At 37.2% G+C, this 144,179-nt stretch overlaps 1 protein-coding gene across 2 annotated transcripts; it reads right to left on the bottom strand.

The window, feature by feature from the left end:
• Positions 1-23,250: 23,250 nt before the first annotated feature.
• Positions 23,251-125,291, bottom strand: EFEMP1 (EGF containing fibulin extracellular matrix protein 1). 2 transcript variants are annotated; one of them, XM_060187244.1, is made up of 11 exons: positions 125,066-125,291; positions 123,635-123,772; positions 119,230-119,278; positions 118,654-119,064; positions 55,318-55,440; positions 52,046-52,165; positions 50,982-51,101; positions 48,989-49,108; positions 40,696-40,819; positions 40,415-40,610; positions 23,251-23,876 (listed from the first exon to the last, which is right to left on the bottom strand). In XM_060187244.1, the coding sequence occupies exons 2-11, from the start codon at positions 123,713-123,715 to the stop codon at positions 23,715-23,717; spliced, it is 1,506 nt and encodes a 501-aa protein (XP_060043227.1). In that variant the 5' UTR covers positions 123,716-123,772; positions 125,066-125,291; the 3' UTR covers positions 23,251-23,714. The 2 variants fall into 2 exon arrangements, with proteins under 2 accessions (XP_060043227.1, XP_007525533.1); XM_007525471.3 differs by having other exon boundaries at positions 123,635-123,722.
• Between the last annotated feature and the right edge of the window lie 18,888 nt (positions 125,292-144,179).

Below are 144,179 nucleotides of genomic sequence, written 5' to 3'. Positions count from 1 at the left end.
GGACCCAGGGTCATTGAGGGTTGCAGAAGGTAGAAGGTCTGGCTTCTGTAATTGCTTCCACTGAATATGGGCATTGACTGGTCGGTCCATACTCCCAGTCTGCCTCTCTCTTTCCCTAGTAGGGTGTGTCTCTGGGGAAGCTGAGCTCCAGGACACATTGGTGGGATCTTCAATCCAGGGAAGCCTGGCCAGCATCCTGGTGGCATCTGGAACCTGGTGGAAGAAAGAGAGGAAGGGGAAGCAAACATTCTAGAGGAAATAATAGAAGAAAACTTCCCAGACCTGAATAACAGAAAGGACATCAAGATTCAAGAGGCCCAGAGAGTACCAAACAGAATCAACCCAGACCTGAAGACACCAAGACACATCATAGTCACAATGAGAAGAAGTAAGGATAAAGAAAGGATCCTAAAGGCTGCAAGAGAGAAACAAAAAGTCACATACAAGGGAAAACCCATAAGATGATCTGCAGACTTCTCCACTCAAACTCTAAAAGCCAGAAGGGAGTGGCAAGATATCTATCGAGCCCTGAATGAAAAAGGGTTTCAACCAAGGATAATATATCCTGCTAGATTTTCATTCAAACTAAATGGAGGGATCAAAACCTTCTTAGATAAACAACAGTTAAAGGAGGCAACCATCACCAAGCCAGCCCTGAAAGAAGTTCTGAAAGACCTCTTATAAATAAGAACATCACTATAATACTGGCAATATATCAGAGCAAACAATTTTTTTGAACAATGGCACTACAATACATTAAATCCATAATATCATCTTTGATTTTATAAATTTGACTATTTTAGATACTTTATATAATAGAATCATATAGAATTTTTTTGTGTTATATGGGGGTACTTGTCTATCTTTTTTCAAGGTTCATCAATACAGTCAAATATTATAAAATTATCTTTTTAAAAAATACCAAATAATTTCATTGTATGTATATTACATTACAAAAATCCATTCTTTTATCAATGGATATTTATATTGTTTCCATATCAGAGTTAGTATGAACATTACTGAAATGACTATGAAAGAGCAAACACCTCTTTGAGATTATCATTGAATTCTTTTGGATAAAGTGTAGAAGAGCACCTGCTGAACCATATGGACTTTCTACTTTTAATTTTTTTGAGGAACTTCCATGTTTCCATAGCAGCTATATATGTTGTTTTGTGTTTCTACCAACAGTGTTCAAGTTTTCTAATTTCGCTACATCTTTAGTAGCACCCATGGTCTCTCTCTCTCTTTTTTTCCCCATATAGTCATTCTGACAAGTATAAGATGATATATCACTATAGCTTTGGTATGTATTTTCCTTATGATGATTTTACTAATGATATTTTACTAATGATGATCATGTTTTTCCATATATCTACTGGTCACTTATATGTCTTCTGAAAAGAAATGTCAATTCAACTCCTTAACTCAGGTTTGAAATCAAATTATTAGTTTTTTGTTATTGAATTGTAAGAGCCCCTTTGTACTGTGGAGATTATTGTATTTATTAGATTCATGCTTGCAAATATTTTCTCTCATTCAATAGGCCACTTTTTTCACTCTATTGTTTATTTTATTGTGAAACCAAGGCCCCACACATGCATAATTTCCATTCAGGAAGAGAGAGAGAGAGAGAGAGAGAATAATATTATGACTTCCTTTAATGACATAAGACCTTTAATGTAGCACTAAGATTTGAACCTGTGTCATGCCTACTGTAGCAAAGCACACACTCTACCCTGTGAGTTCTCTCTCCAATTTTGGTATTATTATTATTTTCTATGAAGAAACTTTTAGATAGATATTTTCCTTGCTTATTGTTACTTCTTGTGCTTTTAGTGTCACATTCATGAAATTATTGCTAAGACTATTGTCATGAGGTTTCAAAACTATGTTTTCTTCTAGGAGTTTTATGGTTTTTGGTCCTATTTAGAGTTGATTTTTGTGAAAAGTATAGGGAAAAGATTCAACTTTATTCTTTTGCATGTAGATATTTAATTTTCCTAATACCACATATTGAAGAGAACATCCTTTCACATTGTATTTGTACCTTTGTCAAAGGTCAACTGACTATTTATGTATTTCTGTACTTGTTTATTTGTTTTTTTCTTTATAATTACTTACATGGCTGGCAAACGCTAGAAGAAGAAGACTTACATGGCTAATTCACTAATCCTAGTGGTCACTTTTTTTTTCTTTTCTTTTTGATAGAGATAAATGAGAGGGGGGATAGAATAGAAAAGAGGGACACCTGCAGCATTGCTTTATTGCTTGTGAAGCTTACCTCCACAACTGGGGACCAGGGACTTGAGCCCAGGTCCTTGCCCATGATAATGTGTGCACTTTCCCAGGTGCACCACTGCTTGGCTCCTTGTATGGATTTATTTTTGTATTCTCTTCTGTTCCTGTCAACTACATGTCTGTTTTTGTGCTATTATCATACTGCTTTGATTTTTATGCTTCAAGAAAAGTGATGTCTCTGACATTTTTTCTTTCTCAGCATTTTTTAACTATTTGTCTTTCCACATGAGTTGTATACTTTTTTATGTTTAAGTATTTGAAAGTTAAACCAGTATTATATAACCTCTCACTATTTTTTAAATCTTAATTTATTGGATAGAGACAGCCAGAAATTGAGAGGGAAGGGGGAGATAGAGAGGGAGAGAGACAGCCCCGCTTCACCACTCATGAAGTTTCCCCCTGTAGGCAGGGACCGGGGGCTTGAACCGGGCCCATATGTACTATTACATGTATGCTCAACCAGGTGCACCATCTCCTGGCCCCCTATACTTTTTTTGTTTATATAAAATGGCTTTGAAAACCCAAAGCAAAGAGAAGGGGTGAAATGACAAAATCAGAGCAGAAATCAAAAAGGAAAACAAACACAGAAGATCAGTAAAACTAAGATCTGGCTCTTTGAAAGGGTAAACAAAATAGATAAACCCCTGGTCAGACTCACTAAAATAATAAGATATAGGACCCAAATTAATAATATCATAAATAAAGCAGAGTAGTCACAAGAAAAGAAAAAAAACCAACACCACAGAAGTCCAAAATACTATGTGAGGCTTCTAGGAACAATTATGTACCACCAAACTGGAGAACCTGAAGGAGATGGACACATTTTCAGATGTATACACCCTCTTCAGACTAAACCAGGAGGAAATGCAAAACATAAATAGACTAATTACAGCCAAAGAAATTGAAACAGTATTGGAAAAGCTCCATAACAACAAAAATCTAGGCCCAGATAATTTTACAAATGAATTCTACAAAACCTTTAAGGAGGAGCTATTACTTATACTTCTCAAGCTCTTCCACAGGATACTCCCTTAAACCTTCTATGAAGCCAACATCACCATGATACCAAAAGCAGAGACACAACTAAAAAAGAAAAGTATAGGTCAATATAACTGATGGACATAGGTGTTAAGATATTCAACAAAACTCTAGCCAATTTGATAAAGGAGTACATTAGGAAGATTGTACTTCATGACCAAGTAGGCTTTACCCCTGGAATGAAAAGTTGATTCAATATACATAAATCAAAAAATGTGATTCACCACACCAACAAAAGGAAAATTTAAAAAATGATTATTTCAATAGATGCAGAGAAAGCCTTTGACAAGATTCAGCATCATTTCAATGACAAAAATGCCAAAAATAATGGGGGATAGGTTGGAAATTCCTCAAACTAGTTGAATATTTCTACAGAAAATTTGTAACTAATATCATACTCAATGGTGAGAAGCTGAAAGTTTTCCCTCACTGGTCAGGTATGAGGCAGAGCTGCCCACTATCAACTTTTCTATTCAACATAATATTAGAAGTCTTAGCCATACCAATTAGGCAAGTGAAAAGAATTAAAATGATTTAGATAGGAAGAGAGGTAAGTTGTCATAGATGAATATATATATTTCCTCCCTAAAGAATCTAGTAAAAGACCCAAAATCATTATGGGTGCAGAAGGTAGAAAGTCTGCCTTCTGTAACTGCTTCTCCATTGGACATTGGCATTGGCCGGTCGGTCCATACTCCCAGCCTGTCTCTATCTTTCCCTAATGGGGCAGGGATCTGGGGAGGTGGGGTTCCAGGGCACATTGGTGAGGTCGTTTGCCCAGGGAAGTCATGTTAGAGTCATGGTAGCATCTGCATCTCGGTGGCTGAAAAAGAATTAAGATATAAAACAGAACAAATTGTTTAATAATAATTAGGACCCTAAAGCTAAGACTATAGCAGATGAGACTTGGGGACTCCATTTTGGAAAAAGCTAGGAAGTCTATTTTAGGTATATTCCAAGGGGCCCATGACTTTACTAAATTTTCCCCAAGCCTGACAGCTAACATGCAGGTGGGCTAAAGGCATTGTCTAGGGGATGGTGTCAGAGTTGAAAATAGGATAAAAATGCTGGAACTGGGCAGAGAGTAACTCCAAAATATGGTGAGTATATAAATATTGTTAACTGTAAATCCCATTGATTTTATCTGGTGCCTATATTCAGCACATATAAACTGGATGCTAAAGCTGCTGCCCTCTTGGGGTTGGGTGCCATTTCTTCACAGAATCCATGCCTGCATCTGTGGTATACAATTTTCAAGTGTGTCATTTGACCGGTCCCAGTGGTATTTCGTCTCTCAGCTCTGGCACTCCAGTTATACTTTCTCTTGTGCCTGACCTGGTAGCCACATTTGCTGCAGGTGAACTTCTGCAGGTGGTGGGCTTTGGAGCTGCAGCTGCAGCACAGCATTGTGTTTTGTTGCATCACTTTTCAAATGATGAAAAACGTCCCTTTAGTCATTTTGCTTTTTGCTGCAAGACCAAAGAGGCCAGAAGTTATTATTATTATTTTATTTAAGAAAGAAGACATTAACAAAACCATAGGATAGGAGGGGTACAACTCCACACAATTTTCACCATCTGATCTCCATATCCCATTCCCTCCCCTGATAGCTTTTCCATTCTCTATCCCTCTGGGAGCATGGACCCAGGATCCTTGTGGGTTGCATAAGGTGGAAGGTCTGGCTTCTGTAACTGCTTCCCCACTGAACATGGGTGTTGACTGGTCTATCCATACTCCCAGTCTGCCTCTCTCTTTCCCTAGTAGTGTGGGTCTCTGGGGAAGCGAAGCTCCAGGACACATTGGTGGGGTCTTCAGTCTAGGGAAGCCTGGCCAGCATCCTGATGTCATCTGGAACCTGGTGGCTGAAAAGAGAGTTAACATACAAAGCCAAACAAATTGTTGAGCAATCATGGACCCAAAGGTTGGAATAGTGGAAAGGAAGTGTTGGGGGGTACTCACTGCAGATTCTTGTGTACTTTTGCTTTCAGGTGTATATTTTTCCTGGTTTATGGACATGTGTTAACATATGCTCTATCTCAGGGGACCTGGTCTATATCTAGGTTTGGGGACTTTATTGGGGAGTGGACCACCTGGAATGGAATTAGAGAATACTATGAAAGTAAAGGTCTCACCCGAGTGATGAAGCTGAAGGGTTGTCATTACACACCTGAAGTCTCTGGACACAGTCTGAAGTGAAGCATGCTGGGGTGGCACTCATTACGCTGATTAGGTTGTGATTGGCGGATGCAATATTATTTGATATGGATTGAGAGAAGCATGCAGGAAAGTGAGCCCCACCCTAAGGTTCCAGGACTGGGGGAATATAGGCTCTATAGTGGAAATGTGAGGTTCCTGCTGTCTTAGGGTTCAAGAAGACAATGGATAGTTATTGTTCTCATCACATTATTTGGTAATTGGGTTAACTTTGAAAAGCCCCTTTGTTAGGATTTTCTGTATAATACCCAGTATCTTATATATAGCTGTGCCAATTGTTGCTTCTGTTCTACCTAGTCTAGACTTTTGAGAGAGTCCACATATCAAAGACCCAGCCTATTTATTAAAAAGCCTCCGTCTGTGTTTTAAAAAGTTTGAGACATATGATCAATTTTTCCCCTCTCATATTAATTAAATAGTGGTTTATATGACTACACTTTAATAGGAGTGTACATACACACCATTCCCACCACCAAAAGACTGTGTCCCATTCCACCCACCCCTGCCCCCACCACCCCAGAAGGCTGAATGTCCACCCTCACCCTCATCACAGGGTTTTTACTTTGGTGCCCTACTACAAATTTAGTCAAATCATGCTTTTTAGTTTCCCTTTCTGTTTTTCTTTCTCAACTTCTGTTGATGAGTGGGATCATCCCATACTCATCTTTGTCTTTCTGACTTAGCTCACTTAACATAATTCCTTCTAGCTCTGTCCAAGATGGGTCAGATAAAGTGTGTTCATTGTTCTTAATAGCTGCATAATATTCCATTGTGTATATATACCACAACTTTCTCAGCCACTCACCTGTGGTTGGGCACCTGGGTTCCTTCCAGGTTTTAGCTATTATGAATTGTGCTGCTATGAACATAGGTTTACACATACCTTTTTGATTGAGCCTTATGAAATCCTTGGGGTATATCCCCAGGAGAGGAATTACTGGGTCATATGGAAGGTCCATGTCTAGCCTTGTGAGAGTTCTCCAGGCTGCTCTCCACAGAGGCTTGACCAATTTACATTCTCACCAGCAGTGCAGAAGGGTTCCTCTTTCCCCACAGCCTCTCCAACATTTGTTACTTCTGTCCTTTTTGATGTATGCCATTCTCACAGGAGTGCGGTGGTATCTCAATGTTGTCTTTATTTGCGTTTCTCTGACAATCAGTGACCTGGAGCAGTTTTTCATATGTTTGTTAGCCTTTTGGGTCTCCTCTGAAGTGAATGTCTTTCTTTGGCTGTGCAGAAGCTTTTCAATTTGATGTAGTCCCATTGGTTTGTTTCTGCTTTAGTCTTCCTTGCAATTTGGTTTGTTTCATCAAAGATGCCCTTGAGGTTTAGGTGGGAAAGTATTCCACCAATATTTTCCTCTAAGTATTTGACAGTTTCTAGTCTAACATCCAGGTCCTTGATCCATTTGGAGTTTCTTTTTGTTTCTGGTGAGATAAGGGGGTTCAGTTTCATTTGTCTGCATGTTACAACCCAGTTTTTCCAGCACCATTTATTGAAGAGAGCCTCCTTCCATTTAATACTTTGTGCCCCCTTATCAAAGATTAGATGTCCATATGTTTGTGGGTAACTTATTATTATTTTTTAAAATTTTATTTTATTTTATTTTTCCTTTACACCAGAGTACTGCTCAGCTCTAGCTGATGGTGGTGCTGGGAATTGAACTTGGGACCTCAGAGTCTCAGGCATGAGAGTCTTTCTCATAACCATTATGCTATCTCCCCAGCTGTTTAAAAAAGTATATTTATTTATTTTATTTGACTGGACAGAACAAAATTGAGAGAGGAGGAGGAGGAGGAGATAGGGAGAGATAAGGAGAGATAGCTACAGTACTGTTTTGCCACTCTTAAAGTACACCCCTCTCCCCTAGTAGTGGGAATGAAGGGCTTGAACCTGGATCTTCGTGAACATTAACATGTGTGCTTAACTGCATGTGTCTCCATGTGTCTCCCTTGTCACCTTTCTTTGACTGGGGCTTCAGTAATAGATTATACAGTATTACTGAGAATAGGCATCTGTCGGGTTGTGTTGCAGGGGAGAGAACTCAACCGGAGCCAACCTGGGCTTCTGCTTATTCAGTGACGCAGGAGAGGAACCAGGAACTTGTGGCTTAGTGGGAACGCAATGCAATAATGCCTTTATTGATCAGAAAAAAAACTGTCTTTATATCTTCTGAAATGGAAGTGGCAGGTCGGAAAAGGAAATGGTTAGGAGAGGGGGTGGAGAGAGCAAAAAAGAACGTTAAGGTAGCAAGCTTCCATCTAACCAGTGGGGATTCAACCAATGCCCTGCAGGCAGGGCAGGTCTCAGGCAAAATAATGATTATGTAACTAGACCACAGCATCAAGCAATGCATCATGGAGCAGGGGGAAGCTGGTGTAATGCCCAACAGGCATCATTGCATTGCTCCTGATTTTAGAGGAAAATCTTCCAGCTTTTCACCATCAAGTGTGATGTCAGTTATAGACTGGGGTTTGGTGTGTGTGGGGGGGGAGCAGAGAGATTATTTCACGTGTCAGAAGGCCAGTTTAATGTTTGTGTTTTTTAATGCTTGATTGACTTGTGAATGTTGAACCATCCCTGTTTCCCAGGAATGAGTTCTACTTGGTCTTGGTAAATTATTCTCTTAATATGTTGTTGCATTTGATTTCCAAAATTTTGTTTATATATTGTGGTTTGGGGCGGGGGGGTGAAGAGATTCTTTCATGTGCCACCAGGCCAGTTTAATGCCTGTGATGTCAATATAAGTTCTCATTACTGTATTTTTAGTTTCTGGGTTGTAGCTGCATGAAAGAATTGCTTTTACCTGAGTTCTCAAAAAACAAGCAGGATTTACTTTTCTAGCCAGGTGCTGGGGCCTATGCAGCCTGTATGATTTTAGTTATTGGCCAGGTTTTTCCCCTTAAATACTGGTAAGTCCTTGTGGGCAGTTCAATATTTTGATGCCCCTGAGTTCACAGGTTAAGTGCCCAGAAATTCCCTGCTTTCCTGCTACCAACAATGTGCTCTGCTGTGTAAACACCAAGATCATGCAGCTGCCACAAGACTGGATTCTTACATCCTGAGAATCTCTCCTCATCCCTTTTCCATTGACTGACCACTGACCACACATACCTGCACCCACCTATGGCTAAGTGAGTTTATTATGAAATACCAGTTGTAATTAGCTGAATTTCCAGATTTTTTTTTGTTTGTTTGTTTCCAGATGGTTTAACTAGTTGATTAGGGAAGCAATGAGAGGAAACTGCTATTCCAGGGGCACACCTCCAGAAGTCTCCCTAGATTTTTTATATGTGACTTTATTATGTTTTTTCCCTCCTAACCCTAGTTTTTTATATATTTTATCATGTGAAGATATTGAATTTTATTTTATTTTTGCCTCCAGGGTTATTGGTGGAGAGACTCAGTGCCTGCACCATGAATCTATCATTCCTGGAGGCCATTTTTCCCATTTTACTACCCTTGTTGTTGTCTTCATTGTTTTTGTTATTGTTGTCATTGCCATTGTTGTTGTTGGATAGGACAGAGAGAAATAGAGAGTGGAGGAGAAGAAAGAGAGAGGGGGAGAAAGATAGATACCCAAAGACATGCTTCACTACATGTGAAGCAATGCCCCTGCAGGTGGGGAGCTGGGAGCTTGAATTGGGATCATCATACCAGTCCTTGTGCTTCGGGCCATATGTGCTTAACCTGCTGTGCTACCACTTGGACCCAAGGATGTTGAATTTTAAATTTAAAAAATATTAAAAAAATTAAAAAACAATGTTGTGAAACTATATTGAGAATGAAAGATTACTAAGTAAATTAATATAACTTTTGCAATTTTTAGGAAAGGTAATCCCAGATTTTATTCTACCTTTTGTGATGGGTGTGAGGAGAGAGAGTAACAGAAGGATAGACATAAAAACATGACCCAAACATGTATGGAGCTTCCCTTGGTACTGTCCATGAGTGTTATGATGTGGTGCTAGGGACTGAACCCAAAGTCCAAGTTATGGTTAAGTATACACTTTACCCATTGACCTCCTGGGCCCTAATTTTAAAAAATAATGTAAAATTCTGCCATTGAATTAATTACTAATTTTAGTCATAAACTTTTGATTTATGATACTCTTTCTCCTGTCTAAAGTGATCACCTTACATGGCTTATCCCTCTTTAATGATGTCTTATGTCTTTGGATACCAGTGTAAAGTGGATCATCTGATTTTAATTCAGTTTGGGGTTTTCACTGGAAACCACATTTTAAGGAGTAAAGATTTCTAGAAGTGAAGTATGAAAAATTTTTCTTTACAATACTAATTTGAAGGCAGTGTTGAAGGATGAAACGATGTGATGAAAAGGCCACCCAGACTCCTGCAGTGCTTAAGGTTATTAGACATTAATTACCAGTCTTACAAAAATGCAGTTTCTTCAGCAACATATTACAGATAGAAGGTGTTGAAAAGTTTTACCTTTAGTTTTCATTGTATTTATTCTTTCCTCTATCACTTGTAAAAAGTTACAGTTTAAAGGGCTATTCGTTGCAGTAATTGATCTCACAACCATCAAGTATCTACCATTTTTCAAGGTACTCTTCTGAGCACTGAGTAAATATTTGCCAACGCTTTAAATGCCAGTAATGTCTTGAGAAGGTAGGAGGAATGTCGCTTAGGCAGGGAGGAATGTCGCTTAGGCAGGGGTTATAAAAGGGTGGAATAATTCTTGGTTATGCAGTAGTGCAGCAAATTTTGGAACTCTGGGCCAAGTGTCTACAAAACTGTACCACATCAGTATTGCTTTAACTCTTACTGTGCTGGCATCTGCATCTCCTCAAGCTGCCTTGAAATAATCTTTCATATTGACACTTTGGTAGAGTGTGGGAATAATCCTTCTATGGATCTTGATATATGTTTGAAAGAGAAATCATGGAAATGTATCCTTGAAAGGGCACGGCAAGGCAAGCTGTCTACCTCACAATGAGAGCTTAGCAAGTTGCTTCATGTTTTTCTATTCACAGCTGCCTCTTTGTTAGTTCTTTTGAAGCACCCATAAAACAAAATAGGCTTATTAAATATGAAGGAGTAAGTGAAGTTGGCAGTTATACTTATTCAAATAGACTTTCCTTTTTAGATGTTTACATTCCAGAAAAAAAGAAAAGTACAAAGATGAATGAATGCCTGCTTATCAGTGGCTGCTCAAGACCTTTCTTTCAGGGTGTGTGAGGTCAGTAAGATTTACAATAGTTAGGCATCTTGTTTCAGATCTGGTACTAAATTGATTCTTGAGGTTAATGTCACAGTGAAAAAGGACTGTTTACAATAAGGATGGTAGGTGATTCTCTGGTGTTCCTTTCTTAAAAATCAAGGATGTGTTTCTTCTCTTTACTGTGCCATCTTGTTGATAGGGATAACTCATAACTGGCCTGTGGATCTGCTTTTATCATTCACAGATTCTCTTTGCTCATGATGCTTTTTACCTGCAAACCTGGCACTTCTTATAACATATACATTTTAATGAGCTGAGGGAGAAATGCCAATATATAGAATATGACTTTAACCCTAAAAATTTTTGTAAGTGATGTAACATGTGATGATGTTTACTAGATCACCTGCAAATGTGAGGAAATTTGAAATTATTCTTGAAAAATGGAGAATGTATTTCTGCCTGTGGAATAGTTAGAGCTAAAGTACAAAAGTGTTTTTTTTTCTTGAGATTTTTTTCTTTAAACTGATTTTAAAGAAAATTTAAAGCAGAACAATTTGTTTCATAATCAGGAACCTAAAGGTAAAAGTATAGCAGATAAAACTTGGAGTCTTTATGTTGGAAGGAGCTATAAAGTCTATTTTAGCTATATTCCAAGGGGCCTATGACTTTAATAATTTTTTAAATGATTTAATAATGATTGACAAGACCATATGACAAGAGGGGTACAATTTCACACAATTCTCAACACCAGAGTTCTGCATCCTATATCCTCCATTGTAAGCTTTCCTATTGTTTATCCCTCTGGAAGCATGGACCCAGGATCACTATGGGGTGCAGAAGGTGGAAGGTCTGGCTTCTGTAATTGCTTCTCTGTCAGACATGGGCATTGGCAGGTCGATCTATACTCCCAGCTTGTCTCTGTATTTCCCTAGTGGGGTAGGGATCTGGAGAGGTGAGATTCCAGGTGAGGTCATCTTCCCAGGGAAGTCATGTTGGTGTCATAGTAGCATCTGCAGCTTGGTGGCTGAAAAGCATAAAATTATAAATCAGAACGAATTATTTAATAATCAGAAACCTAAAGGCAGAAGTATAGCTGATGAGATTTGGGGACTCCATTTTGGAAAAAGCGAGGAAGTCTATTTTAGGTGTATTCCAAGGGGCCCATGACTTTACTAATTTTTGTCTGAGCCCAACAGCTAACATGCAGGTGGGCTAAAGGTACTGTGTGGGGAGATGATGTCAGAGTTGGAACTAGGACTAGAAAGTTGTATTTAGGAAAAGAGTGACCCCCAAATATGGGAAAAGTATATAAACTCCATCAAATGTAAACCTCATTGATCTGATCTGGGGTCATTATTCAGCACAGAAGCCTGTGTAACCTCTGCATCCCTGTAGATCTGAGCTGACATTCCATGGAAAATTCTAGGCTGCACCAAATTTAGGACCAGTGTTTCTCAAGTGGCAGAGTATTTTGACCCAGCCTTCCTTCATAGAGTGGGGAAGTCCTTAGCATTGTTTCACCTTGAGGGCAAGGTCCTGGAGAGGCCCACAAATGGGTCCATGATGCTGTTCCTGATGGAGATGACCAGTGATGATGGAGAGAGGGATCTGTTAGAGGCCCATCATAACTGTGTGTGAAACCCAGGATTCCTAGACTAGGGCCTTGGATGATGGGGTGGCCTGGTAGTGACTAAACGAGCCATCATTAAAGTATGCCAGTCTCTTGCCCATATTCATCTTTGGTACCCAAGTGTTTCTGATCAGTGGAAACTCTTTTTGTTTCTTGTTTTATTTGACCTGAGCAATATTTGACACTGCTGATCATCTGAAAGGATGGATTTCTATGATACCACATCCCACTGCATTTTAAACAACTTTTCAGTTCACACTCAGCTTTCTTTGACCATATGTAGACTAATGACACCTTATTTGTGCCTCTAGTAAGACTGTTTTCTTGAAAGATCTATATATCTAAATGACTGCTATTCACATTCACCCATCTCTTACATAAATACCTTAATTTCAAGATGTCTAAAATTGAATTACTTATTTTCCCAGTTTTGTTTCTTCAGTGTTTCCTATCTTAATGAATAATGTATATATAGTTGTCAGAAAAATGGGATAATCTTTTACTCTTCCCTCTCCATCACTTTCTTTTTTTTATTTTCATTTTTTTTTATTTAAGGAAGGAGACATTGACAAAACCATAGGATAGGAGGAGTAAAACTCCAAACAATTCCCACCACCCGATCTCTATATCCCATCCCCTCCCCTGATAGCTTTCCCATTCTCTATCCCTCTGGGAGCATGGACCCAGGGTCCTTGTGGGTTGTAGAAGGTGGAAGGTCTGGCTTCTGTAATTGCTTCCCCACTGAATATGGGCATTGACTGGTCGATCCATACTCCCAGTCTGCCTCTCTCTTTCCCTAGTAGGGTGGGTCTCTGGGGAAGTGGAACTCCAGGACACATTGGTGGGGTCTTCAATCCAGGGAAGCCTGGTCGGCATCATGCTGGCATTGGAAACCTGGTGGCTGAAAAGAGAGTTAACATACAAAGCCAAACAAATTGTTGAACAATTATGGACCTAAAGGCTGGAATAGTGCAGATGAAGTGCTGGGGAGTACTCACTGCAGATTCTTACGTACTTCTGCTTTCAGGCATATATTTTGCCCTAGTTTATATATATGTGTGAGCATGTGTTCTATCTCAGGGGACCTGGTCTATACCTAGGTTTTGGGACTTTGTTAGGCAGTGAACCACTTGGAATGGAATTAGAGAATACTATAAAAGAAAGGTTTCACCTGAGTAATGAAGCTGAAGGGTTGTCATTACACACCTGAAGTCTCTGGACACAGTCTGAAGTGAAGCATGTTGAGGTGGCACTCATTGCGTTGATTAGGTTGCAATCAGTGGATGCAATATTATTTGATATGAATTGAGAGAAGCATGCAGGAAGGTGGGCCCCACCCTAAGGTTCCAGAACTGGGGGAAATATAGGATCTATAGTGGAAATGTGAAGTTCCTGCTGTCTTAGGGTTCAAGAAGACAATGGATAGTTATTGTTCTCATCACATTATTTGGTAATTGGGTTAACTTTGAAAAGTCCCTTTGTTAGGGTTTGCTGTATAATACCCAGTATCTTGTATATAGCTGTTCCACCGGTTGCTTCTGTTCTACCTAGTCTAGGCTTTTGAAAGAGCCCACATATCAAAGACTCAGCCTATGTATTAAAAAGACTCCGTCTGTGTTTTAAAAAGTTCAAGACATACAATAAATTTCCCCCCTCATATTAATTAGTGATTTATATGACTACACTTTAATAGCAGTGTACATAAACACCATTTCCACCACCAAAAGACTGTGTCCCATTCCACCCACCAACTCCTGCCCCCACCGCCGCCCCAGGAAGTTGAATGTCCATCCTCCCCCTCACCACAGGGTTTTTACTTTGGTGCCCTACTCTGTTTAGTCCATAACTTTCAAGATGATAAAAACACTGTTCCCTTTAAACTCTAGTTTTTTAAAATATATATTCTCAGTATGTCCAGATCTCTTAACCAATATTGCTACTTGCTTAAATCAGGTTTCATCTTTTTTTGTGACTACAGTAGTCATCTGCCTTTGATCTATCTCCTATGTTATTTGTTCTTTACATTATATTCAGGGGGATCTTTCTAAAGCTCAAATATGATCATTATGTTGTTTATTTTTTAAGAACTTTTTCATGACTAGCTTGCCTTTGCTCTAAGGGTAGTACTCAGGTCCATAAATAAACAAACTTGTCTTTAAAAAAATTAATAGTGGGAATTCCATTAAAAATATAAGGGATATATAAGAAAAGAGATAGAGAGAGAAACAAAGAGAGAGAGACACCTGCAGCACTGCTTCACCTCTCATGAAACTTTCTTCTTGAAGATGGGGACCAGAGTCTTGGTAACACATGCACTTAACCAGGTACACCACCACCTGGCCCTGGAAATATTGGTTTATAAGTCTATTGATATCTCAGTGGTACCATTATAAACTTCTGCAAAATACATGTTAACATATCTTTCCCACCACCAAAGTATCACCTCCTATAATAGGCCCCCATAACCTATCAGTGACTACAGATCTGTAGATAGAGGCTAAGAGTCTATATACTTTACCCTTTTTGTTCCTTTATTTTGTCTCTTAAATTATAAATGTTAGTGAGATGTCTTGAATCTCACTTATAAGTATTTGTCTCCTTCTAACTTGTCTGAGTCAGCCTAATCCCCCTTCCTTCCTTCCTTCCTTCCTTCCTTCCTTCCTTCCTTCCTCCCTCCCTTTTCCCTCCTTCCTTCCTTCCTTCATCCCTTCCTTCCTTCCTTCCTTCCTTCCTTCCTTCCTTCCTTCCTTCCTTCCTTCGTCCCTTCCTTCCTTCCTTCCTTCCTTCCTTCCTTCCTTCCTTCCTTCCTTCCTCCCTCCCTTTTCCCTCCTTCCTTCCTTCCTTCCTTCGTTCCTTCCTTCCTTCCTTCCTTCCTTCCTTCCTTCCTTCCTTCCTTCCTTCCTTCCATCTTTTTAGCCACCAGGGCTTGGTGTCTGCGTAGGTGTTAGGCGGTATCTCAGTGTTGTCTAGATTTGCATTTCCCTAATGAGAGACTATGAGCTTTATTTTATGTTTTTGTTATCATATATAATTGCTTTTCGAAGGGTCTGTTTAACTCTTCTCCCTATTTTATGATGGAGCCATAAACTTTTGTTGTCACATTTAGTCAGTTTTTTTGTACATCTTGTATATTAGCCCTGTATAATATATATATATATATATATATATATATATATATATATATATATATATTATGAATATTTTCTCCCATTTAGGGTAGGTTGTCATTTTGGTTTTGATGATAGATTCCTCTGCTGTGCAGAAGTTTTTAGATTTGATGTAATCCAGTTTATTTATTTTTCTATTTTTATTTCTATTTCTTTTGGATTTACATTTCTAAATATGTCTATGAAGCCAATATTTTTTAATTTAAATTAATCAATTTATTTAAAAAAGGAGACATTAACAAAACCGTAGGATAGGAGGGGTATAACTCCACACAATTCCTACCACCAGATCTCTGTATCCCATCCCCTCTCCTGATAGCTTTCCCATTCTTTACCCCTCTGGGAGTATGGATCCAAGGTTATTGTGGGTTGCAGAAGGTGGAAGGTCTGGGCTTCTGTAATTGTATGAAGCCAATATTATAGAGTGATTTATTTACTTTTTTCTTCAAGATGGTGTTAAGTTTTACATCCAAAAATCTGATCCATTTCAAGCATGCACTGTACAGTATTTCCAATGATATTTGTTGAAGAAACTTTCCTATGTTATTTACATATATTTAAATATTTATTTATTTTTCACCACTCCTGCCAACAAAGGTCTGTGCCCCCATCCCCATCCTCACCTCGATAGATAATCACTATAGTCTTCTCAGTCGTGGAAGTAGGTTGAGATTTTTTTTTTCACATTTGTATATTTAATTGTCTATATTCTTCATATGAGTGAAACCATTCTGTAGTTGTCCTTCACCTCCTTAATTGCTTCACTATACATAATCTCCTTCAATTCTATTCATTTTACTCCAAAGGACACAATACTAATTTTTTTATTGTTAGATACTCCATTGAGTATATGCCCCATAAATTTTTTATCCGGTCATGCATTAAAAGGCAAATTGGTTGTTTCCAGGTAAGAAGCTTTCCTTTGTCCATTTTGTACTCGTTTGGTTGGGGAGGTGGTAGTGCACAAGATTTGCATGTCAAAGTTTCCATTTTCAATCCCTGACATTACTGTATGTCAGGCCTAAGGAATTCTCTGGTCTCTTTCATGAAAGAAAATAAGTATTTGGTTCTCTCCAGGGTTTTACTGTTCTAGGATTACTTTTTTTTTCTTTTTTCAGATAGAGATCACAGGGGTGGGGGGACTGTAGGAGAACAACACAGAAGTGAAATTTCCTTCATGGCAATGGGGACTGGGCTCTCAAACCTGGATTGTGCACATGGCAAAACAGTACACTAAGTAAGCTTTGGTTGGTGTTGGGAATGGCATGCAGAAACCCATCATGAAAAGATAAGAAATTGTTTTCATGTGACAAATAGTTTGTAAATCATTACTTTCCTAGTAAAACAACAAATAAAATAAGCAAGAATTTTATGTTCCTGGCTCTTTTGCCATAGATTAACTATCTTTATATGTGTGGTTTCAATTCTGGTATCTCAATTCTGTTTCACTAATTGTTGCTTTTTCATTTGTCCTACCCTATGCTGTTTTTTGGTAATTTTTATCATTACTGATTTAATAATGAATGTATTAGTACTAATGCATGAGATCACCCAGTTTGAGACATGTAGGAGATATGAAAAACAGGAGTAAAGATATGAAAGATAGATGGCTGGTGTCTTAGGTTAGACACAAATTTAATGATGAAGATACAATGCAGAAAGTTTATTGGTGGACACTCTTATGATTCTAAGAGTGGCACCGCTGGATCAAAAGGTAATATTGAAGTGGAGCACTTCTTAATATGTGTGTGGGCCACGTGTATCATTGTTAAATCAGTAATGATAAAAATTACCAAAAAACAGCATGCGGTAGGACAAATGAAATTTGTCTTTAAGTCTGGGTTAATTCTGTTTGGGATCCTCTGAGCTTTTTAAACCTTTCTGTCTTTTATCTTGTCTAGAGTTGGGAAGTTCTCAGTTATTATGTCCTGTAGAATGCTTTCTTCCCCTCTCACTCTTTCTTCCCCTGGGAAGCCAATAACATGTTTCCAAATTCCTTAGGAGAACAACGTGGAGTGGCTGTCACTATACAGCCCCATTTCTAGACCACTGGGAGTGTATGTCTTCTTCTGAGTTGCCTGATCATATCTCTGCCCCCTATGTCAGCTCAGGGCCTCCCCACTGTTGCTCCAGCCTCCAGGGACAGTAGCAATGGAGACTCACAGTTGCATTGGTGAGCCTTAGGGGATCCTCTCTCCCATCAGCAGTTTATTTGTTAATAAAACTCAGACCAGAGGTGGTGCCTCAATTGGCAAACTGTGGGACTGTTACCAGTCACTCCCAAGTAGATATAGGCTTTCAGCCCCAGCAATGTCTCCTTAGGCTCCTCTCTGTCCATAAGCCACACGAGTTTATACTCACCCATGACTTGGTGGTTTCCCAAAGTATTCCAAGTCTTGTCTTGTGTTCTCAGGTGATCTTATTTGTTATTCTTAGTTGACCATGGGAGAAGAGACACACAGTTGCTACTACTCTGTAGCCCCACCTCTATTATTTCTCTATCTATCTATCTATCTATCATCTATCTATAAATTTTCCTTATTTTTTTCTATGGTCCTGCCTTATCTTCCTTTTTAAGTCACAGCTACACCTATTACAACTTCTGAATGTTTTTCCTTTTTTCCTCTTCTCTCTGGGTCCTGATAGAATTGGGTTTTATAGTCTGCTAGTCATCTTCCCCTAATATTTCTCCCATACTGGGAATATGAGCCAAAATTATCTTTGAGGTGCAGAAGGTAGGAGGTCTGGTTTCTGTAACTGATTTTCTTCTGTACATAAGTGTTGGCAGGTTGATCCATATCCTCAGCCTGTTTCTGTCTTTCCCTAGTGGGATAGGGCTCTGGAGAAGTGGGGTTCCAAGACACATTGGTGAGGCTTATTTGTCTTTTATGTGAAGTATGTTGTGTAAATATCTTCTATTCTGTAGAGTATTTTCCTGTTTGGGTGATGACAGCTACTGGTTTTTGGTCTAAGATAATGTTAGCCCTACTTTTATTTTCTTCCCCTTTAAAGTTTCTCAATTTAGAGAATTCCATTTGGATCTTAAATAATGCAGTGATATGATTTTATTTTTATTGGTTTTGGAAGCCGCTATACTTTCATGTATAGTAAGCTGTATATCATTGGATCTTTGAGTTTCAGTTTGTAGAGTTCAGAAGTATTTTGTGAAACAATTATTTCTACTTCTCTGGAATTTTTAAAGTGAATAGATCAGTGGAGCTTAAGAGAATACAGCAGAATCAGGTTATTTCAGTCATACTGTAATTAACAGTAGTGTTGAAAACTGGTCATGGTAACCTGCAAAGTTACTTCATTGTGTGGGGTGAATGCAGAATCTCCTGTGTTAGCTTCTAAAAGTTTTTTTTTCCCTACAATTTTACTTTAATGAATTAAAACAGTGATTTTTTATGAGATAGTTTTTATTTATTTATTTATTTTGTTTTTAGGTGTATTTATTTAACTCAGTGAAGAAGATAGAATATTTACTCCTTGCCTCTGGCACATGGTGGCACTGGGCATTGAACCTGGGACCTCTGGGACCTCAGAATTCCTTTTCCCTGACCCCTCAGCAAACACATTTTGTTGCAGGGGATCTTGAAAATGCAGAGAGTGGGGTGTGGGGTCACCAGCTCATGTGGGTCATGCCATTGACACATGAGGTGGCCAGAAACACTTGGTTCTTTGGTGAACTATCTTTTAAATTAAAAATAAAATTAAATCAGTAAAACAATGCGAATTTGTGGAAGAAAAAAATTAAATTAAAATGGGTGAATAAGCATGTGAAATTAGTGGGTGAGGGACAAAATGGATGGAATTGAAAGTGTGTGTATATAATAAAACAAGTAAAGAGGTGAAAGAAAAATTATTGGATGGTTTAACTCATCTATGGAATATAGGAAACTACAGAAAAAGAACTTGCAACAAGTAATCAAGCTGCCTCAAACTTTGTGGGAACTTTGGGGTTGTCAGAGGAAGGAGAGCATAGGAACTTTGGCGATGGGCATGGCGATATGCATATACACATACATATCTATGAAACTATACCTTTGGAAACATTTTTTTCCATGAGGATTATTGATGAGTTTGGTGTCTGCATGACTCCACCATTCCCAGAGGTCTTTTTTTATACAGGGTGAGATACTGAGAGAGAAAGAGGGAGAGACACTGATAGAATTGCTCCATGATGCCCTCTCACCCATCAGGTGGGGACTGGGGCATTGAACCTGGGTCCCTGTTAATGGTATCATGTACACTTTACTGGGTGAGCTACCACCTGCCCCAATATTGTAATTTGTAAGCTCATTTTAAATGACTAGTAATAAAAATCATTTAAAAAACCATCTAAGTTTTATCATCTAAGAGTGACATTTCTCTTGACACTTGATGGACTGTACAAAAGATCATGTACAAAGAAAGGGGCTTGAGCCCTGGACCATCACGTGGGAGTACCTATAGTAGGGAAGCTTCAAAAATGGTAAAGCAGTGCTGTGGTGTCTCTCCTCTTTCTGTCTCTCTACATATCTTTCTGCCTCACATTATCTATCTAGAGAGAAAAAAAAATGTGGCCACCAAGAGTAGTGACAGTAATGGACAGTGGAAGAGAGAACATTTACACCAAGTTTTGAAGTGCAGAGTACACTTAGCAGCCACTGTGCCCCAGTGATAACCCTAGAGACAAAAGTAAAGAAAAAAAAAATTCGGGCCTGGGCAGTGGCACACAAGTATGCACACATAGTATGAAGTGCAAGGACCTGTTCAAGGATCCTGTTTTCAGGCCCCCCACCCCCACTGTTTTTCTCTCTCCCACTGTATATTCCTTTTTCTCAATTTTTCTCCATATTATCCAAAAAATTGAAAAAAATAGCTGCAGGAGCAGTGGATTTGTAGTGCTGGCACTGAGCCCTAGTGGTAATCCTGGAGGAAAAAAAAAAGAAAGAAAAAGAAAGAAAGGAAGGAAGAATTGAAGGTAGAAACCATCTTTTAACTGATACACATTGACTAATGAGTGGATCTATAAAATGTGATATATATATATACATATATATATGTATATATATATATGCTATTCAGTCACAAAAAGGGAACATAGTGCTGATACACTGACAACATAGATGAACCTTGAAAGCATCAAGTGAAAGAATCCAGATACAAAAGGTCATCTAACTGTATGATTCTGTTTATATGAAATATCTGGAATTAGCAAATCCATTGAGATAGAAAGTACTCTCATTTGTGGGAGTGGAGAATGGGACGTGACGGCTAAAGAATTTAGGGTTTATTTTTGAATGATGTAAATGCCACAATACTAGGGCATGGGTAGACAGCATTATGGTTATGCAAAGAGACTTTCATGCCTGAGGCTCCAAAGCCCCAGGTTCAATCTCCCACACCAACATAAGTCAAAGGTGATCAGTGCTCTGGTAAAAAAACAAAACAAACAAAAAAACCCTAAATAATAGTAATAATAATAAAGAAAATGTCACAAAACTAGAATGATGATGCTTACATGCCAACTTAATGTATTAAATGCCACCAAGATGTATTCTTTTAAATGGTGAATGTCATGTATATGGTTTCAGTAACACTTCAGTATATTAACCCTATCCTTGTGTTTACAGTTCATGAATAGGACAACATTTTGAATGAAAGGACAGTAATTTTACTTGCAGTTAATGGTTTTGTACATCTGGAATATGACACATGTATCAATTATATACCTCAACATGATGATGTATTCTGCAACATATAATAATTATTTAGATATATTTAGAAGTAGGCTGAAAGGTTATATGTACTATTTCAGAGACTTTTGTTTTGTTTTACAGTTATCTATGGGATTATACATTTGACCTTGAATTATTGTTTAAGTTAAAAATCTACTGGAAGAAGGCCTTATGTTTAAAACATACAACTCCTAACACTTCCAGCTCTGATTTGAGAACTGTGTAGAAAATCACTAGACTATTAAAGTTAATGGAGAAGTCTAGATTAAACTTTAATCTCTTGGCTGCAAGTAACCATGCAGTTTAGTGGCAGGAAAGCATACAGCTGTCTGCTGTATTGTGAAGTTACAGTCTGGTCCTTGCTTGGACTTGTCCTCTCAAAACTGTTTCTGTACCCTTTTAACTTATACAAAAAGAAATAAAAGTGCCTATTTCCACCCTACTCATATAAAAGTTCTGATTTTTGTTCCTTAGTTTCTTCATGAACTTTATGACAATTACTGTACATTTAATCAACTTATTTTTTTCTAGTGTTTTTTAGAAATCACTTTATAGGGGGGTTAATGGTTTATAGTACAGCTGTAAATGGTGCAATTCATCATCTCCTCATGATAGGTGTCTGCAGAACACTTTATCCCACATTAGGTCCTTTTCACCTTCATGAACAAGTGCCCCAGATCCTCTCTATTCCTTCTCTTCTTCCCCCAGAATCCTTTGCTTAGTACATGACATCACACTCAGTCCAAGTTTTACTTTGTATTTTCTTTCTGACTTTGTTTCCTTTTATTTTTTATTGTTGTATTTATTGTTGTAGTTATTGATAACGTTGTTGTTGGATAGGACAGAGAGAAATAGTGAGAGGACGGGAAGACTGAGAGGGGAGAGAAAGACACCTGCAGACCTGCTTCACTGCTTGTGAAGTGACTCCCCTGCAGCTGGGGGCTCGAACCCGGATCCTCACACTGGTCCTTGTGCTTTGCACCAACTGACCTTGTTTCTTAAGTTCCATATACAAGTCCAGACTTGGAGCCAAGCCAAAACAGATGAGTTGCTTAGAAAGTTGTGGTATATACACGAAGAATGCTATACAGCTGTTAAAATGATAAAGTAATTCCTTTGTGTCATCTTAGATGAGATTAAAGGAATCATGCTGTGTAAGATAAGTAAAAAAAAGGATGAAGACTGGATAATCACTTTTATTTATTCATTCATTTATTTATTGAGTAAGATTTATTTCAGTGGAAAAGTATCCTGGTATCAGAGGTTATTCATATGTGCTTTCAAAGTAGATGTAAGAAAAAATTGTTGCATACCTTTTGATGGCATGATTTTAGCGTTTTTTCCTTTGACTCCATGAATATTTAAAAAAATTAAAAATTTGCTTTACTCTGGAAGCTATGATATTTTAAATTATATATATTTTTCTAGACTAAAAAAAACCTCTACTGGTTATATTGGCTATTTAAAAAAAAGCCTGGGGGCTGGGTGGTGGTGTTATGAGTTATCTTACAGTATGAAAGGACTTGGGTTCAAGCCCCTGGTCTCCACTAGCAGAGGGGAATGCTTCACAAGTGGTGAAGCCTTGCTGAAGGTCTCTTTCTCTCTCCTCTCTTCCCCTTCCATATCAGTTTCTTTCTGTCTCTATACAAGAAATTAATAATAAATAACATTTTAAAGACCTCTTGTGTGACATCTAAAATAATATTTTTGTTTAAAAAATATGACATGTCAAAGTGAAGCAGTTACATTTTAAATAAGTAAGGTGTAAATAGTTTCATAGAATTGGGAGGGAGGGAAAATTGCTTTAATTCACCATTACTAAAGATTCTGGGAGTAAGAACTATTGTCTTTCTTTTCTCTGTAAATAATGAATATAAAGTTAAAAGATTAGTTTCTTTTTTTATTTTTGTTATAACTGAGGTTTCACCTCTCTGAGTAAACACTTTTAAACTGAATATAAAATGAAAATAAAAACCAACACAAACAGCAGATTCTCATTTTATAAAGAAATATATCTTTATTGACTTTTTCATTTTCTTACAAAGCTATTAAAAATTCTTTCTAGAACTTGCATGCTACTCAATGTCATTATGGCTGCCTCCTTGTGAGACTTAGTGAGCTGTAGTAAGTTTCCATGAACATCACAAAAGATAACATTGTTCAGCTCCACTTTTACAGAAAAGGATCCAAGTTTCACTGGATAAAGTATACTTAGCTCTCTTGGCAAAGACCAATTTAGTGAATTAATGTCTAGTTTATGTACAGCTATAAAGATAAACTTTGAATCTTTACAGGTTAAATGCCCACTTTAATATCATGGTGTAACTGCTTGAATTACTGGTGAGTGTGCAGCATATAGATATAGATGTACTAGGTAAGTCTATAAATAAAATAGTGCTTTAAGGTAATGAAATTCTTTGGCTAGTTTATATGTCTATTGTGGGCTTTCAAAATTCTAAAATGAAAACGGTCCCACTATTATTGTTAATCTTAACACTGAGCTTGTGCGATAGGTTCCTAAACTGTTGACTGTTAGCATCTCTAGGTCCACGATGTATTCTCTCGGTCCTGATAGCGACTTCACCAGCACAAGCATTGCACTTATAGGACTTGTTTGCTAAAATAAAAGAAAAAGATGAGAATAACTTTCCTTGGATTGGAGTTTCTATTATTTACAACTTTACTTTCTGTAAGGATTAAGGGAAGAATTTTGTGGGTGGGATAAATATCACTACTTCGTCATTTCTGGAGTCTTATCTGTTGTCCTCTTGTAATTACTAATGGCAATATATAGAAATCTATTTTCCATAGCTTCTTGTTTTCTCTATTATGATTTTCCTTCACTTTCATTGAGTAGTTTCAGCCTTTATAGAAACTGAAGTTCATATAAGAATCTGATAACTTCAATTGGTAAAAGGTTGTTATATTTCACTTTTCAATTTTGCATATCTGCTTATATTTCTTAATAGGTGAAGAGACTTGTAAATAGCTAATTTTTAAAGAATGGCAAATGACACATAGTTATATACAGAATCAATATGAACACAGATAAAGGTGAATATATACAGGAGAAAAAAGGTACCCTGAAACATAAAAGGAAAGTTTTTACATGCCTGAGAAGATACTCAGGATAAATTAAAGTTTTGTATTGGAGTGTGATTAGCAGATAAGTGCTGGTGAGTGAGGGAGATGAGGACAGAGGTGCAGATAATATGTTAATCTGAATATCAAGGAGAAGACAAAGAGAGACAGCAGGTTGTTTTTTTGCAAACAATTTAATAGGTGGATATAAAACCTAGAAAATAGCATATATGTAATAAAGTTTTATCTGAGAGAGACTAAAATCTAAAGAGTAGCCAAAGAAACCATTGAAGGAAACTGAGAATGGATAACTGATTAAATGGAAAACAGATTAAGTGATCAGAAGTATCCAATAGCACAAGGCAGCTTAAAGAGGCCTTTGGATGTTATTGGTGGCTTTTTTTTTTAAACAAAGCAATTTGAATAAGGTAATGGGAACAGAAGATGGAGGAGAGTTAGGAAGTAAGAAAGCAGGACCATGATTATACACTGTACCTTAAGAATTTTGGTGGAGAAGGGAGAGGAGAGAAAGGGCAAAATCTAAAGAGAGAAATAGGTTGAATCTAATTCATTCTTCATATTAACTCCAGTTCTTTCAGAAGGGTCCCAGACATTCCTCTCTTGGGTAGGTCAATTTATAATGCTTAGCTGAAACATTGAGAAATCTTGCGAGCACTTCTCCAATATCTTGTCTCTAAGCTCCGTTGGGATAGGATTGACTTTATTAGTCACTAGGACCAAGCAAGGCATTAGTCCCTGTAAGCAACAGTTGTGGGTAATAATAATACCTTGACAGTGTTGAATGGATTAATCTGTTTAAAGTATTTTTAAATGTCTGCTATATGATGAGGACAGGAAAGTGAACAAAGTAATTGCTCAGTTTATACTCACATTCTAGTGGATGACAAAGACCAATGAATACTGTGCAAAGCTATGAATACAATGAGGGCTATGCAAAAAAGTTAAGTTGCATGATAGAGGTTAGAACACAGTAGGAGTTGGGGCAAGAATAGAATTCTACTTTTAGTTTCACATAATACATTTTCTAGTGAAGAAGGTTTTTACCCTTAGTCTTTCCAAAAAGAACATAGATAAAATTTTGTATTATATAGGTCCTTTTAAGGATCAGGTCCAATTTTATTTATTTATTATTTTTCCCTTTTGTTGCGCTTGTTGTTTTTCATTGTTGTTGTAGTTATCATTGTTGTTATTGATATTGTCATTGTTGGATAGGACTGGCAGAAATGGAGAGAGGAGGGGAAGACAGAGAGGGGGGGAGAGATAGTCACTCACCTGCAGACCTGCCTCACCACTTGTGAAGTAAATCCCTTGCAGGTGGGGAGCTAGGGGCTCAGACCAGGATCCTTACACTGGTCCTCGTGCTTTGCTCCACATGCGCTTAACCCACTGCGCTACCACAGGACTCCCTGATCAGGTCCAATTTTATGAACATTAAGAAATAGTCCTTGACAACTCAGTCCATCTTAATTCACTGGTCTCTTAGGCCATTAAATTATTATTATTAAAATATTTTATTAGATATTTAATAATGATTTACAAGATTATAATAGTATAGGGGAATTGTTACACACTATAACCACCACCAAAGTTCTGTGCCCCCTCCCTACCTAAAATAACCACCATAGTTGTGACAACATAGACCATTAAATTTAGTACAAAGTTATTTCCTTTTTTAAATAGATGAAAACTTTTCATATACTGATATTTAAAGCTCCCTTAAAAAGGAACTGTGGCATAAAAAAAAGTGGGGACTTGGAGGCAGCTTCTGGGGTGAGCTCCAACAAACAGGGGCTTGTGACCTAGGATTCACTGGATAGGGTAGTATACTGGGCCATCAGCAGGAGGGTGAATAAGGGGTTCTAAGTGTGACACCAAAGAGGGGTCCTATAGCTCACTCTTGGGTTAGAAAATGGAGGAAAAAGAAAGGAAATCTTCTGATTATTTCTGAAGCTCACCCTCCCCCACCCTACCCCAGAACCAGATACCAGGGACTGGACAGCTGCTCCTAGCAGACTTCCCACTGAGCTTTTTCTTTACCAAGATTCCTCACTCACCGGGGCATCATTCCAATTCTTTTCCTTTTTGATTTCCTTCTCTTTTTTTTTTTCTAAGTGGCTGGAACTCTATTTGAGTGACAAAATATCTGACCAGTCAGAGCCTCACCCCTGCCTGGGAAAGACTACCTGGAGGTTTTCTTTCTTTCTGTCTTTCTTTGTTTTTTAATTCTTTTTTTTAATGAATTTTTTTCTTTATTTATTCCCTTTTGTTGGCCTTGTTGTTTTATTGTTGTAGTTATTATTGATGTCATTGTTGTCAGATAGGACAGAGAGAAATGGAGAGAGGAGGGGAAGACAGAGAGGGGGAGAGAAAGATAGACACCTGCAGACCTGCTTCACAGCCTGTGAAGTGACTCCCCTGTAGGTGGAAAGCCTGGGGCTCGAACCAGGAACCTTACGCTGGTCCTTGTGCTTTACACCACATGTGCTTAACCTGCTGCACTACTGCCCAACTCTCTTTTTTTTTGTTTTCTGGATACTTTTTATAATTGGCTGTCTTTGCTCAGACTGCTTGAGCCAATCGGGAGCTGTCCACATTGCAGACTGATTGTTAGGGTTTTTTACTCTATTCTATTTTATTATTACTATGTGTCCCTTCCCCCTCTCCTTCTTCAGGTTGACCAAAATATTTTTTCCATTGCTAGGTGACTAGGTGTCCTAACCATTGTGAGAGGAACTTGTTTCACTCTACCTCTTCCCTTCACTCTCCCCTTTGTCCCTCCTCCTAGCTAATTTAAAAAAAAAACCTCTTTCCATTCACTACTCTTCAGGGTTTTCTTTCCTTGTCCTTGTCTTCTTTTCTTCCTTCCTCCTTCTTCTGCTTTCTGAATTTACTGATACTCATTTGTGAAATTATTTTGGGGAAGAAATTTGACTCAGTGGACTCTGTGTGTGTATTTCTATTCTCTACTTCCCTTTCTCTTCTTGCTATCACTAGAATTTACAGTGGATAGTAGATTCTCTATTCTTGCTTTCCCTTTTTTCCTTTCTCTTTCTTTTTCTTTTGGATTTGGTTGCTACTTTTTCTTGGACTGGAGGTGTTGTTTGGCTAACTGGCATTGGTTAAATTGCATCAATCCTTGCTTCAGTTACTATTGTTGTAATTTCTGAGGTTGGTGACTGCCTTTATCATAAAGGTATTTAATATAGCATGGCTTGTACTCAAAACACAACAACTGAAGAACGACAGAACAGAAAAATAAAAAAACACGTCAATAAAAAAATGGTTAAATCAAGAGCAAGTAAAACTGATACCACAATGAATCAAGACAGGAGCCCAGAAGAAACTTCAAATCAGTCAGAAGTAACCATTGATAAGAAAAGTATGCAAGCAATAGTAAATCTGATAATCACAGAAATGAGGACAACTATGGAGAAAAGGGCTACCAGAATTCGGGAAACAACAGATGAGACCCTCAAGGAAAATACTAGCTACCATGAGGTAATTAGAGAACTGAAAGCTGAAATTGCTGAACTAAAAGGACAATTAGCAGATGGAAAACTATCCTACAGGCTAATGGATCACAAAAAAGGCAGGAACAGCCATTCTCATCTCTGACACAATAGGCTTTAAATTAAATAAAGTAATAAAAGATAGGCAAGGCCATTACATAATGATTAGAGGATGAACCAAGAAGACTTAACGATTATTCACATCTCTGCATCCAATGATGGTCCATCTAAATAAATCAACACCTACTGAAAGAACTACGAAAATACATCAATAGTAATAAAATAACAGTGGGAGACTTTAACACCTCACTCTCACACGTAGACAGATCAACGAGGCAGAGTATCAACAAAGAAACAAGAGAATTAAATAAAGAGATGGACAGACTAGACCTCCTGGACATTATCAGAGTTCTTCACCCCCCAAAAACTGGAATACACATTCTTTTCAAATACACACAGCATATACTCAAGGATAGATGACATGATAGGCCACAAAGACAGTATCAACAAATTCAAGAGCATTGAAATCATCCCAACTAACTTCTCACACCACAGTAAAGCTAATAGGAAAAAAAAAGACAAATAGAAAATTACTAAAAGACACAGAATTTGGAAACTAAACAACATACTACTTAAGAGCCACTGGGTCAGAGAGAGACACTAAAGCAAGACATTCAAATGTTCCTGGAAACAAATGAAAATGAAGACACAAGCTATCAAAATATTTGGGACACAGCTAAAGCAGTACTGAGAGGGAAACTCATAACCATACAATCACATATTAGAGAACAAGAAAAAGCTCAAATAAACAACCTTACTGCATGCCTTAAGGACTTAGAGGAAGAGGAACAAAGGAACCCTAAAGCAAGCAGAAAAACAGAAATCACTAAAATTAGAGAAGAAATAAACAACATAAAAAACAAGAGACCCATAAGAAAGATCAATGAAGCCAAATGTTATTTCTTTGAAAAATTAAACAAGGTTGACAAACCCCTAGCCAGACTCACTAAAAAAAAAGGGGGGGGGGAGAGAAAGGGCAGATAAATAGAATTGTAAACAATAGAGGAGATACCACAACTAACACCACAGAAATCCAGAAAATCATGCGAAACTTCTATGAAGAACTATACACCACCAAGCTAGAGAATCTGGAAGAAAGAGACGAATTCCTAGAAACATGCCCTTCCAAAACTTAAATAAAAAGAAATAAACAACATAAAAAATAAGAGAACCATACAAAAGATCAATGCAGCCAAATGTTGGTTCTTTGAAAAATTAAACAAGATTGACAAACCCTTAGCCAGACTCACTAAAAAAAAAAAAAAATGGAGAAGACAAAAATAAATAGAATTGTAAATGATAGATAAGATATCACAACTGACACCACAGAAATCCAGAAAATCATGTGAAACTTCTATGAAGAACTATATGCCACCAAGCTAGAGAATCTGGAAGAAATGGAAGAATTCCTAGAAATATATGCCCTTCTAAAACAGAACCAAGAAGAACTATGAAACCTAAATGCACCAATTACAGACAAAAAAAATAAAAAAAGTTATTAAGAATCTTCTCAACAACAAAAATCCTGGACCAGATGGCTTCACAAACAAATTCTACAAAAACTTCAGGAAACAGTTAATACCTATACTTCTAAAGTTTTTCTACAAGATTGAAGAAACAGGAACACTCCCTTCCACCTTCTATGAAGCCAATATTACCCTAATACCAAAAGCAGATAGGGAGACAATTAAAAAGGAAAACTACAGACCAATATCTCTGATAAACACAGATGCCAAAATATTAAACAATCCCAGCCAACTGGATACAGCAGTATATCAAAAAGATTGTGGAGTCCATATAGCAAACCTACAGCCAACATCATACTCAATGAACAGAAGCTGAAAGCATTCCCCCTCAGATCGGTACTAGATAGGGCTGTCCACTATCACCATTACTCTTCAACATAGTATTGGAAGTTCTTGCCATAGCAATCAGGCAAGAGAAAGAAATCAAAGGACTACAGATTGGAAGGGAAGAAGTCAAGATCTCACTATTTGCAGATGATTTGATAGTATACATAGAAAAACCTAAAGAATCCAGCAGAAAACTACTGGAAGTTATTAGGCAATATAGCAAGGTGTCAGACAACAAAATCAATGTACAAAAATCAGTGGCATTTCTGTATGCAAACACCAAATCTGAAGAAGAAGACATCCAGAAATTACTCCCATTCACTGTTGCAGCAAAATCAATAAAATACCTAGGAGTAAAGCTGACCAAAGAAGTGAAAGACTTGTATACTGAAAAATATGAGTCACTATTCAAGTAAATAGAAACTGATACCAAGAAATGGAAAGATATCCCATGCTCATGGATTAGAAGAATTACTATCATCAAAATTAATATTCTCCCCAGGGACATATACAAATCTAATACAATACCCATCAAAGTTCCACCAAGCTTCTTTAAGAGCATACTACATCACTCATCTGAAACCAAAAAAAACCTAGAATTGCTAAAAAAATCTTAAGGAAAAGAAACAGAAATGGAGGCATCACACACCCAGATCTCAAACTATATTATAAGGCCATCATCATCAAAACAGCCTGGTACTGGAACAAAAATAGGCATACAGACCAGTGGAACAGAATTGAAAGCCCAGAACTGAAGCCCCACACCTATGGACATCTAATCTTGGATAAGAGGCCGAAAGTATTAAATGGAAGAAGGAGGCTCTCTTTAATTAATGGTGCGGGAAAACTAGGTTGAAACATGCAGAAGAATGAACCTGAACCACCGTATCTCACCAGAAACAAAAAGCAACTCCAAATGGATCAAGACATGGACCAGAAACTATCAAATACTTAGAAGAAAACATTGGTGGAACACTTTTCCACCTAAACCTCAAGGACATCTTTGATGAAACAAACCCAATTGCAAGGAAGATGAAAGCAGAAACAAACCAATGGGACTACATCAAATTGAAAAGCTTCTGCATAGCCAAAGAAACTATCACACAAACAAAGAGACCCCTCACAGAATGAGAGAAAATCTTCACATGCCATATACCAGCCAAGAGACTAATAACCAAAATATATAAAGAGCTCAGCAAACTTAGCAACAAAAAAGCAAATGACTCCATCCAAAAATGGGCAGAGGATAGGAACAAAATATTGACTACAGAGGAGATCCAAAATGCTAAAAAACATATGAAAAATTGCTCCAGGTCATTGATTGTCAGAGAAATGCAAATAAAGGCAATATTCAGATACCACCTCACTCCAGTGAGAATGGCATACATCAAAAAGGACAGCAGCAACGAGTGCTGGAGAGACTGTGGGGACAGAGGAACCCTTCAGCACTGCTGGTGGGAATGTGAATTGGTCCAGCCTCTGTTATTATTATATTATGTTATAGATATATATATCTATAATAATATATAATATATCCACAGATAGTATATTTCTGTGGAGAGCAGTCTGGAAAACTCTCACAGGGCTAGACATGGACCTTCCATATGACTCAATAATTCCTCTCCTGCAGATATACCCCAAGGACTCCGTAACACCCTAGCAAAAAGATATATGTACACCTATGTTCATAGCAACGCAATTCATAATAGCTAAAACCTGGAAACAACCCAGGTGTCCAACAACAGGTGAGTGGTTGAGAAAGCTGTGGTATATATGCACAATGGAATACTATGCAGCTATTAAGAACAATGAACCCACCTTCTCTGACCCATCTTGGACAGAGCTAGAAGGAATTATGTTAAGTGATCTAAGTCAGAAAGACAAAGACGAGTATGGGATGATCCCACTCATTAACAGAAGTTGAGAAAGAATAACAGAAAGGGAAACTCAAAGCAGAATCTGACTAAATTTGTAGTAGGGCACCAAAGTAGAAACCTTGGGTTGAGGGTGAGGATGGATGTTCAGCTTCATGTGGCATGGGGAGGGGGGTGGAGATGGGGGATGGAATGGGACACAGTCTTTTGGTGGTGGGAATGGTGTTTATGTACACTCCTATTAATTTGTAACCATTTATGTACTATGAGAGGGGAAAATTGTTTGTATGTATCAAACTTTGTAAAGCACAGACTGAGTCTTTTTAATACATAGGCTGAGTCTTTGATATGTTGAATCTCTTAAAAGCTTAGTCCAGGGAGAACAGAAGCAACCAGTGGCATAGCTATATACAAATAATGTCAAAGGACATAAATTATGGTGATGGTATGCATGATACAGCAAATCCTAACAAAGGGATTTTATAAAGTTAACCCAATTTCCAAAAGATGTGATTATAGCAATAACTATCTATTGTCTTCTTAAACCCTAAGACAGCAGGAACCTCCCGCTTCCTCTGTAGAGCCTATATTTTCCCCAATCCTGGAACCTCTGGTGTGGGGCTCACTTTCCTGCATGCTTCTCTCAAGTCATACCAAATGATTGCATTCCCTGATCCCAGATCCCAACCTAATCAATGCAATGAGTACCATCTCAGCATGGTTCACTTCAGACTATGTCCAGAGATGTCAGGCATGGAATGCCAACCCTTCACCCTCATCACTTGGGTGAGACCTTTCCTTTCCTGGTAGTCTCTAATTCCAGTCCAGGAGGTTCACTTCCTAACAAAGTCCCAAAACCTAGATATAGACCAGGTCCTGTAAGATAGAGCATATGTTCACATATATTCATAAAATAGGGCAAAATATATACCTGAAAGCAAAAATACACAATAGTCTGTAGTGAGTCAGTATCAAGTTTATAATGAAATAGTGTCTACTTAGACTTAGATACCCTCCTCACCTACTTCCCATTACAGTTCTCTCACTCACTCCAAAGCTAACCTTATCAAAGCAAGGACTGCAAAGGCTGAATAAGGGCAAGAGACTGGTATACTTTAACAATGGCTAAAGGTCATTATCAGGCCACCCCATCAGCTGGGGCCCTAGTCGGGGAGTCCTGAGATTCCCAAACAGATATGATGGGCCTAAACCTAGAATAAATCCCTCTCTCCATTGTTACTGGTTATTCCTAGGAGGAACAACACAATAGACCCCTTTGTGGGCCCCCATAGGACCTTTCCCTCAACTTGGATCAACAATGGTAGAGAATGTTCCATCCTCTGAAGGGAGGAGGGACAACATACTCTATGCTACACCTGAGGAAGGTGGGTCAATATTGGCACAGCATGGAATGTTCCTCTTCTTAACCACAGAATGTGAACTCAGATCTAGACGAATGTGGAGGTCACACAGGCTCCTAAACTAATTATGGGCCCCAGATCACATCAAATCAATGGGGTTTACAGTCAACAGTATTTATACCCCTTTCCTATATTAGGGAGCTACTACTCTCTTCCCTGATCCAGCTTCCTGGTCCTTTCTCCAGCCATGACATCATCTCCCTGGACAATAACTTGGATCCACTGGCATATCAGATTTCAGGCTCAGGAGCAAAAAGGAAAAGGAAAACAAAGCAAACAAACAAACAAACAAACAAAAAACCTAGTACAGCCACAGGCCCTTTGAAATTTAACTAAAATATGCTTACTAGCTTTCTACAAAATGGAGGGACCCCCCCCAACTTTTCATCTGCATTATTCCAGCCCTTTGGTCCATGATTGGTCAACAATTTGTTTGGATTTGTATGTTAACTCTCTTGTCAACCACCAGGTTCCAGATGCTAGCATGGTGCCAACCAGACTTCCCTGGACACACAACCTCACCAACGTGTTCTGGATCTCCGCTTCCCCCAGACCCCTAGCCCACCAGGGAAAAAGAGAGACAGGCTGGGAGCATGGACCAACCTTTCAGTGCCCATGTTCAGCAGGGAAGCAGTTACAGAAGCCAGACCTTCCACATTCTGCATCCCACAATGACCTTGGGTCCATACTCCCAGAGGGTTAAAGAATAGGAAAGCTATCAGGGGATAGGATATGGAATTCTGGTGGTGGAAATTGTGTGAAGTTGTACTCCTCTTATCCTATGGTTTTGTCAATGTTTCCTTTTTATAAATAAAAAATTAAAAAGAAAAAAAAATGGAACTGTGTACAATATGCAAGTAGTGCACAGCTAGCTATTTTCCTAAGGAGGTCTTATTCATGCTTAGGTCAGTAAGATCTCCTGATAGATTCTTTGAATTAAAGCTTTTCTGCACAAGTGTAATTTCAGTGGAGAATAATTTTAGGACTTGATCCAACTTTTGAACCATATGACAAGAAATAGTCTTAAGTGTCCCTTTACATCTCTGTTTCAAATTAATATTTCACTTCAGAAATATAAAATTGTCAAACTCTTATATCATTTATAAGAAAAAAGGATTTCACTTCAGAAAAACACTGTAGTTATATTTGAGGATATCAAACCAGTAATACAGTGATATGAACCATAAAACTTCAAGTGCTATGCTTATAACAGGGAAAGATATACTAGAACTTTACTTAGCTGTTGATTCTTCTAGGAAATTTGTTTTCTTTAATTATGACTAAATGTTCAAAATGGGCAGTTGTTGTTAAAGAATATTTTGAGATGAAATTTATTTTATTTCCATGGGTTACAAATAATGTTATGATATATAACTTATCTCACTTTTGAAGCACCAAATGTTAAAGAAGTTTGTTCTTAGTTATTAAAAAAAAGAATAACAGTGAATTATATTTTGGGTTAGATTTTCCTTTTCAGAAGTTGGTCATGAGAAATTAATAATTTCTAATTTACTGGCAATGGAACAGAATCACGTAATTCTGGAACTGGAAAGTAATCTAATATATCAAAGGAGAGGATAAATGTGTAGACATTAAAAGTCTATTTTTAGCTTTACCACAAAGATGAACTTCTCAACTTAATTTTTATATTCTTAAAATGAATTTTGACTTTAAAATTTGATTAAAATGAAGAGTGCCCAAAAGGGTTTTGAGAAAATTGTAACTGGATGAATAAGATCCTTAGCATGAAACAGTTATCATAACCCTGCAAACTACTTGGTATGCTGCCATCATTTTCACATGAAGTGGTGAGCTGTGTTTAAAATATATCCAAATTCTAACCTAAAATGAACTTTCCAAGATTTTTCAGAGAAGACTGATATGCTGAAGCACTAGAGACAAGATTTGCTTGGAAGCTCTTGTAACAACTACGAAGGTGCTAAAAACTAGCTTAAAGTATTCTAAAGGAAGAGAGGCAGAGACATGGGAAAACAAAAATTACTCTCTAGACACTGTGGATAAAGAAATGGTAGATACTGGATACTATACAGCAAACCATAACAAAAGGACTTTTCAAAGTTAACCCAATTACCAAATAATGTGATGATAACATTAACTATCAATTGTCTTTTTGAACCCTAAGACAGCAGGAACCTCACATCTCCACTATATAGCCCCTACTTCCCCCAGTCCTGGAACCCTTGGATAGGGCCCACTTTCCCATATGCCTCTCCCAATCCAAACCAAATAATATTGCATCCGCCGATCACAACCTAATCAACGCAACGATTGCCACCTCAACATGCTTTACCTCAGACTGTGTCCAGAGACTTCACGTGTGGAATGACAACCCTTCAGCTTCATTACTCGGGTGAGACCTCTAATTTCATCTCATGTGGTTCACTTTCTAACAAAGTCCCATAACCTAGATATACACCAGTTTCTGTGAGAGAGAGCTTATGTGCACACGTATCCATAAACTACTGCAAAATATATACCTGAAAGCAGAAGTACAGTAGAGTTTGCAGTGAGTACCTCCCTAACACTTCCTCTCCACTATTCCAAGCTTTGGGTCCATGATTGCTTAACAAATTGTTTGGCTCCGTATGTTAACTCTCTTTTCAATCACCAGGTTCCAGATGCCACCAGGATGCTGGCCAAGCTTCCCTGGCTTGAAGACCCCACCAACGTGTCCTGGAGCTCAGCTTCCCCAGAGACACACCCTACTAGGGAAAGAGAGAGGCAGACTGGTAGTATGGACCGACCAGTCAATACCCATGTTCAGCGGGGAAGCAATTACAGAAGCCAGACCTTCTACCTTCTGCAACCCACAATGAACCTGGGTCCATGCTCCCAGAGAGATAGAGAATGGGAAAGGTATCAGGAGAGGGGGTGGGTTATGGAGATTGGGTGGTGGGAATAGTGTGGAGTTGTACCCCTCCTACCCTATGGTTTTGTTAATTAATCCTTTCTTCAATAAAAAAAAAGAAATGGTAGAATTCAGAGGAATGATTTCCAGAAATTAGGAATAGTAGGACAATTCCTTAACATAATAAAGTCTATATATATTTGTTATTTTTAATTATTATTGTTATTATTATTATTATTTTTTACCAGGGTTATTGCACACTGGGGCTCAATACTGGCACTATGAATCCACTGCCCCTGGTGGTCATTTCCCCTCCTTTTTTCTTTTTCTTTTCTAATTGATAAGACAGAGAGAAATTGAGAGGGGAAGGAGAAATAGAGAAGGGGAGCTAGACACCTGCAGACCTGCCTCACCACTTAGGAAACTTTCCCTTGGCAGGTGGGGAGTGGGGGCTCAAACCTGGATCCTTATACATGGTAATGTGTGCACTCAACCAAGTGAAACACCACCCTGCCCCCATAAAGTCCATATATAATAAACCCACAACTGACATCATCTTCAATGGAGAAAAACTGAAAGCTTTCTCCCTAAAATCTGTAATCATACAAGGATGTCCACGATCACCATTATTATTCATCATAGTTCTGGAGATCCTCACTATTGCAACCAGGGAAGAAAGAGAGATCAAAGATACAGAGTGGAAAGGAAGAATCAAATTATCATTATTCACAGATGACATGATAGTATACCTAGAGAATCCCAAAGACTCTAATAAAGAACTACTAGAAACAGTAAATTCAGTAAAGTATCAGGATATAAAATTAACATCTATAAATATATGGTATTTTTATATACAAATGATGAATTAGAAGACAGGCAATTAAAGAACTTAACCCCATTTATAATTGAACCTAAAAAAATACCTCATAGTGAACTTTAGAAAGGAAGTGAAGGACTTTAATAAGGAAAACTATAGGATATTTATAAAAGAAATAGAGAAAGACACAGAAATGGAAGAACATTCCTTGTTTCTGGATTGGAAGAATAAACATTATTTAAATGGCCACTTTACCAAAGGCAATCTACAGTTTCAATGCAATCTCTATCAAGGTCTCAATGGCATCAAATGGAAATCAATCAACTTGTCCACAAATTTGTGTGGTGCTACAAAAAACATGAATATCCAAAGCACTTTTGACATAAAATAATAAAAATAGAGTTATTATGCTCCCTAATTCAATTTACATTACAAAATAATAGTAATTAAAAACTGAATGGTATTGGAATAAAAATGGACACTGTGGTCAATGGAATAGAATCAAAAGCCCAGAAACAAGCACAGACATATATATTCACCTAATATATTACAAAGGGGCCAAAACCACTCAATGGGGAAAAGAATGCCTCTTTAATAAATGATGCCTGAGCAATTGGATAGCCAGTTGTGGAAAAATAAAACTAGGTCATCATCTAACACCCACACTAAAATCAGATCAAAATGGATCAATGGTCTAGGTATTAGACCAGAAACTCTAAAATTTATAGAAGAAAATATTGTTGAAATATTGTAGGATTTTAGCACTAAAGATATATTTGGAGTCTTGAGTCCATAGGCATGTGAAATAAAAACAAGAGTAAATAAATGGGATTATATCAAATTAAAAATCTTTTATACATTGAAAGCAAACTACCCAAAGATAATCAGGCAACTCAGTCACTGGGAGAAAAATGTTTACATATCAGAGAAATGATCGATATCGAACATCTATTAAAAACTGATAAAGTTTAACAAACAAAACAAAACAAACAAAAACAATAGCAGTAACTCAATAAAAAAAAAAAACTGGGCCTAAGAATTCAAAAGGCAGGTCTCCAAAGAACAGGTTCATATGGCCCACAGATATATGAAGAAATACTCCATATCATTTATCATTAGAGAAATGCAAATCAAAACTACACTGAGATTTAACCTCACACCTAAAAGAATAGTCTACATCAACAAAATATTGTGAGGTTGTGGAGAAAAAAGGGACTCTACATTTCTGGTGGGAATGCAAAATGGTGCAGCCCCTTGGCAAGACTGTATGGTGAGTGGCAATGTCACTCTTAGGCATTTACACAAAGGACACACAAATACTTATGCAAAAGGAAATATGTATCCCCATATTCATAGCAGTATTATTCATAGTGGTCAAAGAGTGGAAGCAGCCTAAGTGCCCATTGACAGATGACTGGCTAAAGAAGCTATGGGACATATATATTTCACAGAATATAACTCACCAGTCAAAAAAGAGGATATTATGTCTTTTGGAGGTGATTATGCTTAGATAAATGCCTAAAAGAGGGATTACATGGCCCAGTGGTGGCACACATGTTACAATGCACAAGGAACTGGGTTCAAGCTCCAAGTCTCCACCTGCAGGGAGAAAGCTTCACTTTCACAAGTGGTGAAGCAGGTCTGCAGGTGTCTCTCTGTCGCTTTTCCTCTCTACTTCCTCCTTCCCTCTCTATCTCTGGATGTATCTATCAAATAAATAAAGATAATAAAAATAATGATGAAAGAATTTATTTTAAAATAAATTAAAAGAGGTATTGCTGGATGATAAGGTATTTTATTTTTAATACAAGATACTGGATACTGTACAGCAAACCATAACAAAAGGACTTCTCAAAGTTAACCCAATTAACAAATAATGTGATGATAACATTAACTATCAATTGTCTTTTTGAACCCTAAGACAGCAGGAACCTCACATCTCCACTATATAGCCCCTACTTCCCCCAGTCCTGGAACCCTTGGATAGGGCCCACTTTCCCGTATGCCTCTCCCAATCCAAACCAAATAATATTGCATCCGCCGATCACAACCTAACCAACGCAACGATTGCCACCTCAACATGCTTCACCTCAGACTGTGTCCAGAGACTTCACGTGTGGAATGACAACCCTTCAGCTTCATTACTCGGGTGAGACCTTTCCTTTTATAGTACACTCTAATTTCATCTCAGGTAGTTCACTTTCTAACAAAGTCCCATAACCTAGATATACACCAGTTTCTGTGAGAGAGAGCTTATGTTCACACGTATCCATAAACTACTGCAAAATATATACCTGAAAGCAGGACTACACTAGAGTTTGCAGTGAGTACCTCCCTAACACTTCCTCTCCACTATTCCAAGCTTGGGATCCATGATTGCTCAACAAATTGTTTGGCTTCGTATGTTAACTCTCTTTTCAATCACCAGGTTCCAGATGCCACCAGGATGCTGGCCAGGCTTCCCTGGATTGAAGACCCCACCAATGTGTCCTGGAGCTCAGCTTCCAAAGAGACACACCCTACTAGGGAAAGATAGAGGCAGACTGGGAGTATGAACCGACCAGTCAACACCCATGTTCAGCGGGGAAGCAATTACAGAAGTCAGACCTTCTACCTTCTGCAACCCACAATGACCCTGGGTCCATGCTCCCAGAGGGCTAGAGAATGGGAAAGCTATCATGGGAGGGGGTGGGTTATGGAGATTGGGTGGTGGGAATTGTGTGGAGTTGTACCCCTCCTACCTTATGTTTTTGTTCATTAATCCTTTCTTAAATAAAAAATTAAAAAAATTATTTATTTATTCCCTTTTGTTGCCCTTGTTGTAGGTATTTCATTTTTATGTTTATGCTCTCAACCAAGTGTACTACCACCTGCCCCCACCTTTTAAACAGAGACAGAGATCAATTGAGACGGAAGGGAAAAGAGAGAACCACCTGTAGTACTGCGACTGGGGGCTCCACCTGGGTCCTTGCCTATTTGGTGCACTACCACAAGCCCTCAGGTCTTAGTACTTTTTTAAAAGTATTAATAATGAGAGAGAGAGAGGTTTAGAATCAGAGTATCAGCCTGGCATATGTGATGCCAAGTATTAAACTTGAGATTTCATGCAAGGAAATTCAGTATTCTAGTCATAGCTCCACCTCCTATGCCATGCGAGGTTTCAGTTTTAATGTGAATGTAAATAATCTTGCAATTGTGACAATGTATTTGTAGCTTTTGAAAAACTTTTCACAAATTATTTTTTTACATATACAATTAAATAACTCCCTGTGATTTGAGGAATTAATTTGATGTGTTTGTGTGTGTGTGTTTGTGTGTGTGTGTGTTTGTGTGTGTGTGTGTGTGTGTGTGTGTGTAGGCCTAGATTTAGGTCACACTTAACTTTATTAGAATCTGCAACTTGATACCTGAATGACTTTAGAGAAGCCACTTAATCTGAATTTTACATTGCTGTAAAATTGGATATAAATGTTAAGATCAATTAAACAGTGCTGCCAAGAAGATTATATGAGACAATGAAACAGGAAGGCCTCACATAGCACCTATATATAAAAACTTTTTAAATGTTTTCCTTTTATGTAAATATGACCCAACAAAAACAATAAACCTGTACCTTTCTCAATAGCTTAGCATTCTCTTAGGATACTTACTCTTAGGTAGAATTCTCCATTTTCATTTCCAGATTTAATCCGAAATGTATTGATAGTGTTGGCATAAATAGTTGTGGCTTGTATCTGAAAGATGTCTGATGGTACAGTCCTGTCAGACCGAATGCTCATATATTTGTAGACTATCGACTGGGGAAGTTCTCGGCACACTGCATTTGAGACGGGGCAAACACAACGGCTGCAAAGGAAAGAGAAAGTATCCAGTGGTTTAGCTTGGGGAGATTAGAAGATTCTCACTTTCAGAAATTTTGATTATTTCTTACTTTTCTGATGTTAGAACGTAGGGATCTTGACAAGGATTTCGTGGATAACAACGAAAACCACCATGGTAATTCCAACACATTTCATCTTCCCGGCATTCATTTGTAGTCTCACATTCGTTTATATCTGTATAGACATAAGGCCAGAGTTTAGTAATCTAAGGCAACTGTTTTAAGTCACAGATTCTGGTTTGAAAGGAAGGAGATACGTAGGAATCTGGGATTTGCTTTTAGGCAAACAATTTTATGCTAAGTGCTTAGCTTGGTGATTTCAGTAACCAATGCTAAGTGGTGACTGAAATCATTGCATACAATTCAGGACAGATGTATTTGAGCCATCTTAGACATAGTGGTTTCATGATAATAATTTCATGATATATATTAAGCACTTTTTGTTTATCTGTTGAATTCAAAGTCAAATGCTAGCCATTGAACCTGCTTATATAGTGGTAAAAGACAGCACTTGTTAGCCCTAGAGAAATTATAATTTAGTTAGAAATATTGTACAACATTTAACTTTAAGATGAAATTTAGTTAAGTAAGAGGTAGGTAAGTACACTAAAAGATGTGAAGTAGAACTGATTAAATTTGGCAGATTAGGAGGGCAAGGAAAAGGAAGATGATATCTCAAATGGACCTTGTAGAGTGGTGATTAAATGGGATGTTTTTAAATGGTTAGAGTAGGGAATATTTCAGGCTGAGGGAGTAGTTAGAAAAACTATGTGGAACTAAAAACAATTTGATGCCTGGTGGTTGTACACCTGTTAATGCACCCATGTTACCATGCATAAAGACCTAGATTCAAAACATCAGTCCCCATCTTCAGGCTGTAAGTGTCTCTCTTTCTTCCTCTCTATCTCCCCTTCACATCTCAATTTCTTTCTATCTCCCTAAAATAAAAAAAAGCTTACAGGAGCAGTGGATTCATTGTGCAGGCACCAAACCCCAGGAATAACCTTGGTGGCAAAAAAAAAAAAATGCCACGAGGGATATCGCTGGCTCATAGTGCCTGCACAATGAATCTACCACTCCTGGCCCTTCCTTCCTTCCTTCCTTCCTTCCTTCCTTCCTTCCTTCCTTCCTTCCTTCCTTCCTTCCTTCCTTCCTCCTTTCCTTCCTTCTTTCCAGACTTCTGATAAGGAGAAGGGAAATTAAGAGGGAAGGAAGGGAAGTAGAGAGGGAGAGAGAAAGATAGACACACCTGTAGCACAGTTTTGCCACTCCTGAAGCTTCCCCCTGCAAGTAAAGAGCAGGGGCTTGGACTAGGGTCCTTGAGCATGTTAATGTGTGCACCCAACCAGATCTGCCACTACTTGACCCCCTAATTTTTTTTTAAAAAATTGTGATTTAATAGTGTTTTACAGAATAATCAAATTTCAGGTATATTTCTATATCTATATGTAATGCATGCAAGTCATCTCACCCTCCACCAATGTTCTCTGCCTTGCAATCCCCTCACCTTCCTATTCATGTAAACATTTCAGTCCCTTTTAAAAATGTATTAGCTTAAACTTTTAAAAATTTTATTTTATTGAAAAGGAGGGAGGCAGAGGCAGGGTGGAGAGAGGAAAGAAAGGGAGAGAGGGAGACAGGGAAAGAGGCTTATGGTGGTGTTGGACATTGAACCTCAGAACCCCAGGCTTGAAAGTCTTTTTGTTTTATTGAGCATGGAATAAAAGTTAGTCTTAGGGATGTGGTTTCAGTAAGCGTAAGTATTCTGATTGGTAGCTGAGGCTCTGAGAGTGATTTACATTCTGTATAGGAAGCACAACACAAGAAGCAAAACCAGGAAGCATTTCATCTCTAACAAATTTGATATTCGAAGACAGTGCTGAAAAAGAGCAATTAAGGAAGGATCTGTCAGTGAGGAGAGGCATCCCAGGAAAGGCAGAGCAGCAACATCAGAGGGAAAGAAACCCTAGGATAGAGTGTGTGGATAAGTTAGGCAAAGACCTGTTTCAAATTTAGGAATTAGGCACTCCCACATGACAGGTGAGAAAGCAACTTCACTAATTTCATTACATTCATAATAATGGCATTAAAAATTGTATTGGTATCCACAACTATGTATGTAACTATCTCCTTTTATAACTAAACAGTGATTTATATTATATATAATAGAAGCCTTTTGTGAATCTGATATTTTCATCAATTAATTTACTCATTTCATAAGTATTTCATTGAATCCTTGCTGCAAGTCAGGGATAACCTAGTTACAGGGATATGATCTCTTTCTGCTCACTGAATTTTAGTAGCATGTATTTCTGTTTTTTTTTGGGGGGGGGGCTGGGCTTTACTGCTTTCTGCTTTGTACTACAGAAATCTTTATGTCTTGCAGCTTCCTGGGCCAGTGGGGGGTGGGAGTGGGCTGGAGGGATGGGTCACAGTCCTTTGGTGGTGGGAATGGTGTTTATGTACACTCCTAGCAAAATGTAGACATATAAATCAGTAGTTAATTAATATGAGAGGGGGAAAATCAATTGTATGTCTCAAAGTTTCTCAAAAGACAAACTGAATCTTTTTAATATATAGGCTGTGTATTTGATATGCGGACTCTCTCAAAAGCATAGACCAAGTAGATTAGAAGCATCCAATAGCACAGCTATATACAAGATACTGGATACTGTACAGCAAACCATAACAAAAGGACTTTTCAAAGTTAACCCAATTAACAAATAATGTGATGATAACATTAACTATCAATTGTCTTTTTGAACCCTAAGACAGCAGGAACCTCACATCTCCACTATATAGACCCTACTTCCCCCAGTCCTGGAACCCTTGGATAGGGCCCACTTTCCCGTATGCCTCTCCCAATCCAAACCAAGTAATATTGCATCCGCCGATCACAACCTAACCAACGCAACGATTGCCACCTCAACATGCTTCACCTCAGACTGTGTCCAGAGACTTCACGTGTGGAATGACAACCCTTCAGCTTCATTACTCGGGTGAGACCTTTCCTTTTATAGTACACTCTAATTTCATCTCAGGTAGTTCACTTTCTAACAAAGTCCCATAACCTAGATATACACCAGTTTCTGTGAGAGAGAGCTTATGTTCACATGTACCCATAAACTACTGCAAAATATATACCTGAAAGCAGAAGTACACTAGAGTTTGCAGTGAGTACCTCCCTAACACTTCCTCTCCACTATTCCAAGCTTTGGGTCCATGATTGCTCAACAAATTGTTTGGCTTCGTATGTTAACTCTCTTTTCAATCACCAGGTTCCAGATGCCACCAGGATGCTGGCCAGGCTTCCCTGGATTGAAGACCCCACCAATGTGTCCTGGAGCTCAGCTTCCCCAGAGACACACCTTACTAGGGAAAGATAGAGGCAGACTGGGAGTATGGACCGACCAGTCAGCGCCCATGTTCAGCAGGGAAGCAATTACAGAAGTCAGACCTTCTACCTTCTGCAACCCTCAATGACCCTGGGTCCATGCTCCCAGAGGGCTAGAGGATGGGAAAGCTATCATGGGAGGGGGTGGGTTATGGAGATTGGGTGGTGGGAATTGTGTGGAGTTGTACCCCTCCTACCTTATGTTTTTGTTCATTAATCCTTTCTTAAATAAAAAATTTAAAAAAAATAAAAAAAGAAATCTTTATGTCTGTCTTAATTTTTAAATTATAAATCTTTTGAGGATGAGGACTAGCCATCTTTATATCTCTTCATCAATTAACATTCATGTACTTGGGACATCTGGATTTCTAAGAAGAATTAAATTGAAGGAGCTGAGTGCAGCCTTGACCAAACATGAGGACCTGGGTTTGAGTCTTTGGCCACCACCTAGGAGGCCTGTACAGGGAAGGTTTCATGAGCAGTAGAGTGATGTCTGCTGTCATTCTTTCTCCCCCTTTCTATTTTTCTCTCCCTCTTCATCTTTCTCCTTCTATCTAAAACAAGACAAAACAAATTCAAATAAGTCCATTGATAGTAGTGCAGGCAGAACTCTACACAAAAACACAATTTTTTTTAAAAAAAAAGTATTAAATTGAACTAAGTTGCTCTGCACACAAATCATATGGAGTTAGTGAGAGAAAATATATTTAATCTGAGGAAAAAAGTTAAGTAGCTAGCTCAAATTCAAACAATAGCAACAGGCATATTTCCTCTGCAAGATATTGCATTCTCTACATTAAAATATTCCAAGTCTTGTCTTTGACACACAATAATGCCCTTTAGTTTATAATCGGCTCAAGCTATTTGGAACTCAGGAGGAGCCTGGAAAAGCTATGTAGTTACCAAGAGTTAGCTACAAGAAGTATCTTCTTAAAAAAGAAAAAAAAAAAGTCTCTTCTTTTAGGAAGATTATAGCTAATGAAAAAAACTTAAGTTTTTCAAAAAATACCACAATCAGCTTGTCCTTTCAATATTTTTCACTTTTTCCCTCCCTCCCTCCCTTCATTCCCCTCTTTATTTTTCTTCCTTCATTTCTTTCTTTCTTTCTTTTTTAAACAAAGGCATTATTTAGCTACAGAGAAAACTAAGGCTGACTTGTTATATAGAGTCCAAACACAGCTAAAAGAAACTTTTATGTAATCATTTCACTTATTACTTCCAGTTATTTAGAGCTATCAACACCTTAATCATTTGGAAGGTTTTCTAGAGTTGATTAATAGCGAAATATTCTGTGAGTGTGTATGCATTTGTGCTCCTGCTTCTCTCCCTCTCCACTCCCATGCACAAGCAAGATTATTGAAATGAGAACATTTATTTCATTCCTAAAATAAACCTTTTGGAAGAAGGAAGAATCTAAATTCCCTTGGATTTACTTTAGTCTGTGGATAGGGTTGGGAAGTGTTCATTTCGATGGGAGAAGCCAGTTACTTTGTGCCTTAGCATGTACTGCCTTCAAACGATGCTTTGATTTAACCAAACATTCTGAAGCTGTGTATCTTCAAGATACAATATTCATTAATCCACTACTTGCAATTCCAGTGATAGTTGCCCTCAATTATAATAGATAACAATGTTTTGGATACATAGATGAGGCAGATGAGATCCTGCTGGGTTTTTATTTGCTCTTCTTTTTCTTGTTTTGTTTTGCTAATTGTAAAATAATTAAAAAATATTTTATTGGATACAGACAGAGAGAAATCAAGAGGGAAAGAAGGTAGAGAGGGAGAAAGACACCTGTACTACTATTGTACTGCTCCTGAAGCTGTCCCCCTGCAGGTGAGGACTAGGGATTTGAACCTGGGTCCTTGCATATGCTAATGTATGTACGTAACCACCTGGTGGAAGTGACTCACCACCTGGCCCACTAGCAAATAAATTTATAATCAGAAACATAGATATTTGTTTGAAGGACTTCAGAAAATTGGATAAAATATTCTACTGAATAACATTTTTTCACATTTAGCATATAATATTCATGCTAAAATCTTCAGCTAGGATTTAGAAAGTAAATGCAATGTTTTTTTTATTGTTGTAGTTGTTGTTGTTATTGATGTTATCGTTATTGGATAGGACAGAGAGAGAGGAGGGGAAGACAGAGAGGGGGAGAGAAAGATAGACACCTGCAGACCTGCTTCATTGCCTGTGAAGCGACTCCCCTGCAGGTGGGGAACCGGGGGTTCGAATTGGAATCCGTAGATGCAATGTTTTAATGCACTCCAATGCAGTGGAGGTAATTAAGCTTACCAAAATAAGTAAAGAGATGAAAGACAACTACTGCATGGTTTCACTTATATGTAGAATCTAGAGAACTGATACACATGTAACACAAAAAACAAAAACAAATAAGCAAACTATTTCTAGGACTTGTGAGAGCTATGGTGGTTATCTTTGGGAAGTGGGAGGGTGGGGACCCAAAACTTTGGTGGTGGGTATGGTGTTAACTATACTCTGCCATTTTATAATCTTATAATCCACTGTAACCACAAATTAAACATAAAAAATAAATAAATGCTGTGTTTTGCCACATTGCAGTCTCTTCTAACTTAGAAAGGGAATTAAAGGGGGCCAAGTGGTGTACTGGGTTGAGTGCATATGTTACAATGTACAAGGATCTGGGTTTAAGCCCTCTGATCTGTATCTGCAGGGCAGAAATTTTGTGAGCAGTGAGGGAGTACTGCAGGTGTCTCTCTGTGTCTCTTCTTTATTCCCCACTGTAGCCCCTCTTGATTTCTCTCTGTCTCTATCCAACACAAAAAGGAAACTAAAGATGGAGTGTAGTTGGATCACATGCATACTATAAAATCCGAGATCATGAATGTTCCTCTGATTTAGTATTTTCTTGAAAGTTGTGGTGTAGACTGAGAAGCTCCAGTGTCTCCTTTCCTTGAACTTTCCATTTTTTCCCCCTCCAGGGTTATCACTGGGGCTCAGTGCCTACACCATGAATCCACTGTTCCTGGAGGCCATTTTCCCCATTTTGTTGCCCTTGTTGTTATTGTTATTTTTATTGTTGCTATTGGACAGGACAGAGATAAATTGAGAGAGGAGGGGAAGAGAAAGATAGACACCTGCAGACCTGCTTCAAATCTTTTGAAGCTACCCTCCTGCAGGTGGGGAGCCAGGGGCTTGAACTGGGATTCTTGCGCTTTATCCACTGAGCTGCCACCTGCCTCCCAAATTTTTCTTTTTTTTTTTAACCACCTTACTGATTTGTGTCCCCTTTTCCATCCCTGATTGTATAGGACTCTTTAGAAAAGATTTATTATTTGATAATCAGTTCAAGATCATACACATAGAATACAATATAACCAGGACTCGAAAATCTGTTTCAAGGTCAATATTTTATCATTCTGACACTGCATTATGCAAGTGTGCTTTTGTTAATCTTTCTAGGATTATCTATGTAAGTGATTTTGTTTCCTAAATAGTCTTTTCCCTGTTAAAAAAAATCAAGCTACATCTAGTATAGAGAATAAGGGGCAGAGGGAGCATATTTTCAGATCTGAGATGTTCTGAAATCATACCATGTGGAGACCTTCTTCTTGGTTGTCGTTTTCTTCTTCTTCTTTTTTTTTTTTAAGAAGTCAAACCATTAACAAATTTAACAGACTAAAGACCATGGATGAGAACCCATTGTCAAAAAGTCAACATTATGTAAGTAGTGAACAATTAAAAGCTTTTCTCTAAGTTCAGAGGTAACAAAGAGCTGTCTACTCTTTATTTACTTATTTATTTATTTATTTTTATTTTATTATTTATTTTCCCTTTTTTGTTGTTGTTGTTATTATCGTTGTTAGATAGGACAGAGAGAAATGGAGAGAGGAGGGGAAGACAGAGGTGGGGAGAGAAAGATAGACATGTGCAGACCTACTTCACCACCTGTGGAGTGACTCCCCTGCAGGTAGGGAGCTGGAGGCTTGAACCGGGATCCTTAAGCCAGTCCTTGCGCTTTGTGCCACATGTGCTTAACCTGCTGCACTACCACCCGACTCCCAGTGCTGTCTACTCTTATCACTATTATTTAGGTAGTGTTGGAACTTTTTTTGAGAGCTGCTTCTTATACCTATGAGTAGGTGTGAAAATTACCTGGATGTTGATTTTTAACTGACCCAAGGACATTGATAATATTGAATCAGTTTTTTAAACTGAATAATCAAAGAATATTTTAACATATGAGGTTGATTTTTTTCTCAGTACCTACCCTATTATTAAGTTTATAATCATAGTATTTCAGAGTATTTAGATTAATTTGAGGTATGCTTATTCCATAATTAAACTTATTTTATAGACTCGAACTCATTGTGAAATGCTGTAATAAATGAGTCTTTTTTTTTTTGGTAATTAACCTATATAGTAGAGATTATTTAGACTATGTGGAATGTTTATCCATATTTTTTTTCCAATTCCTTTTTTTCCCCTTTATTAGGGGATTAATGTTTTACAGTTGACAGTAAATACAATAGTTTGTACATGCATAACATTTCCCAGTTTTCCACATAATATAATCCCCACTAGGTCCTCTGCCATCATAATACTTTTATTATAGTTATATTTATATTTCAGAAAAGAAAAACAATGACTTAAAATTTTAAGAAAGTAACAATACTGAATACCTTATTTATGATATATTTCCTATGATTAAGAGAAAAAAGAGCTTAAATTACATGTTCAGACAAAATGAAAGTGTCTCAGCTTTTGCTACCCTTTCTGAGGCAGGGGTGGCAAAATGGCTCACTTGGATAGTGTGCTGCTTTGTCTTGCGCATGACCCAGGTTCAAGCCCATTCCCCACTGCCTTGAAGGAAGCTTCAGTGCTGTGGTCTCTCTTTCTCTTTGTCTCTATTTAAAAAGATAACTGAACATTTGGCAGGTATGAAAACAACAGACTTACCCTGACATGTTCTACTTCTTACCACTTGGTATCCCTGGGGGCACATGCATGAGAACTTCCCAGGTTCATTCACACATTGATATTGACACAGGTAGCTTGAAGTTCTACACTCATCAATGTCTGTTGAATCACATAAAATCAAAGACACAGAGTTAAAATGTAAACATCCCTGCTACAGTAAGATTTTTGGTGATCTAAGTAAAAATTCCAATAATATCAGGACTGGGTGCTGGCACACCTGGTAGACCACATGCTACCATTTGCAAGGACATGAATTCAAGCTCCATGTCCCTACCCGAGGGGCTTGGGGGGCTTCACTAGTGGTGAACCAGTGCTTCAGATCTCTCTCTCTTCTACCTCCACCTCTCCTCTAATTTTTTCTGTCCTATCAAATAAAAGAAAGGGTGTGAAAAAAAGAAAAAAGAAAAAAATGACCCCAGGGAGCAATAGATTCATTATTGCAAACACTGAGCCCCAGTGATAACCTTGGTGACAATTAAAACTATTCCAATAAGATCAGCAAACTTTCTCCTAGAACTTCATAAACTAAGAGTTTTCTTGCTATCAATTTATTCCATTATTGTTGACAGTTTGGCAAATCTTGAACCAAGTAATCTTGAAGATTACTTACAAGCTGAGGGAGTGAATGAATGAACTAGCCTGTGGCTGATATTCTTCATGTTGGGTTCTGCATACCTACCTGTGGTACAAGTTCATATTTGTCTTCTCAGAATTGGGTGGTTCAGCTGCCAAGTTAATATACTTTGAGCTCCAAGGCCTATTTCTGTGCCAACTTTCAGAGGGAACATCTTAGCAAGATCTGACTATTAGGGAAAGATTAATTTGCATTTCCCAATGATGATGTCCCTAATAGTTTGCTCTGAGGGGCTGAGGCAGATGTCTACAGCCAGCCCAGTGATTTTGAACCCAATGGCATGATGTGAGGTCTTTCTGGGTGATGTATGACCTGAGGCCCTAAGCAAAGTTGGTAAGATTCATTATAGAACCAGAATAGTTAGTAACAATGCATTCCCCTCCACAGCGTCTTATGAATTAACACAGAGGAATGTGTGTGTGTGCAGGACACTCTGCATGCCATCCCTCCATATAGATGCCTCTCACTTTAATTACATGGAGAGTGAAACCCAGATAACTTAAAAATGTATATAAATTACACAACATCAAGAATCTGACTGTAGATCAGTTTTCTTAATTCTAATTTAGTTTTATTTTTGGACATGCTGTCAGTTCCTTCAGATCTGATGTGCACTCTCATCACCCAGAGTTCTTATTAGTTGTAGATCTAATTCAGTAGATATGAGTTGGGATCTGAGAACCTATATTTCTAACAAACTCCTGGAAGGTGCCAATGCTTTTTGCCATCAGACCACACTTTTAGAAACATCATTAGAGTGTCTTTTCTAAACCTTTTCTAACAAGCCTGAATCTAATTCTTCCTTTCCTTTCCTCTCCTCTCTTCTCCTCCCCTCCTTGCCCCTTCTATCCTCTCCTTTCCCCTCCTCCCCTCTTCTCACCTTCCTTTCCCTCCTCTCCTCTCCTCAGTGTCTAAAAAATAAATCCACTGCTCCAGTGGCTATTTTTCCTCTCACCCCTTTTATTTGATAAGATAGAGAGAAATTGAGAAGGAAGGGGGAGAAACAGAGAGAGAAAGAGAGACATATGTAGTTCTGCTTCACTGCTTGTGAAGCTTCCCTCTTACAGTTGGGAAATAGGGGTTTGAACTTGGGTCCTTGCACATGGTGAGTTTAACTGGATGTGCCACTGCCCAACCCCTTAATATTTCAGTTACTTTTCTCTTCTCCTCCTCCTTCTTCTGCTTGACAGCACACTGAAACACTACTGTTAAAATTGAACTTTACTGGACTTTTAGAACAAAATTTTTATGGATAAAATTGTTATCATAAATAGGTCCATAATGAGATAAAGCAAGAGCAAGCAAAGAGGATTACACATTATTTGGAAAATATTTTACCTTCACAATTGAGCCTGTCACTGCTTAGTTCATATCCTTGATTACACTGACAGATGAATGAACCAAGAATGTTGTAGCATTGCTGAGCACACTGATTACTGGCATCACATTCATTTATGTCTGAAAGGAAAGGTGATATATATTTACACCTATGCCTTTATACATTTTCTTGCTTTTTGGTACTTATATCATCTGATAAGAAGTGAGTAATTTTCGAGCTGGATTGTTTGCCCTGAAGATGCCTACTGGATAACATCCATCCAGATTTCATAGTTGTTGGAACAACTTCAAATGTCTGTCTTATGTTAAGAAATGCCAGAATATTTTCTCTATGAGTGACAAGTTTGTTTAGCGTTTGATGAATCTTTCTGAAAGAATTTAATGATTCTAATAAATATACATTCCAGCATCTATTTTCTTTTATTGTTGTTCAACTGCAAAATGCCAAGACTATAAATAATTGATAGAAGACACTCATACTGATTTGGTCTCTCAGCATGCTGTAGTGAAGATTTATCTGTGCTATTTATTACTTTTTAAATGGGTTCTGTTAAATTCCATTGCAATTATAACATAAGCCTTTGAGACCCATACAGAGTTTTGCAATGCTCTAAGGCACTGAAAATACTATGAAAAGACATTTTCCTTGCTTTAGATTCTTCCCATATTATGCCAATCTTAAAACTGCACCATGACATTGCATTCTGAGAAGGTAGAAGAAGCATGTAAAAATCAGATGTACTTTTAGTGAAAAGTTTATGTGTTTGAACTTGCAGTAACCCCATTGGCACCTTCAGCATTTCTATCACACATGCTTGACTAATTGGTATGTTTATATCACTTGATCAGTAGCTTTCAATTTTTATAATATGCTTACAGAGGAGAACTAAAACCAAAGTAAAAAAAAAAGGTTTTCCATTTACATCTTGATGTGTTTGAAGAAACCGAATGATTATTGTCATTCAACTTTGTGCAGGGGAGTTGAACAAAAACTAGTTCACTCATGAACACAGGAAAAATGAAAAACTGTACTAAGGCAGGATGGCAGTGCCTAAAAGGCTTACCTACGCAGGTATAGTTGTTTGCTGCTAACTGAAACCCAGGGCTGCACTGGCAATAAAATGATCCCGGTGTGTTCACACATCTTTGGTGGCAATATGGAGGCACTGTGCATTCATCTATATCTAGATTATTAGACACACACACAAACAGAACTGAATTATTCACTATCCATGCAACTGTTTGTTTTAAATTTCTCAGCAGAGTACTATCTAGAAAAGCTATCTAGACATGGCCTCATTTTACTGGTAATTTTATTTATCCCTTCCTTTTTCTTTCTTTTATTTTCTTTACTCCCTTTTTGCTTTAAAAAGAATTTTTTAATTTCTGGTCATAAGGGCTTTGTACCTGTGTGGCTCCATCATTCCCCAGCGGTCATTCCTCCCCCCCCCCCCATTTTCTTATTTTTTGATAGAGGGTGGAAGTCTGAGATAAAGAGGGAAAGAGACAGAAAGGAGAGACATATTCCACCATTCATAAAAGCTTGGCCCCTGCAGGTGGTACCAGTGCCTTGAGCCCAGATCTTAGTGCATAGTAATGTGTGCACTCTACAGGGTAAACCATCACTCGGACCACCTAGGCCCTATTTGTCTCATCTGGTCCTGTCTCATCCTGTCCTGTCCTGATCTGTCCTATCTAGTCCAGTCCCTCCCCCTCCCATCTCTTTTCCTCTCCCCTATCCCCTTTTAATGCCAGCAGGATTATCAGTTGAGCTGGGTGTCAGCATAAAGAATGCACTGCTCCCATCAGCCATTTTCCTTTTTTTTTTTTTTTTTTTTTTGGTTTTATTTGATAAGACAGAAAGAAATTGAGAGGGAAAGGTGAAATAGGGAGACAGAAAGAGAGACACCTGAAGAAAGCTTCTCCTCAACTCTTGCTGTAAGGGGGGACTGGAGACTTGAGCCCTGGTCCTTGTACATGGCAATCTGTTTGTCTTTTCTTACTGACATTTTTATTGTCATTAAAACTACGTTATAAATGTTTTAAATATACTCTGGGATTTCAGTCTTCAGTTATGTTAAGGATAAAGACTTCACAAGCCTAGATAGATGGCCTATGGTTTAAAGAGTGGTAAGTATTTCTGTCTATTTCATTTATATAAGAATACCAGTTTGGAGATTGAAAAACTTACTTATAATTATAGAAATGAAAAAAAAGAACTATGTAATAATGACACATGCTTTATAAATTATAAATGTTTATTAATTAATTGCTAGCATTGTGTCTGACACTGCATATTTATAGTGATTAATAAATATCTGTATTTTCCACTCCAGTCCGACATGAAAACAAATCATTATATGAAGGGCTAAGGTAAACAGCAGGAAAATGTATAAGGGATAGAGAGACAACTGTACTACTTAGTGTGTGGCCTGCTTACTGCTGCTGGTCACAGACTAGTCAGATAAGTTGAAAATAAATAAATATAAGAAGTAAGAGTATATGTTAAGGAATCTCATTTAGGCATCACTATATTTTGTTGTTGTTCTTTTTCACAGAGGTACTGGTGTGAAACAAATTGAAATATACAAGAAAAAAAAAACCCTTCATCATAATTTGAGAGGTACTGGCCTAGAGAATGGAGTGATGAATTAGATTTAGATCATGCAAGACTTCTTGGAGGAGTGATCTTGAGCAGGAATTGAATGGTTCAATAGGGGCATGTCAGGAGGGTGTGTTTCTGGTACTAGAAAGAGCTAAGCAGAGGCACGAAAATGTGACACATTCTGATGTATGTGAAAGGATGGTAAATAGTGCGAAAAAGGGTAATATAAGTTTTTGGGAAGGAGAAGGGTGTTTAGGCAACTAAATTGAGTACAGATCAGATTAAGGAACACCTTACAGTCTCTTTCAAGGAATGCAGAGTTGGTTTAATGGATGAAGAGAACAGTCAAGAAAATACAGGATGAAATCTGAAATTAGGAACATGTATCATATAATGAAGGGTTGTTACCATGGGTTCCACTGTCTTGGATTTTTCCCATGGGAGTTGGTTAGGTCTTTTCCTGTACTTTTAATATCTTTATTTTCTTGACTAATATAGTGGGCCAAACTTTGGTACCTATGGAATTTCCTATCCAGTCTTCCCCTAAAATCACAGCTTTGGTCACTGCATAGTCCTGGTCACTAACTCCATCAGCTAGGCACAAACCCATGGCTGGTGGAACTGATCTTCGAGGAGCTTAATATTGACACCTTGAAGTCAACAGCTCACATTCTTCTCAGGCAAAAACTGATGCTGGTTTCCTGGCCCCACATCTTTAGTATGTGTTCCTAAGAGAAAATGTGGACTCCACTAATCTGTGCTAAGAGGTTGACCTCATTATTAAACCCAAAACACTTTAGCTTACTTTTTATTTGTCACTCAGCTTTCTCATACTACCTTCCTTCCTTCCTTCCTTCCTTCCTTCCTTCCTTCCTTCCTTCCTTCCTTCCTTCCTTCCTTCCTTCCTTCCTTTTTCTTTCTTTCTTTTTGTCTTTCTTCCTTCCTTCCTTCCTTCCTTCCTTCCTTCCTTCCTTCCTTCCTTCCTTCCTTCCTTTCTTCATTGAAAAGTAAGCATAAAGTATCTCCTTGCTGCCTTCTCTTCAGGGACTTGGAAAACATTAGTGACACAAACCAGACCTGGCTCCTGCCCTCTGGGAGGTAGCTAGCACTTTAAAGCAGAGGCACATGTGCTGAGCTTTGCATTCTTAACACTGCACACTGTTGTAACATAAAGAATGTCCAGTATGTATCTGTTAACTCATTTCAGAATGATAGTGGGTCCTAGAATGGTACTATTCTGAGGTATTCCTACAGATGAGCTCCTGAGTAAGGGGCTAGTATCTCTACGGTACTAAAGAAAATGATGAGACAGAATATTTAAGTTAACTTGCTCAAGGCATAAAAATGAATTTGGGCTGGAATTGAGGTTCAAACTTCATCATTTACCTTATAAGATAAACTATGCTGTCAACCAATGAATAAAAAACTCATATCATTAATGTTTTAGTGGTATGGCCTCAAATAACTAATTTAAAAATGTTTTCTCAGTAGTTTTTGTGATCCCTTCATACCCGTATTTATGCTTTGTTATTCTAACACATAATCAACACTTTGCTATCCAGATGAAGTTATTTTTTATTAATAAGTAAAATGAATGGTTGAGGTTGTGAAAGAGTAAACAATTTCTAGCTATTATAATCCAAGTATATATAAGTGCTTTATTTTCAATACCAGAAGTTTAGGTATAATGATGGTCAAATTAGGCTCTGCTTGCTGCTCTGTTGTACTTACCTACACACTGCTCTCCTCTCTTCTGATAACCAGGAGGGCACTGACAGGTGAAGGCACCTCGTAAATTGATGCACACTTGGTCAGGTCTACAGGTGTGTGTCCCTGCAGTGCACTCATCTATGTCTGTCAAATACATGCAGCACAGAAAGTTTGAGTTGGTTGTGAAATTTCCTCTACTTAACGTTTATTATTATAATTTAAAGAAATAGTGTGTTTATTGTAGTCTTAAACCATTAGGGAGTTGGGTGGTAGTGCAGCGGGTTAAGCGTAGGTGGTACAAAGTACAAGGACCAGCATAAGGATACCAGTTCGAGCACCTGACTCCCCACCTGCAGGGGAGTCTTTTCACAGGCGGTGAAGGTTTGCAGGTGTTTATCTTTCTCTCCCCCTCTCTGTCTTCCCCTCCTCTCTCTATATCTCTGTCTTATCCAACAACAACAACATCAACAATAACTACAACAATAAAACAACAAGGGCAGCAAAAGGGAACAAATAAATATAAAAAAAAAGAAACCATTAGAACAAAATCTTACTGGACATGTTTTAAATTACAAGTTATTGCAAATGATCAGAAGGCAATCTCATAATTGCCAGTGTTCTCCAATAAGATCTAACAAATGCTAACAATTTGCCATTCTTACCCCCAGATCACTTAACTGTTAAGAAATGAAACATTTTAGATGTAGTTAAATAATTAACTTCTCATTATTTTACCAACTTGCCTGCCACTATCTGGAAGATATAAATCCTTCCTTGTAATGTTTCTACTCTTTCATTATATAGAATACATTATTTAGAATATACAATGTTATTTTGTATGTGTTTAAAATTTAAATAAACTGCATAATACTTGCTTTTTCCCCATTTGATATACTGTATTTTAGATAATGTCTATTGACAAAAATCTATCCATAATTGGATAGGCTATCCAATAACTGGTAAGAAATAAGACCTAAATATTATACATTCCCTGGTAGTTTTTTTTTTTTTTTACAAACTCTAGGGTAACATTTCAAAATATAAAGTATTACATTTGATTCTATTCTTCTAGGAAAGATAGGTTGGTGTAGTTTACAATACATATATTTGCAAAACATTTATTTTTGGGGATAATTTACTAAATGCATCTTGAGGAATAGGTTAGTTTATTGTTCTTGAAAAGTAAACATGCTTAGCTATACTATAATAAACATATACTGAATTTTAGGGGATCCAAATGTGATGTGAATTTGGGTATATTAAAGTAATTTATAAATGAAGTTTAGTTGTTTAATCTGCATCACCTTTGTCTTCATTCAAATCATTCATACTACAAGTTAGCTAGCATAGATGAAAGAATCATATGATAGTGACACAGTAACCCAAGACCATTAAAAATGGAATATCATTAAAAAATATTTTGTAGATGAGAAATTTGCATAGAAACTGAGCTAAAATTGGTAGTATTACAGCATCACTGTGGTAGACATAGGGTGGTGCTTTGAAATAAAACAGTGAACTATGAACCGATTAAAAAATAAATGGTCAATCTGTAATTAGAATGTATTCCCTATGTAATGCCTCCCCTTATGGAAGGCCAGAGAGTAGCCCCCCACTAAGGTGTTGTTTATTCATCTTTATATATTTCGAAAGAGAATTACTAAACTAATACTACTCAGTGTACTAATGTAGGAAGTCCAGATTATGAGAGGGTTTTTTTTTAATCAGAAAATAGCTTCAATTAGCTGAGGATGGAAATTATAAGGTTCTTTTCAAAAGGGAGATGAAAAACACTTGTGGAATGGATGATTGTTTATTGGGTAATAACTTCAAATGCATCTTTGTTTACATACATATTCTTTGAGTTTGGTTTTAAAATTTTGGTAAATATCTTTGTTTTTAATTTTTGCTTTGAAATTTATTATTATTTTCAAGTCACTGATTACAACTCTGACCTTTTTAGGTACTCTGTGAAGATATAGGATATTTTCTTTAAAGTCTGCTTTTGGGGGAGTGTCTTTTATTATTCTTTCATGTGCATTTGATGAAAACATTTCTATTGGGGCTTCTTCAGAGCTTTATGACTCGCTAATTCAGAAATGACAGGAGAATTCTTCTTGTTTTATGTTGAGAATATTTGCCAGCATTTGTAGTGATAACAGCTCTGAGAGATACTGCAATGTGAGATTCAAATGTGGCAAGTTTCCTTAGTACATATTGGCAGAAGATCAAGGACTTGGGCTGGCTGCTGTGTTTTCTGAAGGAGGCCTCACCAGTGATGCAGCTTTTCTTTTTGAGACAGCTCTCTGCAAACGACTCTACCCCATCCCATTCCTGATGTACTGCATTTTTCCTCCTACTTTCTTGTAATTCAGTTCTAATTTTATTAAATATGATAACATTTCCAGTGGAATTAATATATAACTAAATAGGTTTTAAGCATAAAAAACACAATACATTCTTAATAATCAACTTCACCTATCTTCTGATAGGGCTTATTTTAATAAGAATATTGAGTGGATTGATTTAAATACAAAACAAAATAACAACAAATACAAAACAAAACAACAACAAATACAAAACAAAACACTGCTGTCTTCAACATTTTTTTTCCTTATCAATAGAAAAAACTGCAATAAGACTCACCTCACCTAAGATTGATGATGTTTTAAATACAATTTCTACTTACCCACATTCAACTTTAATTGTTTCAGATGGGAAGCCTTAAAAAAATTCAATAAAGCACAGTTGCATGCAATCCACATCTAGAAATTATTTTCAATAAGTTAAGTGAATAATTCATCATAAACCTTGTGATGGAGCTGTATGAGTTAATTGACCACTTTTTTATTTTTGGCTTGGATGATTTAAGGTTAGAATACTTATCCTCTCGCTCTTGGTAGATTATCTAGCGCTGAAGTCTAAATTAGTAGGTAATTTCTTCAATTTTTCTGACAATTAGTAGGTAATTTCCTCAATTGTTCTGACAATTTATTAGTTTGAATAATACAGTATTATAATTTAGAAAGTTTTAATTTGAGGACTGGTTAGCTTACATAGTAGGGTGCATACCCTGGTACCACATAGTAGGTGCTATGGCACTGAAGGAAGCTCTGATGGTATGGTGCTTTCCCTTTCTCTGTTTCTTCATCAAAATAAAAAGGAAACCAAGACCAGTGAACTAGTCCATGCATGCAGTCTAGGTTCCACAGAACAAAACAAAACAAAAACCAAAATACAAAACAAGACAATGCCCCCCCCACCCCAAATCACAAGCCAAAAGCAAAAGCTGTGTTTGAGATACTGTTATGCTTACATATACACCTATAAAAAGTCATATAAGATTGTTGTATAGAGCAAGGCATATGATTCCTAAGCATGAAGCCTTGGGTTCAAGTCCCAGAACCCAGGGGAAGTTCTTTTTTTTTTTTTTTTTAAGTGAAACACATATTTATTATCCTTATTTATTTATTGGATAGAGACAGCCAGAAATCAAGAGGGAAGGGGGTGGAAGAGGGAGAGAGAGACAGAGAGATAGATACCTGCAGCACGGCTTCATCACTCTCCAAGCTTTCCCCCGGCAGGCAGGGACCCAGAGTTTGAACTTGGGTCCTTTATGCATTGTAATGTGTGATCAACCAGGTATGCTACCACCCAGCCCCAACAACATTTTAACAAGAAGAAAAAAAAGGTGCAACTTTATCAGTGAAATACATTCATACTAAAAAGGAGGTTAGGGTGGAAAATACTTAGTGAAGAGAAAGAATGGCTTAAAGGCATAGGAATGGAATTACATAATCCTGGTCAACTTCTGCTGACGTTTAGAATGCCCAAAGCAAAAGTTGTGTTTGAGATACTGTTATGCTTACTTATACACCTATACAAAGTCATATAAGATTTTTGTATAGAACAAGGCATATGATTACTATGCATGAAGCTTTGGGTTCAAGTCCCAGAACCCAGGGGAAATTCTAAGCAGTGCTGTGATGTTTCTCCCTCTCTCTATGTCTCTCTCTCTCTTTCTCTTTCTAAAGAAAGAATGAACTACAGAGAGAGAGAAAGACGAAAGAAAGAAAGATGGACCTGGGAGCCCATTTGGTGATATGCATATGCAAGGTCCTGGGCTCTTTCTTTGATGTAACATAAAAAATAAAATAGCTAGATCAGAGATCAAAACAGTGTATCTTGAAGACATGACTTTTTAGTTGTGTCTAGAAAAGTCCTTGTAGTGAGACTAAGTTTTATTTAAAAGGAAAACTAGGCAGGTCAGCCATGGTTTTCTTGATAATCTAGGAAAAGATGCATTTAGGAGAGAAGTTTTTATTTCATTTATCTTTAACAGTTAAGCCTATTAGGTTCTTTAAAAAATTTTTATTCTATTAGTGATTTAATATTGATTTACAAAATTATAAGGTAACAGAGGTATAATTCTACACCTTTCCTACCACCACCTAAGACCACAGGTATGGGTTGACTATCATATATATATATATATATATATATATATATATATATATATATATATATATATATATTGTCCTTTTTTTTTTCTATAGTTCTGCCTTCTCTTCCTTTCTAAGTCACACCTACTACTTCTGAGTGGCCTTCCCCACCCCCAACCTCCCCTTTCCCCCTTTCTCTCTCTGGGTCCTGATGGAATTACAGCCCAGAGCCCTCTGGTCATCTTCGCCTAACATTCTCCCCCTCTGGGAATATGGACCAACATTTTTTCATGGGGTGCAAAAGGTGGAAGGTCTGGTTTTTGTAATTGTTTTTCTGCTGGACATGGGTGTTGGCAGGTTGATCCACACCCCCAACCTGTTTCTATCTTTCCCTAGTGGGATAGGGCTCTGGAGAGGTGAAGTTTTGGGACACATTGGTAAGGTCATCTGCCCAGGGAGTTCAGGATGAAACCATAGTAACATCCACAACTTGGTGGCTGAAATGTAGTAAGATATAAAGCAGGATAAAATTTTTAATGAGGGGGCTGGCCAGTGGCGCAGTGGGTTAAGCGCACATGACGCCAACATAAGGATCCTGGTTGAAACCCAAGTCTCCCCACCTACAGGGGGGTCGCTTCACAGGCAGTGAAGCAAGTCTGCAGGTTCTCTCTTTCTCTCCTCCTCTCTGTCTCTCTTTCTCTCCTCCTCTCTCTATTTCTCGCTGTCCATTGTTGTCCAACAATGACATCAATAACAACAATGATAAACAACAAGGGCAAAAATGGGAAAAATGGCCTCCAGGAGCAGTGGATTCATAGTGCAGGCACTGAGCCCCAGAAATAACCCTGGGGGCATTTTTTTAAAATGAATAAGAATCATGAAAAAGGAATAAATCATATTGTAATAGGGATTTTAGGGTAGATAGAAGCTAGGAAACCTACTTTAGGTATGTTCCTAGGGGTAAGTTCTTTTTAGTCAATCAGCCAATACTCTTTTTGGGCCTTAGGCTCAAACTCCTTAAAGATGGGACTATGTCTTTCTTTTCTCTAGATTTGTGGCACCTAGCATAGTACAAGAAATATAGTGGTTTTCAATGACTATATGTTCAACAAATTTATGAAAAAGTCATGATAATTTGGATTTTTGCTGAGAGATGATGTCTATAGGTTAAGGATAGCAGGATCAATATTTTATCTTATTGAATCAGACATTTATAAGTAACAGGCAAGAGGTGAGTAACACAGCAAAACCAATAAGATGTCAGTGGACAGAAATGGTTATAAAGCAATAGAGTTGAGAAGAGTAGAAATTATGTGAAATAAGACATCAGAGGTGAGCACTGGAGGAAGGTTTGCCCAAAGAAGTGAATTTTGAGGTGTGCTTCAAAGAAGATGCAGCTCATGGGTTGGCAGAAAAAGGAGGCTATTTATACTCCAAAAGCGGGTCTCATTAAGTTGAACCAGACCAAGGCAGATCTCATTCAAAAACTGTTATGACAAAAGAATGAGAGCTAGAGTTAGCATGGCTGGAGGGGCTGTGCCTGAGTTGAAAGGATCATAAAATGGTAGCTCAAGTCATGAGCAGAATTGGGGCCTCAAAAAAGGATTAGTGTTTAAATTGAATACCTCAGGGAGTAGTTCTGACCTATGGAAATGTAAGCAAATGTAAACATTATAAAAATTATCAAAAATCAAAACAATAAAATCTGTTCTCAAAATACCACACCATATAAATCAACTCATATGTTATTACTGTAGAATACTAAGAATAGCTAATGGCAATCTTCAGTGATTCACTCATTTTTCAAAAATGTGCCCATAATCTCCCTCCTAGTGATTTATACTATTTCAGGTCCTTTTGCTGATTTTGGCACTGTCATTGCTTTAAATAATCCAATCTGATCTTTTCTCAACTCTCACTCCTAGTTTCTATACTACAGAGCACCCATATCCCCCTCACTCAAGCTGTAGTTTTAGTTTTCTTTCAAAGTTGATAGAGGTAACTTTCCCTATCTGTATGGTGTCCATTAAGTCCCTGCTTAAGCCCTCCTTTTCTATGCTTTTGGCTCTTTCCCTTCAGTCTGACTCATATTTCCCAAACCCCTGACTCATGCTGCTTTGTCTCTCTTATGCAACAGTTTAATCTCTGCAATGTTCTTTCCATAATTTGATAACTTACCACGACATGAGTTACTTCAGCATGTTTTCATGGGCAAACATTTTATGTATCTTTAGTACTGTAGAAAGCCATCTGGGTTTTTTCTAAATTGTACTGTTTTAAGTCTAAAGAAAAATTCTAAATTACTTATGATAAACTTCCAGTGCCTCAAGGTATAAGTGTACTGAAATGGAAGGGCTGGATTTTTTTTTTTTTTTTTTTATTCTGTCATGCCCTATGTGACCTAGGATTATGGTCCCAATTCTTTTCTTTTTTTTTCTCTATCTGTAAAATTAACCATTTATTTTAAAAATAATTTTATTGGAGGAGTTATAGGACTATTATTGACACATGGGTAAAATTTCTCATCTTGCCATGATAGGTGTTGGCATGACCATCTATTCTTAATGCAACACATATATTGAAAAAAAATCAGTCTTTAAGCTATGCCATTGCTTCTAGCCTACAAACCAACAGAATGAAATAATCAACTGCACTATTTCTGTTTAGGACACTGATTGCCTTGTATGGTGCTATTATTTGAACTCCTGTGATTAGAAAAAGGTTGTGATTAAATTCAAGTTGCTCTATTTCTTGACCTGTGTGGATTTAGAAAATATGTCTTCCCTAACCATACAGATTTAATCTTATCAATAGTAAAATGGGGGGAAAAAAAACCCACCATGTTTTCATACTCACTGTAAGAAAGAGTTTCTTTACTCTTTGCTTCCTATTTTTCCCTTTCTTCATTTTTTAACTTTCATAATGATTTATATCAATATTTACTGGCATGAAATGTTTGGTGCTACTCCTTTTTAATGAAAGGAAAATAAATTAGTTTCTAACAAGGTACTCTTTCTATCTACTTTATAAAACTTTCTAAACTAAAGGAGCTCATTTGTTGAAGATCTTATAGGTATTTGGTTATTCATCTAATTTTTCGACACAATAGTAGGAGGTAAAAAACTATCTGAGCAAGGCATGCAACTTTACTACTGCCTTATCAAATAATGACTAGTGATAATGATAGTCTTTAATGAAGATTTTAGATTGTTGATTGAAATTTCTTTTTAAAATATATAATATTTACATAACACTATATATAATTTTTTAACATTTTAAGCTTAATATTATAAAACCATAAAATGATTAGCACATTTAGACATCTATGTTTTGATTAGGAAATAAAATCAAGTCTTTGATGCAATTGTAATTACAGCTTTGTGGTCACATTATACATAAATTATGGGTTGGGCAGGAAGATGTCACTGGAGTTGGTCAAGTGACTTGTCCAAGATCACACAGGACAAAAATTCAAGTCAAGATATTCATTTTGCTTCCATAATTCAGGACTTCAGAAAGACTTAGTTCCTAAAAATTTTGGATAGTAGGAATTTTATTGCAAATATATATGCATTTATTTTTATTCTAATTATTTGCATTACAATATTGTATAGTTTACAGTATTATAAGATTACAGTGTATAGGTATTGTATAGGTTACAATATTGTAAGATTACATTGTATAGTTCCATACCATCCCCACCACTAAACTCTGAGCCCTTCCTTCCCACCTCCCAAAGATAATGTCTGTTTGTTATATGTAGGCACACATGTATAGCTTATTTTTTTCATAGAATTAAAGAGAGAGTTGTTGATTCTTCCTTTTCATCTTTTTCTTACATTAGAATAACATTAGTCACTCTCCAAATCTTCTATTTTTCTCCTGAGTCCTTAGTCAATTATCAACAATTTTTGTTAAAGATTTTCTATTTCCCTTGTTGCTTCTTTCATAGTACTGCAATCAGATTTATCTGGGCCAAGTGCCCAGTTCTAGTTAGCTTTTCACCCTTCTGAAATTATCAGCTAGAATTCACCCAAGCTAAGCAATTCTAGTGGAGAAAATAAATAGTGGTATTAAATAACAAAAAGGAGCTGTCTTCATTGATGGTCAACAGTAGATTTATGGTTCTAGATTCTTATCTGTCTTGGCAAAATAGATTGTTACTAATTTGGTGAACTTTAAATGATAAACAAAAATATTACCAAAATCAACAAATATCAGCCTTCTCATAGTTCATTTCTTTGCTTTAGAGAGTGAGGAATTGGGTCTCTTAGAAATCCTTGGCTTTATTCCATCTTCTATCAGAATCATGCAATGTGTTGTTGCATTATGGAAAAATCATGCTTCATGTACTTTTCTAGTAATGATGACAAATTTATATTGCAAATTGACCCTCTCTCACCTAGTCTCCTGTGTGGAAAGTGGTGTTTATTTGCAAGATTAGGTTAGACATAATGTGAGGAGGATAATGAACCAGTGCACAAATGATCAACTCATGACTCATCTCTTCTACACACAAATCAAATGGACCAATGGGTCAGAGGTTGAAACAAGAAAACCAGGAAAGAAACGGAGGCCTTAATTCTCATTCTCCAACTCTTTTGCACAACAGAAAAGTGAAGCTCGGTGCTTTTTGAATTTGAAGAAAACAATATTTTGTATTAGTAAATGATTGTTAAATGTCATAGGTATACTTTAATTAACACTGCATATGTAATACCCAGCCAAACTTTCTATTTTACTTCTTAAACTTAACAATCAATTTAAAACAGTGGGAAAATACAACTGGTATTTGGGATGATACACCAATAAATTATCACACTTCAAACTGTGGAAGTAAAAATACTTTGAAACAAGTAGCATCATTTGTCATTGTGTCACAGTGGTTAGTACAAGGAATCAAAAACTTTCTCAATGGGAATTAAAGCCCATCTGATACAACTGGGAACTTATTTCTAACTGGATCATCTTGGCACTTAGTCATCCTCACCTTTGTTTGCAGGCCTGCTTTTTGTGTATCCCAGGAAGGAATTATTCTTGCCTTTGCCTTCAAAAAATTTGTAAGGACTCTTAAGGGTTCAGCCTAAATTCTGGGAGGCTGCTTTTGACCCTCAGCTGTAACATTCAAGCCCTGTGGCAGCACAATTCAGAAAACTGAAATGAACAGTTCAAAAAAGAAGAGTAGTGTCGGGCTGAGCTTCACTGACGGGTAACAGACGACCAGGGACTCATGGTTGAGCTGTACGCAGTATCTCTTTATTCATGCAGGACGCAGTGCAATCTATACCAAGCTAGACTAAACTAACAACTAACTAAAATGAACAATGTTGTCTTTATATATACTTCCCAAGTAGGGTGTGAACAGGATGTGACGCAGAGAGGGTGGAGAGAAAAGTGACTGGTGGAAATCAGGGTGTGACAAGGAGAGGATCAGGGTGTGACAAGAAGAGGGGGTGGAGCAGGTGAGAATTCTACCACTAAACCACCAATGCCCTGGAAGGAAGGTGGTGCTTTATGTAAATGTAAAAGTGATTTATGTAAATAGACAGCAGTGGTTATGTAAATAGAATACAGTGGTTATGTAAATAGAATGCAGTGTTAAGCAGGGGGGATTTAAACCAAATGAAACAGAAGGGGTTTTTAAAAGCAGAATTAGAAGATACCAACAGAGTAGTATATAACTGAGGAAGCTACTCTGCAGAATAGAAAAGTGTGGGGGAACTTCTGGAGGCAGGGCTATGAGCAGCAGCAGATCTGTTTCTCTCCTCTCCACTCCTCTCCTGGATCAATTAGGAATACCAAAGGAGACCACCTGGGACCACAACAAGACAGGACTAGAGTGACTTCAGGAACCCATCAAATCACTGGTGAGTGCAAACACTTGTGGCTGGTGGACAGAGAGGAGCCTAGGGAGAGATTAACTGGCTGGTAACAGTCTGGCAGTTTATCAGTTGAGACACCACCTCCAGTCTGTTCCACCAACAAGGGGACAACTGAATGGAGAAGAGGACTTCCCTGAGACTCACCAAGTGCAACTCAGAGTCTCCATTGCTACTGCCCTCAGAATCTGGAGCAACAGCAGGGAGGAACACCAGGGGACAGAGATATAACCAGAAAACTCAGGAGAAGACCTATACCACAATGGCCTAGCAGTGGGGCTGTGAAAGTCTCTTTGCATAACCACTGGATTACCTCTGCCACACCCTGCTTTATCTCTTGGTCAGGAGTCAGTGATTAAGCTAAGAAGCCTACTTATAGTTTAAAAGCCCTCAGGCTCCCATAGCCTACAGGGAAGAAAAAGCACAAAAGAGGCTTTTAAGCCATTGAGCTGCAAATCTGGGATTAAAATACTATTAAAACAACTGTTAACTCCCACCACTGTGAAACCTTTAATTACCTTACTTAGACACAAGTCAATACAGGCAAGAGTGATCAGTAATTTGAAAAGTACTGAGAGAGGGAACTCATAACATAATATATAAAATGGTTAAACCAACAAGAAGAAGTATTGGAGAAATGAACCAGGACAAGAGTCCAGCTAAAAGCCCCCCAAAGGGTAAAGCACAAAATAATGAGGTCCACATCCAAACAGCAGCTAAGGAAATAATCACAGGAGTGAGTAAAGAGTTTGAAAGAATTGTCATGAGAAATACAGAAACAACAAATGAGACTCTGGAAGAAAACACTAATTATCTCAAGGTTACTAGAAAACTGAAAGCTGAAATAGCTGAGCTAAGAACACAGCTAGCTGAACAAGCTAAAACAGTATCAGAACAGGGTAACAAAATAGATGAACTCCAAAAAATCAGTAGAGGAGAGAGAGAATAGAATCAATGAGGCTGAAGACAGAATTAGCAAGATCAAGGACGAATTAGAGACAACTAAAAAAGAAGTAAGTGATCTCAAAAAGAGTTTAAGAGATACTGAAAACAACAACAGAGACCTATGGGATGACTTCAAAAGAAACAATATACGCATTATTGGCTTACCAGAGGAAGAAAGAGAGGGAGAGGAAGAAAGCATTCTTCAGGCCATAATAGCTGAAAACTTCTCTAGTCTAGACAACATCAAAGACATAAAGATTCAAGAAGCCCAGAGGGTCCCAAACAGAATTAACCCAGACTTAAAGACACCAAGACACATCATATTTAGAATGGAAAGGAATAAGGATAAAGAAAGGATCCTGAAGGCTGCAAGAGAAAAACAAAGAGTCACTTACAGAGGAAAACCCATAATATTAGCAGCAGACTTCTCCATACAAACACTACAGGCCAGAAGAGAATGGCAATATCTATCTAGTGCTCAATGATAAAGGCTTTCAATCAAGAACACTGTATCCTGCTAGACTGTCATTCAGACTAGATGGAGGCATCAAAACCTTCTCAGACAAGCAACATTTGAAGGAATCAACTATCACCAAGCCTGCCCTGAAAGAAGTTCTGGAAGCTCTCCTATAAACAGTCAGACCACCATAAATATGCCATATATCAGAACACTAAAACTCTACAAGAATGGTGTTAAAATATCTTCAATCTTTGATATCAATAAATTTTAATGGCCTGAATTCACCTATCAAAAGGCACATAGTAGGAAGATGGATCAGAAAACACAGCCCAACAATATGCTGTCTACAGGAAACCCACCTAACTTGACAAGACAAACATAGACTCAAAGTGAAAGGATGGAAAACTATCATACAGGCCAATGGTCCACAAAAAAGGGCAGGAACAGCTATTCTCATATCTGAAATGATAGACTTTAAAATAGATAATATTAAAAATGACAGAATGGACACTACTTAATGCTCAGAGGATCAGTCAATCAAGAGGACTTAACAATTATTAACATCTACGCACCCAATGAGGAGCCATCTAAATACATCAAACGTCTACTGAAAAAGCTACAGCAATATATTAACAGAAACACAGTCAAACTGGATAATCTTAGGAGAAAGTATGATCCATCTCATTATGGGATGCCTTTGTATTTACATTTCATTTCCAGTGTGTTTTTGTTGTGTCCTAGTACTTTACCTTGGCCCTCCTATGCTCTGCCTCTCTCCAGGATCAGATCAAATCTCTTAAGTTGATCAATTGAATAAAGAATATGTTCAACTTAGCTTCCCATGCTCTGTGATATGATTCCTAAACCCCATCCCTGAGCTTTGGCAGTCTTCCTAGCCCAAAGCATATGTATTCCAAACTTATTCTCTCAGATCACCTTTTAAGGCCACACAACTGCCTTGATATGTCTGTCAATTATAATAATCCTGGTTTGGTGACCTCTTAACTGTAGAGACTAATTACATAATATCCATTAAACAATAAAGCATTTTTGTGCCTAGTAAATGGAAGCATATTTCTAAATTTGCTGAGTTCAGCTTGGTAATACTTCTCAAAAGTATTAAAAAAGAGTTACTTTTTATTTTTTAGTTTTTTAGAAAGCGGGAAGAGAACAAGAGAGCAGAACCTGGGATTTCTGAGACTTAGACATGCAGATCTGTTGCTACCACTACCTTACCTCCCTAACCCAACTTCCCAAGACTTTTTCAATAAAGTATGCATTTGTGCCTTTTGCCTTTGGGGCATGTTACCTTCACGTGCAAATTTTCCTAACCTATTTTATCACATGTTACTTGTGATACCTCTGTACAGTGTTTCCCTATATGCCTTAGGGTCTTTAAGTTTTTCTAATTCCAAATGGAGAAGAAAGGTAGATCTAGGGTTATTAATGCTTCATTAATTTACACTAAATTTTTTCTATTTCTTCTTTTGGTTAAAAATTCCAAAACAATAAGAGAAAGTATAAAAGAGACAAACACATAGGTAGACATAAATGCATACTGACTGTATTGGACAATAATAATAGTAAGGTCTTTTAGAATTTATAACATATTTAGAATAAAAATGATGGGAATACTAACATAAAGGTTAGTGAAATTTAAGTATTTTAAGGTTCCTGTAGTCTCTATGAAGAGGTAAAGCTACCACCTAAGCTTTGGTAAATTAAGAATGCACACTGAATTAATCCCTACGGAATATACTATATGGATAATAAGAGTATAAAAATGCAAAGCTAATGCAGAGGAAAAAGGAATAAAACAAAACAGTCTATCATTTGAGAAAGAAGTCATAAAGGATAGAAAACTAAAACAAGCAGAAGGCAAATAGTAAATTGATTTACATCTAAACACAGTAATAGTTACATTAAAGTAAGTGTTCCAGTAGCTCTTATTAAAAAATTTAAAGCATTCAGGTTGATTCAGTTCCAAGAGAAATAATTTACACATAAGGGCACATATTAAGTAAAGAATAGAAAACATACCATGCAAAGACTATTCAAGAGAAATCTGACTTTGCAGCAATTAATATTAGATAAAGTTGACTTTAAGAAAATATTACTATAAAAAACAATACTACATAATGATACAAATTTTAACCTACCAGAAAAATCTAAAAAAAACCAAACAACCCAAAACCTAAATTTAACTGCATTTAATCACAGTCTCAATATAAAGTAAAAGTGGATAGAACTTAAGGAAAATGAAGCCAATATTTTAATAATATTTTAATAATCTCTCCCAGTAATGAATATAAAATATAAAAATCATGGTTGAACTAATTGGTCCATATGTAGTATACCATACAGTATACATAACCTTTTCAAGTACTGTAGGAGAACTAAAAGAAAATTACTATATGCTAATCTTAGTGTAAATTTCCAATATTACAATACACAGATTTTGCTCTCTATATCATAAAAACAACAATGGTGACAACAAAATTAGAAATTTTCCTTTCTTTTCAAAAAAGGAGACACACATTTCAAAAAATTCATGGTTTGTGGAAAATAACAAAATCAAAATTTGAGACTACTTCAAACAGAATGAAAATCAGATACACACACACACACACACACATACACACACACACACACACACACACACACACACACACACACATAGGTAGGGAGAAGCTAGTACCCTAAGAATACCTATAACCACTCCTCTTTTTACATCACTTCCCCTTTATATCTGATTTATAAGAGAAGTCTAGATAGATGACAATTGCTATCTGAGATGGTCTGCTATGAAAATGGATTTGAGGATTTTGAAAAAGGAAAACAAAGTGATCTTTATGATATGATCTCTTTCCAAAGGCCAGTCTTAGAATGAATGAATATAAATTCAAAGAAAGCATATTTTAGTTTAGTAAGGAACCTATGTTGTAGTCACTGGGCATTTTAACACATTAGGAAGTAATTTGGGTTCCTAGTACTGAGAATATTTAGTGGCACAACTTGGATCCCAGCAGTAGATGGAGAATTTGACCAGTAATCTGTGTTTTAAAATGCGTCAAAGCATTTCACATACAATATGGCAGAAAGTTAACTTTTTAATCTAGATGGTGGATATTGTATGTTCATTGTAGCATACATTCAATTTTTTCAAATTATTTTTATTTTTGATTAATAGTGTTTTGCAAGATTACAAGATTACAGGATATAGCTCCATACCACATCAATAATCAGGCTTATACATTCAATTTTAAGTTTGAAAGTATTGATTTAAAAGTAAGCAAACAAACAACCATCCAGTTGCAGCATATGGCATAGTGTACAATGTATTCAAATATAGAAAGAATTCAACAAGTTGAGTATTTATATTCTTTCTCATTTGACAGATGGTGAATACACATTTATCTTGGTATGGTTATGAAGTAATTTTTAAAAAAATATTAGGGTCTAGGCAGTGGTGTAGCTGGTTGGATGTATATGTTACTATGCCCAAGGACCTGAGACCAAGCCCTAAGTCCCCACTTGAAGGGGATAAGCAGTTTTTCAGGTGTCTCTCTTACTCTCAATTTCCCCTCCTCTCTCAATACCTCTCTGTCCTACCAAGTAAAAATAAATAAAAATATTAAAAAATTATTAACTGAGAGAGTGACCAGAACATCACTCTGTTATAGGCAATGCTGGGGATTTAACTTGGGACACTGCATATGCTAGCTTTGTGGTCGACTACTGAACTACCTCCCTGGGTGGATAATATTCACTTTTATATTTTTTATAATATGTTCTCTAATGTGTGATAATTTTGCTTGATGATAAAGTTCAGTAAGGCAAGATATCATCTGAACAAGAAAGTAGTTAAGAAATAGTATACTCATTTCTTGTCCTGTATTAGGGGCTTTTTTGGAAGCAAAATTCTGTAGCCTTCATCATACTAAGACATAAGATTATCCAGTGAACTAAATGCTAATTATGAGCAGCCATCAGGTGCACTCAGATCTTTAACATGTAATTAAACCAAGTGAGATTGGTTTTCTTCCAGACTGATACTACAATTATCATGATCTCCAAGTTATTAGCAAATTATCCTGCATATTTGAATTTAAGATGCTGAAAGATTGTGTTTGACATACATAGTTGTGGGATTTCTCCCTCTTCTCTTTGTTAAAATATGTTTGAAACAGTAACAGTTAAATAACTCCTGAGTATTAAAGAGTACTTAAAAGAAATAGGAAACAAAAGAAATATTATTCAATAAAACCACTAACTGTAAAAAAAAAAAATCACAGTGATCCCCCCCCCCCCCATCCTAACAACTTTTCAAAGCTAAACATATAAAATAGACCGAGTCGTAGTGCACCCGGTTAAGCACACATAGTACCAAGTGCAGGGGCCTGGTAAAGGACCGGTGCAAGGATCTGAGTCGCAGCCCCTGGCTCTTCACCTACAGCGAGTCTGCTTCACAAGTGGTGAAGTAGGTCTGCAAGTGTCTTTTTTCCTCTCTCTCTCTCTATCTATCCCTCCTCTCTCAATTTCTCTCTGTCCTATAAAATGGAAAAAAATGGCTGGCCACTAGGAGCAGTGGGTTCGTAATGCCAGTATTGGGCCCCAGGGATAACTGGTACAAAAATAAATAAGTAAAATAAAACAGACGTTAGACTTTTAAATGTTTGGGGAAATTTTACATTACATTTCCTTCTGAGGTGAGAATTTGTATAGAATGCGTATACTCTGAGATCTCTTTCTGTTTAACAATTCTGTAATTAGGTGGAAGGATGTGAAATTGTACCCCTGTTGTTTCGTAATTTTGTAACTAACTAATAAAAATATCTGTAGTTGGGAGTCGGGCTGTAGCAGCAGCGGGTTAAGCGCAGGTGGCGCAAAGCACAAGGACCGGCAAAACGATCTCGGTTCGAACCCCGGCTCCCCACCTGCAGGGGAGTAGCTTCACAGGCGGTGAAGCAGGTCTGCAGGTGTCTTTCTCTCCTCCTCTCTGTCTTCCCCTCGTCTCTCCATTTCTCTCTTTCCTATCCAACAACGACAACAACAATAATAACTACAACAATAAAACAACAAGGGCAACAAAAGGGAATAAATAAATAAAATAAATTAAAAAATTCTGTAGTTAAAGCTCACTTTGATGAACTTCTGAATGCTGTTGCAATGCATATTAATTTTCCATTATCCTGCCTTTTTTAACTTGACTTCATCCTCTTTCTAATAAGCATAATCAAAGGAGAATCAAGAAGCTCATTTTTCTGGACAGGATTAAATGGCTGTTAGTAGAGCAGTGTGAATAGAAGGTTCTCTTTAGTGTTTAAATGCTCTACTTTGCACCTGCAGTTACATACTTGTCAGGAATTTAGGGTACTTTAATGCCTGTTTGGCAGCAGTAAATTGAAACAAGTTGGATGCGGAAACATGCTCTGTATAGTTTGTAGAATACAATGAGAACTGAACCTGTGCCAGTTAAGCAGTGGATATATTAAAAGTAAATGCCAAACCAAGGCTGCTTTAAATAGAATTTCTTTTTTTAAATTTCTTTATTGGGGGATTAATGTTTTATAAATATAATTTCTTGGCATGACTAAATATAAAGTTGTGTATGTATTTAGATCTGTTACATAAACTTAAAATGGTCACTTAAAATTAAATATGGTCTGTTACATATACTTAAAATGGAGCATGTTGGTGGAGTATCATATCCCAAGTTTTCATCTTGAAGGGAAAAGAAAAGTTAATCAATTTATATTGTTAATTTTTAAATTAGCCTATAATTATTTTCCTAGAAATGTAACTATTTATTTATGGAAACACTTAAGGGGAAGTCTTTGTCTTCTGGCACATGTGTGGTTAATATACATGACTGTGAGACTGTCAGAAAGGTATTAACAAGTTCCTTGTCAGTGACTTTTAATTAAGAATCATTGCCCATAGCTTTAAGAATTAGAACAATCAAACTATTTTTTCATGCCATTGTATTTTTAATTTATAAACTATTTTAGGTTTGCTTTGATAAGGATGGCTTTTTTTTCTTAGTCCTACTATATTATATTATATATTATACTATATTATATATTATATTATATATAATATAAAAATATTATACCACAAATTACAGTTTATAGGAATATTGATATTTTTAGAAAATTGAAGTTTTTTTTTGTTTGTTTTTTTTAACCAGAGCACTGGTAAGCTCTGGTTTAGGGTGGTGGCTAGGGATTGAATCTGGGACCTTAGAGCCTCAGATATGAAAGTCTTTATACATAATCTTATGTTATCTCTCTAGCCTATTTTTTCTTTTCTTTTTAATATTTTTATTAGTGATTTGATAAATATTTACAATATTATAAGATGACAGGGGTATAATTCCACACCACTCCTCTCACCAAAGTTCTACTCCCCAACCCTCCCCGTAGCACCCCACCCTCCCCGATGGTAAGCACCATAATTGTCACAAGATCATAGTTATGGCTTCACTATATCTATATTCTTTTCTTTTTCAAAGTTCATTTTTCCTTTTTATATAACTTATTGACAGAAAGATATAAAATGTAACAGACAGAAAAGTGGGCAAGATCATGGGTTTTGAAATCAAATGGGCCTCAGTTCAAATCTAAGAAAATACACATTTCAATTTTACTGCCTAGGGAAAGTTATTTAAACTTTCTAAGTTTCAATGCCACATCTGTCAAGCAAAAAAAAAATACCCACTTCATAATGTTACTAGCACTAATTGGAATAACTTACATCCCCTAATAGTATTTGATGAACTCAAAGTACTTGATAAGTTGTATTTAACTGAGTGAAATGACTATGGTGTGTGTAACGTTGGTACTTCTGTTGTATTTAAATGAAAGGAAAAAAACTACAGAAAATTGGGATTTTTAAAAATATTTATTTATTTTCCCTTTTTGTTGCCCTTTTTTTTTTGTTGTTGTTGTTGTAGTCAGAATTATTGTCGTTGTTGCTGGATAGGACAGAGAGAAATGGAGAGAGGAGGGGAAGACAGAGAGGGGGAGAGAAAGATAGACACCTGCAGGCCTGCTTCACCGCCTGTGAAGTGACTCCCCTGCAGGTGGGGATTTTTAAATATAATCACACACCATACCTTTATTTCCTTGCTGTGGCCAGGTTTTAGATGTGACCTATCATGATGGAAATATAATCTATCTTCTTTGCTTTTCATAATATTTTTGTGATATGAAAGGAGAGTTTATGACTAGAGGATCCCACCTGGAAATAAAGTCTTAATTTTTATAAAGGATAATTAGCAAATATAGCTTTAACTAGAGTTCTGACTAGAGCCTAGAAGCAACTCTGAGTGAGAATTTGGGCTGTGAAAAAAAAAACTTGCCTTGCAAAATCTTTGAAAAATATAAATTTTAGGAACCATTTGTATTTATTATCTTTAAACATGTTAAGGACATTGAGGTCATATTTTAAGACATTGATGAAAGCATGAAGCACAATTAGGGAGCAGATGGGAAGAATTTACCAATCTAGTAGAAATAACTGCATGATCAATTAGGACAACTTTTCATGGTTATTTGTTTATTAGGATGAGTCTCAGAGTTAGATTCTTAGGATGAAAATATATAATAGCTGACCTCTCAAATGAATAGGTCTGAGGAATCTACCTAAAACAGAATGGTAAGCTTTCCTATTACTTGTACGTTTTAAAACATTTAGTTACATAACAGAGAAGAGTTTGATTTGGAGTCAACTTTTGTTTTTCAAAATACTATACTAGTAATAGAGTAAAACTATGGCATATTAGAAAAGTTTTCTTTTGAAAAGTCAGGGGTGTTTTTTTGAACACCAAATGATTTCCAAATGTAAATTGTATGTATATATCTGATTGTCTTTTTTTCTCCTATTAAGAGTGTAAAAACACTTGAGACTAAAGCATACTTCACCCAGTAAAACATGTGCTTTGCCATGTCATTTTCTTTCTTTATTTTTAAAATTTTTCTTTTAAAAAATGTTTATTAGTGATTTCAGATTGATTTACAAAATTACATGTCAACAGGGGTATAATTCCATACTGTTCCCACTACCAAAGTTTCAAATCCCTAATCCCTCCGTTGCAAACTACTGCTGTTCTCCGAAGGTTGCAGACATAGGTTAACTATCTTCTCTACAACTGTCTAGATCATACATAATTACCCCCTTTTTCTTCCAGGTTCAGCCTTCTCTTCTCCGCCCAAGCCACTCATGACCCTATTAGTATGTCCGAATGTTCCTCCCTCCTTCCTCCCCTCTCTGCAGGTCCTGATTTGCTGTGCTATTTTCTAGGTTCAAGTTTCCATACCACATGCGAGTGCCATGGCACTGGGGGAAGCACTGGTGCTATAATGTCTCCTGGACTTCTCTCTTTGTCCATCTGAAGTAAAAAGAATAAAATAATCACCCTGGGAGCAGTGAAATGCATGTGTGAGTCCATGGCAATGTAAAAAAGGAACACTATTCTTATGGTGGGTGGCATTATAACATACAAACCCACAACTTGGTTGACTTCTTTCTTTAACATTCTCCTATTCTACCATTTTCTATCCTTATTTCTGACTCCTTCTATTTAAATAAAAATGTTGCACTTGCCCATTCTCAATTTCACACTCATTGAATAGATTGTTAAGAGCTCTGCCATCACATTCACTGTAATGTGATAAACATCTACAACCTATAGGCCTTGGACACTGCTTCTTCAGGAATAGTATGTTGTGTTGCTTTCCTGTTACAGTACTTTGGCTTTCTAGAGCACTGGTTGACAGTGCAACAGGTGGGCTGCCTCTGATATCTTTTCTCTTTAATGAAATTGGACCACTGTCCAGCCACCCCTCACCCTCAATGCTCTAATATCTGTTTTCTAATTCTTATGGTTGTGTATCTAGATATTGATAAAACACAGAAAGTCCTGTGTGGTTGGTTTTAATCTCTGCAACTTAACAGATGACTTCAAATAAAAATGATTCTTTCCTTTAGGTTCTAACTCATCATTGCAATCTTTTATGAACTGGCACATCAGCCAGAGGACACAGTGCCATGTGTAACATATATATTGCTACTTGTCTGCCTTTGTTCCTGGTTCTTTGTCCAATTCCTCAATTACATTAAGATAGATTCCCCAGCTAGAAGTGGACCTACCCTATGATCCTGCAATTCCTCTCCTGGGGATATATGCTAAAGAACCAAATATACCCATCCAAAAAAATTTGTGTATACCTATGTTCATAGCAGCACAATCTGTAATAGCCAAAACCTAGAAGTAACCCAGGTTTCCAACAACAGATGAGTGGCTGAGTAAGTTGTGATATATATCACATATATATATATATGTGTGGATATATATATATATATATATATATATATAATAAATATCACAACTTACTCAGCCACTCATCTATTGTATGCTACTAAAAATGGTAATTCCACCTTCTTCACTCCATCTTGGATGGAGCTTGAAGGAATCATGTGAAGTGAGAGAAGTCGGAAACAAAATGATGAACATGGGATGATCTCACTCATAGGCAGAAGTTGAAAAACAAGATCAGAAGGGAAAACACTAAATAGAACTTGGGCTGGAGTTGGTGTATTGCACCAAAGTAAAAGACTCTGTAGTGGGATTGGGGGGAATGTTCAGGTCCTGGAACATGATGGCAGAGAAGGACCTAGTGGGAATTGAATTGTTGTGTGGAAAACTGGGAAATGCTATTCATGTACAAACTACTGTATTTTACTGTCTACTGTAAACCATTAATCCTCCAATAAAAATATAGTACCACTCTTTCAACATAAAAAAAAAAAAGATTCCCCTTCAAGGTTCAGCTTATGCCCATCTTCTTTATGCTTCTTTTTCCAGGTCCTTTTGGCCATCTCCTGATTATGAGAGAAAGCAATCTGGGAAAACAGTATCCATAATTTGTCTTTATGAAATAAGAGGAGAGGCAACAAAGTTGTTCTCTTTAAAAAAACTATAAAGAATAGTGAAATTTCCAATGGAGGGGGTGAGATGCAAAACTCTGGTGGTGGGAATTGTGTGGAATTGTACCCCGCTTATCCCACAATCTTGTGGATCATTATTAAATCACTAATAAAATCTTTAAAAAAAAAAAGCTAACTGCTGTAGAGAGATCCTCAATGACTACCCCTTACAACCTCCTCAATCTGAGTCCCTTTAAGGATGAAAGGGTGCCCCTGGCATTTAGGCTGACTCAGGGTCCTAAATAAGCTCAATATCAAGAAGAAAACAGCAACTGAGTAGTCACAAGAATATGCTAATGGTGTACATAAACTATAGCTTCAAGATGAATGTACAAGTTTAGTTCTCCACTAAATTTGATGGATAATTTTAGCATTGCTATATGTAAAGTGGCAAAAACAATTCAGATCAATAATATTATTTGCCTCTATAGTATACATTTACATATATATATATATATATATATTTCTACTACTGCAATTTTTAAGGGGGTTAGTGCTTTACAGTGCATCCACTGACATGCATACAGTTTCATTATGTAATAGGCTCCAAAAGTTTTCTTCCTGTCCTTCCTTCCCCACCCTCCCCAGAGTCCTTTGCTTTGGTGAAATAAACCATGTCCAGTCTGTTTCATTTTGTGCTCTCTCTTTCCAAAGTCCTTTGTTTTGGTGCAATATGCCAACTTGCCAAAAGTAATAGTAATGATGAAAATGACTTGTAGAATCTGTAAAACCACAGTGCTTCCCAGAGGGAAAAGGGCTATGAGAGAGGGATAGGTAGACAGTTCGATTTGAAGGTGACCAGACTCTGAACTAGAACTCCATCAGAGAGAGAAGAGGAAAAAAAAGAAAGATATTTGGAAGTAGTAATAGGTGTAGGTGTGAACTAGAAAGTAAGGGAAGGCAGGACTATAGAAAAAAAATAACAAATATGTACAAACATAGATAGGTAGTTATAGAAATAATAATCTGTTACTTTGGGAGAACCACTGCACTTTCCAGTGGAAGGAACGGGGACACAGAACTTTGGTGGTGGGAATGGTGTGAAATTATACACCTGTTATCTTATAATTTTTAAATCAATATTAAATCACTAATAAAATAAAATAAAGTTTGATTTTATGTGATGACACAGGGATTTTAGTGGTGGGTGCAGTGAGTTGTAATCTTGTAAAACTTTACAATATTGTAAAACATTGTTAAATCAACTTTTTTAAAAAAAAATCAATTTAACATTTATTATTTTATTATTAATTATTATTTTAACAAAACTAGGAGATATTGTCCTAAATAAGGTGATTGTATAGAAACTCTTGTAGTTTCCGCAAAGGCTAGGTTACCATCTTTCTTTCTCCCTTCCTTTTTTTTTTTTTTTTTCTTTCTTTCATTCTTTTTTTGCCACTAGAGTTATTGCTGGGGCTTGGTGCCTCCATTACTAATCCATTACTCCTGGTGATGGCATTTTTTTCCCTTCCCTTTCCTCCCCTCCCCTTCCCTTCCCCTTCCTCCCTTCCCCTTCTACTCTCTTCCCATTCCTTCTTTTTTTTTTTTTTTTCCACTAGATAGGACAAAGAGATATTGAGAGGAGAGGGGGAAGTAGAAAGGAAGAGAGAAAGTTTGACACCTGTAGACTTGCTTTATCACTTATGAAGCATCCCCTTTGTAGGTGTGGAACAGGTGCTCAAACCCTGGTCCTTGTTCCTCAACAAATTTTACTTTCAAACAAGCATCCTAACAAGTTTCAATACAAACTTTAAAATTGCACAAATCCCAAGTAGTAAAAGTCCTTTAAAAGTTACAGTTATTTTTTTTTGTGTGTGTGTGGATAAATTGTAATAGCCTTAAACAATACACTAAATGCTAAGTGACTTTTGAAGACTAAATTTGATTTTTAAGTTTTTTTGAGCTAACATAGTTTCCCCACTGCATCATATTTGATAAAAATTTAAATTTACAAATAAAACTGTGCTATTTTTAGTATAAATTTATATTTTGTAACACTATTATAATTGGAGAATAAAACCATTCCTGATTAGTTAAACTTATCTAATGGGGTTAACACACTTAGAATTCAGAAATATTTTTACAAGCAAGTGATGTGCCTTTACCTTTTTTCCTAAGAGAAGAGGGTGAATTTCATTTGGGTTTAAGTTTCAGATTGGTAGAGTGTATCTTTCACTAACTGCAGAAGAAAGCTGATTATGTCACTCCCCATTATTTTCAGGATGAAATCCAAACTTTTAAACTTAACATGCAAGTTCCTTCATCACTTGACTCTTGCTACCTTCTCGTACTCCATACTGAGTCACACAGAACAGTTTGTTCCCTTCTTCTGTGTTCTACCTATGATCTTAGAAAATGTTATTCTCTCTGCAGGAAACATTCTTTCTTTTTCCCTTTCCCCCAATTCACTAAAGACTCATTCCCACAACTTCATAACCAGATGTGCACTGGTGACACCTTTTCTGGAAAGTCTCTAAAATGGAACTTGACTTGCAATATTGTAATTGTGACTATTGCAATTATTCTTAGACTATGAGCTGTTTGAGGGCAGACACTATAAGCTTCATTTTTTGGTATGCCCTGTAGTTACTGCTATTTGCACACAGTAGTTGTTAAACTCTGGTTTGTTGAGGAATCTTACACTTTGAAATTCTATAGCAATCAAGCTACAGGATATCAAGCATGTGGTCTTATACCATCTCCCAAACTGAAAATAGTGAAGCAAACATTAAAATTTGCTTTCTTTATCTTATTATTTCCAAATATAATATAAACATCCAGAAAATGTAACACATCATCTCCAGCAGACCATTACTCTTGAGAAGGAAAAGAACAGGCACGGCTGTTATTTATGAAGTGCTTTAGGATGAAAATTTAAATGGATCAATAAATGAAAGACAAAGCAAAAAAAAAAAAGAAAAGAAAAGAAAAAATGGATATTTTACTTTGGCAAAACTGTGAGATCTTAAACAAGCAAACAACACAAAACCCAGTGTTAAGACTTAGATCTAAAGCTAGTTAAATTTCTTTGTATTATTCCATGAACTAAATTAAACTAAAGGCCTAGTTTCTTATTTTAAGTGAAAATAATTTTAACTGGAAAATATACTTCTCCTATATATTGTTTTCTTCTACTTACAAGCAGATTATACCTTAGTTTACTTGCAAAATGGATGGTAGGGTCCTCATAGGGGACAGTAGGTCTAGTGATAACTGCCTCCCCATTTCCTGTAATTGTATGATCAAGGCATAACTCTGCTTAGGTTGCATTCATTACATTTTACAGAATCATAGCCTTACACGTGTTAAAATAAAAGTAATAGCTGTTCTATGTTTAGATATAGTTTATGGTTAGAGACTCGCTCCTTATATTATGACTAGTGAACATTCTCAGTTTATGGATGTGGGCACAAGGCAGAAAGGCTGACTGTTAAGAAAATTATTTAAGGGCTTATATAACTCCTAATTGGTTATTTCAGGTAGTGTGAGATCTGAAATGACTCCAAACTCTTATTAACGTGCAATCTGATGTCTAACTTTGTAATATCTGTGATATTACAAAATATATTACTAAACATTATTATAAACTCTTGCATGGAGTAGAAGGTGTTTATATTAACTATTTTACTTAGGAGAAGCACTTGCATGCAAAAATACTGTATTTGTCTATGAGAAGTTATTTTTTAATGAATTATCATGGTCTGTAAATACTTCCTGTGGTTCAAATTCTCTTAAAGCCCCTTAACATTGCTACTAAATGTACAGTATTGAAGAGAGATTCAATTATCTTCTGTAAACTAAATTTTCAATAAGTCAGACTGGCAAATGACTTCTCCACCCCTTCTCCAGTCTTATTAGGATGATTTAATACATTTAACCAGATGCATATATTTAATTTTCCTCCTCATTCCACAACTCTGTGGAAGTAAGTGCTTTCATTATGTCATTCTCTGCTCGCAATCATTTACTGATTCTAACTGCACTATATCTAAATAACTTGCCCAAGAAGTAATAGTTCTGTAAAAAATATCCTTCAGTGACTTTTCCCATCTTGTTTCCTGCTGCACCCACATTGCTTCCCCCGCACCATTGCCTTTTCCTTTACTCAAAAACATGCTCCCAGAGGGATAGAGAATGGGAAAGCTATTGGGGAGGGGATGGGATATGGAGATTGGGTGGGGGGAAATTGTGTGGAGTTGTAATCCCCCCATCCTATGATTTTGTTAATGTCTCCTTTCTTAAATAATAAAAAAAAGAATAAAGCAAAAACAAAAACAAAAAAAGATAGAATACTGTCATTGTTATTCTCTATATAAAGCCATCCACTCAACAAAGCTTGTCCTTACTCTTTTTCAGAATATTTCACATCCTGGGGCCAGGCAGTGGTGCACCTGGTTAAACACTCACATTACAGTGTACAAGGACCCAAGTTCAAGGCCTTGGTCCCCCCTGCAGGGGAAAAGCTTCACAAGTGGTGAAGCAGGGCTGCAGGTGTCTCTCTGTTTCTCTCCCTCTCTACCGCCTCCTCCCCTCTCAATTTCTGTCTGTCTCTGTCCAATAATAAATAAATAAAGTATTAATGAATATTTCACATCCTGTTTATCTTTCATGACCCAAATACATGCACACATTCCATAAAGTTTTAAATGGCGACTAGTTATATAGTTCAAATCTTCTTTTGAACTCCTCCAGTACTTATCATAGCTATCATTTAATATTGACTACATGGAGACTCAGACTTTCAGCCAAGGTTTTGTTGATTTGCATTGTTGAGCTGAATTACTTCTGTCATTAATTTATAAAATTCTCGCCTTGTTGCTGGGTGGCAGTATAGTGGTGGAGCACAAGACTTGCATGCATAAGGTCTAGTTTGATTCTGGCATTGCATATGCCAGAGTGATGCTTTGGTTATCTCTTACTCATTAACAAGTAAGTAAATTAAAAAAAATTAACCTTATTTAACTTTTAAGATAGACTGAAAGTTCTTGCAAGAAAGGGAGTGGATCTAGGCATTTAGTACAATGAGTACATGCTTACTGAACACACTGATGAATAAATAGTGGAAATAAATGAATGGATGATGGTAATCATGAAAAACTCTATTCAAATAAAAACTAATAATTTGGGGCCTATTCAGTAAAAGAAGAGTGGGATTTAATTAATTTATTTAATTTATTTTTACCAAAGTACGACCGTCTCTGGTTTATAGTGGTGGTAGGTAGTGGGGGAGGGAGCTGAACTTTGGATGTCAGAGCCACAGGCATGAAAGTATTTTGCATAACCATTGTGCTATCTTCCAAAAGAGTTGATGCTTAAAAGTCAAAGTTCTTGATATTCACATATATCACATTTGTAGTCTATAGAACAAAAAACAGTGGGTTCAGAAAGGCTGGATGCCAAAACAGGTCATTTGGTTTTTATAATCCTTTAGTTGAGCCCTGAATGTTTAGAATTTAAAGTCAGTATAAGATTTTTGTGGCAACCTGGCCACATAACACCTCCCTTTTGTTTTATTCAAAGAGAGACTATGACATCATTCTCTGAGGTGTGGCCTTTCCTCCAGCATAGTTGAGGATATCCTTTCTGAAGGATTCAAACAAAATGCATACTTGCAAGAGAGAACCAGTCTCAGACAGAATGCATGAATTCTGGGGAGAAAAGTCACTGCTGAGTCTTACTATATTATTTTTCTTCTAAGCCTTTAAAAAGATCAACTCTGATTTCAATTATAATTTCTTTTTTTAAAAAAAACAAAAAACCAACCCTGCATGGCTACTTCTTCAAATTTGTTCCAGATGGATTTAGTCATAGAATGATTGATTATCCACTCAATTTTGAGCTATTTGGTTAAGCTCAGAAACCTACAACAAACTGGTTTGGAGCTGTGTTTCATGGTAAATGGCAGAAGGGATAATCCTTAACCTGTCATTTTAGAGTTAGAGATGAGGAAAAGGAATTTAGTGGGCCTACTTATGTCAAGAGAATGTATTAGCAAATGGATGACTGAATATGAGAAAACATAAATATGTCCTTCTCCATCTCTGGATTTCATGGTAAAGGGAGCTAGATTTGACTGAGTACCCCTCCCCCCCTACACACACCACCACCACTACTAGGCTGCTCCAATTCTTACTGTATGCTTCATGGACCAGACAAATCAGCTGAGATGCTCCAGGTCTGAGGCCAGAGAATGGCTTTTACTTGGCTGCCAGGACACCTATTTATTCTACTACTAACTCATTTGGCCCAAAGAGATTTTTATTATTGGTATCAGAAATATCTGGGCAAATCTGGAAAGTTATTTTGGGAGAGAGTAAATTAAAGAGAAAAATATACTGCTTTCTATACAGAGCTGTATTAGGCACTCAAAAAAAACAACGATATAAGAATATTTGTTCCATTTTTACCTTTTTTAAGCAGGAAAAACTTCCTTGGAATTTAGTCACTCCTGATAAATAGCTGCATTTATCTTTTCTTTATTCTTTTCATCAATTTAGTTCACAATATGGTTACTAGAATATTTTTCTATGGGAGATTAGATATAGTTGGCAGCCTTCCCTAGGTGTTATTCTATAAATTTACAGGTCTTCCAATAGACTAATTTCTTGGTTTTATGTACACTGGGTAATTTCTTGATTTCTTTATTTTTATTCATTTATTTCTCCTTTTCCTTTCCCTCAGAGAGCTGTTCTACTTCATTCATTTCTTACTGCTTTCTTATTGAAAAATAAATGAATATTATGCCTCTTGTTAAGATAACAACTCCTTCAAATCCCAAGAAAGTTCATATTGAATTTTATGACATTTGAATTTCTACCTCTTAGACAACTTGTTTATCATAATCTTTTTTATTTATTTTCCCTTTTCTTGTCCTTGTTTTTTTTATTGTTGTTGTAGTTATTGATGTCGTCATTGTTAGATAGGACAGAGAGAAATGGAGAAAGGAGGGGGAGGCAGAGAGGGGGAGAGAAAGATAGACACTACTTGTGAAGCGACTCCCCTGCAGGTGGGGAGCCTGGGGCTCGAACCCAGATCCTTAAGCCGGTCCTTGCGCTTTCCGCCACGTGCGCTTAACCGGCTGCGCTACTGCCTGACTCCCTGTTTATCATAATCTGAGGTTATGTTTAGCACATGTCTCTTAGTAGACTTTTGAGGCAAAGGATGTAAACATATTTGAACATAAAGATAATGATTATAGGAGCATTTTTTAAAGTAGGCTGTAGAAAGAATGATGTAGCCAAACAGAAAAGAGACTTCTATAGGAAGACATGATTTTTTTTTTTCATGATTAACTAATAAGCACAAATAGCACAGATGTTTAGAACAAAAGTTGACAGGAAACAGGAACAGTCTTTGCTAAATCTTTTATATAACAAGCATGTTAAACTTTTATGCAACATGCATGTGAGTACCTGTTATTCTGCAAAAATTGATGTTTTGTGTTTGTAAAAGTTTTTGTTTCATGAATATGTTAATTGTAAAGTAGAATAAAGGAGAATTTTAATTTTAAAACGTTTTAAAGTCAAAGCATATACTTATAATTATCTAGGGGTGGTTGTGGGAGAAGAGTGATAGCATTATCTGCTAAGTTCTTAAAGAAGGAAAAGGCATACTCATTAATAGGAGTCTGAGAAGCAGTGAGATCCTTCTTTTGGAAAGCATTTGCTTCATTTAACCGTACCCATATCGCTTCCTATCTCAATGAGTTATCTAATCTTCTGCATTACTGGGAAGGTGGGTGTGTTTGACTTTTGGAAATCGTCTAACTTTAAAAGCTTGATTGGAGTCAGTTTAGGTAATTATAATTACAGATTATGGTAAACAACTTCTGATTGGCTCCTAATGATCCCAAAGTCCTGGCACATGTGGAATGGACTTGTTTCTAATAAACAGAAGAGGGCAAAAGTGGTGGACTTCCCCTTTTAAGATGGCAACTTCAGTTTTATCTGTACTTCCTCTTGTTGGCACTGTCTCTTGTCCCTTAATTTGTTCACTCTGAGAAATCTGTCATGTTGTCAGATGTCCTATGGAGAGGTGTGTGTGAAGGAAAAGGACTCGGGAATGAAGGTAGGGGGTGAGTCCTGCTGACCACGAGTGGGGTGAACCAGCCAAGTTTGAAATGGTTACCATCTTGTGAAAAATTAAAAAACCAAGGACCCAACTAAACTGCATCTTTATGCCTAGCTCAAGAAAATTATGAGAAAATAAATGTTCATAGTTTTAAGCTTTTATGCTTTGGGTTAACCTACTAGACACACTTAAGGTTTCTATGTGCTGCATAATAATGCACATGCTAAAGTGAGACTGATTGCTTTGGTTATTAGTCTGGTTGAAGACAGAGGAGGGGAAATTCAAAATGTGAAATGTATAAATTTACAGACTTTACATAGAGTGTTCATTGCTGAAAGTTATTCATATGTCCCAATAGTTTAGCGAATCTTAATTCACAATCAAGAAAATAATAATCTATAACATTTAGTACTGGTACCTTTACATTTTAAAGAAGGTTATATTAATGCATGCACAGCATATACTTATTGTATACCAAAATAGAAATAGCTCCATTCCGAGATAGCAGTGAAATGGAGTCTTGGACTGTGGAATGAGCTATAATAATTATCCATGTCAGTGCCTGAGGAAAAGAGTATAATGATCTAGCTTTTAAGGCTTCAGTGATTTAGTCCAGACATTTAGCAAACAACCATATTCAGTGTGAACTGTTTTGTCAGTAAAGCTCTTGGTCATTAGAACTGTCTGATTTTTTTTTTTTCATTTTGTTTCTGAGTGATTAGTGCTTCATAATCACAGAATGCACCTGCATTCTTCCTAGGGCAGGTCTTAACTTGCTCTGGTATTTTTTACATATGAAATGGAAAATGCTATGTGAAAGACGAAGAACTACCAATAGGAACAATTTAAATTATATATATAATATATACACACACATATATTTAAGAACCATATAGTTATTATAATTTCAAGACTTGTAATCTAGAAAGAATGTTCCTCTTCTACTTCAACTGTTCTCATTCTTTTAAAATTATTTTGAATAAGAGCTAACAAAGACAACTTAATTTTAATAGCTGAGAAAACTGAGACCCAGAGAAGTTAGTTTATTTAGTAAGTTTGTAAAACAGGAGAAAACTCGGATGTGGATTTTTGTCTCATTTAGTTTTATGGGGATTCTAACACTCTTTTCTGCCAAAGATTACTTTCTGAGATCATCAGCTATTCAAGAATAAAAACATTCCACTAGAGAGGAGATTCCTTCCTCCCTCCCTCCCTTCCTTCCTTCCTTCCTTCCCTCCCTCCCTCCCTCCCTCCCTCCCTCCCTCCCTCCTTCCTTCCTTCCTTTTCCTATCCCTCCCTTTTTATTCCTTCCTTTCTTTATTTCCTTCTTTCTTCTTTAATGAAGAACTTCCTTAAAGTTATTTTTCCTTTCTTAAAAAAAAACTTTTTAAAAATTCTTTAATGGGTAATTAATGCTTTACATTCAACAGTAAATACAATAGTTTGTACATGCATAACATTTCCCAGTTTCCCATATAACAATACAACCCCCACTAGGTCCTCTGTCATCCTTTTTTGACCTATATTCTACCCCCCATGTACCCCAGAGTCTTTTACTTTGGTAAAATACACAAATTCCAGTTCAGGTTTTACTTGTGTTTTCTCTTCTGATCTTGTTTTTCAACTTCTGCCTGAGAGTGAGATCATTCCATATTCATCCTTCTGTTTCTGACTTATTTCGCTTATCATTTTTTCAAGCTCAATCCAAGATTGGCTGAAAATGGTGAAGTCACCATTTTTAATAGCTGAGTACTATTCCATTGTGTATATATACCACAGCTTGCTCAGCCACTCATCTGTGTTGGACACCTGGGTACCTTCCAAGTTTTGGCTATTAAAAATTGTGAGGCTAAGAACATATGTGTACACAGATCTTTTTGGATGGGTGCGTTGGATTTCTTAGTATCTACCCCCAGGAGACGAATTGCAGGATCATAGGGTAGGTCCATTTCTAGCCTTCTGAGTGTTCTCCGGACTGTTCTCCACAGAGGTTGGACCAATTTACATTCCCTCCAGCAGTGCAGGAGGGATCCTTTGACCTCACAACCTCTCCAGCATTTGCTGCTGTTATCTTTTATGATGTATGCCATTCTCAAAGGAATGAAGTGGTATCTCATTGTTGTCTTTATTTGCATTTCTCTGACAATCAGAGACTTGGAGCATTTTTTCATGTGTTTCTCAGCCTTTTGGATCTCTTCTGTGGTGAATATTCTGTCCAAGTCCTCCCCCTATTTTTGGATGGGGTTGTTTTTTATTGTTGAATTTGGCAAGCTCTTTATATATTCTGGTTATTAGTCTCTTGTCTGATGTATGGCATGTAAAGATCTCCCATTCTGTCAGGGGTCTCTTTGTTTGGGTAGTGGTTTCTTTTGCTGTGAAGAAACTTTTTAATTTGGTGTAGTCCCATAGGTTTATGCTTGCCTTAGTCTTCTTTGTAATTGGATTTGTTTCATTGAAGATGTCTTAAAATGTATGCAGAAAAGAGTTCTGCCAAAATTTTCCTCTAAGTATCTGATAGTTTCTGGTCTAACATCCAGGTCCTTGATCCACTTGGAATTTGCTTTTGGGTTTGGTGAAATATAGTGTCTCAGTTTCATTCTTTTGCATGTCTAAACCCATGTTTTCCAACACCATTTGTTGAAGAGACTGTGCTTTCCCCATTTAGTAGTCTGGGCACCTATGTCAAAGATTAGACAATTAACATAAGTGTGGGGGCTTACTTCTGGGCTCCCAACTGTATTCCAGTGGTCAGTGTGTCTATTCATGTTCCAGTACCAAGCAGTTTTGATGACAATGGCCCTATAATACAGTTTGAGATCTGGGAGTGTGATGTCTCCAGTTCTGTTCTTTTTTCTCAAGATTGTTTTGGCAATTCTAGGTCTTTTCTGGTTCCAGATAAACATTTGTAGCATTTGTTCTATTCTCCAAAAAAATGTGGTTGGGATCTTGATGGGATAGCATTAAAGTTGTATATGGCTCTGGGTAGTATATTTATTTTGATGATGTTAATTCTTCCAACCCATGAACATGGAATATCTTTCCACTTCTTTGTGTCTTTTTCAATTTCCTTGACTCATAATTTTCAATATACAAGACTTTCAATTTTTTGGTTAGGCTTATTCCTAGATATTTTATTGTTTTTTTTTTTTTTTTTTGCTATAGTAAAAGGAATTGATTTCTGGATTTTATTTTCTTCTAACTTAGTATTTGCATAGAAGAATTCCACTGACTTTTGAATGTTAATTTTATCACCTGACACCTTACTGTATTGCCTGATCATTTCCAAAAGCTTGTTGCTGGATTCTTTAGGTTTTTCTATACACACTATCATGTCATCTGCAAATAGGGAGAGTTTGACTTCTTCTCTTCCAGTCTGTATCCCTTTAATTCCTTGCTCCTGCCTGATTGCTATGGCAAGAACTTCCAATACTATATTGAATAGTAATGGTGATAGTGGGCAGCCCTGTCTAGTACCTCATCTGAGTGGAAATGCTTCCAGTTTTTCACCATTGAGTATGATGTTGGCTATAGGTTTGCTATATATAGACTCCACTATCTTCAGGAATTTTCCATCTATTCCCATTTTTTGTAGTGTTTTGATCATAAGGGGATGCTGTATTTTTGTCAAAGTCTTTCTCTGCATCTATTAATATGACCATGTGGTTTTTGGTCTTGGTTTTATTGATGTGGTGGATCACGTTGATTGATTTATGTATATTAAACCAATCTTGCATTCCTGGGATAAACCCCACTTGGTCATGATGAACAATCTTTTAAATATATTGCTGTATCCGGTTGGCTAGAATTCTGTTCAATATTTTAGCATCTATATTCATCAGAAATATTGGTCTGTAGTTTTCTTTTTTGGTTGTGTCCCTGTCTGCTTTTGGTATCAAAGTGATGTTGGCTTCATAGAAGCTGGGAGGGAGTATTCCAGTGTCTTCAATCTTCTGGAAGAATTTTAAAAGTTGAGGTATTAGTTCTTCTTTGAGGTTTTGTAGAATTCATTTGTAAAACCATCTGATCTAGGACTTTTATTCTTGGGAAGGTTTTTGATAACATTCAATTTCATTAGCTGTGATGGGCCTGTTTTTGTTATTTAGTTCCTCTTTATTTTGGAAGTTTGTGGGTATCTAGGAAATTGTCCATTTCTTCCAGGTTCTCTAGCTTGGTGGCATATAGCAATCTCTCTTGCATGATATGCTGAATTTCTGCAGTGTCTGTTATGATGTTTCCTCTTTCATTTATGATCTGATTTATGTGGGTCTTCTCCTTTTTTGTTTTGTGAGTCTGGCTAAAAGTTTATCGATTTTGTTCACTCTTTCGAGGAACCAACATTTACTTTCATCGATCTGTTGTATGGTTTTCTTATTTTCTTTTTTTAAAATTTTTTATATTTATTTATTCATTCCCTTTCTTGTTGCCCTTGTTGTTTTATTGTTGTGGTTATTGATGTCATTTTTGTTGGATAGGACAGAGAAAAATGGAAAGAGGAGGGGAAGACAGAGAGGAGGAGAGAAAGATAGACACCTGCAGACCTGCTTCACTGCCTCTGAAGCGACTCCCCTGCAGGTGGGGAGCTGGGGCTTGAACCGGGATCCTTAAGCCAGTCCTTGCACTTTGTGCCACCTGTGCTTAACCCACTGCCCAGCTCCCAGTTTTCTTATTTTCAATGTTATTTATTTCTTCCCTAAGTTTAGTTATTTCTGTCCTGGTTGCTTTAGGGTTCCTTTGTTCTTCTTCTAGGTCTTTAAGATGTGCAATCAAGGTGTTTATTTGTGATTTTTCTTGTTTCATAATGTGTGCTTGTATGGCTATGAACTTCCCTCTCAGTACTGCCTTAGTTGTGTCAGAAATATTTTCATAGCTTGTGTCTTCATTTTAAATGAACTCTTGAAACATTTTGAATTCTTCCTTTATTTCCTCTTTGCCCCAGATGTTCTTAAGTAGTGTACTGTTGAGCTTCCACATTTTGGGACTATTACTAATCTTTTGTTGATTATTGTTAGTTTAATTCCACTGTGGTCTGAGAAGATGCTTGGGATGATTTCAATGTTCTTGAATTTGCTGATACTGTCTTTGTGGCCTAACATATGGTCTATCCTTGAGAATGACCTATGTGGACTTGAATAAAATGTGTATTCCAGTTTCTTGGGATGAATGACAATGTTCAATACAGTTTATCTTCCAGTTTATCTATCTCGTCATTTAGCTCTCTCATGTCTTTATTGATTTTCTGCCTGGATGATCTGTCAAGTCGAGAGAGTGGGGTGTTTAAGTACCCTAATATTACTGTGTTGCTGTTAATAAATTGCTGTAGCTCTTTCAGTAGATGTTTGATGTACTTAGATGGCTTCTCATTGGGTGTATAGATGTTTTTAAGTCCTCTTGATTGACTGATCCTTTGAGCATTAATAATGTCCAACATGATCTTTTTAAATTTTATTTATTTTAAAGTCTATCATATAAGATATAAGAATAGGTGTCCCTGCCCTTTTTTTTCGGTCCATTGGCCTGTATGATACTTTTGCATCTTTTCACTTTGAGTCTGTGTTTTTCTTGTTGAATTAGGTGGGTTTCCTGTAGACAGCATATTGTTGGGTTGTGTTTTCTGATCCATCTTCCTACTCTGTGCCATTTTTAAGTGAATTCAGGCCACTGATGTTTATTGATATCATAGACTGAAGATATTTTAATGCCATTCTTGTGGATTTTTAGAGTGTTCTGATATATGGCCTATTTATGGTGGTCTGACTGTTTACAGGAGAGCTTTCAGAACTTCTTTCAGGACAGGCTTGGTGATAGTTGATTCCTTCAACTGTTGCTTGTCTGAGAATGTTTTTATTCCTCCATCTAGTCTGAATGACAGTCTAGCAGGATACAGTATTCTTGGTTGAAAGCCTTTATCACTGAGTACTCGATAGATATCTTGCCATTCACTTCTGGCCTGTAGTGTTTGTGTGAAGAAGTCTGCTGCTAATCTTATGGGTTTTCCTCTGTAGGTGACTCTTTGTTTTTCTCTTGCAGCCTTCGGGGTCCTTTCTTTATCCTTATTCCTTTCCATTCTAAATATGATGTGTCTTGGTATCTTTATGTCTGGGTTAATTTTGTTTGGGACCCTCTGGGCTTCTTGAATCTTTATGTCTTTGATGTTGTCTAGACTAGAGAAGTTTTCAGCTATTATGGCCTGAAGAATGCTTTCTCTCTCTCTCTCTTTCTTCCTCTGGTAAGCCAATAATGCGTATATTGTTTCTTTTGAAGTCATCCCATAGGTCTCTGTTGTTGTTTTCAGTATCTCTTAAACTCTTTTTGAGATCGCTTACTTCTTTTTTAGTTGTCTCTAATTCGTCCTTGATCTTGCTAATTCTGTCTTCAGCCTCATTGATTCTATTCTCTCTCCCCTCTACTGTTTTCTGGAGTTTATGTATTTTCTTACCCTGTTATGATCTGTTTTAGCTTGTTCAGCTAGTTGTGTTCTTAGCTCAGCTATTTCAGCTTTCAGCTCTCTAATAACCTTGAGATAATTAGTGTTTTCTTCCAGTCTCATTTGTTGTTTCTGTATTTCTGATGACAATTCTTTCAAACTCTTTACTCACTCCTGTCATTATTTCCTTAACTAGTGTTTGGATGTTGACCTCTTTATTTTGTGCTTCAACCTGAGGGGGCTTTTAGTTGGACTCTTGTCCTGGTTCATTTCTCCAATACTTCTTCTTGTTGGTTTAACCATTTATATAGTATGTTATGAGGTCTCTCATTACTTTTCAAATTACTGATCACTCTTGCCTGTATTGACTTGTGTCTAAGTAAGGTAATTAAAGGGTTCATGGTTGTGGAAACTGACAGTTGTTTCAACATTTTTTTTAACCCCTGAGTTGGAACTTAGTGGTTCAAAAGCCTCTGTTGTTCTCTTTCTTCCCTGTAGACTATGGGAGCCTGAGGACTTTTAAACTATAAGTTGGATTCTTAGCTAATCACTGACTTCTGACCAAGAGATAAAGGGGGGGAGGTCAGAGATAATCCAGTGGTTATGCAAATAGACTCTCACAGCCCTACTGCTAGGCCATGGACGTATAGATCTTCTCCTTAGTTTCCTGGTTAGTTCTCTGTCCCCTGGTGTCAGCACAGGGTCTCCCCTCACTGCTCCAGATTCTGAGGGCAGTAGCAATGGAAACTCACAGTTGCATTTGGTGAGTCTTAGGGGAGTCTTCTTTCTTCAGCCGTCTTTTGTTTGGTGAAACATACTGAAGGTGGTGTCTCAACTGGTAAACTGCTGGACTGTTACCAGCCACTTAATCTCTCCCTAGGCTCCTCTCTGTCCACAAGCCACATGTGTTTGCACTCACTGGTAGTGATTTGGTGGGTTCCTGAAGTCGTACTAGTATTGTCTTGTTGTGGTTCCAGGTGTTCTCCTTTGGTATTCCTAGTTGACTCGGGAGAGGAGAGGAGAGAAACACAGATGCTGCTGCTCTGTAGCCCCACCTCTGCTTACATCTTTTTTTTTTTTATAAAAACTTTATCTTGTTTGATAGAACAGAGAGAAATTGAGAGGAAGGGGAAATATAGGTAGAGACAAAGAGACACCTGCAGTCCTGCTTCACCACTCATGAAGCATCCCCCATACAAATGGGGGCCAGGTGCTTGGACCTAGGTCTTTGTGCATGGTAATATGCATATGCACCACCATCTGGCCCCATAGGGGAGATTTCTATTATTTAGTAAGGTAGGTGAATATTTATTGCAGCTGAGTTTTTATTATAGAATTTATATCAGATAAACTTATGTATCTAAAAAGAGGAAGAATTTTTTTTAGTGAACTTATTGTAGGGTGATGGGGATAGTGTAATGGTTATGCAAAGTAACTCTCATGTTTAAAGCTCCAAATTCCCAGGTTCAATCTCCTGCACCATCATAAACTAGAGCTTAGCAGAGCTCTGACAATAAACAAATAAGTAAACAAATAGTTATTGAAATAAAATTGTATTATAGCATTATATAAGTTTCAGGTATAAAATATTATAAGTCAACATTGTGCATGCTACATTAAGTTCACCACTGAAATCCCAATTGTTTTTTTTTATTTTTTGCTAGTTTTTGCTGGGACTTTACCTCTCTGTACATGTAGTCTCAGATAGAAGGAGAGAAAGAACTACAACAACAATAAAAAAACAACAAGGGCAACCAAAGGGAAAATAAATAAAATATAAAAAAAGGAGAGAAAGAGATGGAAGCTTTCCACAATACACTGGGGGCTGGGCTCAAACCTAGCCCCCTCTGGTAGGTGAGCTCTGGTAGGTGAGCTTTCCTCTGGCCCTGAAAGTCCAATTCTATCCTTCACCAAATCATATCTATTTGAAACACACACACACACACAGACACACATCTAATTCTATCCAAATTATGTCACATTTTCTTTTGGGGAGTTAATTATGACTTAAGTTTAGAAATATTGAATTTGATACACCTTTAAGGTTTCTGAAGGAGTTTGATGTGTGGGTAAGGCTATCACATAAAATATATACCCAATTAACAAATAATGTGATGATAATATTAACTATTGAGTGTCTTTTTGAACCCTAAGACAGCAGGAACCTCACATCTTCACTATAGAGCCCCTACTTCCCCCAGTCCTGGAACCCTTGGATAGGGCCCACTTTCCCGTATGCATCTCCCAATCCAAACCAAATAACATTGCATCTGCCGATCACAACCTAACCAAAGCAACGATTGCTACCTCAACATGCTTCACCTCAGAATGTATCCAGAGACTTCACATGTGGAATGACAACCCTTCAGCTTCATTACTCGGGTGAGACCTTTCCTTTAATAGTACACTCTAATTTCATCTCAGGTAGTTCACTTTCTAACAAAGTCCCATAACCTAGATATACACCAGTTTCTGTGAGAGAGAGCTTATGTGCACACGTATCCATAAACTACTGCAAAATATATACCTGAAAGCAGTAGTACACTAGAGTTTGCAGTGAGTACCTCCCTAACACTTCCTCTCCACTATTCCAAGCTTGGGATCCATGATTGCTCAACAAATTGTTTGGCTTCATATGTTAACTCTCTTTTCAATCACCAGGTTCCAGATGCCACCAGGATGCTGGCTAGGCTTCCCTGGATTGAAGACCCCACCAATGTGTCCTGGAGCTCAGCTTCCCCAGAGTCACACCCTACTAGGGAAAGAGAGAGGCAGACTGGGAGTATGGACCGACCAGTCAACACCCATGTTCAGCGGGGAAGCAATTACAGAAGCCAGACCTTCTACCTTCTGCAACCCTCAACGACCCTGGGTCCATGCTCCCAGAGGGATAGAGAATGGGAAAGCTACCATGGGAGGGGGTGGGTTATGGGGATTGGGTTTTGGGAATTGTGTGGAGTTGTACCCCTCCTACCTTATGCTTTTGTTCACTAATCCTTTCTTAAGTAAAAAATTAAAAAAAAAATATAGACTGGAGTTTTGACAGTCACTGGTATATGGATAGTAGCTGAAGCCTTGCACATGGGTGAAGTCACCCAGGGACTAGAAGGAGTCCCAAATCAAACTCTCTTGAACCTCAGCATTCCAGGTGACAAACAAGAGAAAAAATAACTAGCAATGGAGATCAAGAGGAGCAGAGAGGAGAGAATTGTGGGGTCCTAGTGCCTAATGAAATTGTACTCATATGTCAGTGCCTGCATTGTTAAGCATTAACCCCCTCAATAAAAAAAAAACCAATAAAATAAAAAGATAGGAGGTAGAAAAACAGAATGTAGTGTATGAAACTCAAGAGAAGAGTGATTTTGGAGCATAGTTACATTTCTAATTGCAAAAACAGAATTGAAGGATCATTCAATATATCAAACTTGGTGGGAAGTTTAATTGTTAGATATTGGAAGTAAAGCTCTCTATGTTACTAAAATCTGGGATCTTGTTAGAAATGTAAAATTTCTGGTCTCATTCCAGACCAACCAACTGGAATTTTCATGTTAATAGGATGCCCAGGTAATTTATTTGCTCATTAAAGCTTAAGAACCATTACTCCACTATGAAAAAAATTTAAGATTTTTTTTCAAAGACAAATCTAAAATTTAAAGACACTCAGACAGTTTTATAAAAACAGCAAGACTAATTGACTCAACTATCATTTTTTCTACTTTCAATCACAGTCTTTTTGGGAAAACGGGCTTTAATATATAATCTGTTGACTTTCTGCTGAGTAATAGAGTTGACAGAACATTGATGTGTCTTCTATTAAACTAATCTTAAATGGAGTTTGTCAAGCTATTTGCAAAGCCTTGGCTAAAATTTGAATTTGATTCTTCTTTCTTTACTTTGAGATCTACTCTGAGGAATATGCAGGCTCATGACTTGCAGTAAGATTAGTGCACTTATTAAGGTCTATACTTCATATTTTGAACCTTTGAGAAAATTCAGGACACCATTCTATTTAGTCAAATTATATATTCTTTTCTACTGTTTCTTGTCACTACACACTATTTCCTTACTCTTAATCTGAGTCCATTCTTTTCTTTTTTCTTTCTTTCTTTCTTTCTTTCTTTCTTTCTTTCTTTCTTTCTTTCTTTCTTTCTTTTTTTTGCCTCCAGGGTTATTGCTGGGGCTCATTGCCTGCACTAAGAATCCACTGATCCTGGAGGCCATCTTTTTTCCATTGTTGTTGCTGTTTTGTTGCTTCTGTTGTTGGATAGGACAGAGAGAAATTGAGGAGGGAAAAAAAGAGAGAGAGAGAGAGAGGAAGACACCTGCAGACCTGCTTCTCTGCTTGTGAAATGACACCCTCTCACAGGCCAGAAGCAGGGGGCTTAAACCAGGATCCTTGAGCCAGTCCTTGCACTTTATACTATGTGCATTTAACCCTGTGTGCTACCACCTAGTCCCCAATCTGAATCCATTCTTTATTGATGCATAATACTTTTGGCAATACTGTATATACTTTTGTATTTTCCAGATTTTGATATTTAAACTAGATTTTTAAAAATTCTCTATTAGATTCATAATGCTAATTTTGTGGCCATTTTTTTAAATAATGATAATGAAATAGATTTTTTCATTAAGATCTTTTTCTATTATGATCGTCTATGTGGGTTATTAACCATCTGTGATAGCTTGATTTTTTGGAAACCATTGTCCTATAATGTGTGTACAATCCATTTGTTTGTTTAAATTGAAAAACCAGTAAGAATATTTTTCATATATTCAGTTTAATTCTAACTTTTACTAGTTTTGATGTTCAACATTTTAAATTCACCAAATAATCTTTCCTAGTTTCTTAGAACTATTAGTATTTTTTAAACTGCATAGTTTGATGTCCTCCTTTCACTAAGCTTCTTTTTAATCATTAAATTTTATTTCCAGTTACAGAAGAAGAGAGAACACAAAATGGATGTTCAGAACAAAGCCCTGTAGCTTTTTCAGCTTGTGTAGGAAGTTTTCTTTCCCCTCTGGATGCCAGCTTGGATTAGTATTCTTCTGATATATCAGGCCATGAACTAATTTTGCCATGTGACTACAGCTGTAAATTTTAATTATGAATGGCTGCAATGAGGAGATATGAAGTGATGGTGCAATAGACATGTATGTCTAGTGCCCAGAGCCCACAACTTTAATCTGCAGTACCACTGTATGCAAGAGCTGAAAAGTGCTAGGATCTTTTTCTATCTCCGTCTCTCTCCTATGAAAACAGATAACTGTTTAAAAAATCATGAGTGACTGGAATTTTCTGCCTTGCTTTTTGAGCAGACTTTTATTTTATTTTTTATTTGTCATTGGACAGAGACAGATAAATTGAGAGGGGAGGAAGAATAGAGAGGGAAAGAGAGAGACACCTGCAGCCCTGCTTCACCACTTATGAAGCTTTCCTCCTGCAGGTGGGAAACAGGCTTGAACCTGTGTCTTTGCATACTGTAATGTGTGCACTTAACCTGGTGTGCCACCATCTGGCCCCTGAGCAGAGTTTTATTTAGGTCTACTTCTGAAGTATGAAAGAGCTTGGGTTAGAATGTCAGAACCAGAATAAGTCATTTTATAATACTAATACAATCTGTATCACATTCCAATATATCTAATATATGTAGGTTTATATAATTTTTGTTAAAAAACCCAATGTTGATTATAAAATATAAAAGCAGGATGGAATCCAGGTATATGTCTAAGAAAGGTAAGGAAATGGTCATGCTACTGCAGTAGTTATACCTTGACACTTTCTCACTTCTATTTTGTTGGCCTTTTTATTATACTCCATCTAGCAAACTAGACTAACCTGTGTAGTGTCTGTTTAAATGCCCAAATCTTTTGCGGTAAACAAAATTTAGAAAGTGATTTTAGAAAGTGGGGTTTCCAATGCTGATTTTATGGAAATAGTAAGAGGGGACCTACATTCTAAATTACTGTAGAAGCATTACCAGCTATGATTGGCTTAGTTTTTGTACATGCTACTTTTCTGTAAAAATAATGCTACACACACGTTTATGAATGTGTGTATGAGTGAATGTACTTGAATAAATATATGTATGTGTGCACATATATGATTGGCAAGTGATTATAAATAGCTACAATGGCCTAAATCTATGAGAAATAGGAAATTGAGCTCTCACAAGTAGGTTCTGAGAACTCTTTTTGGAATGTTCTTTTTTAGATGAGCTATATTTTGACATAACATGCTTAGAAAAAACAGTGGATAAAGAAAGAAAATAATCACATAGAACATATCACTTTTAATGCTTGGATGGAAAATGTTCATTGGTTGGTTTTACAAAACTGAATGATGTCAGATATCTAAATTGCTCACTCACATATTTTAAGAGAATAATTAAAGTTGAACTAATTCTCTAAAGAAGTCTCATTAGCAATACCTTGAAGGCTGCAATAGCAAATTCTGGAAAAACAGACTTATAATGTTCTTCACAACTTTGAAATACTAAATATATCATGTTTTTTTTTCTTTTTAAATTGCTTTATTTATTTTTACATTTATTTTTCTTTAGTGGGGATTAATAGTTTACAGTTGACAGTAAAATAAAGTAGTTTGTACATGTATAACATTTCTCAGTTTTCCACATAACACTTCATCCTTCACTAGGTTCTCTGCTATCATGTTCTAGGACCTTAATCCCACACCATCCCAGAGTCTTTTACTTTGGTGCAATACACCAATTCTAGTCCAAGTTCTGCTTAGTGTTTTCCCTTCTGTTCTTATTTTTCAACTTCTGTCTATGAGTGGAATCATCCCATATTCATTCTTCTCTTTCTGATCTATCTCACTTAACTTCAGGCTCCATCCAAGATGAGGTGAAGAAGGTAAATTCACCATTTTTAATAGCCAAGTAGTATTCCATTGTGTATATAGACCACAACTTGCTCAGACATTCATCTGTTGTTGGGCATCTGGTTACTTCCAGGTTTTGGCTATTACAAATTGTGCTGCTATCAACATAGTTATACACAAATCTTTTTGGATGGATATGTTTGTTTCCATAGGATATATCCCCAGGAGAGGAATTGCAGGGTCACACTTCTAGCCTTCTGAGAGTATTCCAGACTGCTCTCCACAGGGTTTAGACCAATTTACATTTCCAAAAGCAGTGCAGGAGGGTTCCTTTGTCTCCACAACCTCTCCAGCATTTTTTGCTGCTACCTTTTCTGATGTATGACATTCTTACAGGAGAGAAGTGTTATATCATTTTTATCTTAATTTGCATTTCTCTGATAATCAATGACTTGGAGCATTTTATCATATGTTTGTTGGCTTTTTGGATATCCTCTTTGTAAATATTCTGTTTATATTTTCCCCATTTTTAAATGGGGCCATTTGTTTTCTTGTTGCTGATTTGATGAACTCTTTATATATTTTAGTTATCAGCCTCTTGTCTTATGTATGCCATGTAAAGATATCCCACTCTGTAAGGGTTCTCTTTATTTGGGTGGTAGTTTCTTTCACTGTGCAAAAGAATAATAACCTTTTAATTTGGTTGTCCCGTGGGTTTATTTTTGTTTTAGTCTTCTTTGTAATTGGATTTGTATCACTGAAAATGCCTACTTTTAGTCACCTAGACCTAACTAAATGACCATACTGGATTCTTGCCTTTAGTTTTTGGCTTTACACATGTATACTTTGACTGATCCCAGCAGCAACTTTTTGTTGTTGTTGTTAAAGTAGAGAGAGACAGAAAGGCAGAAAGAAGGAGAGAGGCAGAGACGCAGAGAGAGGGAAAGCCACCACAGAACCTGACCTTCATTGTCATAGCACCTTCCATATGGTGCTGGTGCTAAAATCTGAATCATATGTATGAAAATTCAGAAATGCTACACAATGAGAAGGCTCTGCAGTCCCTACCCTCTAATACTTGAATAAAATACATTAAAGAAGGAGGAAGAGGAGGAGGAGTAGAAGGAGGAGGAGGAGGAGGAGGAGGAGGAGGAGGGGGAGGAGGAGAATCATTGCTGCCCTCAGACCATGGCAATGTCCAAAACATATTACTCTGATCTCTTCTTTTCTTACTCTTATTTCATAGAGCTTCATCAAAAGTTTTAAGAGTTTCTTTACAATATTAGAGAACTCATATAAATATTTTCCACTCTTATGGTAATCTCACTTCAAGTATCATAAATATTAAATTCCTCTAGATCAATTGTATGCTGATTATTTGTCATTAGATTTCTGAGGAAAGTAGCTAGAAAGTGAATCAGTGGTATATCACAGGTCTTGATGCTTGAAGCCCTGAATTTAATATGCACTACTTTATATGCCCAACTGATATTCTGGTTCTCTCAAGCTTTAGATAAATAAACAAATATTAATTTTCAGTGACAGAATATATTTTATACATACATGTATTCATGGACTAAAGGAGTTATTAGAATGTAAAAAAGAACCCTCATATTTCTAATCACTAATCTTGTCTTAGAAATGACAATAATCTGTTTATTCACCATGGCTTATAATATGGGATGTAAAGGATAATTTTTAAAAAATATATATTTATTCCCTTTTTGTTGCCCTTGTTATTTTATTGTTGTAGTTATTATTATTGATATTGTTGTTATTGGATAGGACAGAGAGAAATGGAGAGAGGAGGGGAAGACAGAGAGGGGGAGAGAAAGAAAGACACATGCAGGGGGTTCAAGGAAGATGGCGGACTGAGAAGCTGCTAGTGGCTTGAGCTCTGACCACATCTCCTGGAAACAGTAGGATTTTCTGCCTTTAGTAGGACAGTCAATAAGGGGTCCTAGTGGTGACACCAAGGAGGTGACTATAACTTAATTTGGGGTAAGAATTAGAGTAAGAAAAAAGGGGAAAATTTTTTTTTCCTTTTAATTTTTAAGCATACCTCTTCCCCCTTCCCCCCAACCCCCATAACCAGTCCCTGGGGACCAGATCCTAGCAGGCTCCCCTGCTAGGAACCTCTTTCTTTACCAAATTCCTGTCTCACCAAGGAGTATCATTCATTCTAAGTCTATACCCTTCTGAAACCTCTGGCCTTTTTTCTTTCTAAGTAGCCAACCCCCCCCCCACCTCACCCCACATAGCTAATTAAATAATTAAAAATAAATACATTAAAAAACCCTTTCCTTTTATGACTGTTCTTTTTATCTTTATCTTTTCTCTCTCTCTCTCTCTTTCTTTTTTTTTCTTTTTCTCATTCTTGTCATCCTTTTTTCCTTAATCCTACAGCTTCCAAAGCCACAGCCCCCAGCCCCCACACTACCAAACAGTGTGCTTTTTTGAATTCACTGGTACACATTTGGGAATTATTTTGGGGAAGAATTCTGACTCAGTGTGGACTCTCACTGCAAGTGTCTCTGCTCAACTTCCCTTACTCCTTTAGCCACCCCTAGAATATACAGTGGATAGTAGATTTGCACAACTGTCTATTTCAGCTATCCTTGTCTAGTCCTGCAGTTTTTTTTTTCCTCATTCTTACAATCAGCTGCCTCTGATCACAAGGTTTGAGGTAATCTGGGACAGGGTTTTATTTTATTTTATTTTATTTTATTTTTTTGCCCTGCTCTATCTTACTATTAATATTATATAAAGGCATATATCTTCCCCCCCCTTAGGTTGATCAGAATTAACTCTTAGCATATATTTCAGTGCTAGGGTAGTGGGCATCTTACCTATTGTGGGAGGAACTTGTCTCCTTAATCCTACCTCCTCTACAGACTCTCCCCTCCCTCCCCCTCCTAGCTAATCTAAAAAATTAAATTAAATTTTAAAAAAAGTAATAAAAAAACCTTTCCTTTCACTGCTCTTTAATTACAGCTATTTTTCTTATCTTTTCCCTTTTCTCTCTCTTGTCCCTTCTTTCTTTTTTCCTTTTTTTTTATCTTGTCATACACTTCTTCCTTCCTTCTTTGCCTTTCTGAATTTGTGAATTATTTTGGGGAAGAAATCTGACTCAGGGTGGACTCTCTATGTGTCTATCTCTGCTCTAGTTCCCTTTCCCCTCTTGTTACCCCTAGGTTGGTGAGTGCAATTGTCATAAAGGTATTTAGTACAGTGTTGCTTGTACTCAAGACACAACAACTGAGGAACAACAGAGCATATAAAAAAAAAAAGAAACACATATATCAAAAAAATGGGTAGATCAAAAACAAATAAAACTGCTACTCCAATGAATGAAGACAAGAGCCCAGAAAAAACTACAAATCAGCCAGAAGTAACCATACATAAGAAAAGTATGCAAGCAATAATAAACTTATTAATCACAGAAATGAAAACAACACAGGAGGAAAGGAATGGCAGTATTAGGGAAACAAGAGTTGAGACCCCCAAGGAAAATACTGATTATCTTGAGGCAATTAGAGAACTGAAAGCTGAAATAGCTGTAATGAAGAAAGAAGCTGAGGCCAGGGAAAGCAGACTAACAGAAGCAGAAAACAGAATTAGTCAGACAGAGGATGAGTTAGAGAAAATGAAGAAAGAGGTGAAAGAGCTTAAAAAGAGATTGAGAGACACTGAAAACAACAGCAGAGACATATGGGATGATCTCAAAAGAAGTAACATTCATATAATTGGCGTGCCAGAGGAAGAAAGAGAGGAAGGGGAAGCAAACATTCTAGAGGAAATAATAGAAGAAAACTTCCCAGACCTGAATAACAGAAAGGACATCAAGATACAAGAGGCCCAGAGAGTACCAAACAGAATCAACCCAGACCTGAAGACACCAAGACACATCATAGTCACAATGAGAAGAAGTAAGGATAAAGAAAGGATCCTAAAGGCTGCAAGAGAGAAACAAAAAGTGACATACAGGGGAAAACCCGTAAGATGATCTGTAGACTTCTCCACTCTAACTCTAAAAGCCAGAAGGGAGTGGCAAGATATCTATGGAGCCCTGAATGAAAAATGGTTTCAACCAAGGATAATATATCCTGCTAGACTTTCATTCAAACTAAATGGAGGGATCAAAACCTTCTTAGACAAACAACAGTTTAAGGAGGCAACCATCATCAAGCCAGCCCTGAAAGAAGTTCTGAAAGACCTCTTATAAACAAGAACATCACTATGATACTTGCAATATATCAGAGCAAACAACAAAAAAAATTTTTTTGAACAATGCCACTACAATACATTAAATCCATAATATCAATAAACGTCAATGGCTTAAACTCACCCATCAAAAGGCACAGGGTGGGGGGATGGATCAGAAAACATGATCCAACCATATGCTTCTTGCAAGAATCCCATCTGTCACAACAAGATAAACACAGACTTAAAGTGAAAGGATGGAAAACTATCATACAGGCTAACAAAAAAGGGCAGGAACAACCATTCTCATCTCAGACATGATAGATTTTAAATTAAATAAAGTAATAAAAGATAGGCAAGGACATTACATAATGATTAGAAGATCAATCAGCCAAGAAGACTAAACAATTATTAACATCTATGCACCCAATGAGGGATCAACTAAATACATTAAGCACCTACTGAAAGAATTTCAAAAATACATTAATAGTAATACAATAATAGTGGGAGACTTCAATACCCCACTCTCACACTTAGACAATCAACAAAGCAGAGAACCTATAAAGATACAAGAGAATGGAATGAAGAGATTGACAGACTAGGCCTCTTGGACATTTTCAGACTCCTCCACCCCCAAAAACTGGAATACACCTTCTTTTCAAATCCACATAACACATACTCAAGGATAGACCACATGTTAGGCCACAAAGACAGCATCAATAAATTCAAGAACATTGAAATCATCCCAGGTATCTTCTCAGACCACATTGGAGTAAAACTAACATTTAACAACAAATGGACAATTATTAAAAGTCACAGAATTTGGAAACCAAACAACATACTCCTTAAGAAACACTGGGTCAGAGACTCAGTCAAGCAGGAAATTCAAATGTTCCTGTAAACTAATGAAAATGAAGACACAACCTATCAAAATATTTGGGACACATCTAAAACAGTACTGAGAGGGAAACTTATAGCCATACAATCACATATTAAACACCAAGAAGAAGCTCAAATGAATGGCCTTACTGCACACCTCAAGGACTTAGAGGAAGAGGAACAAAGGAACCCTAAAGCAAACAGAAGGACAGAAATCACTAAAGTTAGAGCAGAAATAAACAACATCGAAAATAAAAGACCCATACAAAAGATAAATGAAGCCAAATGTTGGTTCTTTGAAAGATTAAACAAAATTGACAAACCCCTAGCCAGACTCACCAAACTAAAAAGAGAGAAGACTCAAATTAATCGAATTGTAAACGATGGAGGAGATATCACAACTGACACCACAGAAATCCAGAGAATCCTGTGAAACTTCTATAAAGAACTATATGCCACCAAGCTAGAGAATCTGGAAGAAATGGAACAATTCCTAGAAGCATATGCCCTTCCAAAACTGAATCAAGAAGAACTACAAAATCTAAATGCACCAATCACAGACAAAGAAATTGAAACCATTATTAAGAATCTCCCCAACAACAAAAGTCCTGGACCAGATGGCTTCACAAACGAATTCTACAAAACTTACAGGAAACAGTTAGTACCCATACTTCTTAAGCTTTTCCATAAGATTGAAGAAACAGGAATACTCCCTTCCACCTTCTATGAAGCCAACATCACCCTGATACCAAAAGCTGATAGGGACAGAACAAAAAAGAAAAACTACAGACCAATATCTCTGATGAACATAGATGCCAAAATATTAAACAAGATCTTGGCCAACCAGATACAGCAACGTATCAAAAGGATTGTTCATCACGACCAAGTGGGATTCATCCCAGGAATGCAAGGCTGGTTCAACATCCGTAAGGCAATCAATGTCATTAACCACATCAATAAAAGCAAAGCCAAAAACCACATGATTATCTCAATAGATGCAGAGAAAGCCTTTGACAAAATCCAAAACCGATTCATGCTTAAAACTCTACAAAAAATGGGAATAGATGGGAAATTCCTCAAGATAGTGGAGTCTATATATAGCAAACCTACAGCCAACATCATACTCAATGGACAGAAGCTGAAAGCATTCCCCCTCAGATCGGGTACTAGACAGGGCTTTCCACTGTCACCGTTACTCTTCTACATAGTATTGGAAGTTCTTGCCATAGCAATCAGGCAAGAGAAAGAAATCAAAGGAATACAGATTGGAAGGGAAGAAGTCAAGCTCTCACTATTTGTAGATGATATGATAGTATACACAGAAAAACCTAAAGAATCCAGCAGAAAATTACTGGAAGTTATTAGGCAATATAGGAAGGTATCAGGCTACAAAATCAATGTGCAAAAATCAGTGGCATTTCTTTATGCAAACACTAAATCTGAAGAAGAAGACATCCAGAAATCACTCCTATTTACTGTTTCAGCAAAATCAATCAAATACCTAGGAATAAAGTTGACCAAAGAAGTGAAAGACTTGTATGCTGAAAACTATGAGTCGCTACTCAAGGAAATAGAAACTGATACCAAGAAATGGAAAGATATCCCATGCTCATGGATTGGAAGAATAAATATCAACGAAATGAATATTCTCCCCAGAGCCATATACAAATTTAATGCAATACCCATCAAAGTTCCACCAAGCTTCTTTAAGAGAATAGAACAAACACTACAATCATTTATCTGGAACCTGAAAATGCCTAGAATTGCCAAAACCATCTTGAGGAAAAGAAACAGAAATGGAGGCATCATACTCCCAGACCTTAAACTATATTATAAAGCCATCATCATCAAAACAGCATGGTACTGGAACAAAAATAGGCACACAGACCAGTGGAACAGAATTGAAAGCCCAGAAATAAATCCCCACACCTATGGACATCTCATCTTTGATAAGGGGACCCAAAGGATTAAATGGAAAAAGGAGGCTTTCTTCAATAAATGGTGCTGGGAAAACCAGGTTGTAACATGCAGAAAAATGAAATAGAACCACTTTATCTCACCAGAAACAAAAATCAACTACAAATGGATCAAAGACCTAGATGTCAGACCAGAAACAATCAAATACTTAGAGGAAAACATTGGTAAAACACTTTCCCACCTACACCTCAAGGACATCTTTGATGAATCAAGCCCAATTGCAAGGAAGACTAAAGCAGAAACAAACCAATGGGACTACATCAAATTAAAAAGCTTCTGCACATCCAAAGAAACTATTAAAAAAACAGAGAGACCCCTCACAGAATGGGAGAAGATCTTCACATGCCATACATGAGACAAGAAACTAATCACCAAAATATATAAAGATCTCAGCAAACTTAGCACCAAAAAAGCAAATGACCCCATCCAAAAATGGGCAGAGGATATGAACAAAACATTCACTCCAGAGGAGATCCAAAAGGCTAACAGACATATGAAAAAATGCTCTAGGTCACTGATTTTCAGAGAAATGCAAATTAATACAACACTAAGATACCTCCTCACTCCTGTAATAATGGCATACATCAAAAAGGACAGCAGCAACAAATGATGGAGAGGCTGTGAGGACACAGGAACCCTTTTACATTGCTGGTGGGAATGTAAATTGGTCCAGCCTCTGTGGAGAGCAGTCTGGAAAACTCTCACAAGGCTAGACATGGATCCTTCCATATGACTCAGTAATTCCTCTCCTGCAGATATACCCCAAGGACTCCATAACACCCTACCAAAAAGAGGTGTGTACTCCTATGTTCATAGCAGCACAATTCATAATAGCTAAAACCTGGAAGCAACCCAGGTGCCCAACAACAGATGAGTGGCTGAGAAAGCTGTGGTATATATACACAATGGTATACTATGCAGCTATCAAGAACAATGAACCCACCTTCTCTGACCCATCTTGGACAGAGCTAGAAGGAATTAAGTTAAGTGAGCTAAGTCAGAAAGATAAAGATGAGTATAGGATGATCCCACTCATTAACAGAAGTTGGCTAAGGAGATCTGAAAGGGAAACTAAAAGCAGGACCTGACCAAATTGTAAGTAGTGCACCAAAGTAAAAACCCTGTGGTGAGGGGTAGACATGCAGCTTCCTGGGCCAGTGAGGTGAGGGAGTGGGTGGGAGGGATGGGTCACAGTCTTTTGGTAGTGGGAATGGTGTTTATGTACACCCCTAGCAAAATATAGACATATAAATCACTAGTTAATTAATATGAGAGGGGAAAAATCAATTGTCTCAATGTTTTTCAAAACACAAACTGAATCTTTTTAATGTATAGACTGTGTATTTGATATGTGGACTCTCTCAAAAGCCTAGGCCAAGTAGATTAGAAGCATCCAATAGCACAGCTATATACAAGATACTGGATACTGTACAGCAAACCATAACAAAAGGACTTTTCAAAGTTAACCCAATTACCAAATAATGTGATGATAACATTAACTATCGATTGTCTTTTTGAACCCTAAGACAGCAGGAACCTCACATCTCCACTATAGAGCCCCTACTTCCCCCAGTCCTGGAACCCTTGACTAGGGCCCACTTTCCCGTATGCCTCTCCCAATCCATACCAAATAATATTGCATCCGCCGATCACAACCTAACCAACGCAACGATTGCCACCTCAACATGCTTCACTTCAGACTGTGTCCAGAGACTTCACATGTGGAATGACAACCCTTCAACTTCATACTTGGGTGAGACCTTTCCTTTCATAGTATACTCTAATTTCATCTCAGGTGGTTCACTTTCTAACAAAGTCCCAAAACCTAGACATACACCAGTTTCTGTGAGAGAGAGTATATCTTCACATGTATCTATAAACTACTGCAAAATATATACCTGAAAGCAGAAGTACACTAGAGTTTGCAGTGAGTACCTCCCTAACACTTCCTCTCCACTATTCCAAGTTTTGGGTCCATGATTGCTCAACAATTTGTTTGGCTTCGTATGTTAACTCTCCTTTCAGTCACCAGGTTCTAGATGCCATCAGGATGCTGTCCAGGCTTCCCTGGATTGAAGACCCCACCAATGTGTCCTGGAGCTCAGCTTCCCCAGAGACACACCCTACTAGGGAAAGAGAGGCAGACTGGGAGTATGGACCGACCAGTCAACGCCCATGTTCAGCGGGGAAGCAATTACAGAAGCCAGACCTTCTACTTTCTGCAACCCACAATGACCTTGGGTCCATGCTCCCAGAGGGATAGAGAATGGGAAAGCTAACAGGGGAGGGGCTGGGAGATGGAGATTAGGTGGTGGGAATTGTGTGGATTTGTACCCCTCCTACCCTATGGTTTTGTTAATTAATCCTTTCTTAAATAAATATAAAAAAATAAAAAAAAGAAAGACACCTGCAGACCTGCTTCAGCACTTGTGAAGCGACTCTCCTGTAGATGGGGAGCCGGGGGCTCAAACCGAGATCCTTATGTCAGGTCCTTGCGCTTTGCGCCACGTGCACTTAACTTGCTGTGCTACTGCCCAACTCCCTATAAAGGATAAATTTATAGTTTCTATCAAGTGATTTAAAGTTAAAAATGAGAGCAAGGTGTCCTTACTCTATTGTTTATGTATATAATTGGGAAATATACATTACACACACAATGGGGTTCAGTGATTTATTTTTCAAGAATTACTTTAGAACTAAGAATATACTCTAAGGTTTATTTATATGAGTATTAAAAAAATCATTCACTTATTTAAACACATGCATATAATTCCTTACTTCCTTAGTACATATGCAATACTAACTACAAGGGACACAGCTCAGGAAGATATTTAATTATAGATAGAGAATTATAGTAGTATTGTGTCGGGAAGAACTAATGAGGATTGTATCAGTGATAGATGTTTTTTTAGATGTCTACTTTTGGCTTGGTCTTTCCCCAACTATGTCCTCTTGCTTCTTACCCTGTTACTATTTCTATGAACAGCACAAGCCTTGTGGGGACTCTGTGGGAAACCACTCTATGATGGAAGGAATATGGATATAGTGCTGCTATTTGTTTGCTCTGCTTGGCTGTAGGGTGGTTATTTATTTCCTCCACACTTGGATCTTAATTTCTTCACTAGATCTCATCATTCTCTCCCAAATTTTCTTCTGTGGAAAGGAACTAGGCCACATTTCTGGGGACATATTTTCTTATTTTCTGTCCAATTTTGAATTTTAGTAAGCTGTAGGGATATCTGTATTATTATATACTGTATTTATTTCTACTTTTGGAAAACTGTTTTACTTTTTTTGTGATACTTCATATTTCCTTCCCTACCCTTCCCTTCCCTTCCTTCCATTCCTTCCCTTCCTTCCCTTCTTTCCCTTCCCTTCCCTTCCCTTCCCTTCCCTTCCCTTCCCTTCCCTTCCCTTCCCTTCCCTTCCCTTCCCTTCCCTTCCCTTCCCTTCCCTTTTTTTGTCTTTCTATTACTTCCAGGGTTATTGCTGGGGCTTGGTGCCAGCACTATGAATCCACTATTCTTGGAGGCATTTTTCCATCCTCCCTCCCCAGTTTTTTTTTTTTTTAATTCTTTGATAGGACAGAGAGAAACTGAGAGGGAAACAGAGAGGTAGAGAAAGATAGATACCTGCAGACCTGCCTTACCACTCGTGAAGCATCCCTGTGGCAGGCGGAGAGCAGGGGGCTCAAACTCTGGTCCTTGTTTATACTACTATGTGTGTGTAACGGGGTGTACCACCACTGGGCCCCTGATGCATCAGATTTTCTTTTACTGACCTACTGTTTCTTATATTGTGGTATGACAACTCATAAACTGATAACATCATGTTTCCCAAGTATTATGGTCACTCCTTCTTTCTACTTTGATTCGGTTAGAGATTCTTGCCATAGAAAATGGTTCTTAAACCCAACTGAATTTATTGAGAACTAACTGAATAGTTTTTGTGTTCTCTTGACCAATTTTATTTATAATTTCTGACTGTGCTTAACTAACATACATATATAATTATTTGAAAAGTAGTTTCATTTCTAGAGTGTGATTTTGTCTAACCCACAATACTTTTTTAGACTATTCAATATATATTTCCATAATATTCACACACACTCTCTCCCTCCTTTTATATAGTTTGTGATCCTATGCCACTGACAGCAATGAGCTAGCTATTCATGCTGCTGCTAGTATGTTGGCACTCACCCTTACTTTGATGTCATTTCTTCACTTCATCTTTATTAAGTGTTTGCAGAAGAAGTTCAAGCTACAAGTCTGCAATTGTGGCTAAATGCTTAAATGACAGATTTTTTTCTGCCAATATTTGCATGCAGTCTTACTGATCAGTAATATTTTTGAGTATGTAATTTGCAATTACCTCTTGGAAAAGAACATGCTAATGAATTTCAGATGTGGCATGAATTACTTATTTGTACATTCATGCAGAATCAAACACATTTGGGACAAATTTTGTTTACTGTTTGGTTCAAATAATAAAAATGTGTCAGTAATTCAACAAGTACAAAGACAATTCTTACAAATTGGGCAACTTGTTTTCAGAGAATACAGTTAGAAAGTTTTTACATGGGAAAGAAATAATGAGTACTATCAGTGCACATTCCTGAAGTTAATCAGGGTTGCAATTCTACTGTAAGCTACTACTTCTTGTTTCTATGGGAAGAATAAAATTCACTCCACAGATTAAGTGTTAACTGGTTTTAAACAAGAATCTTCTTGTCTTTGATGGGAAGTAAATATTTGATCAAGTTGAAATTGAACATGAAACACTTATATGTGAATAATTTTTGTATGTGGTGATATTCACATAATCTGAGAAGAATGATTTAGGGTCTAGCTGGTGGCACACCTAGTAGAGCACACATGCTATTATACTCAAGGTCCCAGGTTTAAGCCCTCCTTCTTTTTCTTCCTTTTTATTTTTTTATATATGTACTTTTCTTTTTTAATTATATTTTTTCATTTATTATTGGATAAAGGCAGAGAAATTGAGAGGGAAGGAGGAAGTAGCAGGAAAGAGAGACACACCAGCAGCCCTGCTTCACCACTTGCGAAGTGTGCCCCCTGTAGGTGGGGAACAGGGACTTGAACCCAGGTCCTTGTACACTGTAATATGTGTTTTCCTGCCACTTGTGTGGAGCTGGTGGCCCCGCATTTGGGCACCAGAATGGTGGGCTAGCTTTGCGGGCAGGAGAGAGGATCCAGGAACTCATGGTGGCCCAGTAATACAATGATTTATTCACACAGGAACACCCCAGAGTCAGGTATGAGCACAGCGGGGTAAGCCATGTGGCACCAAACTGCAATGGCTGCTTCTCGCTCTGCATGCCAGCCCTTCTCCAGGACGGGATGCAGGAGAGAAAGGAGAGGAAGAGAAGAAGAGAGCGAAACCAGGAACAGAAGTGGCTTTATAGGATAAAACCAGAAGCAGCAATTCGGAACGGAGATGGCTAGGAAAGGGGATGGAGACAAGAAAAAGGCACTCTGGGAACTTCCTTAGCTACCATTGCTATGGTTTTAGCTGGTGGGAATTAGCAATATCCTGAGGGGATAATGTGGTGGGGAGACCTTTAGTCATGTATAAGACAAAGCAGAAGATTGTTATGCAGATAAAGGGACTGGCCATACTAACATAGGGTGGTTTGTGGGCCCTGCCTAACTCAACCACATCTGCACAATTTCCCAACAAAAAGTCAGTGTAAAACTTTTCTTATTTTAAAAAAATATATTATATTTATTTATTGGATAGAGAAAGCCAGAAATTGAGAGTAAGGGGGAGACAGAGAGGGAGACAGAGAGACTCCTGCAGCACTTCTTCACCACTTGCAAAGCTTCCCCATGCAGGTGGGGAATGGGGGCTCAAACCCAGTTCCCTGTATATTGTAACATGTACACTCAACAAGGAGAGTCACCAACTAGCCAAACTTCTCTTTTGTGACTTTACATGAACTCTCTCCCTTTCTTTCTTTCTTTCTTTCTTTCTTTCTTTCTTTCTTTCTTTCTTTCTTTCTTTCTTTCTTTTTCTTCCCATCAGGACTATTGCTGGGACTTGGTGCCTGCTCCTGGTGGCCACTTTTCCCTTTTATTTTCCTTTCTATTTTATTTTGATGGGATAGAGAGAAATTGAAAAGGGTAGTGAGTAGAGAGGAAGAAAGATAGATACCTGAAGACTTGTGTCACTATTTGTGAAGCATCCCCCCTTCAGGTGGGGAGTGGGGGCTTGAATCCTGGTCCCTGCACATGGTTATGTATGCACTCAACCAACTGGGTGCACCACCGCCCAGCCCTATGAACTGAACTTTCATTTGGCATTGACTCCTCACTCACATTTGTGTTATGAGTATAAAGAGGATTACTATAGAATGTATGGGTATCAATTAGCATGCAGTCATTACCATGAATATAGTTTAGTGTCTTACTGACTGACAATTTTAGGACATTTATAGTATTTTTGCATAGTAAGGGGCTTAAAGAAAGATTTAAAGCCTCCTGTTATTAGGATTCTTCCTTTCCTAGATTGCATAGATCATGTTCTTTATTCAGGGACATAGTCTTAAAAGGACTCTTAGCCATACATGATTGGAAATCAGAATACTGATAGTGACAATAAGAAAAGTGAAAAGTAAAATATACTCTAATTAGAATGCATATTTTCATGGTTTCTTCTCATTATATCTCATATTGCATGAAGAGTATTATGACTCTGCCTTCTGGTTTTTTTTTTTTTTTTTTTTTTTTGGTACCTGAATACAGTTTCTGCAACTTATAATTAAATCAAAGAACTGAGTCCTAAGACTTGAGCATGAGTCAAAATAATGGTGTGGTGAAAACACAGATTATGGAACTCCACCCAAAGTTTCTGCTTTAGTGGGTTTGAGGGGGCTCAGGAATTTGTATTTCTAAAAAAAATTCTGGAAAATGCTAATGCTTCTGGTGTGATGATCATACTTTGAGAATCATTGAGATAGACTATACTATATAGTATAGTCTTTTGTTACAGACAAGTGGTCATATTGTGTTTCTCCATCCTGTCACCTCATATATCAGTACTTGTAATTCCATTTTTATAAGGGAAATTTAATACCGTCTTTTAACTACACATAAAAAAATAACTACAAATTCAGTAACTAACATTCGGAAAACTGGACTATGAAACATTGTTAGATTTTTGAGGAGGAAATCAATAACTTCTATTATGTTATGTCAGCCTATTTTTTAAAAAAACAAGTTCTTTCTATAAATTCAACTCCATCTCCATATATCTGGCTCTAGACAATTTTCAACTCTCAACAGTAATTAACAACTAAAGACAATGAAAATAGACAGCCATAAATAGGCTAAATGCCCATTTTACTTTCTGCTTGAAATTCTCCTTTTCTGTCAGTATCATGATTTACTCAATTATAGTCTTCCTTTTGCAAAATAACTATTTTCTAGGATCAAAGCTTATCACTGGGCTGGATAATTATATGTAACAAAAATTAGGCATTTCCTCACAAAATCACTGAGGTAACCAGAGACTCTAATGCTATTAGTAAGGATCAACAAAAGAGTAGTGTTTGAAAGTTATTTGGTAATGACAATGCCAGGTATGCTAACTGACTTGTATACACTATAATTTATAAATCTCCTTTTGTATATGAGATCATTTTGTTTCAAATGAAAGAGTCAAAGAAAGATGTCCCTAGCATTTAAGAAGCCATACATGTTAGTTCTAGTTTTTTTTAAAGTAGATGTATATATAATTTTTTATATCAAAGTAATATTTTATTGTCATTCTGTTTACCAAAAAATGTGCACAATATATAAGCAAGCTCTAGGAGTCTAACTTTTTAACCATGAGCATAATTTCTACCGTTTTTTGCTTAATAATTATATTTATTTCTTTGATGCTCCTGTGTCACAGACAATAATGACAAAAGACCTTCTACCTTCTGCAACCCTCAACGACCCTGGGTCCATGCTCCCAGAGGGCTAGAGAATGGGAAAGCTATCATGGGAGGCGGTGGGTTATGGGGATTGGGTGGTGGGAATTGTGTGGAGTTGTACCCCTCCTACCTTATGTTTTTGTTCATTAATCCTTTCTTAAATAAAAAATTTTAAAAAAAGAAAGAAATCATTAAACATACTGCTAACATTTTCAAATTTTCATTTTGACAAACAGAAATCTATAGTTAAAGCATGACATTTAATATAACTATTTAGTAACATTTTCCCCTGCAGAAATATGGAGAGATGATCCAGATATGCTAAAATATGTATTTAAGTATGTAGGTGCTAATGTCTAGGCTATTCTAACATGAAATATCTAGAATAACATGAAGCAAAGTCACTGACAAACTGAAAAGTGGAATCCTGACAACTGCAAAGAAAGACTCAATCTAAGAATTTAAAAATCATTGAATTTTTTTTTTTAAATTTCAAAACAAATTGAATAAAAGTCTCACAGGACCAGCATTTTTCCTTAGCCTAGAAAAAATGTTGAGAAATTTTCACTATGGCTGTGCTAGGGTGATCAACCACAGATTTGCCCAGGACTGAGAGGCATTTCCAGTGATGTGAGACTTCCAGTTTTCAAACCAGGACAATCTCAGGTAGACAAAGACAACTGTTCTCAGGTCTCTTAGTTATACTTTATGTAATATAAGTCAGGTTTTACACTTGAAAATGGGTGCTATAATTAGTCTCATTAAGCATTAGTACAGAACTCTTATTGTAGCATAATTTATTTAGCAAACTATTAATAGTACCTATAAATCCCAAGTTTACTTTTGACTTAATTAATACCTGTACAAAATACCCTATGTTTAACTTCTAAAAAATTCAGCTAGGTAAACAAACTATTTCACATCAGGCAATCAATGCTTTTTTTTCCTACTGGTCAGTTCCTAAATGATTTTTCCCACAAAAATGGAGGTTTTAGAAAGTTAAATAGGCTAAAAATATTTTCTCAGTGTGAACTAGGGCTTCCTGGAGTCAGATGCTTTACCATTGCTCCACAAGTTCTCTTGAACTAATCATTTCTAACTCATTGCCTTTAAAGAATAGAGACAGTGTAATAGTGATACATAAAAATAAAGTGAGCCATAAATGTTTATAATCCATAATCATCCAATTTTCTGTGCAACAGCTGAATTATCTGTTGTCTCTGAGGTAAATGACATCTCATAGTAAAAACACTTTCTAAAACTTTATTTGTATATATATGATTTCAGGCATATGGAACCAAAATTATTTTATATAATTTTATATTTCTCCAGTATGATACCTGTCATTTGAAATTCTCAGTGCAAAGGGTTCCTTCAACATTATCTTTGGTGTACATTTATTTAAAAACCTGCCCATTGCAAGTTGACATTTAAGAGTTATGTTGTATGTCAGCCTCCTTGTGTCTGCACAATAAAAACTCTGAAGAGATACATGAAGAGTAAGAGACCATATTATTGCTAAATGTTAAAACATAGCACACACTTAAAAATATCTAAGGGTTCAAGTTCAACCTTAGCCTCCACAACATTGAAGGAAGCTACTTCAGTGCTATGGTATCTACCCTGCTCCAAACTCTGTCTACCTCTATCTGAAAAAGTCAGCCCAGAGTGGTGAAGCCCTGATGATAACAACAACAAAGAAATCTAATGATATTTAAATTATTCACGTGATTGAAGACAGTGCAGTCAAGGACACAATAGATTTTTACAGTGAGAAATGGTATGGTTTTCACCCGTTGCATAAAAATATTTTTCAGCTTAGGTTATGTTATAATAACATATATAACTGTACCTGTTAAAAATAATTGTGGAAAAAGGAAATAGTTCTAATACAACTATGGTTTGTTATTAGGCATTCATTTATTCTGATCCAGAAACAATGCTAAATATGTTTGGAATACTGGGCATATGTGTGAGACATTTAAAAGTGAATAGAGATCTTTGCTAAAACAGAAGGCTCCTCAAACTCTACAATGATGTCAGTAATATAGGTCCTTGGAGAACATTATTGTTTTAAGCAGAGGTCCCCATACTTTCACATTGGTTATAAAATACTATTTTGTGCTGCTGACCTGGAATGAGAATGTGATACATCTGTAGGCAATTAGAAGAAGCTGGACTGTATGTTTGATTAGCTCAATAATAAACAGGCATAAGTGTGACTTGACTTATGTTAGATACCCTAGACAGTTTATCCTATTGTTATCATATGAAATAGCCACTTTTTATCAACAAATACATAAATCCACATTTTAGGCACTTTGCAAAATTGTGAGGTGAAATTTATCTTAGACCTTTAGTCATCCAAAAAACTTTTATCCCTGCTTTCAGTGATACAGACTCTAATCCCAAATTTAAGGAATTGGTTAGATTAGGCAGAACAGTTTGTGTTGAAAATATCTTTGTTCAGCGGGGAAGCAACTACAGAAGCCAGACCTTCTACCTTCTGCAACCCTCAACGACCCTGGGTCCATGCTCCCAGAGGGATAGAGAATGGGAAAGCTACCATGGGAGGGAGTGGGTTATGGGGATTGGGTGGTGGGAATTGTGTGGAGTTGTACCCCTCCTACCTTATGCTTTTGTTCACTAATCCTTTCTTAAATAAAAAATTTAAAAAATAAAAAAAATAAATAAAAAAAAGAAAATATCTTTGCACACATACACAGGAAGCATGCAGTAGCACTTTATCATAAGCAAAGCACTTATTAGTTTCATTTTTTAGTCTATGACTAAAATTTTTCCAAATGAGTAAGAATTATTGTATTTTAATATGTGAATAGCAATTTAATTTGTGAGGTAGTATAAATACTTTAATAAAATTAAATAGAATTTCATTTTAAATCATTTGCATTGTATTATAGAATCTCTACTGTAATCAATAGATGCTGTACGTCCTATATGTTTTTTTCTACTTCATCTGGTTTTAGGCATTTGCTTAATTTAACCACAGTTGTCAATGATGTGCTATAAACTACTTTGGGAAAATGACCCATTCATTTATTTTTCCCCTCATAAAACTACTAATATATGTCCAAGTTGTGGAAAATAACTCCATAGATAGGTCAGGGAAGTAGCTCAACTGGCAGAGCACTGAACTTGCATAACAGCATCGCATGGAACAGAGTGGTGTTCTGGATTGTCTTTCTCTCTTTCTCATGTGAAATTGCCCTTATAGAAAATAAATCTTTAAACAATAATTCAGTATGTGGACGTTAATACTTACAATTTCAACAAAAGGGGTTGAGCAAAAGGGTGGTGGCAAACCTGGTTGAGCACACATGTTACAATGTGCAAGGATCAGGCTTCAAGTCCTCAGTCCCCACCTGCAAGGGAGATGCTTCACAAGCTGTGAAGCAGGGCTTCAGGTGTCTCTGTGTGTCTCTCTCCCTCTCTATCTCCCCCTTCCCTCTCAATTTCTGGCTGTCTCTATCCAATAAATAAATAAAGATAATAAAAAATAAAAAATTTCAACAAAACATTTATTTTCAGAAAAAATACCACTAGAGTTATATATTTAATATAGTTATATATTTCAATAGCATAATAGGAGTTGATAAGTTGATTTATTAAATAAACTTAAGGTAGCTTTTTATCAGGTCACTCAAAGACATGCACACACACATGTATATATAAATATATATGTGTGCATGTACATAGATATGGATATATCAACCTCATGAGGTTATCTCCTTGACATAATCCTAAAATTAAGTAACTGAATATCAAGCAGATGCTGAAACATTCATCATCAGTATTGGAATTCTGACTCATGACAGTAACACAAAACAGATGCTAATACAGTGCTCCCTCTGAAAAGTGACACCATCACAGCATGAGTTAGATCTTGATGTGGGTTACTTAAAGTATGAACACAAAACAAAAACAAAACAAAACCAATTCAGAACATGATAACTTTCCTTACTTTATTTGTAAACCATTTAATTTTGCTGTCTTTATGCAGAAGAAGAAAGTTACCATTGGTGAATAAAGGAGAAGCATTCCAGGAGACCAGAAGATGCTTAATGCAGCAGCTATATGACCTCAACTGAAACCTTCTTCTTATGCATACAAACATGTAGAAGGTAAGAATTTCTGTGCTCTTTCTATTGGCCAAACAATCTATACCAGGCACTTAAGGTGTAACGTGAAGACTATCAGCCCCTAGCAGTGAAAAAGTACTCTGGGGTTCCTAAGGCCCATTTCAGTAACTCAATCTTTATACTATGCAGATATGAAAGTTTGCTAAATTATATAAAAAAAAAAATCCCAGACAGGGGTAGATAGCATAATGGTTATGCAAAGAGACTCTCATGCCTCAGGCTCCAAAGTCCCAGGTTCAATACCCTACATGACTATAAGCTAGGGCTGAAAAGTACTATGGTAAAACAAGGAAACAAACCCTTAGCACACTACAGCTAACTAATATCCTGTATGTCTTCAAAGCCCATGGTTCTTACTATTTTACTATAACTATTTCTAGAATACAATAATATGTACTTTTTTTGGAAAAAACAAACAAACAGAAAAACCCAGGCAGACAGTGCCATGGTGCAAGTGATATAAATAAAATGTGCTCAAATGAGAGCCTTAAAAGAAAGATAAATCTGAGTGAGGGGTTTTCCCTTAGTAGCAATAAAAAGCAGGAGTCCTGTTTTTGCTCTTCACTAAGAAAAATATATCAGTGGCAAGTGAAAATAAAGTTGGAGAAACCAGAGGGGAGTGGATACCCATGGAGGACCTTGACAACACAAATATAAGTTCTAAATGAAAAACTTTATTACTTACTTAGCTGTGGCTCTGGCCATGTCTGCCTGGATTGAAGGCTTACTCTGCATTTATCACCTGTGTGACCCCAGTGTCCAAACTTGGCTGCATGCTGGAGCCTCATGGGAGAAGTTTAAAAGCTATTGATGCCTGGAACTTCCCCCCAAAGACTGTTATTTAATTGGTCAGGGATGTGGCTTGGACATTGAAAAGTTTTAATGATTCCCAAATGACTCTAAATGTGTCCGGCTAAGGTTGAGAACCACCATAAACTCTGTTAAGCTAGTCTCCTCATTTATTACATGATGATGGTCATGGTAGCAACTATTTTTCTGGATTATGATGGTGATTAAATGTAACACAGGCAAAGCACTCATCACAATGTCTAGCACATGGGAAGCACTCAATAAATGTGAGCTGCTACCATCCTCACCATAAATTGTACTGGGGCAAGAACTTTCTTATTAGTAGTCATGCTTACCTTGGCATACATTATGCTCACTCGGTTCATAGCCTGTTGCACACTGGATCTGATGAGAAGGGTTGGGGAGAATGCGCTGAGGGTCTGCTGGGTTCCTCCGGCTGACAACATTTCGACCAGTTTGCACTTCAGGGCCTGCCACTGCAGCAGCGCTGACAACAAAACCACCCCCAGGCATCACTCCACTTGCTGCCATGCCACTGGCAGCTACACTCCCAGAAGCTGCACTGGAGGTCGCAGCTGCATTTGCAGCTGCACCCGCGGTTTCGGCTGCTGGTATCTCTTGCTGAGGTTGTTCATTATTGACAATAATCTGGGCTGTTTTAGGAAGGCAGAGATATCCTCCATAGTGGTTGACACATTTCATTCCACCTTTGCAAGCGTCTGGGACAATGTCACATTCATCAATATCTATGGTCAGTAATAAAATAAGTCAGGAATCTTTTCAAAATGAAAAAATGAACATGCAAATATATGTTCAAGCCTTTTTTGGAAGAATACCAATAGGACGGGAAGAGTGATAGAACTTGGAGAAAGAAAACTATTCATAAAGGGAAGTTTTTGAAGTTGACTCACCTTTGCATTGCTGTCTTACGGGATCCCACTCATATCCATCTGTGCATTGCTGTGAAGAAAATATCAAAGGTGGGGCCCAGAGATAGTTAATTAGTTTATCTATCCCCTAAGAAATCACTCTAGTAGTTTCATGCTTATGGCATCAATCCTTGCTCTAGAATTCTTGATAGATGATGACATGGATAGTGGAATGTACTCTAGATTTTTCTTTCTTTCTTCTCTCTCTTTCTCTCTCTCTATTTCTTATTGCTATCAGGGTTATAGCCTTGACTTAGTGCCAGCACTGCTCCCACAGGCCATTTTTCCTTTTTTTTCTTTCTTTCTATTTTTATTTGATAGTACAGAGAGAAACTGAGAGGGGATGGGAATGATAGAGTTGAAGAGAGAACATTAGACATACTTGCAGACCTGCTTCACTGCTTGTAAATCATTTTCCTTCCAGTTAGGGAGGGGGCTCAAATCCAGGTCCTTGCTCACTGTAACATGTGCGCTCAATAGAGTCTGTTTCTGCCCAGCACCGATCTCTAAGTTGTCTTAGCTTTTGTATTACATTTAGTATAATTTCCCATTAGTAACTGGAAACTATTTTCTCTGTATTGAGAGTCTTCTACAATTTCTTTGACCTCTCTCTCTCTCTCTCTCTCTCTCTCTCTCTCCTCTTAGGGTATCCAAAGCACCTAGCTTTCCTTATCCCTCTTCTCTCTTACCCTAACCTGCCTCGTTTCAGTTCCTATAGATTCTAATTACTCACTGTATAAACAATCTATCATCTTATAGTAGGCACTGTCCTAGTCTCTAGTCTCAGTTCCTTTCCTCCAAAAGCGCACAAGCCAGAAGAAGATATAGAGAAGCAGATAGGTTGTATCAGTGTTATATGCTATGGCACAAGTATATATGTGAAGGAGTGGTAAATTCTGTTTTGGACTGTGGAATGTGCCTAACAAGGTAGAAAAGAGGTTTTTATATTTTATTTATAAAAAGGAAACATTGACTAAACCATAGAGTAAGAGGGGTACAACTCCACTTAATTCCCACCACCAGAAATCTGTACTATCACCTTTCTCAGAATCCAAGAATACAACTTTAACATCATAATGTCCTAATATTTTCCTTAAAGTTATGCTGATTCCCCCCCCCCATTTCTATCTTTACCTCATTTATTTAAGACTTCTGGCCTCATGGATAGACTAGCCTCTGTAGTTACTCTTCATTGCTCTATACCCTGAACACAGTTTCCATGATGTTTTTTCTTGCTCTCTTAATGACGATGATCCTTGATCTAAGAGTTCATAGTGCCCAGAATATCTCTTCTCCCCTATTATGATCATCTTTAGGTTCTTTTCACAATACACATTCAGCTGACCTGACTTTATTATGTCCTGAACTTAAAAAAAATTTATTTATTTATTTATTATTGGATAGAGACAGAGAAAAATTGAGAGAGGATAGGGACATAGAGAGGGAGAAAGAAAGACAGACACCTGCAGCCCTGCTTCACCACTTGCAAAGCTTTCCCCCTGCAGGTGGGACTCAGGGGCTTGAACCTGGGTCCTTGTGCACTGTAATGTAAGCATTTAACCAGGCGCACCACCACCTGGCCCCATGTTCTGAATTTCTAATCTTTGATATATCACTTTGTCTGACTGAGGCTCATCTTCAATCTGTATAGGTTAATCCCAAATCATCACTTTCAGAGCCAGCATAAAGTTCTGCCTCCTTTAATTGGCCAGTACTCACACCAATTTCCTTCTATTTTTTTTAAATATTTATTTTATTTATTTATTCCCTTTTGTTGCCCTTGTTGTTTTATTGTTGTAGTTATTATTGTTGTTGTTGTCATTGTTGGATAGGACAGAGAGAAATGGAAAGAGGAGGGGAAGACAGAGAGGAGGAGAGAAAGATAGACACCTGCAGACCTGCTTCACCGCCTGTGAAGCGACTCCTCTGCAGGTGGGGAGCCGGGGTTCGAACCAGGATCCTTATGCAGGTCCTTGTGCTTTGCGCCACCTGCGCTTAACCCACTGCGCTACAGCCCGACTCCCCTATTTTTTTTTTTAAAGCAACTTGTATAATAATAGTTGTACTTGCTTAGAACTTTGAGTTTTCAACATTATTTTCCTAGGGGATATTCCATGAAGGAGGCTAACATAAATTTTCTTAGTAAGCAAATAAACTTAAATTATTTTGATTGAGGTTAGAATTACTTATGTATATGGAAGGTATTTGACAGGTAAATAGTTTAAAAGATCCCATCTTCTGAAAACTATCTTTCAGGCCAGACAGTGGAAACTGTTCACTTGAATAATCTGTATTGTAGAGAGAAGACTTGCATTTTGTTTTAGGTATTTAGTTCTAATACATTTAATATAGTTCTACTATTAAGCAAGGCTACAGTGAATTTAGCTTTAACATTTATTGGCTATGTAACCTTAAGTAAATTAGTATTTCTCTGACCTTTGGTTCTATTAGCAGCACAAGTAAGATGATGCCACTTATCTTACAATTTGTTGTGAGAATAAAGGTATATAGAAATTTGGGACATATACATAATTTAAAGATAAGAGGTCTAATCTTAGCACAAAAAGGTTGTTGTACTTTATACCTGAGAAATATGTTATAGAAAAATAGGTAACTTGGCAATATTAAATCAGCAGGGAACCTTTTCTAAAGATGAGTAAGATTTAAATAACTAGAAAGGAATATAAGTAATTGTGAAAGCAATAAAATCTTTTATTGGATGAATATAATAGTGGGTAGTTAACTTAATTCTTAGCTCCCAAAAGCTTAAAAAACAGGACATTTTCATTTGAAGATAAACAACAGATGCATTCATTTTTCTTGCTTTATTTATCTTCATCAGAGGAAGCAGCTACATTTACCATCAAACTAACAAAATATTTATATTTAAGTCTATTTGATTTATAGTTGATCTGGATAATAACAAGGAGCCTCTGCCACTGAATAATAACAGTCTTGAGATAAAATGGTATGAAATAGTGAAATGTTTATTATCAGTCATTGACATAAGTTCACATCTAAGACTTTTATTTAATTTTTAATATCTTTTTCAATATGGTGGCATAATTTTTAAATTGTGAGCAAACAGAAGGATACATTTTTCCTATTCTGATGAAGGACAACTGTCTTTTGCCTCACAATACTGTTAAACTCTAAAAAACACAAATTGGGTATACAAACAAATTCACCAGAAGTGAGGTAAGTATTGATCTCTGTTTTCATCACGTTTATTCCTGGCAGAATGTGTGAGTGTGTGTGTGCGCGCGTGTGTGTGCACGCGCGTGTGTGTGTGTTGTGGATGAGATGTCAGATGACATTTTCAATATCTTATTATATCCTGGCCATTCCCATCAACTAACTAACTAAATAACTGGAAATAAAAGATATGTAGATAATTAGTTAATGCATAATAATATTCTTATCACAATACTTTAGGGGGGTAGGAAGATGGTTCAGTATTAATTCTTTTTTTAAATTATCTTTATTTATTTATTTGGATAGAGACAGCCAGAAATCAAGAGGGAAGGGATAATAGGGAGAAAGACAGAGAGACACCTGCAATCCTGATTCATCACTGCAGGTGGGGGCCAGGGTCTCGAACCCAGGTCCTTGCACACTATAACTTTTGCGCTTAGCCAGGTGTGCCACCACCTGGCCCGGGTAGTTCAGTATTAGACTTGCATGCTTGAGGTCCCAGGTTCAATCCCAACACCACCATATGTCAGAGCTGAACAGTGCTCTGGTCTCTATCTTAAGGAAATAAATATTAAAAAAATAAAACAATGCTAGCAAATACTATATACTGGTAACATAATTTATATGAAGGGTATGTGTATAAGTTATTAGTTTTACTATAAATGAATATATAGTATTTATAGATTCCACAATGTCCACTTACATGAGAACATAAGCCACATGTACAAATGATGGGACACGCTGTTGTGCTATTTAATGTTCTTATTTGACCTTATTTCTACTCTGTATGTATTAGATTATGGGAAAAGTCATGGTGTATTTTTTCTTTTTATGCAAAAATGTGTCATGATTTCCCCAACAACCCAATATATAGGAATATAAGCCTTCCAATTCCTTACACATCAAATTGTTGGAAGTACTGAAACATATAACTTGCTTTGTTTTTGATCTTTAGTTTGAAAAGATTCCCCTTTTTGTTCTTGCACAAGTTATTATATGTTGGTCCCTATTTCAAATGAATGTTTGAAAAATCCATAGGAAATACAACTAATCTTAAATAAGTTCTTTGTTAGAGTTTAATTTATTATCCTCCACATTATATAAACCACATGCACTAGCAGGAGTGGATAAAGTCTCCCTTGTGTCAGAATCCTGCTGAACTGCACTTATCTCAAATTCCATCACCCCTTACCGTGTAAGTGATGGTTTCTTCAGTGTCCTGTGACTTGACCAGCGCCAGAGTCAGCATTGTTAAGAAAAGAGCTTTCAACATGTTGAATCTCAAAGGAAACACATGACAAATCTATGCTTAGCATTTGTTGAGGGGAGGCTGGAGGAGGGGTGAATAGTAAAACTTTAGTTATGAAGTAACAAGCAAAGTAAGGAGTGCAGTGGAAATTGAGGCTCTACTATATACTCAGCTTTCAATCTACTCTGTCATCTCCCCCATTCCTCTACTCCCAACCCCACACTCCTTCATTTTCCTCAAAGGAAGCACCAAAGACTACAAGGGCTGCAGAGTTTCACTTCACTTTGTTTCCTCTGGGTGCACTGAATACAGACAATGGACATACAGAGTGCATTTTATATTGCACCTACAAAAGCTTTAAAGGGGTGGAAAGGAAGAAAGGAATGGAGTGCAAAAGTAATTGATTTCAAAGGAAAGTGTGCTTTTTCTTTTTCTACTCCTCCTCATTCTTCTTATTTTATTTATTTATTTATTTATTTATTTTTAGGGTGTAGGAGGTATGGAAAATCATCTCATACTCTCTTGACCATTAAGGCTTGCCCTCCAGCTAGTGACAGTCCTCTGATTAGCTCAACAGAAAGACCTGCTAATTACCTTGACCTCAAACTTTACCTATTTTACTTTTTCATAATAATGATAATGATAATTAATAATAATAATGATAAACCACTAAAACCAAACTCGGGAAACATTCTCCTCACAGATTAGTAGACTACCTACTCCTCTGAAGTCGCATCCCCAAGTATAAACTTTCAAAAAAACATTTCCACGCCATTCATGGTGCCCAGTTTTGCTTAGAAGTCCCAGATTGTGTGAAAGAGCCGCTCAAAGTTTTATCAGCCCCTTGGTCTCCTGCTACCTTCGTTATCCCGGCTGCCTAAAGCCAGCACTAATGAACCGCACTGCAGTCCGAGGTCCCAGAACTCAGTGGCAGCGGGTCTGGTGGCCACTAGAAGGTGAGGACCTCTTAATAGTAAGGTAACAAGCGGCTTTACCCGGGGGCAGCTCAGAGCTCCAACATCTCACTAGTTCCCTTGCAATAGAGATGCGTCTTAAATCTTACGCATACATCCCCCATACCCCTGCCGCTCAGAAACATTCAAAATCTCATTTATGAGCAAAGCTGTTTTGGCAGATTGTCTGGCGCGCACACACATGCCCATCCTAACAGATGTCACCATGGTACTCGCACGTGCTGACAGATCGCATTCCTGGACTTGCTCACCTTCACCTCCCTCTCTAGGAGCCATCCCGCACAGTTCCAGGTTGTAACTGAGCACACTTCACTTCTCAGGTCACCCCCACTTACACCCTAGCACGCAACATCGTAGGCACTCTGCGCGTTGGTGCGACCCCACACTCTTGAGCTCCTACCTGAGGGGCTGCGCTGCCCTATGGCCCCAGCAGCAAGGGGAGAGCGCTGGGGAGGGCAGCCCGGTGGGTCTGAACTGGAAAGGTCTGGAAGTGGTTGTGGCAGCTGGAGGAGGAGGAGAGTGGGAGGAGAAGGGGGAGGGCACTGGGGGCGGAGGAGACAGTTGAGGGAGGTGCAATGAGCCCTGCTCTGCGAGTTGGGCTGGGCCGAAGAGTGTGCTGCTCCTCTGGGTCCGCGCCCCCTCCACCTCCAGAGGCGCTGGCAGCAGCCCCACCAGCTCTCCTCTAGCAGCTTCTAAACCCCGGTTCCTAGATCCGCTGGAGCCTCAGGTCACAGATGGTACGTTTGGCATGTGGAGTTCTGGGTTTGATCAGCCCTGATGATGCTCCAGCCTCTGGGGCAATTTTTCTTGCTCAGAGGAAGGGAAAACATCTCTCCCACACATTTGAGAGTTCTGAGAAATTGCTTAATATTTTTTCTCAATAAATAATTACTTAGGAGAGTTAATTAACCATTCATAGAACTGGTTCTTTTGCCTTTTCTCTTAGATGTTTTTCTTTCTCTCTTTTTTTTTTCCTGGGGGGGGGGTAACTTCCTCAAATGTAGGAAAAAGAACAGTCATTAAACATTTGTGACCAACTAAGTGCCAGGTGTTGGGAAAGTTATAGGTAGATTTTAAGTGAGCAGATTGTGAGATCAGATTTGTTTGCTGTCTCTCAAAGCATCTATTTCTGTAGCCCCTTTTTCTCATCTACTGCTTTTCTTCTCTTCACTTTTCACTAGCTGGAATATCCAATACTGGTCATTCAGAGTAAGGCATTTCATAATCACTTTTATGTTAGTGGTGGAATTTTAGGAATTTGGAGAGAATTTTTTCTCCAAAAAAATCATACCACACAGATTGCTGTTATCTCTGAAGGTCTCGACTCTAAAGTTAGATTAATAGTTTGCTTCCAAGGCAGTCATGTCTTCTAGGGAGTAAGCAACCAAATACAATTTCATGAACAAGGCAGTGTGCATACTGAAATTATTAAGGACTTAGATCCAGACTGGGAGTCAGAAGAACTGCTCCTTTCCTTACTTGAAAGACAGAAGGGTGGTAAGGTGGTAAAGTGATAAAGAAATTTGGGGTGGAAATACTTCTCCTTATCTTTGAAATATGCAGTAGGTTGCCCAGACCTTGATAATTTGGTAGCAATCCATACTCTATTGGAAAAACTAGAGGAGCATAATGATTCTGAACCTTGCTTGAGTATATAGTTCTGTGAATAGTATTTACAGATGAGATCAGCTGTGTTCAGGGTGGTATGGCCATAGACTCCAATAGTATTTATTATTTATGATTTTTACTACCACAATCAGACTAATTTGGTTTCCCAGTTAATGGAGATTTAATACCTTTTTAAAAAGACTATTGCTTTTACATAGTAAAAAGAAAAAGATTTGTCTACATATTTTCTTTTTTTTTTACACTTTTTCTAATACATATATATTTATTCCTGGGGCTTGGTTCTGGCACTGACCCTGGGGACTATTTTTCCCATTTTATTGGATAGGATAGAGAGAGATTATGAGAAGAGGGGAAGATAAGAGAGGAGAAGAGAAAGACACCTACAGATCTGCTTTGCTGCTTGTGAAATGTCTCCCCTGCAGATAGGGAACACCAGAGGCTTGAACTGGGATCCTTGCACAGGTCCTTGCAGTTCATACTATGTGCACTAACCAGGTGTGCCACTGCCAGGACCCCTTCCAATATATATATATTTATTTATAAAAAGGAAACATTGACAAAACCATAGCATAAGAGGGTTACAACTCCACACAGTTCCCACCATCAGAACTCTGTATCCTATCCCCTCCCCTGATAGCTTTCTTGTTCTTTATCCCTCTGGGAGTATGGACCCAAGGTCATTGTAGGGTGCAGAAGGTGGAAGGTCTGGCTTCTGTAGTTGTTTCCCCCTAAACATGGGTGTTGACAGATCGCTCCATAATCCCAGCCTGTCTCTCTCTTTTCCTAGTGGGGTGGGGCTCTGGGGAAGTGGGGCTCTAGGACACATTGGTGGGGTTGTCTGTCCAGGGAAGTCTGGTTGGCATCATGCTAGCATCTGGAACCTGGTGGCTGAAAAGAGACTTAACATATAAAGCCAAACAAATTGTTGAATAATCATGAATCTAAAGGCTGTAATAGTGAAGATGAAGAGTTGGGGGCGGGGGTCTCCGTTTTGTAGATAGCTAGTAGGCCTATTTTAGTAATATTCCAAAGGGCCCATGACTATACTAGTTTTTTTTTTTTTCCCCTGAGCCTGAAATCTGATATGCAGGTGGATCCAAGTTATTGTCTGGGGAGATGATGTCATGGGTGGAAAAACAACCAGAAAGCTGGATCAGGGAAGAGAGTAGCTTCCAAATATGGGAAAGGTGTATAAATATTGTTGACTGGAAACCCCATTGATTTGATGTGATCTGGGGCCTATATTCAGCTTAGGAGCCTATGTGACCTCTGCATCCCTGTAGATCTGAGCTCACATTCTGTGGTCATGAGTAGGAACGTTCCAAGCTGCCCCAACTTCAGGACCCATCTTCCTCAGCTGGAACACAGAGTTTGTTTTCTAGCCTCCCTTCAGGGGATAGAACATTCTCTACCATTGTTGATCCAAGTTGAGGGCAAAATCCTATGGGGGCCCACAAAGGGGTCGATTGTGTTTTTTCTGATAGAGATGACTGGTAACATTGGGGAGAGGGATTTATTCTAGGTCTAGGCCCATCATGTCTGTTTGGGAATCTCAGGACTCCCTAACTAGGAGCTGATGGGGTGGCCTAATAGTGACTAAAGAGTCATGACAGTCTCTTGCCCTTATTCAGCTTTTGCAGTCCTTGCTTTGATAAGGTTGACTTTGGAGTGAGCAAGGGAAGTGTAATAGAAAGTAGGTGAGGAGAGTATCTAAGTCTAAGTAGACACTATTTCATTATGAACTTTATACTGACTCACTGCAGACTATCGTGTACTTTTGCTTTCAGGTATATATTTTGCCGTAATTTATGGATACATGTGAACCTATGCTCTATCTCATGGGACCTGGTCTATTCTAGGTTTTGGGATTTTGTTAGGAAGTGAACCTCCTGGAATGGAATTAGAGAATCCTATGAAAGGAAAGGTAACACCCTGACCTCTGTGGACACAGTCTGAAGTGAAGCATGCTAAGGTGGTACTTGTTGCATTGATTAGGCTGGGATTGGAAGGTGCAATGTCGTTTGGTATGAATTGAGAGAAGCATGCAGGAAAGTGAGCCCCACCCTAGAGGTTCCAGGACTGGGGGAAATATAGGCTCTATAGAGGAAGCACGATGTTCCTGCTGTCTTAGGGTCTAAGAGGCAAATGCTAGAAGAAGAAGAAGGGTCTAAGAAGGCAATAGATAGTTATTTCTATAATCACACTATTTGGCAATTTGTTTAATTTTGAAAAATCCCCTTGTTAGGATTTACTGTATCATACACATCACCATAATTTATGTCCTCTGACATTATTTGTATATAGCTGTGCCACTGGTTGCTTCTGTTCTCCCTGGTCTAAGCTTTTAATAGTCAACATATCAAAGACTCATCCTATGGTCTGTGCATTAAAAAGTTTGAGACATTCAGTCAATTTTTCCCCTCATATTAATTGAATAGTGATTTATATGACTACAAATTAATAGGACTGTACATAAACACCATTCCCACCAACCTCTGTTCTGAATCTTTAGTCTCCCCACTGTAATCTACCACAGTTCTCCTAGGGTTGTAGATATGGGCTAACCATCATCTCTACAACTATCTATCCACATTTATACATAATTGGCCCCCCCTTTTTTTCTGATTCAATCCTCTCTTCCCCTACAAGCCACTCATAACAACATAACTATTGCCATATAGCCTTCTCATTTTTCCTTTTCTCACTCTGAGTGCTGATGGAGCTGATGTTCAGAGACCTTTTATCTTCATCTTATCACTTCTCCCCTGCTGGGATTATCAATCACGGTTTGTTTTGGGAGAGCAGCAGGTAGAAGTACTGGCTTCTGGAATTTCTTCTCCACTGAGCATAGGCATTGACAGGTTGATTCATATCCCCAGCCTGTTTCCATCTTTCCCTAGTGGACCAGAGCTCTGGAGATGCAAGGGTCCAGGACACATTAATGAGGTTATTTGCCCATGGAAGTTTGGATGGAGTCATGGTAGTGGCTGTAACTTGGTGTCTGGAAGGTGGCATGACTTAAATTGAGACAAAATGGTTAATGAACAAGATCAAAAAGTAGGATTAGAACAGATGAAATTAGGGATTTTAGGGTAGAAGAAAGCTAAGAAATCCATTTTAGGCATGGTCCTGGGGGCACACAACTATGGTAGTTTTGCTTGTGTTTGGTAGCTAGAGTGAAATTATATAAGAATATTGTCTGAGACAATGGTGTCAGAGTAGAGGAAAAGGGCTAGAAAATTGGATTAGGGCAGAGAGTAGCTTCCGTTCTTGAAAAAAAAAATTCTGTGGCTGAAATTAACTATTTATCTCCATCAACCTGCTCCAGGGCATATATATATATAATATTTTTTTCTTTTTTTGCACCAGAGCCTGTGTAACTTCCCTGTTTGTCACAACTGGGTATATTGTAGGCTGCACTTATTTCAGGACCAGGCTTTTTTGAAGACTGGGGCTATATTTACCATCACTGATTTATGGTGAGGACAAGGACCTGGGAGGGCTCACAAGGTGTGTTCCTTATGGAAGCGACGAGTGGTGGTGGAGAGGGACCCTTTAGAGGTCTAGGCCCATCATATGTGTATGGGAATTCAAGGATTCCCTAACTAGGGCCCCAGATGATGAGGTGGTATGATATTGACCAAAAGGGCCCTTATTAAGTGGCCAGTCTCTTGGTCTTATCCAACTTTTGTAATCCTCTCTTTATCTGATGATCTTAGATTTTTCTCTCAGTTGTTTAGGCATTGAGTATCATTTGTTGAGCCCAGCCAGAGTTAAGTTCTGGGATCTGTCTTCTTTGGCCCTTTTTGCTAGGCTGCCCAGCTAATTTGGCCTAAGTCCATTCAATTAGAGAATTTATGATGCCTTCTTTAGGCTCTTCAACCTTTATTGAGCACTTTGACTTTGAGTTATATAATTGCCCCTTGCTTATAGATATGTGTACACCTATACCCAGTAGCTTAAACCCTAGCCTAGTCTGGTATCTGTTACTTAAATGATGTGCCATCTAACATAGGTATAGGTAGTCCCATGTGTTAGGAAAAGATCTCACCAGATTTGAAGAGTTGCGATGTTGACTTCTCAGGCTTGGTATCTTTGGTTACAGTCGACAGTAGGAATTTAGTAGCAGCACACTGTAGGGTAGCAGCACCAGTAGTGATTTAGTTGAAGTGACAGAGGTGGCATGGTGGTAAGGAATCATAGAGAAGAAATATCAAGAAGTATGGGCATAATTCTAGAGGTACCAGAACCAGGAGAACTGAGGATCTTAAAGAGAATGCAAGGTGCTCTTTATAGTTTTAAAATATCAATAATCAATTATTACTATACCTGGGTTAGTTGGGGGGTTTGTTTTCTATGATAATCCAAAGGTTAGTATTTATATTATTATACTTGACTGTGCTTTGAACCCTTTTAGTTATATCTGAACCTCTTTATATTTTAGATACTTACAAGGCCAAAAGTTTTTGATCTGGCAGAACTCTTTTCCATCTAAATTTTATAGGTATCTTCAATGACACAAGTCCATTTGCAAGGAAAACAAAAATAAAACAATGGGACTACATCAGATTGAATAACATTTGCACATCAGAAGAAACCACCACCCAAAGAGACTCCTTACAGAATAGGAGAAGATCTTTATATGCCATACATCAGACAAGAGGCTAATAGCTGAAATATATAGAGCTCACCAAACTCAACAACAAAACTAATAACCTCATCCAAATGTGGGGAGAGGATATGAATATAATATTCGCCAAAGAAAAGATCCAAAAGACCAACAGACACATAAAAAATTCTCCAGATCATTTATTGTCAGATAAATGCAAATAAAGACAACAATGAGATACCACTTCATCCCTGTGACAATTGCATACATCAGAAAGAATAGCAACAACAAATACTGAAGAGGTTGTGGGGATAAGGAAATCTTCCTGCACTGCTGGTAGGAATGTAAGAGTTTTGTTTTAATACCATGTTTCTGCATGTTCTGTTTTACTGTATTCTTTATTTTTATTTTTATTTTTTTATTTATTATTTAAGAAAGGATTAATTAACAAAACCATAGAGTAGGAGGGGTACAATTCCATACAATTCCCACCACCCAATCTCCATTTCCCACCCCCTCCCCTGATAGCTTTCCCATTCTCTATCCCTCTGGGAGCATGGACCCAGGGTCATTGTGGGTTGCAGAAGGTAGAAGGTCTGGCTTCTGTAATTGCTTCCCCGCTGAACATGGGCATTGACTGGTCGGTCCATACTCCCAGTCTGCCTCTCTCTTTCCCTAGTAGGGTGTGTCTCTGGGGAAACTGAGCTCCAGGACACATTGGTGGGGTCTTCAGTCTAGGGAAGCCTGGCCAGCATCCTGATGACATCTGGAATCTGGTGACTGAAAAGAGAGTTAACATACGAAGCCAAACAAATTGTTGAGCAATCATGGACCCAAAGCTTGGAATAGTGGAGAGGAAATGTTAGGGGGGTACTCACTGCAAACTCTAGTGCACTTCTGCTTTCAGGCATATATTTTGCAGTAGTTTATGGATACGTGTGAACATATGCTCTCTCTCACAGAAACTGGTATATATCTAGGTTTTGGGACTTTGTTAGAAAGTGAACCACCTGAGATGAAATTAGAGTATACTATGAAAGGAAAGGTCTCACCCAAGTAATGAAGTTGAAGGGTTGCCATTCCACACCTGAAGTCTCTGGACACAGTCTGAAGTGAAGCATGTTGAGGTGGCAATCATTGTGTTGGTTAGGTTGTGATCGGCAGAAGCAATATTGGCATATTGCACCAAAGTAAAAGACTGGGGTGGAGGGGGGATACAGGTCCAAAAAGAATGACAGAAGACCTAGTGGGGGTTGTATTGTTATATGGAAAACTGTTATGGTAAATGTTATGTATGTACAAACTATTGTATTTAGTGTCGAAACATTAATTCCCCAATAAAGAAATTTTAAAAATAAATAAATAAAATAAAAAGTTTTCTACATAACAAAAGAAACCACCAACAAAGTAAAAAAGAAAAAAAACAACATGAGGTATGGGAAAAAATTTCCAAATCACATATCTGATAAAGGGACAGTATCCAAAATATATAAAGACTCAATAGTAGAATTTAAAAAAATACATTTAAGGGAGGTTCCTGGAAGATGGCGGACTGAGAAGCTGCTAGTGGCTTGAGCTCTGATCACATCTTCTGGAAATGGTAGGATTTTCTGCCTTTATAGGCCAATCAATAAGGGGTCCTAGCGGTGACACCAAGGAGGCGACTATAACTTAATTTGGGTTAAGAATTAGAGTAGAGCTGGAGCGGACTAGCGGGCGGGCTGCTCCAGACTTCCCAGGCGGCGGCGGGCAAGGCGGGTGTGCCGGGCACTGTCCTCGGCCCGGGAAGGCGGCTCCTCGGCCTGTTGCAGAGCTCTACTGGGCAGCCAGCAGAGGACCAGGAGGGAGCACTATAGCTCGGGGGCTTTCTCTTGGGAGTCTCTGGGGACCACTGCGACCCTGAGGGCAGATCCGAGGACATCCTTGAGTACAGCTCTTGTTGGATCAAAAGGACTTGGAGCTAGTTTTCATCTTTTAGAAATCCTTTAAAAAAGATTCGGGAGGGGGGAGTTTCTGGAAGATGGCGGACGGAGAAGCTGCTAGTGGCTGAGCTCTGACCACATCTCCTAGAAACGGTAGGATTTTCTGCCTTTAGCAGGCCAGCCAATAAGGGTCCTAGTGGTGACACCAAGAAGATGACTAAAACTTAATTTGGGTTAAGAATTAGAGTAGGGAAAAAAGGGAAAAAAAATTTTTTTTGTTTCTTTTAATTTTCAAGCATACCTCCTTCCCACCCCCACCCCCCCATAACGAGTCCCTGGGGACCAGCTCCTAGCAGGATCCCCTGCTAGGAGCTCCATTTCTTTGCCAAATTCCTGTCCCACTAGGGAGTATCATTAATTCTAAGTCTATACCCTTCTGAAACCTCTGGTCTTTTTTCTTTCTAAGTAGCCAACCCCCTCCCTACCTCACCCCGCATAGCTAATTAAATAATTAAAAATAAATACATTAAAAAAAACCCTTTCCTTTCACTGCCCTTTTATGACTGTTCTTTTTCTTATCTTTTTCTTTTCTCTCTCTCTCTCTCTTTTTTCTTTTTCTCATTCTTGTCATCCCTTCTTCCTTAATCCTACAGCTTCCAAAGTCACAGCGCCCAGCCCCCACACCAACAAACAGTGTGCTGTTTTGAATTCACTTATACACATTTGGGAATTTCCTTTTACTGTTCTTTAATTACAGCTCTTTTTCTTATCTTTTCCCTTTTCTCTCTCTGGTCGCTCTCTCTCTCTCTCCTTTTTTAATCTTGTCATACACTTCTTCCTTCTTCTTTGCCTTTCTGAATTTGTGAATTATTTTGGGGAAGAAATCTGACTCAGAGTGGACTCTCTATGTGTGTATCTCTGCTCTAGTTCCCTTTCCCCTCGTGTTTCCCCTAGAATATACAGTGGATAGTAGATTTGCATAACTGTCTATTCTTGCTATCCTTTCTTTTCTCTTTCTTCACTGAGATTTGGTTACTATTTTTTCACGGACTGGAGAAATTGTTTGGCTAACTGGTAATGATTAAACTACTTCAATACTTGCTTCAGTTGCTACTGTAATTCCTGAGGTTGGTGAGTGAAATTGTCATAAAGGTATTTAGTATAGTGTTACTTGTACTCAAGACACAACAACTGAGGAACAACAGAGCATAAAAAAAAGAAACACATAAATCATAAAAATGGGTAGATCAAAAACAAATAAAACTGCTACTCCAATGAATGAAGACAAGAGCCCAGAAGAAACTACAAATCAGCCAGAAGTAAGCATAGATAAGAAAAGTATGCAAGCAATAATAAACTTATTAATCACAGAAATGAAAACAACACAGGAGGAAAGGAATGGCAGTATTAGGGAAACAAGAGTTGAGACCCCCAAGGAAAATACTGATTATCTTGAGGCAATTAGAGAACTGAAAGCTGAAATAGCTGTAATGAAGAAAGAAGCTGAGGCAAGGGAAAGCAGACTAACAGAAGCAAAAAACAGGATTAGTCAGACAGAGGTGAGTTAGAGAAAACGAAGAAAGAGGTGAAAGAGCTTAAAAAGAGATTGAGAGACACTGAAAACAACAGCAGAGACGTATGGGATGATCTCAAAAGAAGTAACATTCATATAATTGGCGTGCCAGAGGAAGAAAGAGAGGAAGGGGAAGCAAACATTCTAGAGGAAATAATAGAAGAAAACTTCCCAGACCTGAATAACAGAAAGGACATCAAGATTCAAGAGGCCCAGAGAGTACCAAACAGAATCAACCCAGACCTGAAGACACCAAGACACATCATAGTCACAATGAGAAGAAGTAAGGATAAAGAAAGGATCCTAAAGGCTGCAAGAGAGAAACAAAAAGTCACATACAAGGGAAAACCCATAAGATGATCTGTAGACTTCTCCACTCTAACTCTAAAAGCCAGAAGGGAATGGCAAGATATCTATGGAGCCCTGAATGAAAAAGGGTTTCAACCAAGGATAATATATCCTGCTAGACTTTCATTCAAACTAGATGAAGGGATCAAAACCTTCTTAGATAAACAACAGTTAAAGGAGGCAACCATCACCAAGCCGGCCCTGAAAGAGGTTCTAAAAGACCTCTTATAAACAAGAACATCACTATAATACTGGCAATATATCAGAGCAAAAAAAATTTTTTTTGAACAATGGCACTACAATACATTAAATCCATAATATCAATAAACGTCAATGGCTTAAACTCACCCATCAAAAGGCACAGGGTGGGGGGATGGATCAGAAAACATAACCCAACCATATGCTGCTTGCAAGAATCCCATCTGTCACAACAAGATAAACACAGACTTAAAGTGAAAGGATGGAAAACTATCATACAGGCTAACAGACCACAAAAAAGGGCAAGAATAGCCATTCTCATCTCAGACATGATAGATTTTATATTAAATTAAGTAATAAAAGATAGGCAAGGACATTACATAATGATTAGAGGATCAATCAGACAAGAAGACTTAACAATTATTAACATCTATGCACCCAATGAGGGACCATCTAAATACATCAAGCACCTACTGAAAGAATTTCAAAAATAAATCAATAGTAATACAATAATAGTGGGAGACTTCAATACACCACTCTCACACTTAGACAGATCAACAAAGCAGAGAACCAATAAAGATACAAGAGAATTGAATGAAGAGATTGACAGACTAGACCTCTTGGACATTTTCAGACTCCTCCACTCCAGAAAACTGGAATACACCTTCTTTTAAAATCCACATAACACATACTCAAGGATAGACCACATGTTAGTCCACAAAGACAGCATCAATAAATTCAAGAGCATTGAAATCATTCCAAGTATCTTCTCAGACCACAGTGGAGTAAAACTAACATTTAACAACAAACAGAAAATTATTAAAAGTCACAGAATTTGGAAACTAAACAACATGCTCCTTAAGAACCACTAGGTCAGAGACTCACTCAAGCAGGAAATTCAAATGTTCCTGTAAACTAATGAAAATGAAGACACAACCTATCAAAATATTTGGGACACAGCTAAAGCAGTACTGAGAGGGAAACTTATAGCCATACAATCACATATTAAACACCAAGAAGAAGCTCAAATGAACGACCTTACTGCACACCTCAAGGACTTAGAGGAAGAGGAACAAAGGAAACCTAAAGCAACCAGGACAGAGATCACTAAAGTTAGAGCAGAAATAAACAACATCGAAAATAAAAGAACCATACAAAAGATCAATGAAGCCAAATGTTGGTTCTTTGAAAAATTAAACAAAATTGAATAACCCCTAGCCAGACTCACCAAACAAAAAAGAGAGAAGACTCAAATTAATAGAATTGTAAACGATGGAGGAGATATCACAACTGACACCACAGAAATCCAGAGAATCCTGTGAAACTTCTATAAAGAACTATATGCCACCAAGCTAGAGAATCTGGAAGAAATGGAACAATTCCTAGGAACATATGCCATTCCAAAACTGAACCAAGAAGAACTACAAAATCTAAATGCACCAATCACAGACAAAGAAATTGAAACTGTTATTAAGAATCTCCCCAACAACAAAAGTCCTGGACCAGATGTCTTCACAAACGAATTCTACAAAAAATTTCAGGAAACAGTTAATGCCCATACTTCTTAAGCTATTCCATAAGATTGAAGAAACAGGAATACTCCCTTCCACCTTCTATGAAGCCAATATCACCCTGATACCAAAAGCTGATAGGAACAGAACAAAAAAGGAAAACTACAGACCAATATCTCTGATGAACATAGATGCCAAAATATTAAACAAGATCTTGGCCAACCGGATACAGCAACATATCAAAAAGATTGTTCATCATGACCAAGTGGGATTCATCCCAGGAATGTAAGGCTGGTTCAACATCCGTAAGTCAATCAATGTCATTCACCACATCAATAAAAGCAAAGCCAAAAACCACATGATTATCTCAATAAATGCAGAGAAAGCCTTTGACAAGATCCAACACCGATTCATGCTCAAAACTCTACAAAAAATGGCAATAGATGGGAAATTCCTCAAGATAGTGGAGTCTATATATAGCAAACCTACAGCCAACATCATACTCTAATTTCATCTCAGGTGGTTCACTTTCTAACAAAGTCCCATAACCTAGATATACACCAGTTTCTGTGAGAGAGAGCTTATGTGCACACGTATCCATAAACTACTGCAAAATATATACCTGAAAGCAGAAGTACACTAGAGTTTGCAGTGAGTACCTCCCTAATACTTCCTCTCCACTATTCCAAGCTTTGGGTCCATGATTGCTCAACAATTTGTTTGGCTTCGTATGTTAACTCTCTTTTCAGTCATCAGGTTCCAGATGCCACCAGGATGCTGGCCAGGCTTCCCTGGATTGAAGACCCCACCAATGTGTCCTGGAGCTCAGCTTCCCCAGAGACACACCCTACTAGGGAAAGAGAGAGGAAGACTGGGAGTATGGACCGACCAGTCAACGCCCATGTTCAGCGGGGAAGCAATTACAGAAGCCAGACCTTCTACCTTCTGCAACCCTCAATGACCCTGGGTCCATGCTCCCAGAGAGATAGAGAATGGGAAAGCTATCAGGGGAGGGGGTGGGTTATGGAGATTGGGTGATAGGAACTGTGTGGAGTTGTACCCCTCCTACTCTATAGTTTTGTTAATTAATCCTTTCTTAAATAAAAAATTTAAAAAATAAACAAAATAAAACATAAAAATAAATAATTAAATAAATAAATAAAAGAATTTACCCATCTGGGAGTTGGGCGTTAGCGCAATGGGTCTTATAAGCGAAGGTGGTGCAAAGCGTAAAGACCAGCCTAAGGATCCCATTTCAATCCCCCAGCTCCCCACCTGTAGTGGGAGTGGCTTCACAAGTGGTGAAGCAGGTCTGCAGGTTTCTATCTTTCTCTCCCCCTCTCTGTCTCTCTGTCTTCCCCTCCTCTCTCCATTTCTCTCTGTTCTATCTAACAGTGACAACATCAATAAAGCATAAATAATAATTACATCAACAATAAAAAGGGCAACAAAAGGGAAAATAAATATTTTTTAAAAATTTACCCATTCTACTCATCTGAATTCCATGAATAATTCATACCTTGACTCATTCCAACTCCCTTCACAGACTTTTTCAAGCCATAATCTTTATTCCATGACTGTCTTGTTCCTCTGTCTACAAAACTCACAAAACTAACCTTCTGTATCTCTAGGTTGAATAACAGTAGATGAAATGCTTCTGTTTTACCTTTCTTTAATGTATTTTTATTTATTTATTCCCTTTTGTTGCCCTTGTTTTTTATTGTTGTAGTTATTGATGTTGTCGTTGTTGGGTAGGACAGAGAAAAATGGAGAGAGGGGAAGACAGAGAGGGGAAGAGAAACATAGACACCTGCAGACCTGCTTCACTGCTTATGAAGTGAATCCCCTGCAGGTGGGAAGCCAGGGCTGGGATCCTTAGGCCAGCCTTTGTGCTTTGCGCTACGTGTGCTTATAACCCGCAGCGCTACAGCCCGACTACCTTTTTTACCTTTCCTATGCATTTTGAATTTTCTTTTTCTTTCTTTTTTTATTTTCTTTTTCAAAGCACCTCCAAAGCTTCATCTAATACTTGTACTACAGTAACTGTTCCTTAATAATTGATGCTTTCTAAGTTTTTTAGAGGATGAACTCCTAGAAGGAATGAAAAGGTGATTTGGACTACAAAAGAAGATAGTGTGTATTGCCTTCTATAAAACTAAAAGAATAAGAAGAAAAAGATAAGAAAACGATAGATAATACAAAAGTCCAGAATAAGAAATCGTTGATTTTATAAGTATAGTTGGACATAATTCTAAATAAGACAAATCAAAGAAAAAAAGACAAGGTGTGTATGATATTATTTAAAAGTAAAATGTAAAAAGTCAAACCTATAAAAATTAAAAAGAAGATAAAGGGTAAAATGGTGATTTTTAACAGGATAGATATGAGGAGAAAATTGATGCTTAATATTTTTTTTTAAAAAAAGAATACAAAAATCTTAAGGTAACATGTCAAAATTATCAAGTAAAAATATTGGAAATACTTAGCTAAGTATAATATAAAAATGTTAAATACAGTGAAATGAAAACTAATAAGAATTTACCATCTAAAGGTAGATTTAAAAAAAACAGATGGTACTAAGGTATATATGGCTTGTATACAGTGAAGTACATTTTAATAGAAAGATGACAATAAGAGAAAAAAATGTGGAGACAGTTTAATTCATTGTCCCACAAAAGATACAAAAAATTCCAAGTCCATGAATTCCACTATTGAGGTAGACACCCCTCATGATATAACCAGTTCACATTCCTTAGACTAATTTTCAGGCTTGAAGATAAATTCAAGTCAATATTTTCAGTGATCTTTTTATTATTGTTAAAACTTTTTTTTGTTGTTGTGCTTCACCGATCTAGGTGAATCTTTTCAGATAGAAAAATAGAGACAATGAAAGGGAAAAACACTATAGCATCAAAGCTTCTTCCAAATGTGCAGGATAGGTTTGACCCTTAGCTATGCACACTACCCAAGTGAGCTATTTTGCCAACCTTTGTGATCTTTTTATACACTAATTATAGGAAACACTATCTTAAATACTAACTATACATAACTTGATAAAAGAGAAAGTCAAGATAAAAGTTCTGAAATCTCTGTGTGATACTTGCTGGTGGAGAAAGATAATGAATTAATAAAGAGACAAAATAATGTATTCATTCTGCTTAGTAAGTTTTAAATTACTATTTTGTTAGGAAATATTTTACTGGTTCTTTCTAAATATGGTATGATTTTCTCTGAAGTTATCTACATATTCCTTAAACTATATTTTGAAAAAAATTAATTCTGCAATATGATAACCAAAAAAAGAAAGAATGTGCACTAGAATTTAATTGTAATATTTTTGACTATATACACATACATATAGTATATATATACTAATGGTCAGTTTGAAAGTCTTTCAAGGACATTGACTTTACATAGTTTCCATATTGTGTTGACTTTAGCACTGATACCCATTAGATGTGACTTCAATGTTTAAGTCAAATCTTTTTCTGATACTAATCCCTATTAGGAGTTCATAGAGTAATTGCTATTTACACTGATTATTTTAAGATTTAATCATATTACTCTTAAATTACTATTTAGTTGCTGGATGTTCAAGTGCAGATATGATCACCTCATCCAGATGGTAAATTACTGGTGATAATAAATACATAATAAGTTTTTATATTCCCTAATTTATATGGCATGGTACCAAGAATAAGAGTGTAAGTATTAAAAAGTCATTTTTTCAAAGTCACTTTCGCTATAACTAAACTCAGAAATAACTTCACCCAAATGTGTGAGTTTCCTCCTCCTGTTGTGCTTTCTATGGTACAATGCAGTTGTAAAATGACCACCTGGAGGGAGTAGGCATTTGTCTGACCCAAAAATATTCATTAAAAATTAAATAATTGACTGTTACCAGCCTCAGTGAAAAGGGTAATAAAAAAGATACTGTCATCAGTACTTTTCTAGAAAGATAATAAAAAAGCAATTTGGGAAAGAGGCCTGCCTTTATTAGTGGCCTGGGAGGGAGCATCAAATCAAGTTACCACCCACCGACTACTTTAGAGAAGAAGGAGCAGTCTCTCAGGATTAGTCAGCAGAATACTGATAGATAAGATTAACCAGAATTTCTTCATATTGAGCTAAATTATCATGTATCCTCTTTAATTTCAAAGTAATGTTTTTAAAGTAAAAGTAGCCTTTCACACAACTGATTCCTACAAACGAGTTCCTTAAATCCTTAATTTACTAATAAAGCTCTATCCATAAGGCAGCAGGGATCCAATGACAATTAGGCAATTACAGAGTGTTACAAGATTATAAAGATAAATTGTCTGTATAATTTAAACTAAAAAAGTAACTCCTCTTTTTCTCCTGGGTTATTCAGATTATTTGGCCAATCTACACTTCATATTACCAGAGTAGACATTCTAAATGTGCTTCTAGAACAAGAAAATTTTTTCAAACTGTTTTCAACATGTTCTATAGTAAAGAGATGTAAGGTTAAATGTCACTCCAGTTAAAAAATAAATTTGTTACTATTTTTACTATACTGTTCAGCCAGATTCTTTAACTCTTGGGTCAATGCTTTTGAACATTAAAACAAATAAATCCACTCTGTTTTTTCAAGCATAAATGATATGCAATAAGCCTCAGAGAACAGAGGTTACTCATTCTGGTTATGTTTTACTTTCTTGCAAACTCATACCCAGGCTCAATTGAACTGCCTCCAAGTGATTTTTAAGTATTAAAGGTGAACACAGCTCTCCTTTTAAAAGTATATTTTGGGTAACTCTTATGAAGGAAAATGCAAATGATTAAAAGAAAAACCCCAATGTTAAATTAAAAAGCGCTTGTCAAGAAATCACCCAAAGTTTAAGCTCATATAAAAACAAACTAAAATTAATGATAGGTAAGCACCTCATAATATTAAACAAGAAAAACATTCAGAACTCTTGACAACAGGCTTAAATTTCCTGACCTCCTGGACAACCTTCTCTTTTTCACATCTTTCCTAGATTCCATCAAGTTCTGATTTTTCCTCCATAATAAACTATCATTTCTCTAGAATGCAATCAACCAGAAAGTTAAACTGGGTGATGTTTTCCTATATACCCTTTTCAGTAATTTACAGGTGTTTATTGATAAAATATGAAACAAATTCTTCTTAGAATTGAATGACTTCTTTTTTATAAGGAAAAAAAATAACAAGTAAACAACCTTTTAGAAACGTCTTCCACAAAGAAACTTTCAGTATACTGAAAAGTTACACCTGATATTGTCTCTTAACTGCCTTTTTCATTTATATCTACAGGACAATAACAGCCCACTAGCTGAATATAGATAAAAAAGCACTATAAAAATCTGGTAGTATCAAAGAGAGATAAGGTCCTACATTTATTTTTAGCTTCAGATATAATTCTCACTTTTGAAGTATGAATAATAACTCATATGCTATTAAGAAAAATTAAACATTTTCCCACATTAAAAATAAAGGAGAAATAAAGTCTTTTTTATCTTACACTAGAGAAAGTATGGAATTTCAAAAGGTCAACAAATAACTGCTGAATTATTAAGACTATTCAGAATACAAAACTCATGTTATTCTGACACAGATTTTGTGGATATGTGAGCTATAAATTGCAATTGGAAATTTACTTCTCAGGATAGTAAATTTCTAGTTTGCATGGAAGTAATTCTACAAATGAAGGGAAGCTTGACTAGGTAGCATAATTAATCTGTGAAAAAGAGTCTAAAACTCTCCCATTGAGGTTATTCATGTAACCTTCTCTCAAATCTCAGTCCACATCCCTAGAGAAATAAGGGAGTTCAATTTCTTCTTTCCAAATTAATGTGTGTCTGTTTCTAATTCTTTACTAGACCACCAAATTGTGTCACAATGGGGAAATTTAATATGTGCAAGATTCTGATGTTAGAAAAACAGAAAGAACATATATATATATATATATATATATATATATATATATAGTCAGCAAAAACATTTAAGCCCTCAGGGTTTCCTGCCTTAATGCTTTATTTTAGAGTATCCTAAGAACATTTGGGAAAAAAGTATCCTTCACATAGGAAGTAGCAAATAAAACCAAGGAACTAAAGGTATTTCCTCTTTCCAAGAGTACCAAAGAAATTAGAATAGTTTTTAAAACACAAAACCATTTACATTTTACAACTCATCTTATTTTTAATAATAATGTTCTTATCTTCTTTTATTTTCTGTTTTTCCTTTCTTTTGTAACATTTTTATATTGATCTAATTGTGGTTTTCAAGATAACAGGGGTATAGTTTCATACTACACCCACCACCAAAGCTCTATGCCTCTAACCTCACAATAACAATCATAGTTCTCTTACAGTTTTAGAGACAGGTTTGTTTGTTTTGCCAGCTCATGTTTTTTAATTCTCTATATTCCACATCTGACAGAAACCAGACAGTAGTTTTCTTTCAGCCTATAACTTCACTAAGAATAATCACCTCCAGCTCCTTACATATTTGTCCCAAACAACACAATATCATCTAATAAATTGTGAATTTCTGCCATTTGAGGGAATAATTTTTTTCAAGATTCATTTCTTTATTTTTATGAATGAGAGGCCATTTGCAGTGTTGGGTATCTAACCCAGGTTCTTTTTTTTTAAATTTTTTATTTAAGAAAGGATTAATGAACAAAAACATAAGGTAGGAGGGGTACAACTCCACACAATTCCCACCACCCAATCTCCATAGCCCACCCCTTCCCATGATAGCTTTCCCATTCTCTAGTCCTCTGGGAGCATGGACCCAGGGTCATTGAGGGTTGCAGAAGGTAGAAGGTCTGGCTTCTGTAATTGCTTCCCCGCTGAACATGGGCGCTGACTGGTCGGTCCATACACCCAGTCTGCCTCTCTTTTTCCCTAGTAAGGTGTGTCTCTGGAGAAGCTTAGCTCCAGGACACATTGGTGGGGTCTTCAATCCAGGGTAGCCTGGCCAGCATCCTGGTGGCATCTGGAACCAGGTGATTGAAAAGAGAGTTAACATACGAAGCCAAACAATTTGTTGAGCAATCATGGATCCCAAACTTGGAATAGTGGAGAGGAAGTGTTAGGGAGGTACTCACTGCAAACTCTAGTGTACTTCTGCTTTCAGGTATATATTTTGCAATAGTTTATGGATGCGTGTGCACATAAGCTCTCTCTCACAGAAACTGGTGTATATCTAGGTTATGGGACTTTGTTAGAAAGTGAACTACCTGAGATGAAATTAGAGTGTACTATAAAAGGAAAGGTCTCACCCGAGTAATGAAGCTGAAGGGTTGTCATTCAACACGTGAAGTGTCTGGACACAGTCTGAGGTGAAGCATGTTGAGGTGGCAATCGTTGCGTTGGTTAGGTTGTGATCGGCGGATGCAATATTATTTGGTATGGATTGGGAGAGGCATACGGGAAAGTGGGCCCTAGTCAAGGGTTCCAGGACTGGGGGAATTAGGGGCTCTATAGTGGAGATGTGAGGTTCCTGCTGTCTTAGGGTTCAAAAAGACAATCGATAGTTAATGTTATCATCACATTATTTGGTAATTGGGTTAACTTTGAAAAGTCCTTTTGTTATGGTTTGCTGTACAGTATCCAGTATCTTGTATATAGCTGTGCTATTGGATGCTTCTAATCTACTTGGTCTAGGCTTTTGAGAGAGTCCACGTATCAAATACACAGCCTATATATTAAAAGGATTCAGTTTGTGTTTTGAG

The sequence above is a fragment of the Erinaceus europaeus genome, chromosome 3 (assembly GCF_950295315.1).
Source record: "Erinaceus europaeus chromosome 3, mEriEur2.1, whole genome shotgun sequence".
In the NCBI taxonomy this organism is placed as follows: domain Eukaryota; kingdom Metazoa; phylum Chordata; class Mammalia; order Eulipotyphla; family Erinaceidae; genus Erinaceus; species Erinaceus europaeus.
The sequence above is the reverse complement of the archived record's forward strand: the minus strand, read 5'-3'. Positions and strand labels throughout refer to the sequence as shown.

Bases quoted from the DNA above. Each gene is read 5' to 3' on its own strand.
- EFEMP1 (XM_060187244.1), bottom strand. From the start codon at position 123,715: ATGTTGAAAGCTCTTTTCTTAACAATGCTGACTCTGGCGCTGGTCAAG. The intron at 52,166-55,317 runs GTAAGTACAACA...CTAATAATCTAG, and splicing joins GAGAGGAGAGCAGTGTGTAG to ATATAGATGAATGCACAGTG. The intron at 40,820-48,988 runs GTAAGTCTGTTG...ATGTCTATACAG, and splicing joins AAGAAGTAGAACATGTCAGG to ATATAAACGAATGTGAGACT.